Source organism: Puma concolor, chromosome C1, assembly GCF_028749965.1.
Source record: "Puma concolor isolate L17-30 chromosome C1, mPumCon1.1.hap2, whole genome shotgun sequence".
NCBI lineage: Eukaryota > Metazoa > Chordata > Mammalia > Carnivora > Felidae > Puma > Puma concolor.
Window position 1 is genome coordinate 100494872 of NC_141674.1, and position 142427 is coordinate 100637298.

Sequence of the window (142427 nt, forward strand, 5' to 3'; positions counted from 1 at the left end):
CAGAGAGGCTGCTGCCTGATGTAATGACCTGTCCTTCCAGGAAAAGACAATGACAAAGTGCGTCGGGCTGTTTGTTAGGTCATCCCTCAGTACAAACTGATGGCATCAGGACAATCTGGAATTCAGTGAAAGCAACGTCATGGGGGTGCCCATATGAGATAGCTAGGTATGAGCTCACTGACTGTCTGCTTAATTCATAATTCAGGGGTAGACCATAGGGTATCTAGAAGAATATACAGACTACATTTACTTCAGGTAATCTTCCATAAATGTTGTTTCTCTCAGGTGGGCTTTTGAAAATGCTGCGGAGCGGTGAGTTTGCAATCATCATCTGGATGGTGGCCGTTCTGGGTGGCTGGTTAAGCACAGAGGCACTTACCCTGCCCGTCAAGCAGCTGGCATGCTGTCGTGACGATGCAGGGGCGATGCGAGGCCAGCCCACCGAGGCTCAGAAGCGGGGCCTCCTGTGTTTTCATGGGCAAGATGCCCGAGACTCTCCTCAGAAGGTAACTTTGCATTCTTCCTAACTCAGACGCAGATGGATGATCGAGACCCCCACAAGCTTTATGTCACAGAGCATGGATGCAATTTCAGGCCAGAAAAAAAAAAAAAAAGTAACACATTAAAATGGGTGCTACAAACCTGCCTCCGCTACAGGGGACAAAAGTCATTCAGTAAAGTACCACGAAGTGGCTGGCTGGCAAAATGCCACTCCCCATGCACCTTCCAAGGTAGGCAAAATTGCAAAATGTACCCCTCTGCTAAGTGACTTGCTGAGGGGGGTTTATGAGCTACGGAGTGGATAAAAATGGGGAGATGTCCACCCAAACCGACAGGTGGGTTTTAGAAGAACTTAGCTATGGGTCCTCTCCAGTAGAGGGTAGGTAGGTAGGTAGCAGGGGTAGCGATCCCAGCTTTCCACGAGAAAGCTGTGGTTGGTGCATGAATTCACCCTGTTCTCTAAGCTCCAGGGCAGACAGCCAGCCCCGCCCAAAGGGGTGGAAGTTCCAGAAAAGGGAAGAGCAGCATGGACAAAGATTTCCCTTTGGAAGAGGGACTAGACAAGAGAGTTGGCTGGCCTTAGATAAATCACAGGATCTGGAGGTTGGAAAGGATTGCCTCTGAGGTCAGCTTCTCTGTCCCACCCCCACCCCCCCTGCAATAATCCCCCCACAGCCTCCCTTACAGGTAGGCATTTAATGTCTGCCTGAAGGCTTTATAGAGAGAGCAGGATACCGACACATAATGCAGCTCCCCTCATCATTGAGCTCACTCTGGTTGTGACAAACTAGGCCGATTCTGTCTCTTGGCAATTTTTACCCAGTGACTCAACATAACACCCCGAAGCAAGTCTATTCCTCCTTTGAAATGCAAAACTTCAAAATAATCAGAAGATAACTACTGAGAGCTCCCTGTTGTCCTTCTCCAAGTCTTTTGGAAGAACCTACTTCCATATTAGGTAACTCCTCTCTGGACAAGGGTTGCCAGACTCAGCAAATAAAAATACAGGATGCCTAGTTGACTTCAAGTTCTGGATAAACAAGGAATACTTTTCCCGGTATGAGTGTGCTCCATGTGATATTTGGGACATACTTACCCTAAAAAAGTATTCCGTGTTTATCTGGAACTCAGTTTAACTGGGCATCCTGTAGTTGAGGTCGCATCCCTACTCTGAGTGAATTTTAGGTTGCAAATATTTTTACAGTGTCGTGCCGAGAACTGGAGACCATATTCCAGTTGAGCCGTGAAGCAGAGCTCAAGTGGGGTGAGAAAGGCTGGTGGGAGGTAATGGCAAGGGGAAGGAAGGCGGACATTCAATGAGGGGTAGATCTGGTCATCTAAGAACATTTTCTCCACTATCTCCCATTCCATCCTGAGGCCGGAGGTCACAGAGCTCAGCTCTCCGCAGGACCATGCTTAACCCAGTCCAAACAGATGAAGCCCTTACTGTCTTTAAGTTTGTCACTTGGGCATTTCGTAACATCCTCCACAGGCTCACCGGCTTCAAATGACTGTCACTCATCAGGAAACGAAGGCTTCCCCTCCCCACTCTTCCTTTCTAACTTAATTCCATCCTTTAATTTGATGATTAAATCTTACATTTCTTTTTGATTGGTAATCCCCTCCGTACCTTCAATGGGGGGGAAAGACACCTGCAAAGAAAACAAGGACTATGTTAATGAGAATGATTACTGGAATGGAAAGGTTGGACACCTTCCCTTGCCACTCTGCTCAAGTAGGGCCAGGAGCATCTGGAGACTGTGTGTGTGTGTGTGTGTGTGTGTGTGTGTGTGTGTACATGGGCTGGTGCGGATGGCATCACTAACACATCACGTGTGGGTGAATCTTAGAACAATCAGCACATTCATTCACAGGGACCTTTTAATAATTCCATTCTTAACTTTATTTTTAAAAAAAAAATTTTTTTTTCAACGTTTTTATTTATTTTTGGGACAGAGAGAGACAGAGCATGAACGGGGGAGGGGCAGAGAGAGAGGGAGACACAGAATCGGAAACAGGCTCCAGGCTCTGAGCCATCAGCCCAGAGCCTGACGCGGGGCTCGAACTCACGGACCGCGAGATTGTGACCTGGCTGAAGTCGGACGCTTAACCGACTGCGCCACCCAGGCGCCCCTCTTTTTTTTTTTTCTTTTTTTTTTTTTTAAATTTTTTTTTCACCATTCTTAACTTTAAATAATAGGGCGTCTTTCCTGATCTCAGCAGGAAAATCTGTCAGGAGTGAGTGTGAGGACCTTCATGGGGTTTTCAGGGGGACATGCCTGAAGACAGAGAAGCGTAATCAAGAGACAAATCCTGGCTGTCTTGGCCAGAGCCTCTGAGGGTCCTTTGTGATCTGGCAAAGGAAACCCAGGGTAGGACTCACCTCCTTGGGGATTGGGTGTGGGTCAGAGTTGCTGGAGAGTGAGTCTTGCCTTAGGCAAGCCCACAGATGAACCAAACCGAGAACAATTGGTTGGGGCAAAAGCCTTACCTGTATAGGAGGTTACTCACTCTGGCATAAATATCTTTCATAAGCAAAGCATCATTGGATTCCAGAGTCATGAATTAATAAATTGTGCTAGTCTGCTGCAGGTGTTCTGTTTCTTCAGGATTTTATCCTTTGGTAGTCACGGCTATGCAAAGAGCAGTGGTTATGAGCAACTGTCTGGAGTTGAGTTATTAATTTACACCCATTTTCTGCAACAAAACGGCTGACTTGGGCTGACTCTCATGACACAGCTCACTGCCCGCTACCAACAGGCTATCCACTTCCGTCATCATTCTGCCTGCCCTGCCTGGGCAGTCTTATTATTTCCATTTCAACTACTAACCACTGCTATTTCCATGATTGAAAATGCACCATTAATTTAATAACACCTGGGGGTGGAAAGGGGAGGTGAGGGGAGAAGAATCCCTATCATGTTAAATATACAACATCTATTATAAGCACATCCCTACACCTCACAGCTAAAGACCTCCCAATCATTCGAAACTCATCTCACAGACATACTCTCTGATCAGCTTTCTTTGACAACTTTTCCTGGGACCGACCACTCCCTGTGTCACACCTGCACCTCACCTACGCTGTCACACCTTCCAAGTCATGATGAGTGGACACTAAGCACCTCAAGGGCAGGAAATGCCTTGTCCATCTCTGTATTCCCAGGGTCTAGCCCTTTGCCTGGCATCAATTCGCTGTATAAACATTTACTGAAGACCTATCATGTGTCCAGGCTTGTACTTATTTGTTGAACAAAAGAGTTTTTAGCACCGACTCTTTATTACACAAAAATACGAGTAGTATGCATGTTGTACCGTTTTAGTCGGCTCAAGCTGCTATGGCAAATGCCATAGACTAGGTAGCTTAAACAAAAAAAACATTTATTTATCATAGTTCTGGAGGCTTTAAGTCCAAGATCAAGCTGCTAGATGGTTTAGTTCCTGGTGAGGGCCTTCTTCCTGGTTTGCAGACAGATATCATCTTGCTATCTCTTTACATGGTGCAGAGATCTTTTTTTTTTTTTTTTAATTTTTTTTTCAACGTTTTTTATTTATTTTTGGGACAGAGAGAGACAGAGCATGAACGGGGGAGGGGCAGAGAGAGAGGGAGACACAGAATCGGAAACAGGCTCCAGGCTCCGAGCCATCAGCCCAGAGCCCGATGCGGGGCTCGAACTCACGGACCGCGAGATCGTGACCTGGCTGAAGTCGGACGCTTAACCGACTGCGCCACCCAGGCGCCCCGGTGCAGAGATCTTCTTATAAGGGCACTGATTCCATTCATGAGGGCCCCATCCCGTCCTCAGGACCTAATTACCCCCCCAAAAGCCCCACCTCCAAGTACCACTCGGGATTAGGGCTTTAATGCATGAATTTGCCCGGCGGGTGGGGGCGGGGTGTAGGTACAACCATTCAGTCCATAGCACGTGCTCACTTGAATGTGACCAAGTGCCAAGACGTGTGGTCCAGACATTAAGCGCTGTGGTGGGGTTAAGAAAGGAAAAGATCCCAGCTTCTGGGGGGGGCCCAGCCTTCCTCTTCTCTGTGGTTCCAGCATCTCCCAAGGCCTAACATCAGGCTTGCATTTAAGGTGGATTGAATTAAATTCAAAAACTTCCCAGAGAAATTCTAGAGGGTTCCATGGGATGGGAAGTGGAAAGGGATTTCAGGGTGGGTGAACAGGACGAAGAGCACCTCGGTGGCAAAAATGAAATAAAAATGTTTTCTTTATTGTGTTAAACTAGGATTTACCATTTTAACCATGTTTAAGTATACAGTTCGGTGGCATTAAGACATTCATATTGTTGTGCCACCGGGGATGAATTTTTTTTAATGTTTATTTATGTATTTTGAGAGAGAGAGAGCATGCACGCACATGCATGCAGGAGTGGGGGGGGGGGCGTGCAGAAAGAGGGAGGGAGACAGAATCCCAAGCAAGCTCTGTCCGCCCTGTCAACCCCAAAAGGCTGGATCCGAAATCAAGAGTGGGACGCTTAACCCACTAAGCCACCCAGGCGCTCCTTTAAGAGTCCCTTTCGGAAGGGTCCATACCTGGCTAACCACACACCTGTTAATGGAAATGATGCATCAGAGTAAAAACAGGGTTCCCCTCCCCAACCCGGGCAGTTTGTCCATTAACATCTGTGATCTGTTTTGCGTGTATTAATGAAAGGCCTTGGTGTTGGGGGGGCATGGCGCGCCACGATGGTCCCTTATAGGAGCACTCTTGTGAATCACCCTTGTGAAGTTTTAAAGGATGAACACTAACAATTTTTTTTTTTCAATACTGTGCCTTTTGTATTCAAATCGGAAGCTCAGAACCCTATTGTAGGGAAAAAAGAGTATTGTAACCAGTTGTGTCCGCTTAAAGCAACACCCATTTAGTCTTTTTTTATTTATTTATTTTTAAAATTTTTTTTTTCAACGTTTATTTATTTTTGGGACAGAGAGAGACAGCATGAACGGGCGAGGGGCAAAGAGAGAGGGAGACACAGAATCGGAAACAGGCTCCAGGCTCTGAGCCATCAGCCCAGAGCCCGACGCGGGGCTCGAACTCACGGACCGCGAGATCGTGACCTGGCTGAAGTCCGACGCTTAACCGACTGCGCCACCCAGGCGCCCCAACACCCATTTAGTCTTAAGAGTACATTCCATACCAAGAACTGTAGCTATTAATGCATGGATTTTTGGTCTTGTTGTTGTTGTTTTTTTTTTGTCTTTTCCCCATGGGTGTATTTGTGGGAAGTGTTCTAATCAATGCCATAGGCACCCGGGAGAGGGAAGAGGCCCACCCGGCCACAGGGCGGTGAGCAGAGCCTGTGAGATCGAGGCTCTGGTCTTGCCACTTGGCCGTGAGTCCTTGGGCAGGTCACCTGAACACGAGGTCTCCGTACCACGAAGAGGTTGGAATCGGTGACCTTTAAAGTCCTCTCACCTCTGGGGAAGTCCTACCTGAACAATGTTTGGCAAGAGCCCGGCGGCTTGTCGGTGGGGTGCTGGGCTGGAGACGAGCGGTGGTGGGGGTGGGGGTGGGTGGGAGGCAGCTGAGGGAACAGCAGACACGCGTGGATGCGTCCAGAGTGGCGGGACGCGGGCTGTCGGGGAAGAGAGCTGCAGCGATGGAGCTTCCAGCGGAGTCCTTCCAAGGCCAACTTTTAAAGGTCGGAGGAAAGTTGGTCGTGGGGCGGGGGCCCGAGGGGAGAGGGGGGTGGGCTCCGCCGCTTCCTCCCCTTTAAGCGGGTGGCCGGGCGCTGCCTCCGTTACCTGGAGCGGGGAGGGGCTTGGGAAAGTTTGTGTTTGTTGCTGGCAGAGCGCCGGATGGGAGGCGCGGGCGGGCGGGCGCTGCGGCTCTTCCCTTTTGCTTTCGGGAAGCGGTCGGGGCTGCGCGCTCGGCTCGGCGGGGCGGCTCCGGCGCCCGGCTCCCGGTGCCCGGCCGGCGGGAGGCGCGAGGCGGGAGGCGGGCGGGGGCAGGCGGGCGGGCGGCGCGGAGCGAGGGGCTCACGTACGGCCCAGCGCTGGGATTTCTCGGCTCGCGAGGAGAGCGGAGCAGGCGCGCGGCCCGGGCGGGGGAGCGCGGACTCTGGAGCAGCCGGAGCTGGAGGAGGAGGAGGAGGAGAGGCGGCGGGGACGCAGGAGGCGGGGGAGAGCCGCTCCCGCCCGGCGAGCATGGGGCGCCTGGCGCCGAGGCCGCTGCTGCTGGCGCTCCTGGGGCTGGGTGAGTGCACGCGCGGGGCTCGGCGGGGCGCGGGGGGCCCGGGGGAGGCTCGGCGGGGCGCAGCTGCGGCGCGCGGCCTGGGGCGCCGAGGTGCCGGGCGGCTCCCGGGAGAGGCGGCGGGGTACGCGGGCGGCGCGGGCCGGCGGGGAACGGTGCCGAGCCGCCGGGAGCGGGGCGCGAATCCGGCGGGGCGGCCCGGCCAGGCCGCGCGCCTCGCCCCACCTGTGCGGGGAGGGCGGGGGAGTGGCCCGTGGCCGGCTTCCCCCCCGCCGCCCCGCAGCCCTCCCTACCTGTTGGCCGCCGGGAGCCGGCTCACCTTGAACTCCCGGCCTCGGAAGGTGCCCGCGGTCCCCAGCCGCGTCCCCAGGAGGGGGGCGGAAATACGCGCCTTTGATGTGCCCCGCCGTAGCCGAGACGGGCCCAATCGCCCCTGGCACATGCCAGCCCACGCTGAGTTGCCTTTCCAGGGATGGCAGGGAATCCGCCAACTTCCTTCTACGAAGGTCACGGGGTGGCCCAGAGCGCTACAGGAAAAATCGGTGTGCGCGTCCTTCGTCATGTTGGCGGTGGCTCGATATTCTGCCTCAGCCTTTTCCTTCAGCTCTTCTTCAAGCTGCCTAGCTGCACATTTGCACACAAAGACCTGGGAGCCGTGGCTTCTCCAACTTTTCCTACCTGTTACTTTTCTTCCCTTTCCTGTCCCCTGTCTTCCACCCTCCCCAAATCTGGGTGCCTCTGGATAATTTGGCCCAGAGCCTTCCCCCAACCCAAGGAATCTTTGGGGTGTGTGTGTGTGTTTTCTCTCCATTTTCCTTTTACCCCATATACACAGACACCATCTTCGTGTAAATCTACGTGATTATCATAGTAGGGTTATTTAACATAACCGTGCAGTTAGCAACAGTAGAAATGCATATGTTTGTTAAGTGACCACCAAGGTACCTGAGGTTCTGACCCCAGTGCTTTGATGTTCTTTAATATTCTTGGATCCCTTTGGTCTGTGTCAACCAGAACAGAAGGAGGCCTGCGACCTGACCCGGGGTTCCCTTCCAAACCCCGAGAGAAGGCAGATCTGAATCATTTGCAGAATGCATGGTGTATGGTGTTTGTCCCAGCCAGGCCCCAGCTGCACACAGGGCAGATGACTACTCTGCACTTACAGGCAGAGGTCCCAGTGGAAGCCTTCCACAGCCACTCCTTTTTCTGCTGACACCAGGGCCCACACTGTCCCAACCCCCACGACTCCTGCTGCTGGTGGGCCAGCCTTTCTAGCTGCTACTGGGATTTTTTTTCTTCACCTTTGAAGGCTTTTTCTATAATCCACTCCCTAAGAGAGCTCGTCCAGCCATATTGCTTTAGCTGCAACCATGTGCAGAAAGCTTCCAGATCTTTCACTTAGTTTTGTAGCATGCCTTGTACGGTCTCGGATCCTAAGGCTTTCCCCTTCACGCCGGGACCCTTGAAGTTCTCTGCTGTGATAGTCCATTAATGGACTGATGTATCAGGATCAAACCAAGCCATGGCCCATGGTTGGTTGCACAGATTGTGTACTGCACAGCTCTAGGCGTCGTTATTCACATTGTAGCCAATGTGAGTGACTCCCCCTAGAGTTGTGCAGTTTACAACCTGTGCACCAGCTCAGATGGTGGGCTCAGGTGGAAGTTTGAAAAGAGTGCCCTTGGGTGTAACTACATCGAGGGAAAGGCAGAGGGGTAAAAGAGATTGGCAAGAGCAAAAATAGAAACGGGAAAAGCACAGCTTGTAGAAGTCTTGGTTGTATGTGTCCCAGCATATCCTGTGCTGGTTGGGCATTTCGTGTTAACTATACATGAACGTCTATGGTGTCACCAGCTAGTGCCTTTTCCTCTAACGGCTCCTGAGCTTGGTATTCCAGATGATAGCTCTGCCCTACAGCATCGCACTCGCTGTGGCTTCGCTGTGACCTCTGGGAAGCCCTCCGTGCTGTACTGGCTCCGGAAACTTAATATGTTGATGAACAAGCTCATCTTTCCTCTTGTGTTGCATCCTGGTGCGATCTTGCTGTCACTGCTCTTTTTTGACCTCTGTGTTCACACAGTCCCTCGATTTTGTGGCTCTTTTCCCATCGCACAGACTCCAGCTTCTTCCCATTCTTGTTTCTGCAGCTACTATCCTACTAGCCCAGGTTCTGATAGTTCCCCCACAGATAACTTCTGACATCTTCCTGGTTGACCTTTTCCTCCAACCTCCCTTCTTAGTTCATCATTGTCCAGAAGGTTCGTTTTTGGGGGTCCCACCTGTGCTCATTGGTTCTTTATGATTTTTTTCCTCCAAGGCTGCTATGCCCCTTGTGGTCTCTTCTCTCTGATTTTCTCTCTGAATCAAATACTTCGTTCTAGGTAATGTTTGCTGTCCTTTGCATAGAATGTATGTGAACCTTCTGCACTTTCTATTTCCCATGGCCTAGGAATGTTTTTCCTGCTTCTCCCCTCTCGCCTGTGTATTCCCTTTCCCCCTAAAACTCGCTTCCTCCATGAAATTTTCCTACGTCTGCCTCTCCGTGATCACATCAGAATCCACTCAGCTTCGCAGAGAAGGCTTACACTTCTGTTGCCTGCGTCCGACCCGTCTTGTCCATCCACTCAAATACAGCATTTCTCGAATACCCATTAGAGCCCACAGAACGTCCCAGATGGATGCCTCATGGAATGGTCGGTGCGGGTGGATGGACAAATAATGAAACAGCTAACTGTAAGACAGAATGAAATACCTGACAGAGGAACCGTGTGCTGGTAGGAAGCAAGGAAGAGGATGATTAATTTTGACTTGGGGTTGGGGTTGATTTTGCTGAAGAGGTGACATTTGAGCTGAGCCTTGAGGATAATTAGAATTTTGAAAGAAGGGGTGGGAGAGCATTCCAGGAAATGCACACTTGTGGGAAGGCATCAAGTTCAGATGAGTGAGAGTGTGTGGCTGCTTCAGGAAGGGCAGGGAAGCTCCTTGGAGCTGGAGGGAGGAGGAACAGGTGGGAGGGGAAAGGTGGGTGTGGGGTAGGTCCTGAAGGCTTTCTGTGCTGTGCTGAGAAGTCTGGGCTGCGAGGGCTGGGTTTGTTGGCCTCATGGGTGTATTCTCCAGTCGTGTCACTTATTTATCTCACTGTATATAATTGTCTCTTTCTGGGCTAAATCCCCACCCTGATTATAACCCTAGAGCCAGGGACCATGGTCATCTTGTTCACTGTAGTATCCTTACTACTAATAGGGCACCTGGCCCATAGTAGGTATTTGGTAAGTGTTGGCTGACTGAATGAATACACGTATATATCCCTCAATCTGTGGGTAATGGGTAGCCATTAGAAGCTCTCAGGGTAAGGGGCGCCTGGGTGGCTCAGTCGGTTAAGTGCTGACTTCAGCTTAGGTCATGATCTTGTGGTTCGTGAGTTCGAGCCCCGCGTCGGGCTCTGTATTGACAGCTTGGAGCCTGGAGCCTGCTTCGGACTCTGTCTCCCTCTCTCTCTCAAAAATAAAATAAACATTCAAAAAAAAAAAAAAGCTCTCAGGGTGAGAGGAACACAAACATGGGGATGTATTTGAGGAGGTAACACAGCATGGATTAGAGAGTGAAAGGTACAAAGATCTGGGGAGGGATTCAGATATTCTCCATGTGTGTCTTTAAAGAAAGGAATAACTTGCAAATCCATCGAAATCGTTTTTAAATGACAAAAGCATTACATCTCTATTTTAAAATTCAAATAGGATAGAAGAATTTTGTACTAATTAGGCCACACTGCTTTAACAAAGAAAGATTCTCGAAGCATAGTGGTTCAAACGATATCGAAGTGTCTTTCCAAACAGTCCCAAGGGGATATTAAAGGTTGAATAGTATCCCTGCCCCTCGCAGCCGTTCTGGCACCCTGGCTGATGGCAGTCCCCTGCCTTCAGCCCACTTAATGTCAGCTTGGTCGTCACCATCACCGTGCCAGCCCCATATGGAGGAAAGATCATAGAGGAGAACACCTGGGGGTTTCATAGGCCAGGCTTGGAAGGGGCGCTCATCATTTCTGTACACATTCCATTCAAGAGAACTTAGTCTGGTCACCCTAGCTGCAAGGGAAGCTGAGAAAAAGTGGCCTGGCAGCAATGGAGTGCCAGCTGCTGTGGAAGAGAAGAGTGGATCTGGCTTGGGGGGGAGGGAGGGGGATGGGGGGAGGACCAGCAGTCTCTGTCAGTTACAGAGGATGTAAGGTAAAAAGCAAATATGCCCACCCTTGCACCGCCCAGGCTCAGCCACTCGCATGATGTGCGTGTGTCCATATACTGAATGTTTCATTGGTTCTTTTTGTTTCTTTTAAAAAAAATTTTTTTTTTAATGTTTATTTGCTTTTGAGACAGAGAGAGACAGTGTGAGTGAGGGGAGGGGCAGAGAGAGAGGGAGATACGGAATCCGAAGCAGGCTCCAGGCTCTGAGCTGTCATCACAGAGCCTGACGTGGGGCTCAGACCCATCGACTGCGAGGTCATGACCTGAGCCAAGGTCGGACACTCAACCGACCGAGCCACCCAGGTGACCCGGTTCTTTTCGTTTCTGTACAGGGCTCTGCACGTGACAGTAACGATATTTGCTGTTTCTAGAGCGCATATCAAGCATCAGGTTTTATTGTGCATTCTCTTACTGAATCCTCACAATACGTTGAGAAAGGTGCTGTTCTTTTTCCCATGTTGCACACGAGGAAACTGACTTCCCGTGTCCCGAGTCATTTAGCTGTTCCATGGCGGAGCCAGGATTTGATCACTGGAGTCCACTGTGCCTGTTACCACGGAAAAGTTGACCGATGTTCGCCATCACCTTATGCTGTTTGTTGCTTGAGATTAGTTTCGCCAGAAAAGGGCGGCAGCATTTGGACACTCGGAGCGCAAACAGAGGAGGGTCTGGGACAAGTGCAGTCCAAGTGCAATTCCTGAAGGGGCCGTCGCAGGAGCCACCTCCCAAATGTGGCGACTCTGCAACCCTTAGCAGGTCACCAGGGACCCAAGGGCAACTTCCTCCAGAAAGCACGGGAGGAGGGGAAGGCTGGCAGGAGGAACCTAGTGAATGCATCCAGCTTAACGGTCTTTGAAGTGCCGTGGCCTTCAGAGATTCCTTGGCACTCATTTTAGCCTTGTTAACAGAATTCCTGTATCTGCCAAGCTGATTAATGCCTGCCCTGGCTATAATTATTCTTATTAGCCTGCTGAATAGGAAGCCTAGTTGTCAGTGATGGCTCCTTACAAGGCGGTCCGGCCGGTCGGCATTCGTATGACTATTTTGTTTTAGCGGTTTTTTCCCCCCCTGTAGATTGAACATACATTTTCATATCGGCACGGTGTGTGGAAGTCCCAGAAGCTGTGTGCTTGTCCGGCAGTGTGTGTCTGCATCTCACTTTATATCAAATGAAGCTGGGGGGAACCTGTCAGGGCACTTCGTAGCCGGTCAGTTTAATTGCCTTGCTTCCTTAAAGGCAGGGGAGCAAGGCCATATGACTCTCTGCCTTGGGAAAATAACTTGAACTGGCAAAGACGCTTCATAATTTATCTTCTGGAAAAGGCGAAGTGCTGCAGTTGGCACAGTCAGTGGTTTTTAGGTCTTGGAATAATCATCCCCGCCCCCCCCCCCCCCCCCCAACTGTAGAGTCTTTGCAAAGCACCAGAATGAGACCCGGTCGTTAACGCAGTTGCGGACCGGCAATGTGATTTCCCGGAGACTAGAGATAATGGCACCGTGTACACGTTTGTGTTCTTCGAATGCTGATTTCTCCACAATGCTCCCTAAGTGTTTGTGTGAGATTACGGAGTCGCTCAGCAGCATGATTCAAGTTTAAGTATGATGTTTCTGGGACCTTAATTGCATCCTGCTTTGCACCTTTATAAGCAGCTGGAACGTGAGCATTTGCATCATTCGGGATATTTCAGGGGAGTCGAGAAACACTGGCTAGAGTTGCTGTGTCTCAGATGAATTTTTTCTTGGCACTGAAGGACAGGATTATGTTGAAGGGTTCAGGACGCATTTCAGAATGGGTGCTCCCTTTGAATCCTAATGAAATAGAAGCAGTGTGCAGATGGTTGGGTTACTTCTCAGACCTTCAAAGTGACACCAAGGGGCGCCTGGGTGGCTCAGTCGGTTAAGCGTCCGACATCGGCTCAGGTCATGATCTCGCGGTCTGTGGGTTCGAGCCCCGCGTCGGGCTCTGTGCCGACAGCTCAGAGCCTGGAGCCTGCTTCGGATTCTATGTTCCTCTCTCTGCCCCTCCCCCACTCGTGCTCTGTCTCTCTTTGTCTCTCAATAATAAAACATTTTTAAAAAATTTAAAAATAGAAGTGACACCAAGCCAAGAATGTCCTGTAACGATTCTTCTCCGTCCTTATGTAGAGCGGGATTGGGCCAGAACTTCGCAGCCTGTCGGCCATGGTAAGAGGAGCCAGTGTCATGATGCAGATGCTCTCAGCCCCCGGAGCCCACAGGTCAGAGCCGCCTCTAAACCAGACGCCCTGTTTACTGAAGAAGGCCCTGCAGATATTATCACTTCCCGTGTGCGCTCCGGTTTGACCGCGATCGCTAGTTGTCTCTTACCGGTGAACCACAACCCTTTCGCCCCGTTCTGGCCTTGGGGGGAGCTGTTTGAAGGTGGAAATTGAGCAGTCCAGTGACCTGGTGAGAGGTCACTTATCCATTCAGTGACTACTGAGAGCGTGCACACTCCTCGGCCCAGGCATTGTTTTGACTGCCGATTGCACAGTGAACCCAGCTGACTCAGGTCTGCCGTCCCTCGGGTGGGACGGGATGCATGGGTGTGTGGTGGGTGGTGTCCCCACAGGGTGCAGCACCGCCTGGATGATGGAGGTGAGGGTCAAGGTCATGCAGCCGGGGATGGCGGCAGCTAGGGAGCAGGACCAGGAAAGGAGAGTTCTAGAAGGAATAGTCAGGGCTGGAGGAAGATCCAGGAGGGCCCTCTGTCAGAAGCAAGCAGAGAGGGTTTGAGGAGACCCACTATGGGGGTTGGTCAGATGCTGCTGAAAATGCAGGAAGATCAAGGCGAAGAGAAGCCTTGGGTGGCGAGATTGTGATTCTGACCCAACAGTGAAGAATGAGGCGGAATCGCCGACGTCGAGGAGTGAGTGAAGTGGGACCGCCATAGCAGGTGCCACAGCTCACCTTTTCAGGTTGTTGCCTGCTGGGAGGCCAGGCTGAGTGGGGTGGGGGGCTGCTACAGGGTGATTGCTGGGGCTGCACTCCAGGGGCGGGGAGGCAGCAGGGTGGGAGGCTTCCAGAGCACCCTGGCCTTGGAGGTGGGAGTGCCAGGCAGTCTCCCCGAGAGGAGGGAAGGGCGAGGTGGAGGGGGGATGTGCAGGGTGCAATGTGGCATGGGAACCATGGGCTCGGCCACGCTTGCAGCCTTTTTAGCCTGAAGAGTGGTCACAGAGTCCCCAGACATGCCCGATAGAGGTTGTCCATGTGTTCCCTTTCTCTGCACAAACTGAAAGTGTTTCCCGTGTTCCTCTGGACGTCTTCTTCCTTGTTGATGGTGGAATTAGCCTCCTTTCTGATGGCTGCTTTTAGACCTTCAGCTGCTAGGTGGGACTTCCAGCACAGGGACTTTGTGGCCATTTTTATAACCCATCTTTATCTCATGCTCACCGGCTAAGAAGATTTTAGCAGTTTGTATTCCATGTGCTTTTTCTAAACTCTTTCTGCTCTCGGAAATCACTTTCATGGAGGCCAAGTAGGGATCAGGCTTTGGAATGTGCCCTTTAGCAGCCCTCCAACATCGGACGGGTTTCTTCACCTCTCTGACCTCGGCTTCTACATCTGTCAAGTGGGACTAATACCTTGCTTGCAGGTTTGTCACGAAGATAAAAATCTAGAAAAATGCAAACACTACACTTTCTGTGGTCCTTAGAGCTTTGCTACTCAAAGTGGGGCTCGGGGACCGGCTGCGTTGGCGGCATCAGGGAGAATCTCAGGGCCTGCACTCCAGTCTGTGGAGTCAGAGTCTGTGTTTTAACCGGATCCCCAGGGGATTCAAATGCCTGCTAAAGTTTGAGAAGCACTGGCCTGGAAGAGAGCTTGGCATGTATCTGGTGGCCTTGGCTTCCCTTGGTGAGCTCTGTCTGAGGCAAAGGCCGTGGTCAGGGTTAGAGCTAGAAGTGAGCTGGGGTGGGCTCTATGGGAATGTGACAGGCGCTCAGTTGGCCACGAAGGACGCGGTTCACGTAGGTCTGTTGTGGTGGCAATTATATCACGTCCAGGTGTTGTAGGGAAAAGGCAGGATCCTGTGACTAGCAGGAGTTGGGGGCTGGAGAGCAGGTATGCCAGGGAGAAACCAATATGGGGATTATTCCTCCCTAAGAAATTCCTCCCTACCTCTTACATAGCACTTAGTTTGTGCCTGGCACTGCACTTACCGCATATGAAGTCCTTTAGCGAGCTTCAGAACCCATGAGGCAGGTGCTGTTACCACCCCCATTTGAGAGATGATAACACTGAGTCACAGAGACATGGAGCAAACTGCTCCAGGTTACGGGCAGTGGCGGAGCTGCTGGGATTCAAGCCCACACCGCCTGGCTCCAGAGTCTGGGCGTGTTACCACAGTAGGCTGTTCTGCTTCTCTGTGTCAGTACGGATATGCAGAGTCTGACCTGGGTTGGAAAACAGACAGAGGAATTGATACAATTAGCCAAAATGTGATAACATGTGTTTCCTTGTCTTTTAAAACAGCAGGTGCAGATTCTGGCCCTGATCTTCCACTCACTAGTTTTGTGACCTTGGACAAGTTGCTGACTAGCTCTTAGCCTCAGTCCAGTAAGGCCTGGGCTGGCTGATCCCGAAGGCCCCCTTCCATCTCCAGAACTGCTGGAATCCGCGCTGACCCCTGCTGGCGGCCATATGGGCTGCTTGGTCCAGCCCTGGGGTCCCTGGCTCCTGGCCTATCTTCCCCAGCTCTCCTCCTGTCTATAGCCTGCTCCTCTCACCTCTCACCTGCCTGGCACCTTTCCACAGAGGGACGGCTGGGGACCCAGAGGGCTCTGGGAATTGTTTGTTGTTCTGTGTCCGTGTTGGTAACTGCTTCCTCCTTCCAGACCACTTCCCGTGCTGGGAAACAGGGTATCTTTCCCTGTGGTTCTTGAGGTCACGGAGGTATCCCAGCCACCAGGCCAACTGCGCCTTCAGACGGACTTTCTGGGAGAAGTTGCAGAAACAGTAAAACCAATTAGGCATTTCTAGATGGCGGACATTTTCTTATTACTGATTCGGTTGTTTGCAAGTGTTGTTGAGGAAATCAGCCATTAGTGAGTGAGTCGGGGTGGAGATAATCAAGTCTCAGCCCTCAGAAATGGGACTTGTGTTTTCTTCCACATTTAGCCTTCCAATCTAGGAGAGAGCCTGGGAGACAGTTACTTTGCATAGACTCTCTTTTTCCTAACAGTCTCCACCCCACAGTGAGAAGAGACAAAGACATCTTTAAATGTGTCCACATATCGATGCTAGTTTGGATTTTCCACTTGCCTAAAGGACAAGAGAGTCGAAATTCCGACACTTCCAATCAGGAGCCTTAACTGGCTCAGAAATGTGTTTCTTGTGTGTGGGGCCTTTCTTCCTTTTCATTCTGTTAGTCTGAAGGAGGAAGGTAAAAACGACGTTGGATGTGATACCAACGAAAAGGGTGTACCCGGAGGACCTCCGTGTTGTTGCTGTGGCCTTGGTCTTTGCTGCGTCCTGGCTGCCTTGAGATGTAATGTGTGCTGCTGACCTAACAGAGCTCCCTCACTCATCTTGGATGTGGAGATTTTTCCAGGCTTACCAGGAGCCTTCCAGGAGTGAGTTCTTGCATGTGTTTGAAGGTGAAGGGCTGGCTCGTGCGGTATAAATGCACCGTCCCCTAGGATGTTCTAAGAGCGGAGTGCCAGCCGATTTGGTGTCTGTCCAGTGCGCTGCCGCTCTGCTTCTGTTGCGGCGAGGACTTCAGAAAGCAAAGCCAAGCCACTTTGGGCACGGCGATTCATTTTTCCATTTTCCGAAGGCTGGCACATCCAAATGTTTTCTTATTTATTACAGGGCACCGTAGTCCGTCATCTTCGACTGAGGAACCCATACAGTAAGCCTCAAGCTCAGGCCACGGTGCCTAGCCCAGAGCCTGGCATGTGGCGGGCCCCTGGATTGCACAAAGTGGTGGCGGTTGTGGATAAATGATTTGTGCCCAGTTGCTACCCTACTCTGCCGTATGAGACGTTCCTGCTTTTCCTCGGGAGCTTATGTTTTAGTGCTTCAGCAGCACTTAGGGACTATTTACTGTGTTTCTGACACTGGGAAATTACAAAGGAACTAGGAAAGGGGGGGGCCAACGTGGAGACGGAACCCGTTATAACAGTGGATCGCCGGTGCTTTTGAAACGTCGAAGTGGCTGAATCATTAGATAGCTGTGCATATGGGGCTGTCAGGATCCCAGGGACAAAAGCGAGGCCAGGAGCTGTTATTATGGAAAGGGTCCACGGAGCAGGTGGGACTAGAAAGCACTTTGAGCCAGGAGCAGGCAGAGCATTTCAAGTTAGGAGAATGACCCGCACAGGGTCTCGGAGGCGGGAGTAGATCGGTGTCGTGCCGGTTGGCATTCCGTCCGGGAATTAGCTGACTTAAACTGGAACGGTACGAGAGACCTCAGGGGATGTGGATATTAAGCTCTGAGGAGGGAAGGTTGGCGGAGAGGACGAATGTGAGCAAAGTCACCCTGAGAGGTGTTGTCAGTGCCCACATAGCAGCTCAGAGCCCACGTGCATAAGGCTGGTGAGGTCTGCTGGGGCTTACAGGGAGCTCGCCTGCTAAATTCAGGTGGTAAGTCAGGCCCTAATCCTATTCTGGGTTGTTTCCTACAAGGAAAATGGCTCACAAAACAATTACTGATGTTCCCCATAGGTGGTCGATCAGAACATTTCTTCAAAGGACTAACACCTGATAAGAGACACAGATACCTCGTAGAGGAGAGAAGGGGGATTTTAGATGCTTTTCTCTGGAAACCCGGTTTATGCAACCACGTGGTCCGTTCATCAGAGCCTCCACTTTAATAACAATTTATCCCACAAATAAGCGTGCAGTCGAAACACCAGGATGAGTCTCAGCTCAAGGGTTGTACCTCAGGATCCACGAGCCTTACGGGAGTTAACCCCAAGGCCGGGTGTGAGTTTGGTCCTAAGGAAACGGCAGTGCTCACACGAGCTCTGTGTCCCGTCCAGCACGTTCATCGAAGGCATCCGGGCCTCAGAAGAGACAAGTGTGAGAACGGAACCCGTGATGGTTTTCCCCAGTCACCCTCACTCCATGCCCTTAGGAACCGACTCTACAGCCTATGTATGCAGTGCCCCTCTTCTGTTCATATGTCGTCTTGGAATTAATTCCATTTGTTTGAGTCTCTGGGGCTCAGGTCAAGCCTTGCTGCCCTGAGAGAGGATGACACGTTCTGATCCAGGGTGAGGCTGCCTGTAGCACATTCCTTTGTCGTTGGCTCTCGTTGAGCCACGTTCCTTCACAGCACAGCCATCAATTGATGGTCTGTTTATTAGGAGGGGTTTTATCTCACCCCAGCTGGAAGCCCCATGAAAACGGGACGGTGTCCGTTTTTGTTTACCCCGGCGTGTAGGCATGCAAGCCTGCGGACGATTAGATTAGACGTCTGTAGATATCTTGCATATATACGTGTGCAAATAGCCGTGTGTACTGTAGAGGGCACGTACCACACCTCTGTGAGATGCACATGTAAAATCTGTGTTGTGGAACCTTAATCACAGGATTCAGAGGTGGCCTGTGTGTCCTTCTCTCTTTTGCACGCGTGCTTGCGGTCTCTTTTTGTGACTACCACAGTATTTCTGGAGGACTGGCCCGTGACTCCATTTCTAGGACAGAGGGTTGTGGAGTGGGCTAGGAGAAAATGGAGTCCACACATGAAGAAGAAGGGACGGGAAAGCCTCCAGTCTTGCTTGGGAGGTTTTCCTCAGTTCTTTTCCTTGGCAGCTGGTGCGGAGGACCGACCACTCTGGCTATTGTCTTTCCGCCACCTCCACCCCTTCCTCCCTTTGTGGGGTTGACACAACCTCTGCCATCCCCAACTGGCATCTCCTCCCTTCCTGGGCTTCCTCGTGCTCACAGCGTGGAGAAGCAGGCTTCTCTACTCCCAGTGCGAGCCTCAGGGGCCCCGTGGCGGGGTCAGTCCAGACCACAGCCCGCGGGCCTGTCACCCCTGCTCCGGCCAGCAGCCAGCTCTGGCCACGTCTGAGGGAAGGGGCAGTGTGCTGCTGCCTGCGGCCCGTGGCCCGCCCCTCCGTTTGCCTCCTTCGTAACTACTACTTCCTCTCCACCCTGTGCCAGGCGTTACTCTAGAGCTCTGGGCACGTAGGGACGTAGACACAGTCCCTCGACCCCTGTAGCTGCCAGTCTAGATGTGGAGGCGTGACCCACCCACGGGAAGCGAGGTGACGTTGAAGAGGTGTCCGAGATCATTTGAGACGAAAACGTGTGGAGGGAAGGGAGAGAGTATTGGGGGCTGGTTTAGACAGAGGCGCTGTTGCAGGAGAGGTAAGGTGACGGACATAATGCTCCATACCTGTGTGTGTTACTACCTGTGTCTCCTCTGTACCTGTCTGTGCGTTTTTTAGGCTTTGGTGCCGTGTCTGGAACGAGAACCTTTTATAAGGATCCAAAGCACCCAGCTGTGTTGGCTCCTCTAGCCCCACGGCAGAGTGATAATAACCCTGAGGTGTCAAAATGTGGGCTTTGGAATATTGGGATTGCGTCGCCTCCCGAGGTGCCGAGGTCCCCGCCCCGCGGTGTTCTTGACCGATGCTGTGTGTGACAGGTGCCCTAGCCCTGTGCTCTTTGCTTTCTGCGCTGAGCTTAGCAAAGAGCTCTTCTGGAAGTTACTGATCAGGGGTCATTTCTGATATCAGTGAGATGAAGTAACTCCTGTTCACCCCCCTAGACGATGATCCAAAGATCAGTTTGGGTTCTGACATTCCAGTTTACCAAAGCCCACTGAGGTAGAAGTGATCAGTCATTCTGTCACCAGGCACGTTGCTGGGCTGGGAATGTGGCGATGAGGAGGCAACGATCTGCCCCTTCAAGGGGCTCACGGTCCTATGAGGGCAGCACACGAGCTTCCTACGAGCGGTGGCTGAGCCGAGTTGCCCCTCAGAGGCACATTCACAACTCTGGCTGGGGACTGAGGCGGGGGGGAAGGGGGAGGTTGGGGATCAGGAACGGCTTCCGTCAGGTGAACTTCTGTGAGCTTACTGAATCTTGTCGATCATCGGGGTTTTGTCTGACAGAGAAGGGGCGGGGTATTTGTTTCAGGCAGAGGGGAGAGCAAGAGCAGGGAAATTGACCCATTTGTAAGGGCATTTTTGTGGCTAGAGCTGAGGGTTAGAGCCGAGGGCCTCTCCAGAGGGAAAGGGTTGGGACGGGAGAGAAAATCGTAAGATGGGGAAGCGCTTTGAATGCCACCTGGAGGAGTTTAAGTCTGATGTTGTAGGTGAGTGTCTGTTTTGTTTTGTTTTTTCAGGTGCTGTGTTCCCTAGAATGCTTTAAGCCCCTCCTGTCCTTTATTTACTTATATCTTAGGATTCCCATTGTTGAACTCCTCTCCTCCTGGCCTTTCTGCAAAGCTGCCACACTGTTTCCGCCTCCTCAGCTCTGGCACTTGGCTAGGTGTTGGCTCAGTCACCTTACCTGGTGATGTGGTTCAGCACACGGTAGGTGTGTGAAATACCAGACTGATAGAGCTCAAGTCTTCTTAAAGGGCGTGTGAACCCAGAGTCTTCTGTTGAAGACCACCACAGTGTATTGCTTACTGAGCCTCAGTGGGGAAGATGGGCAGGGACGTCCACACCACCCATGGCAACTGGCAGTGTGCCTAGAGGTGTCAAGGGTGGGCTTGAGTGAGGCCTTGCTAGGGAAGAAGGGTGGACGAGGCTAAGAAAGAGCAGAGAAAGGGTACCGGAGACAGTAAAACAGAGAGGACAAAGCTGGCTACGGTAGGAGTAGGGGAGTATTTCACCGACGACTGTCTCAGGTGCCTTCCACGCACAAATGCAAGTTTAAACCCAATGTGAATCCCCCATTCTCTTGAAACTAGAGGCTGAAAGGAGGGCCAGGTGTTCGCCCAGAACTTGGCAGACCACCCTGGCCAGTTCGAACATGGGGAGAATTGAAAATGGCTGAGCAGTGAGGGATGCTGCTCAGTGCTTGGGCCGCTAGCAGCTGTTAATTTTACAGAACGCTCCAAACTAATCCTTCTGGATAGATCTTGCCGCAGCCTTTTCTGTCTCTGGTCCTTGGACAGAGAATTGTTTAAATCATTCTACACGTAGAGAGTTATTTTGGTTACTCATTAGCGCAGATTGCCTCCAAGTGGTCTCTGCGCGTGTCGTTTGGCCACCTAACTTCTCGGAACCTCAGTTTCCTTATTTAATCCTCTCAAGGTTGAGCATTAGATCATGTGAGCAGGCTTTGCAAACTGTAAAGCAGGGCTATAAATGTAAGGTGGTTTCTGTCCATTACTGAGTCTTTGAGGGCAAAGCTGTCTGCTCAATACTTGGCCTACTGTGTCCGTTAGGGTTCCGTCAGGGAAGCAGAGCCACCGCAAATATGGTGGAACAAGGCCGTGTCAGAGGAATTAATCTTTACACAATTATGGGTGGAGCTGAGGAAGTGAAGGCTTGAAAGGGGGAGCCGGAGGAGCCGAGGAAAACCACCGGTCAGGCCTCCTGAAGCACCGGTGGCCAGGTTGGGGCTTACAGAGGACCTGGGAGCCACGCAGAGTGGGACGGTGAAGCGGGGGAGGGGGTGGCAAAGAGTCTGGGAAACGCCTGTTTAGAGCTACCGCCTCTGCCTTTGCAGCCGAGCCTGTGGTGGTCTCGGGGTCACGCTGGTCGCTAGGGATAGTGCTTGGGAAGAAACCTGGAGCAGAAAGAAAAACCGGGACAAAACTAGTGCTCGCGAGTGCCCGCGCATCTGTCTCTCGCCATCTTTAGCCATGGCGACCACCAGAGCCTAATGGCTGCAGCTTCCCTTCCCTCTGCCTTCCAAGTCTCACAGGTGCTTCTGAAAAATTCTGGGTTCCTCTCAACCCGGAGCTGCGCAGGGAGGAGGATGCTGGGAGATGTAGTGCCAGCTTGGCCGAGCTGACACAGTAGAGAAGCCCACGATTTCATAACGTAGAATTAAAGATTTTGCAAGGCTCTGCCCCCACTCCAGGGTCTCTCAGAGGCCCCGGAACTGGAAGCGATGTCATGCTTACAGGATACAGCGTTTTACTAGGAAGAAGTTCAGTCAGTTCGTGATCCAGTCTTTTTTTTTTTTTTTTTAATATGAAATTTATTGTCACACTGGTTTCCATACAACGCCCAGTGCTCATCCCAACAGGGGCCCTCATGAACCAGTCTTTTAAGAAGTGGCTTGCAGTTGCGTTTTTCAGCCGCTGGGGGCCCTGCATCTCTCCTGTTGTCCTCGCCCTCCTGTCCTTCCTGCCGGAGGTAATGGTTATCTCAGCACCAGAAGCTAAGTGAAGGCGGGTTGTTCCTGAAGAGCCTGTCGGTTCCGGTGGAGTCAGTGTTGTTCGTGTCACCGGGTTCTTGTTTGACCCACGGCATATGGATACTAGCTCCGCCTTGCCCTGGATGAAGGCTACCCCATGCCCATGAGCAGGTATGAGCAGCTACAGACCGGAGCCAGATATCACGGAGATAGATGTTAGGTGAGAACAAGGCTTGCATGACTGGACCGCCCTTCCCCGCCCCATCGTCTGTTCGCCACCCTGCCCCTCCCTCATGTTGCGGCAGCCAGCCTGGGCCAGCAAAGACTCAGGGAGGGCCTTCTACGGTAAGCTCAGCCCCTAGGAAAATCCCACTGTGAGATTTAATGGCCATACCTGGACCTTGTTGTCACTCAGAATTCTTCTACCGTTTTTTTTTCTTTAACATTTATTTATTTGTGGGGGAGAGCACAAGCAGGGGAGGGGCAGAGAAGGGACAGAGGATCCGAAGCGGGCTCTGCGCTGACAGGCTGACACTCGCGAGCCCGATGTGGGGCTCGAACTCACAAACTGCAAGATCACACCTGAGCCCAAGTCAGACGCTCAACTGACTGAACCACCCGTGTGCCCCTCTTTTCCCTTTTTGATAGTCCACTCTGATTTTCCTCATGACCACAGCTTCTTCCTTCTTGCCCCTTTTAAGTTCCCTTGTGTCTCTTGAACCTAATCTTCATCCTCACTGTGATCCCTCGATCTTGAATGTTCCTGTTGTCCAGTCCACCAGGCCACGCTCACTGTCCTGGGCTCTACTCCTAGTGTGGCGTGCATTTCAATGGTGGGCTTGTCGATAGCCCATAACCCACTCCCGTAATCCTTTGCCAGTTCTTGCACGTGGTTGAGTTATCCACACCGACCGTTGTCTCTGATCCTGAGCTGTATCATCCTGCTGGGGAGAATCTCGAAACCTGCCCACCTGAGTTTCCCCCAAATCAGGGGGTCATTACTGCATTTCAGCCCTCCCTTGTGTTCATTCTGTAATGGTTTCCTATTACAATCCTTGTTTTTAATGCTTTTATTTAAAATTTTTTAACGTTTATTAATTTTTGAGAGAGAGAGAGAGAGAGAGACAGAACATGAGCAGGGGAGGGGCAGAGAGAGGGAGACACAGAATCCAAAACAGCTCCAGGCTCTGAGCTATCATGACAGAGCCCGATGCGGAGCTCAAACTCACAAACTATGAGTGAGATCATGACCTGAGCTGAAGTCGGATGCTTCACCGACTGAGCCACCCAGGCGCCCCTCTATTATATTCCTTCTAATGGCTTATTCTAAACCTTTTCCATGATCTCTGCTACTTTACTGAGACATTGGAGATGAACTTAATGTTCTCAAGCTTTTGCCTCAAAACTTTTCTATAATTTGGGCATCTGGGTGGCTCAGTTGGTTAAGCATCCAACTTCGGTGAGCTCCGGTCATGATCTCACTGCTTGTGAGTTTGAGCCCCGCGTCAGGCTCTGCTGACAGCTTGGAGCCTGGAGCCTGCTTCAGATTCTGTCTCTATCTCTCTATCCCTCCCCTGTGCGCGCGCTCTCTCTCTCTCTCTCTCAAATATAAAATAAAACAAAAAAAGGGGGGGCTTTAATTTTACCCATCCCTTTCTCCTAAATTCTAACAAAAGTAAGGGCCCTGTCTTTGGCTCCTTTTATCTCTATAATTATGCATACATTCTGTCTCCCTATATGACCCCAGGCAACCTGTGGCTTTAAATATCATCTATGTGCTGGTGACTCTTCAATGAAGCTCTTTGCTTGGGCCTCCCCCCAGCTCCAGATATACACAGTTGACTCTTGGTCAACGTGGGTTTGAACTATATATGCAGATTCACTTACATGTGGACTTTTTACAGTACCATACGATAAATGTATGTTCTTTCTTCTGATTTTCATAATATTTTCCTTTTCTCTAGCTTACTTTATTTTAAGAATATAATATACACTCCGTAGGACATACAAAATGTTGTGTTCATCAAATATGTTACTAGGAAGGCTTTCGGTCAACAACAGTAGGCTATTCGTAGCTAAGCTTTTGGAGAGTCAAAACTTATATGTGTATTTTTGGCTGCCTGGGGGGTTGGCACCCCTAACCCCCATGTGGTTTAAGGATCGACTAACTATGCAAGGTGTATCCTGAGTCTGACCACTCTGAGAATGACTGCCGTTACAGCCTGAGGACAGGTGCCCATCATCTTGTACTTGATCTACTGTACCCTGTCCTCGCTTTCCAGTTGGGTCCACCATAATCCGTCTTTCACACAGCAGCCGGGGGGAGCTTTCTAAAAAGCAGGGTCTGTCTGTCATTCCCTAGCTGATGTGCTTCCCATTCCAACCAGAGTCAAGGCCTCTGCCCCCTCCTTCATTACAGTCCAGTCACACTGACATTTTTTCTGTTCCGTGAACACCCCAAGCTTGCTCTGTCTTGGTGCCTTTATACTAGCTGTTCTCTCTGCCCGGAGCAGTCTTGCCCCAGCGTTCAGCCCCTGCCTCCTCCTCATTCTGGTCTGAACTCAAGGTCAAGGTGATCTTGTGAGAGGATCACCTTTCCTGACCTTGTTGGCAAAAGCAGCCTGCTACCCCTCCCCCGCCCATCCCTGTCACTATCCTATCAGGTTATTTATCAGCACTCTGGGTTTGTTCCTTGCCCCCTTCCTTACTAGAACACCAGCTTCTTATGAGCAGGGACACGGAGCTGCGTGTCCCCAGTGCCTAGAAGGTGCTTGGAGAACCGACTGGTTGACTCTGCAGGATTAACTTCCCACTTGTGCCCTTCGTCTTGCCAGCTTTGGATCTTTTTCATGGTTGTGCCCTCTCTGGATTGCATCCTTGATCGTTCCCTTTCCCCTGGCTCTCTGTCTGGAAATCCCACACCGCATCACTGAGAATGCATTTCCGTGGTTACCAGTGACCAGTAGTTATCAATTCACTAGTCTTTTCTCAGCAGCGCTCTGCCTTGACTTTTCTGCAGGTTTGACATTGCTATTCGTTTTTTGTTTGTTTTTTTCCAAACCGAAACCTATCGCAGGAGTCTGCTCTCGATACTGTGCAGGATGCAGGGTAGGGAGCAGGTCCCGCCTGAGCAGCTTGCAGGCTGCCAGGAGCAAGGAGATGGGTATGTGCATAAGGGAATGGCACGTTACTCTCAGCCTTTTAATCTTGAAAGCCTTGCATCCCACGGCTGCCAGGATAGAAGCCTTTCCTGTTTTTTTCCCTAACTCTGTGTCTGTGATTTTTCGTTTTCTTTGCTTTTGCTAAGTCTTTTTCGGCTGCTTGTGTCGTAAATGCAAGAGATCACGGTGGTTTGTCCCTCCTGCTCTTGTCTGCACTCTGTTTTGTGGTGACCTCAGTGATCCCACGTCTTTACCTTTACACAGATGCCCTCTTCACCCACCTCCCTCCACGCGTGCGACTCCACATTCATTTTGGGCTCAGATACCTTTTGGGGGTTTTCCATCCCCACTGCCTGGCGGACCTTTCAACCTGCCTACATGTCACTGGCTCTTTTTCTCCACTGTTTGCTTAGGCAGCTGTTAGCCCTTCCTTGCTGTCTCTAATGCCACAGGTCTATCAGTTGAGGCTGCTTCTTAGTGTGGCCCTCAGAGCTGCTGCCTTTCCATTGCCTGCATTGCCCTAGTTTTGGTTCTCCTCTGTCCTGCCTGTCCTCGTGCAGAGAGCTCCCGACGGACCTCCCATGTGTCCACTCCTGTCTGCCCTCGGTCACTGCTCCAACCCCCCTGCTCCCCACGGGTCCCTCCCCCCACCCCAGGCTCTTTCCTTATGCTCCTCCCTTCTGCAAAGGGTTTTTTTTTTTTTTTTTTTTTTTTTTGCGAAAAAAAACACTTTGATCCTCAGTGTCCCCAGTCCAGCGCCATTCTCAAAAGGCCTAATTCAACTGTTGACACCCATGAAGCTTTCCACTAAACCCTTTGGGTGGACATGCCCTCACTTTCGAACCCCATGGCACTCGTTAGTACCTCTCTTTGGTTTCTCATATCCTTCCTTATATAACAGTTTTCGTGTGCACCTTATGGCTCTTAACACACTCTAAGTCTCCCAGGAGAAGTTCCAGAGGCTGGTTAGCCCTTCTCTCTCCTGTCGTCTCGCACAGGGGCTTCCTGCTCGGTAGCTGTTTGTCGAGTGAGTAATGCTGTCTTATATTTGTCTAGTGCATCCCGGGGAGGTCTGAGCCGAACCTTTCTTTTTTTCTTTTTTTTTTTTTTAAATGATTATACGACCTGCTCTTGTAGAACCTGATTTGCGTTCAGATGGGATTTTGAAGTACACCATATGTGACTTCATTACACGTTCTCTGCTGGCTCTGACTTGTTTCGTGTGTACATGGCTGCGTTTTTGTCACTTAGGGAGAGCTGCCACCATCTCTTCCTGCCAGACCTCGCAATGGCAGACGTGAAGAGACAAAGGTTTTTCATTTGGTGAGTCCGACACGCCAGGAAAGGCTCTACTAGAGTTTGCAAGTTTGACCTTCTCTGTGTTCATCTCTAGCTCACATGTGGACTGGGGATTCCGTGTGGAAATCCGTACCCCGTGCGCCCCCCCCCCCCCCCGCCCCCGGTCTCTTTTAGGGGCCTTGTAAGGACTCAGAAAAGAGGGATTTAGATGTCCTTTGACAAGGCAGACTGCAATACCATAAGCTCTTTGTTGCAGTATTTCAGCTCTCCCTGTACCAATGGATTCAGTAACTGCCAATATTCATCTTACAAATGGCTCAGGTTGGAAAGTCAGATTATTTGCTTCCGGGCAGCTCAGTGAGATGATAAAGTTTGTGCAATAATGGAAACAATCGCAAAAAAAAAAAAAAAAAAAAAATCCTTTACAGATACACTGTACTCTGTGGGTCTTGATTTAGAATAATGTTGATGATAACCCAAGAAATAAAATCTGCATATTTCCCATGGATATCATGAAGGGGTGGAAGAGGGTAGATAAATACGGTTTAGTCTTCATTAGCTTGTCTCTCTTAATGATTCCTCACGGTTGCCAGTAAGCACTTACTGAAATAAGTGTTGCAGGAATAGCTTACCTTGAAAAACTTGCCTGACTTTTCTTTCCCATCCCCATCTATTCTGCATGCTACAAGAAAGTTGAAGGCCTTTACTAATTTTCTTGAATACTTCAAAGGTAGGGAAATGGTAATCTGGAAGCGATTACCTCTTGCTTCTTAGTTATCCCTACTGCTGAAAAGTCACAGCAGTAGGGATTCCAGAAGTCCCTCCTATATGGGAAGGGATAAAGTTCTTTTCCCTTTTTTGAATATGATTATGTGAGATGTTCAGGTTAGTATCGCTTAAAATAATGAAGGCAACAGGTCAGAGAAGGTTTTGAAGAAACTGGAAATGGTTTATGACAATTCTGTTTCTATCTACATCATACTGAGAACATGTAATATTTCCTCTCTTAGTGACTCGTTGTTACGTTGCTGCCTAGCCGGTCCACATTGCCCTTGGAGAATTTGAAATATTTCATATGGAATTTCGAGCGGTTTCTTCTTCCTACTAGGAGCAAGGACAAAACCAACTGAAGGTGGTGATATCAACAATGCAGTCGAAAGCAAACCATTCCGGCCCATCTTTGGACAGGGCAGCACATAGGCCAGATGAATCTGGGTGGGAGTCCCTCCTTTAATAGCTGTGATGGCCTTCTGCAAGTTGTTTAACTTCTTTGCATCTGTTGTCTCAGCTTCGGTCCTCAGTTTCATCAGTTCTCTGATAGGGGAGGTAGTGTCTACCTTATGGTTCTGTTCTGTGGATTCATTAAGGGAAGTTTTGAATAGCACCCAGCTCGGTGCATGGTATAAGAGACACACAGCCAATTATACCCAACTTATTGTTGGCAGCTATTTGCTGATGAATCAAAGTGAATAGATTACAGAATAAATGAGAAGTGCTTCTATGAAGTTAGCTGAAATGATGGCTTCTTTGATTAATCAGATATTTTTTCATTACTCCCCTCCCTCCATTAGTTTGTTTGTTATTCATTCTGCCATTTTGGTGGTTATTTTAGAGGTTGGAACATACATCGTTGACTTATTAGTGTCTACCGGTGGTCCTTTTGATCACTTCCAGGATCATGCAAGACCTTAGAACATCGAAGCTCCGCCTCGCTTTTGTGCTGTTGATGTCATATATTTTGATTATGCATATATGTTAAATTCTAGAAGACATTACTAATATTGGACTGTATAGTCAGCATCCAGTAGGTTTGCCACAGAGTTATCCTTTCTGTTGCTCTTTATGCCTTCTTACATCCATGATTCCATCTGGGATCATTTTCCTTCCGTTTGAAGAACTCCCTTTAGTGTTTCTTTTGGTATTTCTTTAGTATTTTTTCAATTAATTCTCTTTCGCTTTTTGAGAGTTGGTTGAAGCATATTTATTCTGTCTGCCTTTTAAGGAAATTTTTTTCTGTACACAGTTGTAGGTCGGCAGTTATTCTCTGTCATTACTTTAATTTTATTTTTTATTGTTTTAAATTTACATCCAAACTAGTTAGCATAAAGTGCAACAATGATTTCAGGAGTAGATTCCTTAGTGCCCCTTCCCCATTTAGCCCATCCCGCCTCCCACATCCCCTCCAGCAACCCTCTGTTTATTCTCCATATTTATGAGTCTCTTATGTTTTGTCCCCCTCCCTGTTTTTATATTATTTTTGTTTCCGTTCCCTCATGTTCATCTGTTTTGTCTGTTGAGGTCCTCCTATGAGTGAAGTCATATGATTTTTGTCTTTCTCTGACTGACTGATTTCACTTAGCATAACACCCTCCAGTTCCATCCACATAATTGCAAATGGCAAGATTTCGTTCTTTTTGATTGCCGAGTAATACTCCATTGTGTATATATATATATATATATATATATACCACATCTTCTTAATCCATTCATCCATCGATGGACCTTTGGGCTCTTTCCATACTTTGGCTATTGTTGATAGTGCTGCTATAGACATGGGGGTGCATGTGTCCCTTCGAAACAGCACACCCGTGTCCCGTGGACAAATGCCTAGTAGTGCAATTGCTGGATCGTAGGGTAGTTCTGTTTTTCGGTTTTTGAGGAACCTCCATACTGTTTTCCAGAGTGGCTGCACCGGCTTGCATTCCCAATTCTGTCATTACTTTAAAGATGTCATCCCATTGTCTTACGAGCAGTGTCTGTTAAAAGTCAGCTGTCGGTTGTATTCATGCTCCCTTCTCTGCCTTTAGAGAGTTTTACCACGATGTTCCTAGGTGTGGTTTTCTCTGTATTCCTCCTGCGCAGGATATGTAGCACTTCTTGAATCTGGGACATGATGTCTTCTGTCAATTTAACATCTTGGCCACTATCTCTTCAAAAATTAATTTTGCCTACTTCTACCACATTCTTTCTCCTGTAGGACTCTCTTACACTTGTGTTTAACCTTTTTACTGTTTTTTATGTGTCTTGTACACTATTTTCTGTATTTTTCATCCTTTTTTTTACCCTGGGCTTCAGTTTGGATAACTTATATTGACTTTTTTCCTGTTCCTTCTAGTCTACTATTAATTTTTTTTTCAACGTTTATTTATTTTTGGGACAGAGAGAGACAGAGCATGAACGGGGGAGGGGCAGAGAGAGAGGGAGACACAGAATCGGAAACAGGCTCCAGGCTCTGAGCCATCAGCCCAGAGCCTGACGCGGGGCTTGAACTCACGGACTGCGAGATCGTGACCTGGCTGAAGTCGGACGGTTAACCAACTGCGCCACCCAGGCGCCCCTCTAGTCTACTATTAAACCTGTTTATTGAGCTCTTTTATTTTTTTTACTTTTTTATTTTTATTTTTTTAAACCAGAACATTTATTGTGTGACTAATCATTGAAATCCTTAAGATGAACTAGATGCTGCAACAGCTGCCCTCTTGGGTTTAGGTGTTGTTCCTTCACGGAATCCATGCCTGAATCTGCGGTATACAATTTTTAGGTGCCTCATTCGACCGGTCCCAGTGGTATTTCTTCTTTTAGCCTTGGCACTCCAGTTATACTTTCTCCTCCACTTGGCAGGATAGCCACATTTGCCACAGGTCGACTTCTGAAGGTGGTAGGCCTTTGAACCACAGCGGCAGCACAACGTGTGCGTCTTATTGCGACACTTTCCAAACGATGACGTCCCCTTCGTCATCTTGTTTCCGCAACCGAGACCAAAGAGCTATTGAGCTCTTTTTAAAAAAGTTTTTTAATGTTTATTTTTGAGAGAGAGACAGAGACAGAACGCGAGACGGGGAGGGGCAGAGAGGGAGGGAGACCCAGAATCCGAAGCAGGCTCCAGGCTCTGAGCTATCAGCACAGAGCCCGATGCGGGGCTTGAACCTACAAGCCATGAGATCATGACCTGAGCCAAAGTCAGACACTCAACTGACTGAGCCACCCAGGCACCCCTGTTTATTGAGCTCTTAATTTCAAATATGTGTTTTTTATTTTGTTTTTTAGTTCTAATATTTCAATTTGATTATTTTAATAGATTTCAGTTAAGGGGTCAAATTCTGTTGTCTATCTCTGTAGTAAATTAACCATAGTTATTTTCAAGTCCATGCTGATAACAGCAGTATCTGGATCCCTGTGGATCTATTTCTCTTGTCTGTTTTTCTTTTTTTCTTTTTTTTTTTTCTTCCTCTTTTGTAATTCAGTCATTTGGTCCTATCATCTGGAACGTCAGATAAGTTTCAATTGAATACTGAAAAGCCACAGAGACTCTGCACCTCTGCACGATGTTCTCTTTTTCCTAAGAAGATGTGCTTGTTTTTCTGGCAGTCCAGCAGAATAAGAGCTCACCACGATCCCGTGAGGGACTGCGAGATGTTTTGAGACTGGATCTCAGTGTCGACGACAGCTGATTCTTTGAGCTTTGCTCTCACTCCGAGGGCATGGCCCTTCAGGGCTGTCCCCAAACGCCTGGGGTGTTTACTACAGTCTACCTTCCTTTGTGAACTCAGAATTCCAATTTTCGTCTCCCCAGTACTGTGAGATGGTTGAAAACTTTGCTTAACCTTTTAGCCTCCTACTGTTTACTTTCTTAGCTTCTCAGCCACTTACCCAGCCCTGTCCCCCTGAGTGTAGCTTTCATGTCAGTTCGCCTTGAGGAAAAATCAGTGCAGCAGGTCAGGCTGGCTTCTCTGTTGTTGCCTTTTTCTCTGGGATCCTGACTTCTCCAGCTATGACTTCCTAAAGGGGTTTGAACTTCAGTTGTCGTCTTGGCCCTGTGAGGCACTGGGAAGCGCCTACATCGCTTAAAAATTGGCAAATGTCTTGGGGCGTGTGGGTGGCTCAGTCGGTTAAGCGTCTGACCTCCGCTCAGGTCATGAGCTCATGGTTTGTGAGTTCAAGCCCTGCATCGGGCTCTGTGCTGACAGCTGAGAGCCAGGAGCCTGCTTTGGATTCTGTGTCTCCCTTTCTCTCTGCCCCTACCCCACTCATGCTCTCTCTCTCTCTCTCAAAAATAAACATTTAAAAAAAATTGGCAAATGTCTCAAGAGAAAAAGCAGTAGACATTGTGGGGCCCACCTTGATGTGTTTCTGGGATCTTGGTCCCCTGATCCTTCATACCTTGATTACTGACAATGCATTCAGTTAGCTGTTTCTTGTATTTTAGCCATCTTTTGTAGTTGTTTGCAAGGCTGGAGTTGATCTGATACAAGCTACTCTCCTTCATAGCAGAAAGGGAAAATCTCCCTAAAGAGGAAATCTTAATTATTGGTCTTTAGAAATGTATACCCTACTTCCCTCCCCTCCTTCCAAAAAAGCATTGGAGGCAATTTACAAAGACATCGATGTATACATGCAATAAAAACCTTAAGATGAAGGTAAAAAACAAAAACAAAAACAAAAAAGTACAAGGGCAGTAGGGACATATAGAGATAGAGAAAGGTATGGAGATAGAGAACAGATTATTATTAGAAGTTTAAACTGTGTATGGTTTCCATAGTTGACCATATTTAGTACTGACTTGAAGCTAAGGTACGGACGGACACATGAATTTTGTATATGTTGGGGGAAACAGGAGTTGGAAGTTGGGAGAGAGAAAAGAGAGATGAAGTTAGCAGTAACAATTACATTAGGTATTTTTTCTTTGAGGTTGTTTTGTAGGCTTAGGCAAATTATTTGTTTAAAGTTTATTTATTTTGAGAGAGACAGAGTGCAAGTGGGAGAGAGGCAGAGAGAGAGGGAGAGAAAGAATCCCAACGCAAGGCTTGACCTCATGAAACCACGAGACCTTGACCTGAGCTGAAACCGAGAGTCAGATGCTTAACCGACTGAGTCACCCAGGCGCCCCGCAAAATTTATTTAGAACGGGAGTTAGGAGACAGTAGAAGCTTCTGAGACTTACCTGTAAGGGTTTGGGATGTGGTGCTGGGCCACTTAGTAACTGGGAGTGCTAATGCTTTGGCACAGAAGCTTTCATACCGCTACACAGATGTGAAGTTGCTGTGCCCTTATTTTGTCTTGAATAACAAAGGCACTCGTGGCTGTGCCAACTGGCTTGAACGCAAGGAATGCCTGCGTACTTCGTGTTTTCTGGGGAAAGAATGTACAATGGTCCATCAACAGGTATTTTTTTTCTGGTACTGCATTTTGAGGGAATTTTAACATACGGACGCTTGAGTCACTGAACAACACAGTAGTGTCCTCAATGGTGCTTTTAAGGCTGATGAAGAAACGCTTTTCGTATGAGGGTTTCTTATGCTGAACCCTACAAACAAATGAAAGCACAGGTTAAAATCGTTCCTTTGTAAAGACCTCTTTGTGGAGAGCTAAATTAATACGTTTCAGTTGCCATTAAGTGTCTGGGGCTCTTAATTTGAAATACTGGTAGAATTTGGAAAACCAAAGGAGAAAATTGTTCTTTTTCCGTCAGTTATCAACTGTTACAAGAGGTTTTGACAAAAATTGGCAGTGGGTGGCTCTGCAGACACTCTTTTTGATTTGAAAAGGGCCATATGCTTTAATTTTTACAAACTATATTTAAAAATATTATTAGCTGTTATTTAACAATATTAAAGGAAATCTGTGCTAAATACCAGACTGCTCAGAGCAAGTTGAAATTCTGTTACCAAAATTTAACATCTTGGTTTGTACGGATGAGGGAACATCTCTGTTCTGCATGCAAGATCTGGCTGGGTTTATATCTTTTTAGATTAGAATTTGATCTTTCGAGCATCTGTTCATACCTGCTTTACTTTTCCCAGTGGCACGCTAACGTAGCCAGCACTGAAGGTATTTTTGCAGGTTGAGCTGGAACATGGAGGCAGGAGTGCCCAAGTGATCCCAGGAGAGAGGGGGAAGGCTTCACAGAGGAGGTGCTTCAGGGACAGTGTCTTCCAAGAGGATGAGGAGATTGCTGGGAGGCATTCCAGGTGAAGGAGATACAGAAGCAGGGGCCGTGAGGCCTCAGAAAGCATGGCATTTCCAGGAAATGAAGGGTCCTCTGTTTTGTCGGAGGCTGAACTTTAGAGGGTGGAAAAGTGGCAGGAGACAAAGCCACCCGGAGTGGCCAGCCTGCCGGTGACCTCGTAAGTCTTTTATTCATTCACTCATTAAGCAAATGTTTATTGAACAAACTGCTAGGTACCAGGCCCTGTTCTAGGCTCTGGCATTCAGCAGTGAACAAAGCAGATAACCATCACTGCTCTTGTAGAAACTCACATTCTAGTGGGAAGAGACAGACAATAAATGATAGTAAAAATATACAAATACACATAGAGTCTATTAGCGATGAGTGATAAGAAAATCTGGCAGGAGTAAGAATGGGGGGTGTGGGTGTGTGCACAAGAGGCTGACCCGGGAATAAAGATCTGAATCCGGTGAAGGAGGCTTCAAGGTGGAGTGTGCTCTGAACTCTGGACCCGTGGAAGAGCACGGAGGTTGGAGAAGATCTGGTTTGTTCCAGGAATGTTAGGGGGAAGGCTTGGCTGGCTACCATCCAGGGAGTGCGTGGGAGAGGAGCAGGAGGTTCGAGAAGCAGCGCTGGGTCCTCTGAGGCCTCAGATGCTAGTCTGTGAGGCCTCTGTGGGTTTGGGCTTTGACCTGAGATGGGGAGCCATCGGCAAGTTTGCAGCAGGGTGATGACCTAATCCAGCCTAAGCGTTTAAAATAGTGCCTCAACTGCTGGGTTGGGAGTACAGGGCACGAGTGGAAGCCAGAGGCCAGCTGGGAGGCTCTTGCAATAATTCAGGTGAGAGGGATGGTGGCGTGAACTGGGGGAATCACATGGGGGGGCCGTTGGGAAAGATCGATTGTATCCTGGAGGTGGTAAGGAGCCATCACAGACCTTGACTAGTGAACGGACGCATGATTCGTGGGTTAAAAAGATGATTTGGGCAACCACGTGGGAAACGGATTACAGAGCGGAGACTAGGGGCTGGGTCGGGTGCCAAAGCTCCAATCACTAAGAAGAGGGAGAGAGACCTTATAAGGGATGTAGGCTCCTGCCTGAGGGCGCTGTGGGCAGCTTGCTAACCCTGGTCAAGTTCTTGACCACTGACAGGAATTGACAAGATTTGTACATTAGGGAATTCCTTTGTAAACCTTGCCAAGAAAGCGTGGAAGGTTGTGATGAGGTTAGCTCCTTACCACCGCAGGGCACTGTGGTGAGGGTACACAACTCAGTGACTCCTTACACAGTATGGGTGTGTGTGTGGGGGGGTGGTTATTGCTGTCTCCATTTCACGGATGACGAAACTTGGCCCCAAGGAGGTTAAGCACCGGGCTGCACTGCTTCTTTTTTTTTTTTTTTTTTTTATAATTTATTTATTTTTAAGACAGAGACAGAGCATGAGTGGGGATGGGGCAGAGAGAGAGGAAGACACAGAATCCAAAGCAGGCTCCAGGCTCCGAGCTGTCAGCACAGAGCCCAACGCGGGGCTTGAACTCACGAACTGTGAGATCATGACCTGAGCCAAAGTCGGACTCTCAACCGACTGAGCCACCCAGGCACCCCCGGGCCATGCTGCCTCTTAAGGGTCTCTCCCACAACATTTCCTTCTGAAAGTTCTCTTAGGGATCTTCACAATTGTCTGGTCATCACTAAAAGTAAATATAAAAAAGAGATTGCATATGTCCTTTGTGAACTCTGGTGACGAATGGGTTCAGGGCTGAATGGTCATGTAGGATTCCAAGGCCCTGGGTTGCCAGTGATAGAAATTCGCTGAAGGGATATGAGTGGGGGTGAGTGAAATTGCAAGATACTGAAATGTGCGGGGGAAGAAGTATGTACAAGTGTGTGTGTGTGTGTGTGAGTGGAGTGATTGAGGTGGTGTGGCTGGATCCAGTGGCTCGTGATGCCAGGTGAGGTTCAATTCACCTGTCTGATCCAGGTGTCTGCCTGGCTCTCTTTGCTGTAAATGGCCTCCTCACCTAGCCAGGAGGGCTGTGCGAATATGGCTTCAGAGCAAATCATCTCTTTTTTTTTTTTATTACAAAAAAATTTTTTTTAATGTTTTATTTATTTTTGAGAGAGACAGAGACAGAATGCGAGTGGGTTAGGGGCAGAGAGAGAGGGAGACACAGAATCCGAAGCAGGCTCCAGACTCCAAGCTATCAGCACAGAGCCCAACGCGGGGCTCAAACTCATGAGCTGTGAGATCATGACCTGTGCTGAAGTCGGACGCTCGACCGACTGAGTCACCCAGGCGCCCTTCTCTTTTTTTTTAAACTGAAGTATAATTGACACAAATACACTCGTTTCGTACAGGATAGTGATCCAGTCTTTGTATGTATTGTAGAATTATCACCTCAGTAAGTGTAGTTACCATCTGTCTCCATACAAAGTTAATACACTATTGTTGACTGTGTTCCCCAGGCTGTCCATCATATCCCAGTGACTTATTTCATAACTAGAAGTTTGTACTTCTTCATCCCTTTCACCCATTTCACCTCCCCCACGCCTCCTCTCCTCGGGCGACCACCAGTCTGCTGTCCGTATCTATGAGTTGGACTTTTGTTCGATTGCTTTGTATTTTAGATTCCATGTGTAAGTGAAAGCAAATGTTATTTGTCTTTTTCTGTCTGATTTGTTTCATTTAGCATGGTACCCTCAAGGTTGGATAGATACCCAGAAGTGAAATTGCTGGATCATAGGGTAGTTCAATTTTTAATTTTTTGAGGGACCTCCACACTGTTTTCCTGAGTGGCTGCACCAATTTACATCCCCACCAACAGTGCACAAGGGTTCCCTTTTCTCCACATCCTCGCCAATACTTGTTATTTCTTCTCTTTTTGGTAACAGCTATTCTGACAGGTTTAAGGGGATACCTCGTTGTGATTTTGATTTGTATTTCCATCATTATCAGTGATCTTGACCATCTTTTCATGTGCCTTTTGGCCATCTGTATGTTTTCTTCTTTCTTTAAAAAAAATTGTTTTTTTTACATTTATTTATTTTTGAGAGACAGAGAGAGACAGAGCATAAGTGGGGGAGGGGCAGAGAGAGAAAGAGACACAGAATCCAAAGCAGGCTCCAGGCTCTGAGCTGTCAGCACAGAGCCCAATGCAGGGCTCTAACTCACAAACCATGAGATCATGACCTGAGCCAAAGTTGGACGCTTAACCTACTGAACCACCCAAGCATCCCTCTTCTTTCTTTTTCGGAGAGAGAGTAGAAGCAGGGTCGGGGGTGGGGAGAGGAAGGGCAGAGAGGGAGAAAGAGATTGAGACTCTTAAGCGGCCTCCACACAGCGCAGAGCCTGATGCAGGGCTCAATCTCACGACCCTGGGATCATGTCCTGAGCCAAAATCAAGAGTCAGACACTCAACTGAGCCACCCAGGTGCCCTTGCACTCTATATTTTCTTTAGAAGAAGGTCTGTGCAGATTTTCTACCCATTTTTAAATCAGATTGTTTGGGCTCTTTTGTAATTGAGTAGTATGAGTTCTTTATATGTTTTGAATATTAACTCCCTATTGAATATATGATTTACCAATATCTTCTCCTGTTCAGCATGTTGCCTTTCCATTTTGTCGATGGTTTTCTTTGCTGTACAGAAGCTTTTTAGTTTCATGTAGTCCCATTTGTTTATTTTTGCTTTTGTTACCCTTGCCTTTGAAGTCAGATCCAAAAAAACATCACTAAGACCAACTTCATAGAGCTTAACACCTCTGTTTTCTTCTAGGAACTTTGTAGTTTTATGTCTTACATTCAAGTGTCTTATTCATTTTGAGTTGACTTTTGTATATGGTGTAAGATGGAGGTCCAGTTCCATTCTTTTGCCTGTAGTTGTTCAGTTTTCCCAGCACCATTTTGTATTCTTGCCTTTTTTGTAAATTAATTGACCACATGTGCGTGGGTTTATTGCTGGGCTCTGTTCTCTAGCATTTATCTATGTAGCTGTTTTTATGCCAGTACCATACTGTTTTGATTGCTGTAGTTTTGTAGTATAGGTTGAAATCTGGGAGCATGGTACTTCTGACTTTGTTCTTGCTTTTCAAGATTGCTCTGATGATTTAGGGTCTTTGGGGTCTTTTGCAATTCCATATAAATTTTAGAATTATTTGTTCTAGCATTGTGAAAAGTGCCATTGGAATTTTGATAGGGATTACACTGAATCTGTAGATTGCTTTGAGTTGTATGGAGATTTTAACAATGTTAATTCTTCCAATCCATGAACATGGAGTATCTTCCCATTTATTTGTGTCTTCTTCCATTTCTGACATCAGTGTCTTATAGTTTTCAGTATACAGGTCTTTTGTCTCCTTGGTTTATTCCTAGGTATTGTATTCTTTTTTTTTTAATTTTTTTTTTAATGTTTACCTATTTTTGAGAGAGAGAGAGGCAGAGAGAGGGAGACATAGAATCTGAAGCAGGCTTCAGGCTTTGAGCTGTCAGCACAGAGCCCAACGCGGGGCTCGAACTCTTGAACCTTGAGATCATGACCTGAGCTGAAGTCAGATGCTTAACCGACTGAGCCACCCAGGCGTACCATCTAGGTATCGTATTCTTATTGATGCAATTGTAAATGGGATTGTTTTCTTGATTTCCGTTTCTAATGATTTGTTATTACTGCATAGAAATGCAACAGATTTTTGTATGTTAATTTTGTATTCTGCAGCTGTACTGAATTCATTTTTTCTAACACTTTTTTTTGGTGGAATCTTTAGGGTTTTCTATCTCTAGCATTAGTCATCTGCAGATAGTGAAAGTTTTATCTCTTTTCCAATTTGGTTGCGTTTTATTTTTCTTGCCTAATTATTGTGGCTAGAACCCCCATACTATGTTGAATAAAAGTGGGAAGAGTGGGTATTTGTCTTATTTCTTATCTTTCTTATCTTATCTTATCTTATCATTTGTCTTATTTCTTATTGAACGTGATATTAGCTGTGGTTTGTCATATATGGTTCTTGTTGGGGTATGTTTCTTCAGTACCCACTTTGATGAGAGTTCTTATCGTAAATGGATGTTGAATTTTGCCAAATGCTTTTTATGCATTTATTGAGATGATCATGTGATTTTTATCTTGCATTTTGTTAATGTGGTGTATGACACTGATCAATTCATGGATGTTGAACAAGACTTGCTCCCCTGAAATAAATCTCATTTGTTGGTGGTGATCCCTTTAACGTATTGTTGATGGTATATGACGGTGTGTGTGTGAATGGGTGTGATCCATTTAATGCATTGTTCAATTTTGTTTGCTAATGTTTTATTGAAGATTTTTGCATCTGTGTTCATCAGGCGTATTGGCCTGTAATTTTTTTTTTTTTTTATGGTGGTGCTATGTGGTTTTGGTATCAGAGGAATGTTGGCTTCATAAAATGAATTTGAAAGCATTCCCTCCTCTTCAATGTTTCTTTGAATGTTTGGTAAAATTCGGAGAAACCGTCTGGTACTGGACTTTTATTTGTTGGGAGGTTTTTGATTACTGATTCAGTCTCCTTACTAGTAATCAGTCTTTTCTGATTTTCTATTTCTTCCTGATTCATTCTTGAAGATCAAGTATTTCTAAGAATTTATCCATTTCTTCTAGGTTGTCCAATTTGTTGGCATATACTTATTCACAGTAGTGTCATAATCCTTTGTATTTCTGTGGTATCAGTTGCAACTTCTCTTTTATTTCTGATTTTGTTGATTTTTCCTTTTTTGCCTGGTGAGTCTAGCTAAAGCCTTGTCAATTTTGTTTGTTAAAGAATTTTGTTTATCTTCTCAAGGTTCTTAGCTTCATTGATTTTTTTCCCCTGTTCTCTTTATTTCCTTTTAGTCTTTATTAATTTCCACTCGTGATCTTTATTATTCCTTTCCTTGCACTAACTTTGAGCTTCTTTTGTTCTTCTTTTTCTAGTTCCTTTAGACATAAAGTTAGGTTATTTATTTGATATTTCTCTTGTTTCTAGAGGTAAGCCTGCATTGTTACATATTTCCCTCTCAGGACCACTTTTGCTGCATCCCATAGATTTTGGTATGTTGTCTTTCTGTTCATTTTCCTCTAGGTATTTTTTTAATTTCTGTTTTGATTTCTTTGTTGTCCCAGTTGTTTAATCTCCATGTATTTGTGTTTTTTTTAAGTAAGTTTTCTTCTTGTAGATGATTTCTAGTTTCATACCATTGTGATTGGGAAAGATGCTTGATATCATTTAAGTTTTCTTGAATTTATTGAGACTTGTTTCATGGCCTAACATGTGAGCTGTCTGGAGAATGTTCCATGTGCACTTGAGAAGAATGTATATTTTGCTGCTTTTGAGTGGAATGTTCTGTATATATCTGTTAAGTCCACCTGGTCTGATAATGTGCTGTTCAAAGCTGATATGCTTACTGATTTTCTGTCTAGATGATGTATCTATTGATGTAAGTGGGGTGTTAAAAACCCTCTACTATTATTATATTGCTGTCAACTTCCCTCTTTAGGTCTGTTAATATTTGCTTTAACATTTTACTTTATTTTATTTATTATTTTTTAACGTTTATTTTTGGGAGAGAGAGAGAAACAGAGTGCAAGCAGGGGAGGGGTGAAGAGGGAGGGAGACACAAAATCCCAAGCAGACTCCAGGCTCCGAGCTGTCAGCACAGAGCCCGACACGGGACTTGAACTTAAAAAGCGCGAGATCATGACCTGAGCTGAAGTCAGATGCTTTCCTGACTGAGCAGTGGCCCCTGTTAATATTTGCTTTAAATATTTTGGTGCTTCTATGTTGGGTACATGAGTATATATAAATGTTGTATCTTCTTGCTTGCTTGAACCTTTTATCATTATGTAGTGGTCCTCTTTGTCTTCTATTACAGTTTTTGTTTTAACATCTATTTTGTGTGATAAGAGTATAGCTACACCAACTTTCTTTTCGTTTCTATTTGCATGGAATATCTTTTTCCATCCCTTCATTTTCAGTCGGTGTGTATCCTAAAGTAAGTCTCTTGTAGGCAGTATACAGAAGAGACTTGTTTTTTAAAATGCATTCAGCCCCTCTATGTCTTTTTATTGGCGAATTTAGTTCATTTACATTTAAAATAATTAAAGATAGGTATGTACTTCTTGCTATTTTGTTCACTGTTTTCTGGCTGTTATGTAGTTCCTCTCTGTTCCTTTCTTCTCTTTTTCTCTTCCCTTGTGGTATGATTTCTTTCTTTAGTGTTACATTCGTTTCTCATTTTCTTTTGTGTATTTACTATAAGTTTTTGCTTTGTGGTCACCATTAGGTGCACATAAACTGTCCCATGTACATGACAGTCTATTTGGATTGATAGCAACTTAAATGTGAACACATTCCAAAACTCTGCACTTTTACGCCCTGCCAGCTCACATTTTGTTTTTGATGTCACATTTTACTTTTTTTTTTATTTTATGCATTTCTTAACTAATTATTGCAATTTTAATTTTATTACTTTTGTCTTTCAACTTTTATACTAGCTTTATAAGTGATTAATCCACTACTTTTAATATATACTTACCTTTTCTGATGAGATTTTTTACTTTTGTATGGTTTCTCGTTAATTAGTGACATTTTTTTCAGCTTTAAGAAGTCCCTTTAATATTTCTTGTAAGGCTGGCTTAGTGTGATGAACTCCCTTAGCTTTTGCTTATCTGGGAAACTCTCTCTCCTTCAATTCTGAATGATAACCTTACCAGGTAGAGTATTCTTGGTCAGAAGTTTTTTTCTTTCAGCATTTTGAATATGTCATGCCACCCTCTTCTGTCCTGCAGAATTTCTGCTGAAAAATTGCTAATAACTTTATGAGGTTTCCCTTGTATGTAACAAGTTGGTCTTCTCTTGCTGCTTTAAAGGTTCTCTTTTTTTCTTTGACTTTTGACATTTTAATTATAATGTGTCTTGGTGTGGCTCTCTTTGGGTATATTTTATTTAGAATTCTCTGTGCTTATTGGGCTTGGTTTTCTATTTCTGTCCTCAGGTTAGGGACGTTTTCAGCTATTATTTCTTGAATTAAGTTTTCCACACCTTTCTCTGTCTCTTCTCCTTCTAGGACCCCTATGATGTGAATGTTATTCCATTTAATATTGTCCTACAGATCTCTTAAGTTATCTTCATTTTTTATTTTTTTATCTAAAAAAAAACATTTTATAATGTTTGTTCATTTTTGAGAGAGAGCACAAGCGGGGGAGGGCCAGAGAGATAGAGACATAGAATCCAAAGCAGGCTCCAGCTCTGAGCTTGTCAGTGTCACAGAGCCTCATGTGGGGCTTGAACCCACCAACCGCAAGATCATGCCATGAGCCAGAGTTGGATGCTTAACTGACTGAGCCACCCAGGTACCCCATATCTTCATCTTTTAAAATTCTTTTTTCTTCTTGCTGCTCTGAGTGATTTCCAATGCTTTGTCTTCCAGTTCACTGATCCATTCTTTTGCTTCATCCAGTCTGCTTTGAATTCCTCTACTGTATATTTCAGTTCAGTTATTGTATTCTTCAGCTCTGTAACTTTTGGTTGGTACTTTCCTCTATTTTCTTATCTTTGTTGAAATTCTCACTGGGTTCATGCATTCTTCTCCCAAGTTTGGTGAGCATCTTTATGACCATTACTCTGATTTCTTTATTAGGGAGATTATTTATCTCTATATCATTAAGGTCTTCTTCTGAGGTAGGTGTGTGTGTGTGTGTGTGTGTGTGTTCTCTTGTTTGGAACATATTTGTCTGTCTTACTTTGCTTGACTCTCCGTTAGTTTTTGGATATTAGGTGAAATAGCTACCTCTCAGGCATGAAGGAGTGGCCTTGTGTAGGTAATGATTCTTCTTGTTTGACCTTGCCATAGCTCTTAGTTGTCTCTCAAACCTTTGTGATTGTCTAAGTAGCCTGATTTATTCTTGATATGTCCCTGTTGTTGAGGGTGTGCCAGGATCTGTCACTGCTCCAAGGGGACAAATCTCATTTATCACCTCGTTTCAGGCTGAGTAGAAGCCAGACCCTTAGGCAGCAGTTTTTAAATCATGCAAATATATACAGTCCTGTGGGACTGCACTTGTAAACCCTGCTGGCCTCCAGACCAGGAGATCTGGAGGCGTCCCTTGGGTAACAGTTGCAAAAATTGGGGCCCTGAGAGAGTGTACAATCTTATTGGAAGTTCTCATCAAGCTGTAGTGAGGCCAGTGGGGTGCACAAGGATGGTGTCTCTTTGCTTATGTTCCCTGGGAATGCCTGCACTGCCTCCGGATGTGTTGGAAACCTGAAGGTTATCCTGCAGGCTGAAGCTTCAGGATAAGTAAATAGGCCTTTTTTCACAGGAAGACCATAAGTGTGTTGCCGTCTGCTGTCTGTGCAGTGTCCTGTGGGTGTTGGCTTGCTAAGAATTGTCTTTCTGATTGTCCTAGTCCCCTGGAATTCAGGAACACCAGCCCCCTTGGCCACCAGGGCCAGGCAGATAGGGGGTATCTCCTGTGTGGTTTCTGCATGTCTGCTGGCTTTAGCAGATCAGCTAGAGATTGTAGGGGTGGGGTACCCTGCCAGCTTCAGAAAGGCAGTGGGAAGATGCCCGTGGGCTTCAGCAGTGCAGCAGGAGAGTCCCCTGTCTGCATGCATGCTTTGGCCCGAGTTGAGGGCGGGAGAATGCCATGACCACTGGGGCTTGCCAGCCCTAGCCAGGGTATAGGGGAGCGTCACAACTGCCACCTGCACTCATCAGCTTTGGCAAGGGAGGCAGAGAATGCCGTGATTGTTCCTGCTTGCTTACGCCTGCCAGGGAGCCTGTATTGTTGCAGTCGCCCAAGATCTCCAGCCTCAGCAAGGCGGCAGGACGGTGCCATGAGCACTCACCCCTATGCAGCCCAGTGAGGCCATGGGAGGGTGCTGAGTTGTGCCCAAGCACCCAGTCTACACCAGCAGGGTAGGTAGAGAGCTACAAATGGTCTCTGCCAGTGCCCCCATCTCTGGAGAGAGCGCCAGCTGTCTTTCCAGCAGATGCCCCAGACCAGCAAATGAATCTCCTTCACATACAGTCTGGGTGCTTTTGGAATGGGTGCTTTTTCACTGGATTCTGGGGCAAGTGAGACTGCAGGTAATCCCTTAAATTTTTTTTTTTCAACGTTTATTTATTTTTGGGACAGAGAGAGACAGACCATGAACGGGGGAGGGGCAGAGAGAGAGGGAGACACAGAATCGGAAACAGGCTCCAGGCTCTGAGCCATCAGCCCAGAGCCTGACGCGGTGCTCGAACTCACGGACCGCGAGATTGTGACCTGGCTGAAGTCGGACGCTTAACCGACTGCGCCACCCAGGCGCCCCTTAAAATTTTTTTTAATGTTTGTTTATTTTTGAGAGACAGAGCACGAGCTGGGGTGGGAGTGGGGGGGGGGGTGGGCAGAGAGAAAGGGAGACACAGAATCCGAAGCAGGCTCCAGGCTCTGAGTGTCAGCACAGAGCCCGACGCGGGGCCCGAACCCACAGACCGCAAGATCATGACCTGAGCCGAAGTCTGACGCTTACCTGACTGAGCCACCCAGGCATCCCTAAGCAGGTGATCCCTTTAAAAGAAGAATCTCCATTTCCCATGGCACCGTAGGTTCTTTGGATGTCAGCCCTGTTGGATTCTAAGCCAGATGTTTTGGGGTGCTCGTGTCTCCAACATGGATCCCAAGGGTTGGAGTGTCTGGTGTGGGGCCCTGACCCCTTGCTCCTCCAGGAGAAATGCCCGTCTGGCGAGATGTTCCTGCAGTGGAGGGAGGGGGGGTGGTTGTTTTGGTGCGACAGTGTTCCTATTTCTCCCACCCATCTCAGTGTAGTCCTTTTGTCTTCTGTTGTGGGGACACAGTTCATCTAGTTTTCAGATCTTTTTCAAAGGGAAGTGATCCCTACATAGCTGTAGATTGCATGTGTCCTTGGGAGGAAGTGAGTTCAGGATCTTCCTACACAACCATCTTGGACGCTTTCTTTCTTTCTTTTTTTTTTTTTAATATGAAATTTATTGTCAAATTGGTTTCCATACAACACCCAGTGCTCATCCCAACAGGTGCCCTCCTCAATGCCCATCACCCCCTTTCCCCTCCATCCCACCCCCCCATTGGACTCTTTCTTTTTGAAAATCAGCTCTATAGTACCCTGATTCCAAGGGAACTGAAAGTTTCTGATTGGCTTCCGCAAAAGCGAGCCAGAATGATTCTGATTGACCCGGTTTCCACCAGAGTCAGCCCGATCTGAGGAGCACTTGAGGAATGCTGGGCAGCAGCAAGGCTATATGCTGTGTGTTTGGCAGAAGCAGTAGATGTGAGGTCATGGGCCACATCCTGTAAGCACCGGGTTTTCCTAGGAAGAAAGCAGCAGCATGTTTGAGTGCTGTTCCATAACAATATGGCAGTCCTGTTGTCTGCAGGAAGACACGTGACCCGCAGTTCCGAGTTATTAGCACCAATAACTCTATTTTTAAGGAGAGTGTTTTAGGGTGCGGCATCTTTTCTTTGAACCGGGCAGCAGTCCAGAGCTGCCCCCCGCTAGGCTGACAGACACCCCCCTGCATAGAGCACACACTAACCTTATCACTATTTCTGTTGTAGGGATGCTTCCTTTCACCCCCTTCAAGGAAATGGTAAATGGGTGCAGAAAATAAGAGATGGGCTTTAAAAAGTGTTCAACTTGTTTTTCTTTTTTTTTACCCCAATACAAATTAAGATATATAATTTTCACCATCATCTGCTACACACACACCTTTGTGTACTTAACATTGAATGCAACAGTATTTATTCCGTACTAAATGCAGTGGACTCTAATATTTCCTCTTCTGTTGCGTTGTATTAAGACACGCACACACATGCTGGTCACAACCACTACAAATTCATTTCACAACCACCAAATGGCAACTCAGACTTTGAAAACCATGAAGTGAATCATTGGATAGCAAGCAACAATGGTGTATCTGTCTGCTCGGGCTGCTGTAACAAAGAACCACTACCTGGGGGCTTCAACAGCAGACAGGTGCTCTCTCACAGCTCTGGAGACTAGCAGACCGCATGCCAGCGGGGTCGATTCCTTCGGAGGATGAGGGAGAGTCTTCTTCAGGCCTCCCCGCCCGCTTCCAGTGGTTTGTGGGCAACCTTTGGTGTTCCTTGGCTTGTAAACACCTCACCTCCCATCTCTGCCCTCATTTTCACGTGGTGTCTTCCCTTTATACACGTCTGTGCATAAAGAGAGGCTTCCCTGTCTTTAAGGATACTAGTCATAGGGTTAGGGTCCTGCTCTGTTCTCGTATGACCTCAACCGATGATGTCTAATAACAACTGATAACCTCTGCGGTGACCCCATTCCCAAGTATGGTCACCCGTTGAGATACTGTGGGCTTGGTCTACACCATAGGAGTATTGTTGGGGTGGGGATCGTAATTCAACCCTTAACAAATGATAGAGATACAAAATTGAAAATACGTAACAGAAGTTCCCATTTTATTGAGCTCTTATTACACGGCAGACTCTCAGCCAGGCATTTTCCGTTTCACAAATTCAGTAAATCCTTCTTTCCCCATTTTATAGTTGAGGCAGCAAGAGCTAAGAGAGGTCAGTCTCTTTGGTTTCCTTCAGAGTGTATACTCCTATCAGAGTGTATTTGAGGGCAAATCTGGTGTGGTAGTTGTTCTTACAACTAAACTTTCTAGGGAAATTACTCAATTTTGTATGTGATTTCTGTATAAGACATAACTGATTCCCTTATAAAAATCTAATTTCTTTGTATTGGGCATGAGCTCTTTCCAGCCCTTCTAATCACTTCATACTTGCTTTTTAAAAAAAATTTTTTTCGGGGCGCCTGGGTGGCGCAGTCGGTTAAGCATCCGACTTCAGCCAGGTCACGATCTCGCGGTCCGTGAGTTCGAGCCCCGCGTCGGGCTCTGGGCTGATGGCTCAGAGCCCGGAGCCTGTTTCCAATTCTGTGTCTCCCTCTCTCTGCCCCTCCCCCGTTCATGCTCTGTCTCTCTCTGTCCCAAAAATAAAAAAAAAAAAAAAAAAGTTGAAAAAAAATTTTTTTTTCGTGTTTATTTAGTTTTGAGAGAGAAAGAGTGCAAGCGGGGAAGGGGCAGAGGGAGAGAGACAGAGACAGACAGAATCTGAAGCAGGTTCCAGGCTCCGAGCTGTCCGCACAGAGCCTGATGGTGGGGCTCGAACTCACAAACCATGAGGTCATGACCTGAGCTGAAGTCGGACGCCTAACCCAGCCACCCAGGCGCCCCTCTTGTCTTTCCATTATAATTGTTAGTATAGTGTTGATTTTGCTCAGTTTTTTTTTTTTATTTATATATGAAATTTCAGTTTTTTTTTTTAAACAAGGAGTATTTTTTTTTAATTCTTGTGATTTTTGAGTGATGTTCCTTTTGACCTAGCCATGCCTGACGTTAATACTGAAGAAAGAAAAAGAGTTAATTTTGAGAAATCTCGTGAATGTGCACTCATCCTAGTACAAGGTATATGAATACCCAAACTTAGACCTCCTGGATATCAGAGCCCATGGCTTCCCCTTTGCCTTAGTGCTGTACCAGTTTGCTCATAAAACTGGCACATCAGGCAGGAGCCAGACAAGTTCATTTGGTCCAATTGAATTTATGACCTGGCTGTACACAGGTCATAAATGTACCACAAAATCGCCCTCAAGTTCATGGGAAAGATGACATCTTAAAGGCCACATAGGTGCGGTCCCCCGGGCCCTATCAGAGGCCTGGGAGGTATGTGCTCTCGGGGCAGGGAACACCAGTAAACTCTTGGCTTTGTCCTCTGAACTCGGCAAGCTGCCGCGTTCCTAACAACGCCCAGCAACCAGCCAGACAAGGCGCTGTCTCCCTTTGTGTTTCCCTATCCTCATTCTGAATTTAGATCAGGGTGAAGAGTAGAGAGAAGGAAATGAGCCAGAAAATAGAAAATTAATACTTGGTGGAGTCGTCATATTTTAATATTAATTTATAGGCAATGTCAGATAACCGGAGTTAAATCTTTTTATCAGCAGGCTGCTCTCGGGTTTCGGGATTGGCATCCATCAGTGTAAATCAGGTCTCAGGAGCCCTAGGGAATGGTCTCCAGGGATGAGGGTTGATCCAGGGTGGGCAGAAATGTAAATACTTGATTAGCTGTGTCCTTTTCTTTCGCACCAACCCTAAAATATTTCTGCATCACGCTGAGTGACAATGGTATGTTAAATAGTAACGGGAGGGAAGAAGCCATTCAGGTTTACGGTTAGCCTACTTTTAATACTTGTCTTCTTCCCCGCCAATCCTAGGAAACTGTTGTGTGAGAGGCACACACTTGAGGGTTGTATTCCTGGCTCGGGGTTCTAGGGATGGGCTTAACCTTCTCAGATTGAGGCAGCGCCTCATTTTTCCCAGCTGGCCACATGTCACATTTTTGCCACAAGCCTGTGAGCAGGAACACCCAACGGGGTTTTGACCCATTTATCCTGGGATGACCTTCCACGACTCAACGCCTGCCCGTCCTCTCTTGTCATTGCAGCTCTGTGTCGAGGGCGTGTGGTGAGAGTCCCCTCGGGGAGCCTGGTGCGGGTGGTGGGTACCGAGCTGGTCATCCCCTGCAACGTGAGTGACTATGACGGCCCCAGCGAGCAGAACTTCGACTGGAGCTTCTCGTCTTCGGGCAGCAGCTTCGTGGAGCTGGCCAGCACCTGGGAGGCGGGCTTCCCGGCCCAGCCGTACCGGGAGCGCCTGCAGAGGGGCGAGATCCTGCTGCGGCGGACCGCCAACGATGGCGTGGAGCTCCACATCAAGAATGTCCAGCCCTCGGACCAGGGCCACTACAAGTGTTCCACCCCCAGCACCGACGCCACCGTCCAGGGCAACTATGAGGATATAGTGCAGGTTAAAGGTATAGCCTCTCGGGAGGAGGGGGGGGGGGCATCGCATCAGGGGCCAGACCTTCCCCTGCCACTCGGCTGGGGGTGACTTTGCCAAGAAAGGAGACTCCTCTGGGGCTCTGCTCCCTCCATCCAATGGACAGAAAGAAGCACCTTACCTGCTTAACAGCAGAGGGTAGGCGGGGTCGCCTGGGAGGGTCCTTTCTCTTCGCTGTGATTCTGACCCATCCTTGGCTGGCGTGGTGGCAGGGCCCAGGTCTGGGCCAAGCTGCCTGCACTCGCTCCAATGACTGGCTGGCAGCCATGTGGCCGTGGGCATGCTACATGGCTCCACTTCTCTGTGAAACGGTGCTCCCCTTAAAGGCTCCGAGCACAAGGTGATTAGCAGATTTGCAGTGAGAAGGTGACGGTCATGATAACGTTCACTCTCATGAGACTATCACATACTTCCAAGCTTATGCCCTTCTTCGTGCCCTTCATGATCTCAGTGCCCACTCTAGAATTTGTGTGGGTTCTCTGTAGAGACAGGACGACGTGGTCACTGCTAGCTTCCAACGGACCCCGCTATCTTACTGGCCTCTCTGCGGAGAATCATACCTTATGTACCTGGAATGTTTGGGGTGCGGTTTGGTTTGTTTGCTTGTTTTCTGTTTCCCAAGTCCTATTAGATTTATTTCCACCTTTGATTCTCTGAACCCAATGAAGAAGACCAGGCAGGATATTTGCCTAATTTACACATGAGGAAGTGGAAGAGCATAGGTTAATTACTTGCCTAAAATTCTCTTAGCTAATTAGTAAATAAGCAAGAACAAACTATTTTCATTTGGGGCCAGCAAAATAGAAACATTATTATTTATGCAAATAAATATATGCATTTATTCGTACCCTGCCTTGTTCCAAAAAAGTATTTATTTATGTATTTTTTTAAGTTTGTTTATTTTTGAGAGAGAGAGAGCGAGAGTGCACGAGCAGAGGAGGGGCAGAGAGAGAGGGGCACAGAGGATGCAAAGCCGGCTGACAGCAGGGAGACCGACGAGGGGCTCAAATTGATGAACCGTGAGATCCTGACCTGAGCCCCAGTCGGACGCTGAACTGACTGAGCAACCCAGGCGCCCCGCCATAAAGCATTTATATTAGAGCAGAGACTGTAGGTAACGATTGGGCAAGTAGAAGATGTACACGATGATCTAAAAAAAGGGGGCAGACCCAAGTATCTGTTCCCTCTGTAATCATGTGCAGAACTCTGCCATGTCTCAGCTGCTGTTCCCCCGCCCCCCACCCCATTCAACCATCATGAGGGAATAAAACAGCCACATGCATTATGTAGGTATTGACACATCAAATCTGCCTCTTCCGTCACCTCTTCCTTATTCTAACAGAAAATCCTAAAGATGTTTTTTTAGAAAAAAGTCCCATGAGACATTCTTGATTGCAGTTCAATAATGTGTTGCTTTTAGTCACACACATGCCCTACCTCTATTAGGTCAGATGCACACTTATGTCCCCTGTAATTCTCATGTTGAGGAGTAGGGGGCAGCCGGAGAATTTCCCCTACCCTTTTCCCCCAGTGGTTTCCTGTTTCTTCTCCAGTCTTTGGAAGGAAGAAGCAAGGAGAGGCTTTCCTTGGGTGAGGAAAGGAGATAGATAAACGGTCACAGAAGAGACTGGCTGGCTGCCCAGGTGGCGCCTCCGGTGCCTGCCCGGCACGGTCCAGGGTCTGTGTGGCCCTCGGCTTTGTGGCTGTGTGCTAACAGATAACTGGCCACGGGAACTGAGTCATGTGAACCAGACTCACAGACCGATGTATATACTAGAAGGTCATTCATTGTGCAGTAGAGATGGTCTTTAGGATAGGTCTTTCTAAAGATGTAGTTTTGTCTTAAGGACGCTGAATTCCTTTCTCGGTGTGGAATGTTGAGAAAAACGGAAGAGATCATGAATAGGGGTGTTTGAGGATTCTTTTATCCAGCTTGTAGACCAGCCTGGGAGATTGTCCTTGCCCCCTGGTAGAAGGCCACTTTTCTGGTTACCTCGCTTATCACTTCCCTTCCTAACGTGCACTCACCAACACTTTCTTGATTTCTGGCCCCTTATTCTAGACTCTGTAAAGAGGCAGCCTTTTTCCAAATGGCCCTAATAGAGTAAATAGCTGAGGCTTCAGGTTTCCTTAAAGGGTTCCTATCCTGCAGAAACTTTCTGCTCATCCTAGTTATTCTTAGGCATTTCCTGGGCCTCAGGGCACAGGCAGCTCATGCCATGCTTTTGCCGTCTTCCCATCATGCTGCTTTATCTGCCAGGAGATTCTTCAGGCTCCCTATTGCAGCCCTGTGCCCGAACAGAGGAGCGTTTGACAGTAACAGCTAGTTATCTTCCAGCTTTGCCGAGTGCCAGGCACCTTCCCTTATCATAACTCCTTCAACTCCCTCAACTCCCTGAGATGGGCCCAGTTGTCATCCCTGTTTAGAGATGAGGAAACTGAGGCACAGGGTAGTAACGCAACTTGTTCAAGGGTGGCAGAAACGCATCCCCAGGGCACAACTCCCAAAAGGGAGTGTTTTCCATCCAGCTGAAGGGGGGGGAGGGGGGCGGGGGGGAATGTCTTCTTAGTACCTCTTATTTTTTCTTTTTTCTTTTCTTTTTTTCTTTTCATTTTTTCTTTTTTTTTTTTTTTTTTTTTGGCCTTAAGCACAAATTAAAATGGGGAGTGTTCCCACGTGGGCATTAAACAGGGCAGGGGCGCAGGGCCGCTCCCCCTGGGGCCAGAAAGCCCCAGAAGGGGCTGGTGCCTGCAGGGGCGGGGGGCGCGACGCGACTGACGCCTCTCCTTCCTCCCGCAGTGTTGGCCGACGCCCTGCAGGTGGGTGCCGTTGCGCCGCCCGAGCCGGGCCTGAGCCTGCGCCTGGGCGAGCCGTTCGAGCTGCGCTGCTCGGCCTCCACGGCGTCGCCGCTGCACACGCACCTGGCGCTGCTGTGGGAGCTGCAGCGGGGCACGGCCCGGCGGAGCGTGCTGGCCCTGACCCACGAGGGCCGCTTCCGCCCGGGGCCCGGCTACGAGCAGCGCTACCGCGTGGGAGACGTGCGCCTGGACACCGTGGGCGCCGACGGCTACCGCCTGTCCGTGGCCCGCGCCCTGGCCGCCGACCAGGGCTCCTACAGGTGCGTGGTCAGCGAGTGGATCGGAGAGCAGGGCAGCTGGCAGGAGATTCAGGAGAAAGCCGTGGACGTGGCCACCGTGCTGATCCAGCCGACAGGTGAGCTCCTGGGACTTATCCGGTTGGCACCCTGGCCTGTGTTCTGGCCGGTGCCGGGGAACGAAACAGGCGGGAGGGAGCCCTGTCCTTTGCTGACAGGTCACCTGCGGCCTGGCTTTGAGGGGATGGGGGAGTAGGTGGTGGTGACAGTTGGGGAAAGGCGCATTGGTGTTGTGCCGTGTGCCTGTAGTGTGGCTTTACAGCTGCTTCCCGTCTGGATTCATACTCGGGACACTGCAGGTTGCAGAAGATACTAAGACAGTTTGTTGACTGAAAGCTTAAGTCCCTTTAGTGTCAGAGTGAGGTCCGACCTGGTGTTCCGAGGGGCTTTGGGGCTGAGCTGTCCCCACCCTGCTCCCTTTATTGTGTTTTGGCTTTATCTTGCTCGGGTGTTTCCTGAATTTCTGAATCCTCCATTCTGCACAGCTGGTGGGGATGTGTGTCTGTCTCATGCGCAGACCTCTCGTCTATCTTGGGTCCTCTGGGTCCCCTCAGATGGGCCGTGCCCTGCTAGGTGAGACTTCTCTAGGGCCGGGCCTCTTCTCATTCCATGTATGACACACACCCCAGGAGCAAGCATCTGGCCCTGGGGTCTCCGTGCAAGAAGTTCTGCGTCCTCTCATCTGTGAAGTAGCCTTTGTTTTTTTTAAAAAAAAAAAAAAAAAAAAAAGCCAACCCTTTCCTATTCCTACTGGAGAAGTAAGAAAATACAAGAGACATTTAGGAAAAGCCATGAAAAGACAGGTAAGAGAGAAAAACAAGCTGTTGTTGACTCAGTATCCAACAGGCATTAATGGAGAACCTACCAGGCGGTCAGCCCTGTCTGGGCCCTGGGGTCAGAGGGGTTTGAGGAACGTTTCCAGGCACCGTAGAACCTCCAGCTCTGACAAAGACAGCGTAAAGAGACCATCTCAAGATGCGGTCCTTGCTGTGGATGGATGGCTGTCCTTGGTTTTCTGAGAATCTAACGTTCACATCTGTTGCTGCCGCCCCCTGCTTTGTACGGTGGGAAGACAGACTCATTTCCTCAGTGTAAAGTGTGAATGTGTGGCCACTCTGTAACTCAGACGGGAAGGAAAACAGGAAACCGTGCACACGGGGAGTATTTTTCCTCTGCAGACTGCATGGTCCTGAGCATTTTGCTCTGCATTTATACCACTGCCCAGGAATTGGGTTTGGTAAAAAAGCAGGTTCCTGAGTGAGGTTCCTGAGTGACCGCAGCCATTAGTGAGGTGAGGCGGGAGGTGCTCTTGCCGAGGAAGGATGCTACCCATTGCGGTCAGTCTTGGTTCCACTGGCCGCAGAAATCACTTTCTAAATGGACTCAGGTCACCTTCCTTTGAGGATGTGATCTGCCTGGAATCTGCCCTAAGAAGCTGGGATGTTCAGCTTGTATCAGACAACTGTTCTCACAGGGCAGAGGATTAAGAGTTTCAGCTTTGCAACAAGTTACCTTTTTGTGCAGGAATCTCAACTGTAAAGGTATTTGTTATTTCAAACAAGCCACAGAACCCATAATAGCTAGTATAAGACTTGAAAACTCTGAGCCTGGATGTACTAGCCTCTGACTCTCACCTGAGCCTGGGGTTCGTAACCATTTTGTGCCATGGGCCGCTTTGACGGTCTTTTGACAGTCCACAGATGCTTTCTCAGAATTAACGTGTTTTAACTTCTAAAACGCATATTTGAGGTGACAAAGGAAAACAATTACATTAAAATAGTTATCAAAATATTTTAAGACAAATTTGTTATGTAGTAATATTGTGCTTTATTCATTCATTAAATAATCTGTAGTTGGCAGGCTTAGTAACTGCTGTAGTTTCCAAGTAGCAATGGATGCAAATGATATTTTAAGATACGTGCAACAATTACAACGTCATTTGAAAATATCTGTGGCCTCTTTTTTTTTTTTTTTTTTTTGAGAGCAAGAGAGAGATCACACACGTGCACAAAGGCAAGATTTTTTTTCCCATCCATGTCACAGAGTTTCTAAACTGTCTTCTTGGACTCCAGGTTGAGAGCCACCACACTGGAGTGCTGGCCTTTCTCTTTTGTGAACACCTGCACTCTCGAGAATTACCTTCTTAAATATTCTTATTGCATTGTTATGATAAACAGCCCAAAGCCACTTAAACAGTGGGGCTGTGTAATATGTGTGGCAATACCCGCCTCCCCACCATGTTGGGAGTGGTCTGGTTCGTGCACATCTTGGTGTCTGATTTATGGGTTCAGTTCTGTCCAGCCCGAGAAAGCTTCACCACCACAGGCTTTGTCTGAGGTATCCCCTTGCATTACGAGTCCTTAGAAATGATTCTCCTTTTTCTTTCGCCTGCACTTTCCTGTCTCCCAGCTGTGAACCAGCCCCCCCCCCCCAGTCCAGAACATACGGGAACAATGGTTAGTGATGTGACAAGCTATTTCGCAACTTGCGGAGAGAAAATTACAAAGTGAACTATTCAGTTGAAGAGCCGTTTCTGCCGATATTCCTAAAGCTAAGAATCCGTTTTCTCCATATGTGCAGTCTACAGCTGTGTATTTACCCCTACTTCCCTCACGTGTCTCTCTCCTGAGCCTCCTTCTGCCTCCAGCCACACAGAGGGACGCTAGCAGCATTCCAGGGTCTCTGACCACAGGCATCATATGTGGGGCTGTTCACCACAGCACAGACTCAGAGCAGAAGTTTCCATACTGACTCCTCTCAAAAGATGCCCTCAAATTACTTTTGGCCCCTTTCAAGAGGTGAAGGAGGAGGCACAATTTGGAGGGTGAAAAATTCGACTTATCAGTTCTCTTTTATAATATACCCACTTCATTTTCCATCTTCGTCAAGGTGGGTCTTGAATGTGGCCTGAAATGGTTGTCGGAAATGTTGTCAGGCTCTGGAAATACTCCTGTGAAAACCATCTACTCCAGAGGGCCTGGGCTTTGGGGTTGGGCCATTTCTGAACTAGGCACCAGCCTTTGTTACTGAGCTTACTCAGGATAGCTGACGCTGAGCCAGTCTTGCTGGAAGACCAGGACTGCGCCTGCACTTGAACCCCCTGGGAGGCGTTAGCTATTTCTCATTTAAGCAGTTGTTCCCAGAGCATTACCACGAATTGAATGTTTTTCTACTCTGATTACAGATGTTCAACTTCTTTAAAAAAAAAAAACAACAAACAACGCTCGAATAAAGTAAAACGTTTCCATGTAAAAAGCTTTGACAGGGGAATGCTGAAACCAGATCTGTCTAGAGACTGTGACACCAAATACTTCAATGCTTCATCTAAATATAGTCTACTTTTAATCATCCACACTCATGTGAGAAGGCAGTGGTGTGGAGAGTTCAAAAGTCATGGCGTTTTGCAAAGTTTCAGAATATATGCTTTATGTTTGACTTTAAGGTGGGCGTGTCTAACGGAATATGTGATGCTCTAAGTACATTGCATTTTGAAGACTTGACTCATAAGGCATATTGTCTGGTTTCACTTTCCTGGTCCTTCTGTTTAGGATTTGCTCCTGTTGTGCCCAGAAGATGTTTCCACCCTTACCTCCTGCCCGCCAGCCTCCAACCCCAAGGCCCTACTCCCAAACTAGTTACGTCAGCCAGTCAGAACTGAGCTGTCTGTAGAAGCACCCAAGTTTTATCACGCACATGGTGAAACTATAATTGTAGTTTTGCGATGTTCCGACTTCTTTTCAAACGGTCGCCTGTGTGACCTTGGGCAACTTACTTAACTTCTCTGTGCTTCGGTTTCCTTGTCAGTAAAAGGGAGACAATGCTAGTACTTACCTCCTAGGGTTGTTTTGAAGGTTAATATTTACAAGGCACTCAGAACAGTGCCTGGCACATAGTAAGTGTATTAGTGTTTGCTGCTGTTAGTATTTTCATGGAATGAAAAGAAACGAGTTATAGTTCCTTAATTTATTCAGTAAATATTTCTCACACACTTACAATTGCACAGAGCCTTCTGACTTTAATGCCATAAATAAGAAGATAAAAGGAGAGGAGGATCTAGGAGCACATGGGTGGCTCAGCCGGTTGAGCGTCCGACTTCGGCTCCGGTCATGATCTCGTGGTTTGTGAGTTCGGGCCACACATCGGACTCTGTGCCACCAGCCAGAGTCTGGCTGGGATCCTCTCTTCCCCGCCTCTCTCTGCCCTTACCTGTCTTGCACATGCACTCTGGGTCTCAAAATAAACATTAAAAAAATAATAATAATAAAAATAAATAAATAAATAAATAAATAAAGAGGATCTAAAGCAGGGAGGGGCAAACATAACCCTGTTTATCTAGATGGTTTTTGTTTGTTTTTTTTTTTTTTCATTTTCAAGTTCTGCGAGTGGCTGTGGCCAGGAATGTGTCTGTGGCTGAAGGAAAGGGGTTGGACCTGACCTGCAACATCACAACCGACCGAGCAGACGACGTCCGACCCGAGGTGACATGGTACTTCAGCAGGACGCCTGATGGCGCTTGGCCTGGCGCCCCCGTGCTGGCACGGCTGGACCGGGATTCCCTGGTGCACAGCTCTCCTCACGTGGCCCTGAGTCACGTGGATGCACGCTCCTACCATTTACTGGTTCGAGACGTTAGCAAGGAAAACTCCGGCTACTATTTCTGCCACGTGGCGCTCTGGGCACCCGGACACAACAGGAGCTGGCACAAGGTGGCAGAGGCCAGGTCTGCCCCAGCCAGTGTGGATGTGACCTGGCTAGGTGAGTGCCTGGTGGGGGGGGGGGGGGACGGGGTGGCTCTTAGCCTTGCTGGCTCCCTCCCTTCCCTGGGATATCTGGATGAGTTAGAGCACTGTGCCTTTTGCGTGATCTTGGCGTTCTTTACATCGGGACCAGCATACTTTAGCCTGGCTAGATCCCAAGGTGGGGGGAAGGAGGGGCAAAGCAGGCTGAAATAGAATCTGGCAGGCAAGGGCAATGTTTGGATAATGTGGCCTCGGTTGTCTCAATACCCTCATTTGAGAGGATATAGTTTCCTTTTGTCGTCAAGATTTGCAGGGTCGGCCCCTCCGAAGGGCTCTTTGAAATGGATCTTTGTTGGAGCGAGAGCACTGCCATTCTCCCTTTCCTTTTCCTATACTCTGAGGTGCTCACTGGCAGGAGCTGGTGCCTTCCTAAAGCCCAGAGCAGAAAGAGAATTCCTTCAGTTAATGGAATGCATTTTTTTTTTTTTTTTTTTTTTTTTTGCTGAATGCCCTGGAATCCCCAAATGATTTTATTTGCAGCTGCCAGTTCAGTGCAGGGGCCTCCCTGCTCCCCAGGCTCTTCTGGTGGGCCCTCTCACTGGCTGCCAGTCCCCGCTGGAGGAGCAGGGCAGTTCTCACCTGTTGACCACCTTGACCCTCACTTTATAACAACTCTGCACGTATGTGAAATTGTCGTGTCCTCATCTTTTTTTGCCATTCTCATCTCCCCCGGCCCTTGTTTTCCTACACGCTTGCCCCCACCCAGGGCTGACTTTCCTCATTTTTGTTCCTCTCTTATAATTAATTACAGAGAAGCTTAAGCAGGATCGGGGACGAGCGGAGATCGGGGTGCACCATTACACAGGTGGGGACGGGCCCACTTGTCAGACTCTTCTGTTTTGAGCTTGATCTCTCCGCCATCCCATGGCTGTTCTGAGCCCTGATGCAGGCATTGGGCTCTGCTGTGATTGTTAGTAGGTAAACCAGATCTGTAAAGGCCAGGAAATCATTTCCTCCATTGTCTGATGCTAAGTACCCTCCCACCATGACCCCCATCCCACACTTAGCTCTTCCTCGTCTCAGTGTCACAAGTCTCCCGGGTCAGTGGCACGTTCACTGTCTGTTTCTTCCTAATTTATTGGCAGAGAGGGGGAGCCGGCAAGTGGGGAACAGAGGGGGCAGGGAGGGGACGAGGAATAAGAGTGTGAGCAGAAGGTATGGCCGATTCAGAGCGAGACCAGGCAGGGTGTTAATCATCCCTGGTAGCAAAGTGATTCTTTGATATCCACACAGTAAAAGGAGCAGGGTTTATCTGGCGAGCTTTTATTCCTGCCGTCTGAGCCCTGTGCGAGAGTCTCACTATGAAGTACTGAACTGGAACAATGTTGGCCCAGCTAGAACTCTCCTTAGCAACCTTCAAAATAAAACAGATGTTGTCAGCACCGAAAGAAGATTTTTCATCTCTGGAGCTGAATTTGTCTCCCGGCTCTGATCCTTGGTGCATTGTATGGTGCGTCAAATCCCAGCGCTGACTCCTGGTCCCCCCTCCAACTTAGAATCACGGCTCTGGTGGGGTTTTTTTTTTCTTTCTTTTTTTTTTAGAAAGCGCCGCCTGCAATCCAGTGTGAGGGCCTCTCTGAAGTGCTGGTGCACTGATCCCGGCGTCGCCTGGGGGAGATGCAGGGACTGTCAGAAAGCAGGAGGGTTGCTCCGGGAGGGAATGGGCTCTTTTAACTGGAAAGGATTTGTTGGTGGCCGTGTCCTCCAGAGAGTGAGAAGAAATAGAGAGACTAAATGGTGGGAAAAGGCTCCATTATGGTCCCAAGGATCCAGCCGTTTGTTTGCCCACAGAGTGCCGGCACCACTGTCAGGAAAGTCATCAGCATGCTTTACCCTGACCGATGGAAGGTTCGCAGAACGCCCACACCTTGTGCGGCGCTCTGCACTTGGTGGGCACTCGGGCAACATTGGCCGAATGGATAGATAAACATGGAGACTATTAAAGCATGTGCATAGGAAAACAAGAATTGCAAGGAAAGCAATCATGTTCAGCTTCCAGAATGCACAGAGATATGTGCAGAAGGGTAACTTTCTGGGGGTGTAAGTGGTAGAAACCCCGCCTGTGTTCTTTTTCTTCCTCTTAAACCTCCTCCTTCCCCGTGCCTGTGACTCACTCCATTACAGCTGCCGGGACACTTATCAGGGGTGAGTCGGGCACGAGTACAGCAGCAGACCTTTCTCCAGGACCTCCCCTTTGGACTCTGCCCAGAGACGGATGGGCCTGGCCTGACACTCTATGATTATCTCTAGATACACGATGTGTATGTGCGTGCGTGTGGACACCTTACCGCATGCACCTTGGGGGCTGTTGGAGGTGACTGAGAGGTGTCCAAGAAAAATAGGAAGACAGGCGACGTGCCAAGGACTCTGTTTATGTAGGTCATTTTACATTATGTGACTATGGAATGTTGTCACAAAACTGCATCTTGCGAAAAGTTGCTTCCCTAGGCAGGTGTTACACAGAACTTTCCGTTTTGCTACTTGACACGTTAAAAATAATAATTACCGTTTATCAAAACACTTACTGTACACCGGGCACTGAGCTAAGGGCTTTACGTGCATTAAATATTTGATCCCCACGATAACCTCATGAGTGAGGTACTGCCCTATTCCCATCTGAAAACCACTGATTTTTATTTTGGTTATGATTTTGAGGGTTAGGATTTAGGGAAGGACTCTCCAGCCTTCATTTCTTTAAAAAAAAAAAAAAATATTTTTTTAACATTTATTCACTTTTGAGAGACAGAGACAGAGCTCACGTGAGCGGGGGAGGGGCAGAGAGAGGAAGACACAGAATCCGAAGCAGGCTCCAGGCTCCGAGCCGTCAGCACAGAGCCCGACACGGGGCTCGAACTCACGAACCGCGAGATCATGACCTGAGCTGAAGTCGGATGCTCAACCGACTGAGTCACCCAGGCGCCCTGGGACCCCATTTCTTATTTTATTCTTTTTTTTTTTTTTTCAACGTTTATTTATTTATTTTATTTATTTTTTTTGGGGGGGACCGAAAGAGACAGAGCATGAACGGGGGAGGGGCAGAGAGAGAGGGAGACACAGAATCGGAAACAGGCTCCAGGCTCTGAGCCATCAGCCCAGAGCCTGACGCGGGGCTCGAACTCACGGACTGCGAGATCATGACCTGGCTGAAGTCGGACGCTTAACCGACTGTGCCACCCAGGCGCCCCTGGGACCCCATTTCTTAATGAGAGAGGAGCAAGGTCATATTCCAAAAGGGCATGTAGGCTTGGAAACATAACTGCAGACATGTGTGGAAAATAGAATCTACCAAATGGTGAGTGCTTGTTTCTTTTATTTCAAAAGAAACGTTTAGAATGGCTTATAGAGAATTATGTCGCAGAGTCAAGTCTGTTCCAAGTATTGTCATCTTTTTTTTTTTTAATGTTTATTTTTGAGAGAGAAAGAGTGTGAGCAAGGGAGAGGCAGAGAGAGAGGGAGATACAAAATCCGAAGCAGGCTCCAGGCTCCAAGCTATCAGGACAGAGCCTGACCTGGGGTTCGAACTCACGAGCCACGAGATCACGACCTGAGCCAAAGTCAGACGCCTGACTGGCTGAGCCACCCGGGCTCCCCCAAGTATTATTATCTTATGTAGAAACATTCTGGGCTCTTGGAATCCGCTTTACCCCTGAAACTGTAAAGCATAAAGTTTTAAAAGCTGGGCCGTTCTTGTCCTGATGGCTTGGGGTTAGTGCACTGAGCAGAGGAGGGAGTCGAAGCTGATTGGGGTCTTCTCATCTCGTACGTACAGAGATGCATGGGTCTGGTGAGTCCAAGAGCACTTGAAGCAGCCGGGAGGGCTGTGATGGTTTTGTAGAGGGTAAGAAAAAGCCTCTTTTACTTAGGATTTGTGTCCTACTTTTGAAGGAGAGAAAAAAGATTTAAGTTGGCTTGCAAAATGAAGCCCGATTTAAAGCAGGAGATATAAAAATAAAACCAAGATCAAAAGGGGTGAGAAACAAATCAAAGAATAGATATCGCAAGGTGGTTGGGATCCATTAGTTAGCTCCACTTGAGTGCTGAATTTGCTTCTGAAGTTTTGAAGAGTTGGGGCAAGAAGAAATGTGATTGTACAGTTCACCTCTGATGAAGGAAAACAGAGAGAGCCAAACTTTCTGTTGGCACTGAATTTATCATGTGCTTTTTTTTATGGAAGGGCATCGGAGAACATAATGGACAGTGCTTTCAACTGTTCCTTTATGAAAGGCTCTGAGTGATTGTTTAAATGGATGTTTCTCATATCCACTCTATAAAAGCTGAGGGCGTAAATCTTAAGTGTGTGAAGGAGTTTCTGTAAGAAGCTGTTACTATGGAGGACAAACGTTGCTTTGTGTTGACCCAATTTGGTATATGGCTAAAACGAGAGGCTCTGGAGGAAGGGTTGGTTGATCTACACAGCAGGCCACCTCTCTCTGCAGTCAGATGCCTGAAATGAGTCTTTGGCACGAGTTGGATCCTAATCAGTTTATGGTTGAGCTGTCTGCCCAAAGTACCAGACCTCTGCGGTGTTAATTGGTGGGCGTTCCGTGGGTTTCGGCTACAAGAACAGGAGGAGGCAGAGCTGAGCCAGGCTTTTCAGTCCCAAGAACCTGATTTGCATTCTTCCCCACCAGAGGACTGTCCCCTCTTCCAGCCATGTGCCAGCGAGGAAGGTAATTATTTTCCTTTAAAGGGAGCTGCTAATCTGCTAAGTACTTGGTAGAGACTTCAGAGTTCTGGGCCGTCCACGGGAGATAAGATTCAGATCTGCAGAACTTATGGGCGACTGTTATCAGCTCTCTGTCCGGGGTTATCTCTGGAGGCAGAGTAGCATGTGGGCCGGTGCTGGAGAGCGGGGATGTGCTCCACCGCTCTCTAGGCATGTTATCTTGGGTGCGTTGCTAAGGTTGTGAGGCTTCGGTTTTCTAGGTTTCCGTGGAACGCTGCCTATGAAGTGCTTTTAGCACAGTGACCGGCGCTCAAGTCCTCTCTACATCCTCTTGGCGGCAATAACGAGGATTTATTGGAAGGGAGGGTCAATATATAACGTACTCTTCCGCACCAAGTCCTTAACCAAGTAAGACGTGGGAGTGTGTCTCAGGGCATGGAGGGACTAAGGATGTGGGTCCCGGAGTCAGCTGCTCCCGAGGAGAGGGGGTCGAGCTGACCACGCCCAGCCCCTTTCCTGCCCCTGCTCCCCCCAAACCCGGCAGTTCACTCTTCCTTCTCTGGGATCGGTGAGGAGGATGAAGCGAGAGAGGAAACTGCGTGAGGTCGTCCAAACGTTGCCACTTTCTTCTATGAAGTGGCTGACGCTGAAAACAACCTCCCAATCATGGTCCTGTAAGGTGGGGTAGGGGGTCTCCCCCAAACAACGAGTTTTTATAGACTGTTTAAACCTCAGAGAATACGCAGTAATTGTTACGCAGATGGCGAGAGCAGCCACTCTGACAGTTCGCTGCCCCCGTAGTACCTGCCCAGTGCGAGGAAACAGAACTGGCATCGGCAGACACGGGGGCACGCCCTCTCCCGTTCCCTCTAACTCGTGCGTGCAGCCTGCCCATCTGATTAGCTCTCCCAAGTTAACAAGGCTGCAGAGCGGGTATTAGAGCTGGGCCCTGTCGCACACAGTTTGGGATTAGTGCCTCGGCTGTGATTACCACTCTCGTCTTCTGGGATGTTGGTGGGTTTTGAGAAAGTGTTCACAACCGGGTATGTAAGGAGGCTGTGCACTTCGGTCCTGGTGGGGGAGCCAGGCCAGGATCCTGCTCACATGCGCGGTGCAAGACCTGAGGCTTCCAACTTCACACCTCTGGGCTCTGGGTTTTGTTTTGCTTTTTTTTTTTTTTTTTTTTTTTTCTATTTAGGAAACGTACATGGAAATAGTACCTATATTCAAAGGTTGTTAAGATTAAGCAAGAATGCGAGGAAATGTATATGGCACGGTGTGTGGTGTATGGAAAGTCCTCAATAAATGCCGGCCGCTATGATGCCTTGTGCTTATGTATGTGTGTAATTCCTGTTCGAGGAAAGGAGGCAATCTGTGTGAAAACGCCCAGTGCAGGCCCTACACACAGTAGGCACAAATTACCTGCTTTAACAAATGAGCCAAGGCTTGTGACAGCTTCTCGTTGTGTTTGAAAGTTGTAACAAGGGAGTTCAATGACATATATTGAAAAAAACAAGTCTTTCTTTGGGCAGGGGGTGGGGAGTCTATTAGAGACTGTAGCTTTGGTGGGGGGGGTGGGGGTGTGTATATGAGCAGAGAGCCTCGTGGAGCCAGATTAGGGAGCAGACCCTTGTTTCTAAGAATAGTAGTGATGATGTCATGCTTAGTCTGGTCTCTGTACTCTGTGAAAGGGCTTACAGTGTGGGTGAGTTGTTTGTTAATTTTTTAAAACTTTTTGGAATATAAATGTAAAAAAAAACTCACGCAGAAGCAGAAAGAGCCATCAGCTTCAGTAATTGCCAGTAGTTTGCTAATTGTATTTTGTCTCTCTTCCCTCCCGCAGACAGACAGACACACACACTTTTTCTGGTAGAATTTAAAGCATATCCCAGACATCATGTCATTTTGCCATTAAGTACTTTTGTGTGCATCCTTAACTGATAAGCAGGTTTTTAAACATAACCACCATTGCATTCTTAGCTGATTTCTTGATGAGATCAAGCAGGATAAATCAGTAGTGAAATGCTTATGCCACAAACAAGCATTTTTATGCAAAATATTAAATTTATTCCAATTCGGCAAACGGTTTAATATCATTTACGTACAAGGCACTACATGCCTGGCACAGAAGGAGGAATTAGGTAGCTGGTCTCTGGCCCTGGGAAGCGACGTACAGAGGTCCATAAGACATACCTATAATAATAATCAAAGTTCAAGGCAGTGTTCAGATAAAAGGCTTGGAGAGCAGGGAGGCTGGTGGGTGTTGGGTCTCTGTGAAGGTTTGTTGAACAAGAAGCAGAGATATGACAGGTGAATTCCAAGTAGGCGTTCTCTGGTCAGTAGAGAAGGCTATACAGAAGACGAATGTGCATGATGGAGTTCGAGGAACGGGCACAGTTCTCCACAAACAAGGTTTAAAATCGCAAAACAACAAAAAGGGAAAATTTCTACCCGTGTGCCAAAACAAAACTGAAAGAAGAACCCACCTGTACTCCCGCTGTTCTGACATAGAGGGGCCGTGTATGCCTCCTCCAGGAGTCCAAGTCCAAAGTCGGCCTGAAAGGCTGGTGGGTAGTTCACATGGCCTTTGAACATCCTTTAAATCACTGGAACCTGTGCCTTGTAAGTTCACAAGCCGAGCACCCACTTGTTTTTGTTCGTCTTTGCAGTAGGGGGGCCTAAGATTTAGTCTTAACAGAGAAGGAGACCAGCCAGTCAACGGGAATCTCCTGTCCTGCTGAACTAGACGTGCACATGCTGCAGCCCCGCTGTGCTCTGCCTTCTCTGTGTTTGGATTCATCGGGTTTAAACTGACTCACTTGGGGGTGGGGTGTGGAGTGGAACGGGGGAGTCTGTTCAGTCATCTCTTCAACAGCCACCGGGCAGGTGTCGCAGGTGCCGAGGTAGAGGGAGCGGCAGGAAGGGAGGTAGAAAGCCTGGAAGCGTGGGAGGAGGTCAGGGAATGAGGAGAGGTGTCACCCCAGGGGAATGTAGAATAGATATAAGAAGGCAGCAGGCGGTGAGGCCAGATAAATGGGGTAGACTCACACTCACGAGAGCCTCGTGTGCCAGGCTGGGGAGTGTGCCCATCACCCTGGAGGTGAGAAGGAAAGCCATGGGAAGTTTACGGTACAGATGACCTGATACCTGTGTCCGCCTGGAGGCGGGTTGATTACTTATAATAGTCTCGGCCAGAGGCAGAGAGGGCCGGGATGAGGGCGGTGTTCATGAGGCTCCCACTTTTGTTCACAGATACTTACAGAGCACCTACTGTGTGCAGGTCCTGGAATGGGAGCAGTGTGAGGCTTAGGGCCCCTCGGAGTGGAGAGTCGGACACGGCACACGCCTTGAGCAGAGGTGACCTGGAGAGTGAATGGTGGGTGTGGCAGCAGGAACAGTAATTGGGAAGTTAGGAGGAGGAGCTGGCCGAGTCTGGAACGGGAGTCAGCTGTGTGTGCACGCGCGTGTATGTGCGAGTGTGTATGAGTGTGTGCTTACGTATGGGTGTGCATGCGTTTGTGAACGTGTGCTTGCGTATGTGTGTGCGTGCGTGTGTGTATGAGTGTGCATGTGTATGAACGTGTGCTTATGTATGTGTGTGCATGCGTGTATGTACGAGTGTGTGTATGAATGTGTGCTTATGTGTGTGTATGCATGCGTGTGTGTACAAGTGTGTATGTGTATGAACGTGTGCTTATGTATGTGTGTGCGTGTGTGTGTGTAGGAGTGTGCGTGTGTATGAATGTGTGCTTACGTATGTGTGCATGTGTGTGTACGAGTATGTGTATGAATGTGTGCTTACATACGTGTGCATGCGTGTGTACAAGTGTGTGTGAATGTGTGCTTATGTACGTGTGCATGTGTGTGTACGAGTGTGTATGTGTATGAATGCGTGTTTGCGTGTGTCCGTGCATGTATGAGTGTGTGTACGTATGCGTATGAATGTGTATGTGTGTGTGTAATGTATGAATGTGTGCTTTGTGTGAGCATATGAATGTGCTTGTATATGTGAGCATGTGTGCATATATGAATGTGCGTATGTGTGTGCGTGCATGTATGAATGTGCTTGTGCATGTGTGTGCCTGCATGCATGTGTGTATTATATATTTGCATGCGTGTTTGTGCGCGTGTACATTGGCAGAGGCAGGTGGGGAGCGAGGTGATGGTACAAATGTGGTACGCTGGCCATGGCACGGACACACCCACCTGAGATGCCTAGAAGCCAGCTCTGTGCTGGTGTTCGGGTCTGAGCCTAAGGAGGAACCCAGAGGAGCAGCTGGGTTCCAGTATCCAGGGAATGAGCTGTTGGGGGGGGCCTCGTGGTCTGACCACAGATGTCACTGCTTCTCTACCATCCGTCTTTCATGGTAATTCTAATAGCTTTATTTTCAGCATGCCTCTGGAGGAATATGCTCAGGGGAAGAAAGTAAACCAGCAAGGACTGAAGGGCTTATTTAAAAAAATATTTGTGGGGGGGGTGCCTGGGTGCTCAGTCAGTTAGGCGTCCGACTTCAACTCAGGTCATGATCTCACGGTTCGTGGGTTCAAACCCCTGCATCAGGCTCTGTGCTGACAGCTCGGAGCCTGGAGCCTGCTTTGGATTCTGCGTCTGCCTTTCTCTCTGCTTCTCCCCCACTCATGCTCTGTCTCTCTCTCAAAAATAAACAAACATTAAAAACATTAATTTGAAAAAATTAAAAAAAAATTTTTTTTAAGTTTGTTTATTTTTGAGAGAAAGAGACAGAGCGTGAATGGGAAGGGCAGAGAGAAAGAGGGAGACACAGAATCCGAAGCAGGCTCCAGGCTCCGAGCTGTCAGCACAGAGCCCGACGCGGGGCTCGAACCCACGAACCGTGAGATCATGACCTGAGCCGAAGTCGGACGCTTAACCGACTGAGCCCCCCAGGTGCCCCCTGAAGGGCTTATTTTTAAGAGCTGGTGACTGCTAAGGAAACAGAAGAAAAATCCGACAGCTTGCTTCTCGGCCATTTGGATGGTGCTGGTCATCTAGGCTTAGGTGACGGCACGTGGAGGGGAGCTGCCTCTGTGGGTGAGATTCCTGGTGATGGTGCCATACCAGTGTCGTTGCCAGGCACGACATCCCGTGATGCTACAGGTCATTGTGCCAGTCAGTGGGAGTGAGAAAATAGTTTCGAAGACGGAACGTGGTTCATCCGGGAAGCGAGGCTGTCCTTGAAAGGCGTTAGAAAGGATATGGCCCTGGGTTCAGATCCCACTTTGGAGCTGTATGGGCACGTGACTGACATCTTTAAAGCTCTGCTTCCTCAGATATGAGCTGGGAATGGTGAATGGTAGTTTGCCAATATGCACGTGTGTCCGTATATATACGTATATGTGTGTGTGCATAGGCACACACACACGTACCAGGCACCAGTGTAAAGCACTTTTATGTATATTTTAACTCCTTTTTTAAAAAACATTTTACTTTTAAGTGATCTCTATACCCAACGTGGGGCTCGAACTTACAACCCTGAGATCAAGAGTCACACAGTCTACCGACAGAGCCAGCCGCATGCACCCTGTGTAGTTTAACTCTTAGTCCTCACAAGCAGCATTGCGAGCCAGTAACTGCTACTATCTCTATTTTTATAGGTGAGGCACCAGAGAGGTTAAGTAGTCTGCCCAAGTGCACAGCAAGTAGATGGCCAAGCCAGGATTCGAACGGTCTGCCTCTGGGTCCCTGGCTCTTCACCACTGCCCTTTACTGCCTCAGTTTGTTGTTCTGGTTAACATGGAACTACTTGAAGGGTGTTCGTGTTCTGCTCGTAATGGGGGTGGGATCCGTGCATGGCAGTGGCTTCTCCTGCCGTGTCACGAGCACTCTTGGTGTGTCTCTCCAGGTCAGTCCTGACAGAGCAGTGCAATCTTGCCATGCGCCCGGCCAGTCCACTGCTGTCCTTCCCGCGCGAGAGGAACCTGGTTGTCCTGTCTGCGCTCAGGTAGCTCTGGCAAAGTCTGCCAGGAGGAAAGGGTCTGAAGCCTGGGATGTAGGGTAATCTGGGAAGGTCTTAGGCACGGGACAGTGTAAAGGCATTTGGGTGGTATTTATTCCACAGGCGGTGTCGTTGCCGAGGCAGCGTGGGGTGCCGGTCCTGTGCCCAGGAGGCAGGACACCCCCCATCTGTGCGACTCTAGCACATTCACCTGTCCGATGAGGAGGCAGCGTGGCGTGCTGGCAGCCCATGCTGTTTCCGTAACCTCCACCCCGCGGCACGGCGTGCTCCCGTTGGTGGGCCAGGTCCCCTCGGTTTAACTATATATGCCACAGGGCCTACCCTCACTTGCAATGAAATGCTTGTGAAGATGCCATTTGAAGGCGTTAGGATTTTGCGTTCTTTCCATTTCCTGGCCACTGAATCATTCTTGGAGAAGTCATGATGTTACACATTTTATTAGAGGTGTAAATCACAGAACAGTTCCTTGACCTCAGCAGTTTATAATCTGAATGAGTCATCAATAAAAGCAACGTTAAATAAAACTAAACTGTTTGGGGCGATGGGAATAAAGATCGCCGTAGCAGATGGAAAGTTCCCTTTAGGGAGAATTAGTTTTCTCCTGGCAGACCATATGCCACAAGAGAAGAATGTGACTTTCTGTAAAAGCCAGGCAGCACACATTGATTGAGTGCCCGCTGCATACAAGGCTGTGTATCTGGCACTCGGGGAGGAGATCTTCAACGGTAATAACAGGGACGCTGCTGTACGAGCGTACCTCCACGGCTTATGGGAGCAGGGAGAAAGCGCGCCACACTCTGGGGACCCCAAAGGCGGACACAGAGGAGGGTACAGTAAAGGTACAGTGAAGGATGAGTGGAAGTTTGCAGGGCGGTCAGGAGGAGACGGCCACTGCCAGCAGGTGACCACAGTGGTGTGACACGGTGTGGGGGCTGGAGAACCTCAGATCGTTGAGAATGACCCGAGGAGGGGGTGGAAGGCCACAGAGAGGTTCTAATGCCAGTTCCTTGGCAAGTGTGGAGGAAGGCCTTGGGGACAGCAGAGACAGAAACGTGGAATGGTAAAAATGGATGAGATGGGTGCAGCGAACCTCCGAGGAAGGAGGGTTTTCACACGAGGGAAGAATAAAAGTGAGACGGCTGTGACGGCAGTCAGGGGACGCCAGGAGGGCGCTGGCTTCCCTCCCACCCCCGGCAGAACGTGCACCTGGCAGGGAAGTGGCGTGGTCCCAAGAGAGCCCGCTCTGCTCTCCCGTGTGCGGGAACTATGTGGGAGAGTCACGTGGGGCAGCGAAGACAGTGTCGTGTGGGGAGGCTGTACTGACTACTGAACACACTGAGCGGAAAAAAGTCAGAGGACCAGGAAAGTGAGGATGAGAATCTGCAGGACGAATGGTGACCTGAGGGCCTTGCCTTTGGAGCCTGGCTAAGGGTGGCAGGAACCAGGCCAGGGTGGGGATCGGCCTCGAGTACTGGAATGCACTCTGGGATGGGGTTTTCCCATGCTGCTCCAGCGGGGGCTTTGGAGCTCTGTCGGCACAGCCTGGCAGGCTGGCTTTACCAGGCAAAACCTCGGTAGAGCATGAGCACTGAGCCTCTCGGCTCCCTCGCGGAAGACCGACCTGCTGGCGTAACTGACACAGCCCCCGAGCCTATGGAAAGGTCAGGACTCTGATTACAGGCATTTATTTGGCTTCTGGCCTTGGGAGGTTTCCCAGGTGGCAGCGTTGTGCAAGTTTTGCAGGAACTGACTCTAGATCCTTCCTCTCCAGCGCAAAGACTTTGATTCCCTTCACTGTGGTCAGTAGGATGGGCATTTGACGGTCAGGACGGGAGTAGCGCTTGTCTCATTCTTTTTGCTAATTCTTAGTATGTTGTTGTCTGGTTTTATTTATCCTGCCCCTTCCCCCTACCTCTCTCCCTCTCGTTCAGAACCAGACTATCAGGTGTACCTGAATGCTTCTAAGGTCCCCGAGTTTTCAGACGACCTCACGGAGCTGGAGTGCCGCATAGTGGACATGAAGAGCTTGCAGGCCAGCGTCCGTTTCACGGTGTCCTGGTACTACAGGGTGAACCGGCGCAGCGATGACCTGGTGGCCAGCGAGCTGCTTGCAGTCATGAACGGGGACTGGACGCTGAAGTACGGAGACCGGAGCAAGCAGCGGGCCCAGGACGGAGACTTTATTTTTTCTAAGGAGCGTACGGACACGTTCAGTTTCCGAATCCAAAGGACCACAGAGGAAGACCGAGGCAGTTATTACTGTGCTGTGTCCGCATGGACCAAACAGCGTAACGACAGCTGGGTCAAGAGCAAGGACGTCTTCTCCAAACCCGTCAACATATTTTGGGCATCGGAAGGTAGGCGCGTTGGTCTTGTTCAGGGACGGTCCGTTTTCTCGTTTGGGCCCGGGTCATCCCACTGCGCGTTTTTACGTGCCCGGCCCACCTGCAGGCTCCCTTGCCGCCAGGAAGCCCAGAGAATGCAAACTCGAGCGACTACTGCATTTATCAACAGCGTGAACCCCTTCAAGAGGCTGATGCTCGAGGAGGCTCAGTCCCGGGGAGAGAGCTGGGGCTGGGTGGGTGGTAGACGCTCATCTTGTAGGTGCCCACAGTGTGGAGGGGCTCCGCCCTTGACACTTGCTCTGCTGGGTGGTCTGGGGTGTTTGCGGTGGGTTTGTGTCTGCGAGTTCCTGCTGGATGCAGGCACGTTTGCGGTGCCACAGATGAAAGGGCAGCCACAGGCCACTGCACCTGCCCCTGAGGCGTCAGTCATCCATTCAGAGAGATTGTTTCTGGGGAGAGGTGACAAGAACTTGGGGGAAGCAATTTTGTCTGCCTTGGGACGCCCGACTCATCAAGTCCTTCACTGCAGGGAGCCCAGGCTTCCTAGGTCCCCCTCGCGCCTGAGGTGTTACGTACCACATGCCCTTTGACACACCTCAATTGACTGGTTGCCACCCCCTCCGTACTACACGCCCCCCCGCAAACCCAAACAGGGCCCTCTCAGACTCCGTGGGATCTCCTGTTGCCTGAAGCTCAGCTTGGAACATTCCTTTCTCTTCCCCACCTGAAACATGACCAGCCTCGCTCTGTCCCCTGAGGCCGCTGTTTCCCCTGGGGTCTCCTGAGTAGAGGGGTTTCCTCCCCACACTCCTTCTACAGCAGGGCCTGTTCATCAGCTCATGCCACCCCTCACTGGACTCCTGGTCCTCATTCCTTCTGGGAAGGGAGGCACTTTTGTTTCACGGCCACACGCTCCAGTCCTCTTACTGACTTGCTAGCTTCTCTCTGCGTACAGAGCTGGCCCACACTTCAGATGCACATTGCAAACACCCACGGAGCTTCCAAAAAACCCTGATGCCTGGGACGCCTGGGTGGCTCAATCGGTGAAGCGTCCGACTTCGGCTCAGGTCATGATCTCGCGGTCCGTGAGTTCGAACCCCGCTGTCTGTGCTGACAGCTCGGAACCTGGAACCTGCTTCGAATTCTGTCTCCCTCTCTCTGCCCCTCCCCCACTCATGCTCTGTCTCTGTCTCTTTCTCTCTCTTTGTCAAAAATAAATAAACATTAAAAAAAAAACACCCTGATACTTAAGTCCCCCAAGGGGTACTGTCATAATTGGCCTGAGGGTATATGCAGTCTGGGCTTTGGAATTTGTAAATGCTGCCAAGCCACTTCTCCTATGTGGCCAGGGTGGAAAAGCCTGGTGAAGATAAACCTTTCCGTCTCAGTCCCCTGCCCTCCTCCCGAGTCATCGTGTCCTCTTTGTGGCTTGGTCATTTCCTCCCACGTTCACACCCTACACTAGACCGTCTGAGTTGTGATCACCAAAAACCTTCCGCGCCCTCCATTCCAGGCATTCTGTTCAATAAACACACCTTCCGTTTCTTCCCACCACCCCCTCCAGTACTCCCGCATCAGCCCTTTAATCCTACCGGACCGGCAGTCCATGACCTTGTATGTACTGGCCTTCGTTTCTCTCTCCTGTCATAGCACCACTTGTCAAGGGCAGTCCAGTCTACACCTGTTGCCCTGTGTCATTTTTTTTTTTTTTAATTTTTGAGACAGAGAGAGAGCATAAGCAGGGGAGGGGCAGAGAGAGAGGGAGACACAGAATCCGAAGCAGGCTCCAGGCTCTGAGCTGTCAGCACAGAGCCTGACGCGGGGCTCGAACTCACGGACTGTGAGATCATGACCTGAGCTGAGGTCGGACACTTCACTGACTGAGCCACCCAGGTGCCCCTGCCCATTTTTTAATAGCCCCTGCTTTCATTCTGAGGTATGTCCGGGGGTGGAAGAGAGAGGGTAGATGTGCAGTCACCTCGCTTAGATTCCCAGCCAGCCGTCACCGCCCCCTTGCACGCTGAGCTCCCTTTTGCCCTGCTCTGGTTTTGCATGGTGCTCTGACCTAACCACGGGCCAGTTCAAAGCCGCCTGCTCTCCCCCCCTACCTGCATTTGTCATTGGACAGAAACATTTAAACGTGTGGGCTGGCTTCTCTTTAAATCTCGGATCCTTTATGGCAACGGAGCTCTCAACGCTGCCTGGCAATCATTCTGCATTTCCCTAATCTGTTCACTTCCCTCCTCTCCACAGTGATTATTGCATACCACCTTCTCTGAAATCCTCCTCTCCCAGCCTCACCCTCAGCTGTTTGCCCTGCTTTCTCTTTCCCTAAAGAAGCAGAAACCATCAGAGGAGAATTTCCCCACGCTCGCCCCCAGCCCAGGTCCTAGCAAAGGGCAGCTTCTCCTACCGGTCAGACATGTGGCTCCCCCCTCTTCTGTTGTCAACATTACTACAATTTCCAGACCTTTCCTGTTGACCTATAAACGTACTGTTAGACCTCTTGTCTTTTACTTTTGTATTTTATGAGGTAACTTTTTTAATATTTATTTTTGAGAGTGGCAGTGGGGGGGGAGGGGGAGGAGAAGAGAGAGAAGGAGACAAGTTCTGAAGCAGGCTCCACGCTGTCAGCACAAAGCTCCACATGGGGCTTGAACTCACGAACCATGAGATCGTGACCTGAGCTGAAGTGGGATGCTCAACCAACTGAGCCACCCAGAGGTCCCTTTAAAGGAATTTTTTTTAAGTTTATTTATTTATTTTGAGAGATAGAGAGCATGCATGCATGTGCATGTGCAGGGGAGGGGCAGAGAGAGAGAGAGAGAGAGAGAGAGAGAGAGAGAGAGAGAGAGAATCCCAAGCAGGCTCCATGCTTAGTGTGGAGCCTGACTCTGGGGCTTGAACCCACGAACTGTGAGATCATGACCTGAGCCGAAATCAAGAGTTAAATGCTTAACTGTGTCACCCAGGTGCCCCTATAGAGTAATTTTGATCTCACTTCACCCTCCATCTTTCCATTCCCCAAGCCCCTTGGCCCCCACTCACTGCTCTTTCTTTTGTTTTATAGCCAAAGCATTTGATTTGTCTGTACTGGGTGTCTCCAGTTCCTTTTTTCCTGTTCCTTCTGGCACCTGCCCTGATCAGGCTTTTGTCCCCGGTCCTCATGTTAAGATCGCTAGTGATTGACATACTGCACAATCCAGTTGTTGGCTGTCCTACTTGACTTAGGATTTAGTGCCGGTGATCATTCCCTCCTCCCAGAAGTACTTTGGTTTTTCCTTGGCCGTGGTACGCCGTCCTCTCTGGTCTTCCCTTGGCTTTGGGACAGTGTCCTCCCTAGGCTTCCCTCCTACCTCACAGCTCTTCCTTCTCCGCCTCCTTTGCTGGCTCGTCTTCATTTTCTCACACATGATCCCCCGCTAACCATACTGTATATTTTATTTATTTATTTTGTTCCTCTTCCTCTGCTAGCATATAAGGCATTCTTTGTTTATCGCCAGTACCTGGAATATGGGAGGCTCTAAGTACTTGGGTAATTAATCAGTGGATTACCAAACTCATGGGAGAACCAAGAAAGAATGTGGGTGGCTCCGTGGGACCTCAGGAACCAGTGACACTGGACAGACACTATATAACACACGTGTTCTGCCTAATAGGTTTGGTGCAAAAACCCAATATAAAAATTTCAGTTTCTAGCTAGGCAGATTATAGAATTAATAATCTTATTAAAGGATAAAAAGAGTATGTTTAATTCATTTATTCATCCATTCAACCAATACTGAAGTACCTTCCGCGTGCCTGACATTGAGCTGTCATAATATAGATGATTCCTAATGTGTATATGCTTAGGGATTTCTGTTTCCACAGAGAAGCAGGGAGTAACGTGCTTAAACGTAAAGTTAGTGTAGCCATGGACACTCGCCCAAAATGTTAAAACAGTGTCTCTGTGGGAAGGACTAGAGCTACAGGTGCGTGTTCCAGTCACTTGAGTAATAACCCCATTCTGACCGAGAGCATCATATGATGAAACAGAAAGAACCCATTTCTCCCTTGCTCTGCTCCTCCCAGCGGACTCTCCCTCACCCAGCAGAACCTCAGGGGAGGGCAGGCAACTGGCATGGCCTAGAGTCCCCCTTGGGTGATGGGTTCAACCACGTCTCCTCCCGTCCTCTAAGCGTCAGCTCTGCCTCCTGTCCTTGAGGGCACCGCAAGTCTCCCAGATTCCCTCACGCCCACCAAATCGTTCCAGTCTCTTCTGCTTCATCTAGCATGGTGGCCTGTAGCCTGCTTCCAGATCCGTGTGGTTTTCCTTCCGGGTTTCCGGATTTTCTTAAGTGCTGTCGTGCGGCAGTTTGCGCCTAAATTCCAATTCCCCCGTCATTGTGCTCTCAGATGTACGTCCATTTTAACCAGGCCTGTTGGAAATCACCTCTTTCTGGTGCTTCGTTCCAGATTCCGTGCTTGTGGTGAAGGCAAGGCAGCCAAAGCCTTTCTTTGCTGCAGGAAATACATTTGAGATGACGTGCAAAGTGTCTTCCAAGAATATTAAGTCGCCGCGCTACTCTGTTCTCATCACCGCTGAGAAGCCTGTTGGGGACCTCTCCAGCCCCAATGAAACCAAGTACATCATCTCCCTGGACCAGGATTCCGTGGTGAAGCTGGAGAACTGGACAGACGCATCGCGGGTGGATGGCGTTGTGCTCGAGAAGGTGCAGGAAGATGAGTTTCGTTATCGAATGTACCAGACTCAGGTGTCGGATGCGGGGCTGTACCGCTGCGTGGTGACAGCCTGGTCTCCTGTCCGGGGCAGCCTGTGGCGAGAAGCAGCAACCAGTCTGTCCAACCCTATTGAGATCGACTTCCAGACTGCTGGTGAGTAGGGAGCCCTGTTGAACCTCACACTGAACTAGAGAGACCCTAGGATCTTGATCCAGTGGCTTACTTTTTTTTTTAAATGGCTTTCTTTATTGAGGTGTGATTCACGTGCCATACAGTTTACCCATTCAGAGGGCATAATTCAGTGGCTTTGAGGACAGTCACAGCTGTGAAGCCATCACCACAGTCGATTGGAGAACATTTTCCTCATACGCCTGCAGAAATCCTGTACCCCTCCACCAACACCCTTCAATCCCTAGCCTCCCAGCAAGCACTCCCCTTCTTTCTGTCTCTATACACATACCCGTTCTGGACACTTTACGTTAATGGAATATAATATATGGTCTTCATGTCTTTTTTTTTTTTTCCACCTTAACATAGGGTTTTCTGTTTTTTGTTTGCCTGTATTCTTAATTGTTAAACAGTGTCCTCAGGGATATCCATGTTGTAGCATGTATCAGTAATTCATCCATTTTTATGGCTGAATAATACTCCATGTGCAGAGACACGACGTTTTCTTTGTCTGTTTATCAGCTTGTGGCCATTCGGGTGTTTTCTAGTTCCTGGACCATTGCGAATAATCCTTGTGAACATTCGTGTATCAGTTTTTGTGTGTAAAAACTACCTTTTTTTTTTTTTTAAATAGATGAACCCAAACTCAGCTATTTTAGAACCTTTAGAGAACATGGTGGAGTACAAATAGAAGAGGGAGCCGAACCCCCAGAGGCGTTGTAAATGGCTTGCCAGAAGTGCAAGGTTCAGAGCCAAGACCCCCGTGGCATCCAGCCCCATAGCTTTCACTCTTTAGTGGGTCTTTAGGGGTCCCCAGGACTGAAGGTGATGGGCACTAGTTTTGGTCCAACTTACAGAGCAGTATTTCCCCGCAGGGGGTGAGCTTCTGACCTTATGCCTCCCCTTGCTTTGGGACTGGAGAAAGATTTCCCGTCAGTTAATTGAGTTACCGGAGCTGTGGTGGTATGGATGAATGAATGTACCTGTCCCCAGTTCGTTAGGAATAGTTATTGGTGGTGTTCATGTATGGGAAGATCAGTTAAAACAAGGGCATTTTTGTGTCTATTTCCGACTTGATTTTATCTTTGGTTAAGTAGAATGTTTTTATGCTGTAAGGCGGAAAGGCCCACTTTTTTTTTTTTTTTTTAATGGCATGGATACATAGAGAAATGTTTCTTTTTCATCTGTGTAATTCATGAAGCTTTTCTGAAATCTCTGCCTATGTGTGTGCATTTTGGTAGGTAGGTCAGTTAAAAGTTTTTGATCCCCAGTTTTGTTTAGGATATCAAGGTGAAACGATCATCATTTGTGAGTTTAATGTTGAATGTTTTCAGTCAATCTCCCATGAATCCCAGGGAGAAATTTCTGAACGTGTACATTTATACTCACCTGTAAAAATTCAAGTGTTAATTGAATCAGCATAGTGAATACGAGATATTTGTTGAATTAAATGATTACCTTTTATATTAAAAGTAAACTAGACCTTAAAGTTTATTTTTTTCTGTTAAAGTTTTTTTTTTTAGTATTATTTTGTATTAACATTAAACTTTAATACTATAATGAAGTTATCTTGGGGCACCTGGGTGGCTCAGTTGGTTAAGCATCCGACTCTTGATTTTGGCTCAGGTCATGATCTCATGGTTCCTGAGTTTGAGCCCTGTGTTGACATCAGACGCTGTGTTGATAGCTGACAGTATGGAGCCTACTTGGGATTCATTCTCTCTCTCTGTCACTCTCTCAAAATAAATTTTAAAAAAACTTAAAAAAATTGTCTTCTGGCATCTTCTAATCCGTTAACCTTTAGGTTACTGAAGAGGAAATATTGATTTAAACCCTGAGATTTGGAAAGAGCAGAGAAAGCGCAAGTTTCTTTTGTTGTGTATTTGCTTGTTTGTTTTTTTAATAATAGCTTTATTGAATTACAGTTAACACATTGGAAAAGTCACCCATGTGAACTGTACAATTGAGTAATTTTTAGTATATTCACAGAGTTGTGCAACCGTCCACAATCTCTTCCGGAATTTTTCATCGCTCCAGAAAGAAACTCAACTCATTAGTACTCCCCGCCCCCACCCCCAGCCCCCCGCAGCCACTAATCTTTCTGTCTCTGTAGAGTTGCCTCCTCTGGACATTTCACATAAATTGAATCACATATGTGGACATTTGTGCCTGGCTTCTTTCATTTTACATTATGTTTTCAAGCGTCCATGTTAGGGCGTGTGCCATTGCTTCATTCCTTTTCGTGGCTGAATAGTATTCCATTGTGTGGCCGTCCCACATTTCGTTTATCCATTCGTCTGTTGATGGACATTAAGTTGTTTCCACTCTTTGGCTACTGTGAATCATGCTGGCATAAACTTTAGCGTACAAGATTTTGGATGGACACGAGGGTTCATTTCTCACCGAGGAGTGATGCTGGGTCATATGGTAGCTCTCTTTAACTCTGAGGAACTGCCATGTTTGTTTTCCAAAGCAGCCGCTCAGTTTTATATTCCCACCGGCAACGTGTGATGGTTCTAAGTGTTCCGCATCCTCACCAACCCTGGTATTCTCCATCTTTTCTAGAAGAGCCAACCTGGTGGGTGTGTGAAGTAGTATTTTATTGTGGCTTTAATTTGCATTTCCCCAATGACTGTTGATGTTAGGCATCCTTTCGTGTACTTATTGGTCATATGTGTATCTTCTCTGGAGAAATGTCTGTTCAGATTGTTTACTCATTTTTAAATTGAGTTATTTATCTTTTTATCATTGGTTAGTTGAGTTTTTCATACGGTCTGGATACAAGCCCCTTCACAGATACATTGTTTAAAAATACCTTCTCCCCGTCTGGGTAGTCTTTTCATTTTGTTGATGGTATCCCTTGAAGCATGCAACCTTTTAATTTTGATGAAGTCCAATTTAGTTTTTTCTTTTTTTGTTTATGTTTTTGGTGTCTTGTCCAAGTAACGATTTCCTGATCCAAGGTTGTGAAGATTTATGGTTCTGTTTTCTTCTAACAGTTTTACATTTCAACTCTTAACATTTAGGGCTATGATCCATTTTAGTTAATTTTTGTGTATGGCAGGGGAAGGGATTCAGTTTTGCCTTGTTACATGTGAAGAACCAGCTTTTCTTGCACCATCTGTTGAATAGCCTCTTCTTTCCCCCTTGACTTGTCTTGGCACACTTGTCAAGAATCATTTACCCATAAGTGTAAGGGTTTTTTAGACTCTCAGTTCTATAACATTGCTTTGTATGTCTGTTCCTATACCAGTACCACATTGTTTGATTACTGAGCTGTGAGGTAAGTTTTGAAATCAAGAAATATGAGCCTTCCCAACTTTGTTCTTTTTCAAGATTGTTTTGGCTTTTCTAGGTCCCTTGCATATCTGTATGAATTTTAGGATCACCCATTAATGTCTGCAAAAATGACAGCTGGGACTTTCATAGGACTTCTGTTGAATCTGTAGATCAGTTTGGAGAGTATTGCCATATAACAGTACTGCCTTCCAATCCATGAACATGGTACATGTTTTTATTTATTTGGGCCTTCTTTAATTTCTGTCAGTGATGTTTTATAGTTGTCAGCATACAAATCTTGAACTTCTTTCATTAAATTTATCCTAAGTATTTTATTTTTTGATGCTATTGTAAATGGAATTGCTATTTATTTATTTATTTATTTATTTATTTATTTAGAGGGAGGGAGGGAAGGAGAGAGGGAGAGAGGGAGAGAGGGAGAAAGGGAGAAAGAGAATCCCAAGCAGGTTCCATGCTGTCAGCACAGAGTCCGACATGGAGCAGGAGCCCACGAACCAGCAGATCATGACCTGAGCCAAAATCAAGAGTTGGACGCTCTACTGACTGAGCCACCCAGGCACCCCTGGGATGGCTCTCTTAATTTCCTTTTCTGTTTATTCGTTGCAAGTGTATAGAAAGAAACACAACTGATTTTTGTATATCGATGTCAGGTTCTGCAACCTTTTATATTGATGTCAGACTCTGTAACCTTGTTGGACTTATTATTAGTTTTAATTGGTTTTTTTTTTTTTTTTTTTTTTTTGGTTGATTCCTTGGACTGTTTTCAATACAATGAAATGGCATCTGTGAATAAAGACAATTTTAATTTTTCCTTTCCAAACTGAATGCCTTCTAATTCTTCTTCTTGCCTAATTGCCCTGGCTAGCATCTCTAGTACAATGTTGAATGGTAGTGGCACGAGAGGATATCCTTGTGTGGTTCCTGATCTTACGGGGAAAGGTTGCAGTTTTTTACCATTAAGAATCATTGTAACTGTGGGTTTTTCATAGATGCCCTTTATTGAGTTGGGGAAGTTTCCCTTCATTACTGGTTTGGTGAGTGGTTTTTTTTGTTTGTTTTTATTTGTTTGTTTTTACCATGAGAGATGGTGAATGTTGTCAAATACTTATTCTGTATCTATTGATATTCAGAGGATTATGTGGTCTTTGTCTTTCATTCATGTATCTGTTTTACTCTCTATAGGAGTTTATTCCATCTTGTTTTACATTTGTTATTTGCTGTTTCTCTCGAATTGTTATGGGAAAGAAGGGAGACATAAGATCTTTTTATTCCTGGGTGAGGAATGGGTATTGAATCTATTTCTCAATTCTTTAAATCTCTGCACAACAGATAAAATGATAAAAGGTTGAAGACTGGCTTCGGTCTTAGACTGGCTAAGATTTTTATTGTATTTAATCCATGCAGTTGTCATGGCCAGTTCACAGTTGAGTTAGGAGAAGTTGCCATCAGATCCTTCCAGCACAGTGCCCTCACCCCGATTGACTCCCAGCAAGCACTGACTTGATATTGAAGAGTGTTTGCTTCCTAAAAATCAGCAGCATGCCATAAGAGCCATATGACAAAGAGGTCCTTCCTGGTGTCCACCTTTCTATCCTCTGGTTTGGGGGTACTTGCATCTTGGTACGAGGACAGTGTTTCCCAAGGGGCCCTGCTGAGTCATGAATTTCACTGACCCAAAGTGTCAGGGGGAAATATGGATTAAATGTTATGGTGTTCAAGGTTTTGGCCTTTCAAAAAGGATAATACGAAAGCTCTTCTCCTTAAAAGAGAAAAAATTTTAAATATGATACAGTAGAGAAGGAAAAGAATTACCCATAACCTACCAGACCTTGTTAATTGGTGTTGTCTGTCTTCCTAGAAATCTTCTCTTACGTGTTTTCTTCATGACTGTGACTTCAGGCCATATATACATTTTCATGATCTGCTTTCCCACCTTAACCTTATAAGATACGTATTTTTCATGTTAAAACGAATTCTAGGTAAATAACAACTTTAATGACTACACCTCCTAGAAAATTTGGTTAACCATTACCCTATTGATGGACACGCGGGTGGCCTACAGTTTGGGCTTTCACAAAAACACTGCTGTTTATAACCTTTTTTTAGGGGCTGGAGTTGGAACATGGTCCCGTCGGTGTTTGTATTTAAAAACTAAGTGGTCCGTGTGCTTACTCTCTGCAGACTAGGAATCGGGGGACATCTAGTGACTCTGATTGTTCACTTACATTCTCTGTGCCGACGTCTGTCATCTGTGAAGTTAACCAAATTCCCTCGCAAAAACAGCATTACCACAGAAATTGACCATAATAAAAATATTTCCAAGGCTGGCATAAAGACCCATATTAACAGCAAGTTGTTGATTTCATTAGAAGGAAGTGCACCGCCGTTTATATATCACAATGAAGGCCTTTTCCCAGACCCTTGTCTGCATCGTGAGCCGTAGCACAAGTGCTCCGTTGTTCCCACAGCCGTAGCCGCTAGGGGAAATGACAACCATAACTTGTGACCTACAAGGCATTTTGGGTTTTCTTTGGACATACAAAGAAACGAAAGTGAAATTTGTCCAAATTGGTAAGTCTTCCTTTGCGGGTTCAAATTTAGAAACCCAAATCCATGATGAGGATCTTCCTGCTTTATTATCATTTTGTGGTGTGTCAGAAGGGGGCTGGACACTTCCAGAAAGCCCCTTGGTGGAGCTCTGTTTCTAGTCAGAGAAAACGTGTGGTCCTCACGGGTCACCTTGGCTGCTACTAACGTGCACTCCCAGGGAGCCATCCAGGTAGATCAAATCCAGGCTGGTCAGGACCTGTGGGAACCGTGGCTGGGAGGGCAGTTAATTGAAGGGCAGGCCATCCACACGTAGGTCAGGCTTCCCTCTTCTCTCTGCTTTCATCCCTTTCCCCATGCCCGGGACCGCCGTTCCGTCATGATCCCCCTGCCCTGCCCCCAGAGTTGATGCCCTCCTGCTGCCCGTGGTTCATCTGAACTCTCCCCACAACCTGCTCAGGGCTGCCCCACCACCCTGGGCTGCCGTCTCCTCCGCCCACCCTTTGCCTTTCTCCCAGCAGAACAGACCACTCTGGTCCTTGGTGTGAGGAAAGCAATCCGAGCAGTTCATCTTCCCGCTCACGATGAAGTGAAAATATAGCCTTTTCGACTCTGCCTCGTTGGTTCGCATGACCTTCACACTCTTTCTCGGTCATTTCTTGTAGGTGTTAAAAAAAAAAAAAGTACTTCCTCCTCTTTGATGATCTGATTTAAAAGATAGTAATCACAATATGTTTAGCTTTGAATGAGTTTCAGAATCTGTGTCCAGGGCCATCTCTTTTTGCTTCCCAGGAAACCCAAGAGAAGTCCCATAGGTATTCTGGAACCTTCGTCAGGTTTGCCTGTTCTGAGATTTTAGAAATTAGAATAAGGTAAATACTGAGGTCTTCGGATCAGGTTGGCTGAAAGCTACGTAATGCTGCCACATAAAACCGAGGAGTGAAAGGAGTGAAGACGATAGGAGCCAGATTGCGGCCGTGCAAAGGGATACTTTTTTTTTTGAAGTTTTTTTTATTTTTTTAATTTTTATTTTGAGAGAGAGAGAGACAGAGAGAGACAAAGAGAATGAGAATGAGCAAGGGAGGGGCAGAGAGAGAGAGGGGAACAGAGGATCTGAAGCCGGCCCTGTACTGACAGCAGTGAGCCCAATGTGAGGCTCGAACTCACAAACCGTGAGACCATGACCCGAGCCAAAGTCAGAAGCTCAACCCACTGAGCTACCCAGGTGCCCCATATTTTATTCTTAGGGAGAGGGGGAGGGAGGGAATCCCAAGCAGGCTCCGCACTATCAGTGCAGAGTCCGACGTGGGGTTCGATCTCACAAACCGTGCGATCATGACCCGAGCCGAAACCAAGAGTCAGCCGCCCAACCAAATGAGCCACTCAGGCGCCCTGGGATACTTTTTTTTTTTTTTTTAATTTAATAAGTCACTTACTTATGTCTAGTAATCAAATAGCATAATAGCAATGATATCTACGGTCAGATGCATCTAACTGACTCTGTGGCAAATATTATGAAATTCTAGCACTAAATTCTCTTTCTGTGTTCACTCTTTATACTTCCAATTTTGTTGCTCATTTTTGTGCTCACAACTCGAAAGCTTGGAGTACCTGTGCCCTATACAGTTAGCACACTTTGAGTAGCACCATCTTCTGGCCTCTGGAAGAAGGAGAAAGTTCTTTTTTTTTTTTTTTTTTTTTTTAAATTTTTTTTTTTTAAACGTTTATTTATTTTTGGGACAGAGAGAGACAGAGCATGAACGGGGGAGGGGCAGAGAGAGAGGGAGACACAGAATCGGAAACAGGCTCCAGGCTCCGAGCCATCAGCCCAGAGCCTGACGCGGGGCTCGAACTCACGGAGTGCGAGATCGTGACCTGGCTGAAGTCGGACGCTTAACCGACTGCGCCACCCAGGCGCCCCGAAAGTTCTTTTTTTAAAGCAAACTGAAAGTCAAGGAGAGGTGTTCTCAGGAAGGTGTGCAAGACCGATCCTGTGTGGGTAGTGTTTTGAAGCAATACCCATGCTGCCTCGATTTCCCCTGACAGATTGGAGCCTGTGGTGCCCGCCAGTGCCCCCTACAGTGTCGTCATTGTTGGCAAGTTGGTCTGCTCACTGGATCTCAGCCTCCTAACGGCAGAGCCCCTGTCCCCAGCACAGCGAGGCCGCTCTCCCCGTCGGGGGCCAGAAGTGTCCCCAGTCCAGTCCTGTTCCCTCTGCTCTCCTGCCACCTTGGCCTGGAGGTGACCCGCACAGAAGCAGAAGCAACCCAGGCTGTATCAGGCTGGCAGGTGGGGGTGGCCTTCGAATGGGACCACGGTTGTCATCAGAGAAGAGGTACGGGAAAAGCCAGAAGCAAAAGTAATTCTGTAGGAAGAGTTCTGTGGTGGCTGTAATGAAGAGGATGCTCATTTGACTGTGCGTGATGCACGTGTCTCTCTGAAGAGAAGCAAAGCCACCTTAGACCGCCACCTAGCCCAGGTCCAAGGAAGGCGGGCCACATTTAGATGGCCATTAGAGTGCCAGGAATGGAATTTAAACACGAGTGTGAACGGGAATAATGAGGTGCCATCACTGTTTTCCAGGTCCTATATTTAATGCCTCTGTGCATTCAGACACACCGTCGGTTATCCGGGGAGATCTGATCAAGCTGTTTTGTATCATCGCTGTTGAAGGAGGAGCGCTGGATCCAGGTATTTCTCTCTGTCTTGCCTCCTGCTCCATGTTGCTTTCCCTGAATGTGTCTCATGTCTTCCCACTGTGTTGCATAGACCTGGAGGCCAGGGATTAGACTCTCTGCTGATCCCAAATTGCCTAGCTCAGGACTTGGTACTCAGTAGGTGTTTAATAAGTACTTGTCGATGGAGGCATCTGTGTGTTAGAGGATTCCAGACACTGGAACATGAGCTCTCAAGGCAATCAGTGGGCCACTTGCGGGGCCGATTCAAGCTGCTTTGAAACCTACCAGCAGAGTCCAGCCCCTTTCCCTGGTCTTTCATTCATTTATTCATTCAGAGATGCATTGAGCATCTTCTGTCAACAGGTGCTGGGAATAGAGGAGGCACTAGAACACTCCACGGCTCTTCTCACGGAGCTTGCCACCTGATTAAGGAGACAGAAATCACCATATAACGTAATATCAGGTGGTGTTAAGTCTGTGATGAAATACAGAGCAGAGTAAATGGGGCGAGCGACCAGGCGCTGCTATTGTTTAAATTCTTGGGAAACCTTTGTAAACCTTTTCTTTGCAAAAAATATTAGCACTGCCAACAGGACGCCTGGGAGCCGTGGGCCATCAGTCTTACACCTGTTCTGCCTGGCCCCCTTCAGCGACCAGTCGGTGTCTTCGCCTGACACTTAGACCCGCAGGGTTTGAAAGGAATCGAGCTCTGCGCAGAGACCACTGGATGCGTGGCCCTGGGGTGGGCACGGGAAGCAGGTTTTCATTCTGTATTCAGGGCAGGTTGTAAGCAACGCGAGGACGGCCTGCAGGGAAACCAGAGTGAACGGCATGATCCTCTGGCATCGAGCAGCGGAGGCCTGGGTGGCCGCAGGCCCTCCGGCCCACGGTTCAGGTAGCCACTACTGCAGGGTCAGCAGTTATGTTCTATAAAGGGTTCCGGTGAGAGGTATTTTTGGCCTCGTGGGAGGCCTGCAGCAGTCACCTCTGCAGCAGTCACCTCCGCAGCGAGAGCAGCCACGGACATTATGTAAGCAAATGTGCTTGGCTGTGTTCCACCGAAGCTTTATTGACAAAAATAGGTGGTGGGCTGGGTCTGGCCCGCGGGCTGCAGGTTACGGACCCCGGGACTAGCTGGTTGATACCGAATTGGTTCTTGCAGGGAGCCTCAACATGGTTGAGGTTTAGAGGTGGGAGAAAGAAGAATTGGTGAAAAAGAAAAGAAGTCCCTCCGAGCCACCAGTTGGTTAGCTCTGTTCTCAAGGTGCGGGGTAGGGTGCCTCGGTCTCGAATAAGCTGAGATGTGGACTGGGGGGGAGGGGGGGACAGAGTGGGATTCAGAAGTAGAAACGGAAGTGAAAGTAATAGAGGCTGGCAGGAGGGGGGGAGGTACACCCTTTTCAGCGGTTGGTACCATGTTTACCCTTGAAGCTCGTTTGTGACACGTGCAAAAATAAATCATGTAAATGTTCATTCTCAGCAAATTGATGGGTCCCCATATATTAATCATGCCCTTAATATAAGAGTCTTTGCCCCCAGGGTAATTACCGAAGCTATAGGTGGCTGTTATCATGCAGATCACAGTTTTCCAGAACTTTGCACCCGTGGACGGTGTGGGTGGAAGATTCTGAATAATTAAGCACACGCTATAATTCAGTTTTTCCTCACGCATCCGATGGGCCGTGAAGGAATTCTCTTTTGGAAAGGACATATCACATACGTGGGCCAAGCGCCAAGACGCTCTTGTGCCCAGAAGGGGAGGGACGGGGCAGGTCGTGTGGCCCTTTAGAGGCAGTGTCTTAGGTCACGCCCTCTAGAAGCAAAGCCCCGAGACAGGTGTGCAAGTGATTAATTGAAGTTGTGCGCCCAGGGAGTGAGGGAGTCCAGCCGGGCAAGGGAAGGAAGCCAGGCAAAGACGTGACTTCAGAACGAGTCTTAACTCCCCACGGCGAGTTCTGGCGCGTGGGTTGTACCACAGAGTATGGCCTCCTTGAGGTGAGGGACTGGGCTTTTAGATGCCCGCCGTCAGTCAGCCACTGTTCACGGGCTGAGCGGTTGGGGAGCAAGGGTGTTTCCTAACCTCCAGGAGGTGGCTTCCGTCAGCTGAGGCTGACCCTCGGCAAGAGGGCACGGGTGTGAGAGTGTTAGCAGTCAGCACCGTCAGCAGCTGGTCGGGGCGGGCACCGCGAGCCTCTGCTACAGGCGCTAACGCCCTCCCTGTTAGCACCTGTTTGTGGACCGTGTGTGTCGTACTGTGGAGGTAGGGCTAGTGAGCGCTTCCTGCGTGCCAGGTGCTGTTCTAAGCGTCTTGCAGAGATAGCTAACTTAACCACGGTGAAGCCGTTAATACTCATTTGATAGCCGAGGAAACTGAGCCGCGGGGAATTAAGTCACTCCTCCAGGCCACGTGGCTCGCCAGTACTGGCCCAGCCCGGGAGCCTGGCCCTCCAGGCCAGCCTCAGCTCTGTGAGGCGCGGCGGGACTGGGGCACGAATCGGAGCCCACATAACGGGGACAGCAGTTGTGACTTTGCCTTCAGTAACCGCCCCGCGTCCGCAGGCGACAGCTGCACTGAGCACGTGACCATGATCCCGGGGGGCCCCCTCTGCCCTGGCACCGTGAGGGCGTGAGGATGTTGACAGCACTTCCTCTGCCCCCCCTTCCCCCGGGGAGTTGGTCTTCTTGGCAAGAGATGACCCACACACTGAGAACAATCCAATTTTCTGCTCAAGTGCCACAGCGGACGAGGGGGAGGGAAAGCAGGTATTTTGAGCGTTGGTGTGGAGAGCTGTCATCCTGTGGGTAGGGAGCTGAGGTTTGCTCTGGCGCTTAGCATTTTCAGAGCAAGTTGGAAAGGACTTAACCATGTGGATAATTTTGTACAAAGTCTTGCTTTTGTTTTTTGTTTTTTGTTTTTATTTTTTTTTAATTTTTTTTTTCAACGTTTATTTATTTTTGGGACAGAGAGAGACAGAGCATGAACGGGGGAGGGGCAGAGAGAGAGGGAGACACAGAATCGGAAACAGGCTCCAGGCTCTGAGCCATCAGCCCAGAGCCCGACGCGGGGCTCGAACTCACGGACCGCGAGATCGTGACCTGGCTGAAGTCGGACGCTTAACCGACTGCGCCACCCAGGTGCCCCTGTTTTTTTTCTTTTAATACGTAAGCACCTGAATACCGTTTGCCTTGACGTAGCGCTATTGGAGGTCACCAGTGTATTTTCGCTCGTGAATAAACGTTACTTTTTGTTTAACAGACGTGGGGTAATTTCACATGTATGCAGAAAGCCTTGTCAAGTGAATTTGAGAGAAAACGGTGTTGGGGGCGCCCGGGTGGCTCAGTCGGTTGAGGGTCTGGCTTCGGCTCAGGTCGTGATCTCACGGTTTGTGGGTTCGAGCCCCGCGTCGGGCTCTGTGCTGACAGCTCAGAGCCTGGAGCCTGCTTCAGATTCTGTGTCTCCCTCTCTCTCTGCCCCTCCCCTGCTCACGCTCTGTCTCTCTCTCTCACTGGCTCTGAGAGGTGAATAAACATTTAAACACAGAGAGAGAAAACTGTGTTTGTGGCCTCGTGGTCCTTTCTTGCCTGCTGGATGTGTCCCAGTTCTGACACTGCTGCTCCACTGGGAACGGCCAGAGGAAGAGGTCAGGGGCTCATGGCATGTGCTCTGACTTCACACCCTGTGAGCATTGCCTCTTGTACCAGTCTTCTTTGTCAGATGCCCATCTTCATTTATTTGACGCTGTTAGAGCCCTCGTTTTGCAGGGTACTTTAAGGTTCAGTAGTATTCCTCTCTGGGACTGTTAAGTTGTGTTCAATTTTCTCAGTTTGACGTTTTTTTTTCCTCTTGTCTGGAACTTGAGTGCTTCGGCCGGGGAAGAAAAGGACTGAGAACAATAAAATCTAAACTGTTGACACTGAATTGTGTACAGGTCACTTTACGTACCTTTTGTCCTTGACCGCGGTTAGCGGCCTCTGGGTCTGGGCTCTTCTGCCTGAAATGTCAAGGAACACTGCCGTGGGAGACAGTTTGGGGTGCCCGTTAGACTGGGCGGTGGCAGCAGGGTAGAGAGGGCAGATTCCGGGGGCGTCTGGGTGGCTCAGTTGGTCAAGCCTCTGACTCCTGCTCTCGGATCGTGGGTTCTCGCACCGCATTGGGCTCTGCGCTGACAGCAGCCTGCTTGGATTCTCTCTTCCCCCTCTCTGTCTGCCCCTCCCTTGCTCACTCTCCCTTTGCCTTTCTCTCTCAAAATAAATGAATTAAAAAAAAAAGAGGGCGGAGTCGGGGCACCTGGGTGGCTCAGCCAGTTAAGTGTCTGAGTTTGGCTCAGGTCACGATCTCACGATTTGTGAGTTCGAGCCCCGCGTCAGGCTCTGTGCTGACAGCTCGAAGCCTGGAGCCTGCTTTGGATTCTGTCTCCCTCTCTTTCTGACCCTCCCCCGCTGGTGCTGTCTCTCTCAAAACTACATAAATGTAAAAAAAAAAAAAAAAAAAAAAAAAAAAAGCAGAGTCCGCAGCTACGCTCCCTGTGTGAAGTCACACGTTCCCCCGCCCCTGGCTCTGTGACCTCGAATAAAGTATTTGGTCCCGCCGTTGAGCGGGCAGTGTGACAGGGCCGTCATCGCGGGGTCGCAAGGATCCAGTGAGACCCAAGGCATACAGGCCAGCGCTGGCTCCTGGTGAGGTTGCGCGCGTGTTAGCCTCGTGTGGCGTTTCTGCCTGTTGCGCTGACCCGGGGTTTTGGCGTGGTCTGTAATCCACAGACGACATGGCCTTTGACGTGTCCTGGTTCGCGGTGCACTCCTTCGGTCTGGACAAGGCTCCGGTCCTCCTGTCTTCTCTGGATCGGAAGGGGATTGTGACCACGGCCGAGAGAGACCGGAAGAGTGAGCTCAGCCTGGAGCGTGTCGGCGTGCTGGAATTCTTGCTGCGAGTCCATGGCTCCGAGGACCAGGACTTTGGCAACTACTACTGCTCCGTGACCCCGTGGGTGAGGTCCCCAACAGGCTCCTGGCAGAAGGAGGCAGAGATCTACTCCAAGCCCATCTTTGTGACTGTGAAGATGGATGGTAAGGAGGACGTCCGGTTACGTCTCTGGGCTGTGCGGCGGCCGACAGGGTCAGGTGGCCGCCCTTTGAGGAATGTGCCACCCAGCACCCAGCCCTCTCTCTCTCTGTAGACCTGCCCTGGGCCGGCACGCAGAAGGAGGCCTTGCTGCTACCCCCGGTGCGGCATCGTGTGCCCGAGCCGCCACCGGGAGGTGGTGGTTAGGACTTACCGGAGAGACGTTTGATGGTTTCTCCGAATTCTGTGCAGACCTCTTTCCCTGTCACGGGGCTGGCATGGATTCTGCCAGGCAGAGCCAGAGAATGGCATCGAGGGAGCGGGTTCAGGGCCCCGGGAGAGGTGGTGAGTGGGTTCCTGCCCCTCCTGCCCTCTTGGTTTTGCTTCTTGGAAAAGGGAGGATCCAACTGGTGTCATTAGCATGCAGGGGGTTCTCTCCGGAACCCTGGGATGAGAAGAGGGCTCCCTGCCTTGTTGGCCAACACCGGCCTCCAGAGTCATTCTAACTAGGTGGTCGGAGGGCCCCCTTCCCACCCCTCTGTTCCCCGAGCATCCCAGAGCGGGGGCAGCTGTTCCTGGGCTAATGAGAAACCTGTCTTCTCTGCAAAAACTTCAGAGTACACGTTAATGGAGAAATTCCCCGGAGAGAATTAAAGTCCTGGCGCCTCCGAGGGTTAGGGGAGAGCTTTGAGTGGGTGTCCCTGAGGAGATGTCAGTGTGGGGGAGACTGGAACTGGAGCCCCAGCTTGTCCACGGATGCCTTAGCCTCTGTGGCTCTCTGTCTCCTCTGCCGTACAATGGGCTCTTCCGAAAGGTGAGCGACATTAAATGCCAGCTGCCGGCAGGCGTGCTAGCACCCGCGCAAAGAGTGCTGCTGCTTCTGGGAGAAGGGACTCGGGATTTGGGGGTGTGCGGTCCGTACCGTGTCTGTGCATTCCTGAAACTTCGTCATTTATCCCATTTGCATCGCAGAAATTCCTTGCTTCAAGTAGCTCCATATGAAAAGCCAGATTTCCTGAACAAGGGAGGGAATTATTCACTTTCCTGGATAATCGACTCTAGTGTTACTTAAAATAGCCCTGCTAGTACACTTCAGTTATTCGATGCACAGAATTGATGTATGAACAGTGTTGTGTGTTATTTTTTTTTTTTAAGGACGCATCTGCTGCTGACTGTGCGGTGCCCTTATACTGACTTTTAAAAATCAGTCTCCTGCCAAAACCCTAAAAAGCAAGCTGATATTCAGAGACATCAAACGAACGAAATCTTTCTCCCGGTTTTTTGTCTCTCCCCCACAGAACCGGGCGGGGTGTCATGTGCTCACTTTGTGGGCAGATAAGAGGGCTCCTGCCCGGAGCGCTGCGCTAGGTGCTGGGGACAGCTTGAGTGCCAGCTGGGCCCCGCGGGGACACCCGCTTGGGTGGGGAGGGGAGGGGAAGGGAGGGGGCAGGCTTCCCGAGGCCACCTCCTTGCACCACTGACCGGCATCCCCCTGTTCCTTCCCTCCAGTGCTGAACGCCTTCAAGTACCCGCTGCTGATCGGCGTGGGCCTGTCCACCGTCATCGGGCTCCTGTCCTGCCTCATCGGGTACTGTAGCTCCCACTGGTGCTGTAAGAAGGAGGTCCAGGAGACAAGGCGTGAGCGCCGCCGCCTCATGTCCATGGAAATGGACTAGGCCACGCCGGGGGAGCCGCGACAGGGGCGGTCTAGGAGCGACGGGGCGGGAGGAGGACCGCGATCTTTTTCACACGCAGTGTGTGACACTAGAAACCAGTCCTCTCCAATCTCAGGTGGGACCGGGCGCTCTCTCCCCCCCGCATGTCAAGTTCTGAGCGCGGACACGTTTACCAGCCCACGACTCTTCTTCCCACGGCACTTTCTGGTAGAACAATCGCGTGTGTGTGTTCCCGGCTGCGGCTTTTTAATGGTTACCCTTTGTCTAATTTTTTTCTCCTACCGGTTTATAGATCTCTGACCTGTGTGTGTTCGTATGTTTGGTTTCGAGGGGTCGCGGTGAGGAAGGACGGTGGCTCTCAGAGTTCTTTGTCTTAGGTGAGGACAGAGCTGCCCGCCGGGAGCCAGCTTCCGTGTCGGGCCCGTGTTAGGAGGGCCGCTAGACGAAGCCGTCCGCCCCGGCCCAGCGACAACACAGACCTGTGCCGCAGGCTCATTCGTGGCTTTGACCACCCTACCCACCCCGTATTTTCAGGGGTTTAGACATTTGAAATCTAAACTTGCAGTATGTAACTTCTTACTGAGCCCAAATGCTTTTTTTTTTCTTTTCCTTTTCCTTTTTTTTTTTTTTTTTGCTGCTCTGCCCCCTTTCCATTTCTTTCGTATTTGCTTTATGTGAGTGTGCTGAAATGGCCCTGGAATCTAGAATTTGGCTCCCCACCAAGCACCTTATCTTGCCACCTTAGCCTTAAGAATGAATATGAAGAAAAATACACAGCCACCTCTGTCCGGGGCAGTAAGAAGGTCCTCAAGGAAGACGAGGTTGGGGACAAGGGAAGGAGCAGGCCCTCCGATGGTTCTGAGGGCGCCGTGCCTCAGGGGGCCCCAGGGAGCGCAGAAGAGGGTCCTGGGGGGTCAGCTGTCCTCGGCTCGGGCCAGGAGTGTCGGGGTGCCGGGGCTGTGTCTGGAGGAGGACGCCACCTCCGTCCCCCTCTCCTGCCCTTCGTGGGAGGCGAAGGCCTCGGCCACCGAGGGACACCCACACGTGTACCCCATGTCCTTCGTGGCTGCTTGGGCTCCTTAATGTGAAGGTGTATTGCTGCTTGCAAGACTGACCGACTTCACAGAATCAGAAATTGCCTGGAAGAACCGTGCATTTTCCATGACCTTTTCAGCCCTTCAAGTCGTCGTAAGACCCCCCGCCGGGGGTCAGCGAGCAAGGGTACGCTTTGTGGTATGTTTGCTTTCCTGTTAGGAACACGAAGGAAACCAGCAATTTACTGCCGTGTGAACAGCCTACAAAGTAGATCTGAGAGCAATCCGTTTTGCCCGACTGCTCGTACCCGGAGTAGGACGCGGACCAAAAGAGCTCCTCTGCTCCCTGAGGCATCTGCCCCTGCATAGCACTGGCCTTTCGGAAGCATCCCAGTGGGCTTTCTGAGGCTCACTGGTGAGTCATGCCCCGCATTGCAATCCTCTGCTCTTTCATCCTGGCTCTGACGGATCTCACGCTGCTCTGTCTTCCGAAGGGAAAAAAGATTCGTTTGTTTTGAGCAATAAAGTCCTACAAAATGATGGCCATTCATGTGCGGCTCTTTGTCACAAGGGGCCAGACGAGCCACACTCCCCCGCCCACCGGCTCACCATCGTCCCCGCTGCTTCCCTCCCTGCGCTGCCCACACACAGCCCACTCTGCCCTTGTCACTGAGTCACCCCCAGGAGGCAGATTGCCACCCCGCTTCCCTTTTTGTCCTGCCCACCTAGGGGACCACTCACGGTAGACGCCGTGTTAACGGTAGTGGCACAAGTGAGTTCCAAGCCCAGCACCTGCCCCACCCGAGCACGGGTGACCAGGGGAACAGGAGGAGGCCTTGATGGCACTAGCTTCGGGTCTTTTCTCCCAGTTGTTTCTTAACTATGCCATCTCAGAGGAGGTGGGTCCCAGGTGATTGTATATACGGGAACGGAAGAGGGAACACACATTCACAGGTGCTACGTTAGGGACACCAGTGCCCTTTGAGTCCACACAGTTAATCACCATTAAAAGAAGGTTCAGGATTGTCGTAGTGCAGGCCCTTCTTGGTAGAGCAAAGGGTACCTTGCTGTGAGTGTGGCCAGGTGGCCCCAGGTATGCGTTAAAACCATGGATGGGTCACGCCAGACACACGGCAAGTGACAGGTGTTCACATGCTGTACCTTCTGCTCTCAAACCGCCACTGCCGGGGGTATCGCTCCGTGGCAGAGCATTTGACTGCAAACTGCCACTGCAGCTCGAGGCTGCGGTTGCTAAGGCATTGACGCCAACCCCACCCTGTGATCGTGGGGCTGGCCACACTGCCAGTCGCCTAGGGGCTGGTACAGAGGAGGAAGAAATCCCAGGGTGTTGTACCAGGGACCTCACTCCATCCAGGGCCAGAAACTGGCCTGGAATGTGTGTCCTTTTAAATATGTGAGATACACTCTCTTGCTGTACCAAATACGGCTTCCCCCCCCCCCCAAAGTGCTCTTCTGGAAGGGGGTTCCTGCCAGAGGCACTGGTGTGAACAGAAGAAGAACCTAGCCACAATTCACACAGATGAAATTGCACTTCTCAACAAAAAGAAACTTTATAAACAGTTTGGGTTTGTTTGTTTTTTTTTCCTAATCATAAAAACAGCCCCCAGGAAGAGCCTAAGCTATGTTCAGATAGAAGCCTCAAAATTACTTTCAATTGTTTACTTTATGATGTTTACATACCACTTTTCACTTTTTAAAAAAGAAAAAAGAAAAAAAAATGCAAACTCTGACTTTTTAACAACGCTTCGGATTTTTCATGGGACGATGGAACTCTGACTCACCAACTGGATTTAAATGTTAATTTAGAAATGTATTTATTTGTGTGTTTCCCTCCCCCTCCCCCCCCCCCCCCACGTGGCTTTTCCTTAAGATCCTGGCAAAGGACATCCCTCCTGCCCAGACCCTTGTCTGTTTCCCCCGGTGGCTCTTGCTTCTTGCTTTACAGACTGCCTGCAGCCATGATTTTGTCACTGACATCCGTGAGCCAAAGACTGAGCCTTTTGGGCAGGAATAATAAGCAATACTACACAACTTGCTACTTTCAGAAAACTTGTGTTTTTTTTTAGCGTCACCGATGGCAGCAGAGGAAGAAGGGATCTGGGATTTCGGTAAGTCCTCCTCTGCTGTTTGACCAAATTCTCCGTGATAAATATTGCGCGCAGATCGCTAGGAGGAGAAAAAAAAAAAGTTGACTCTCTGTCTTTCTTAGCGTCGCACAGAAGGATCTGCCAGATTTTACGTAGACAAAGAAAGGGTCTCGTGTATTTTTGTCCATACCCGATGTTACATGAACTAATTGTATTGTTTTATACTGTGACCACAGATATTATGCAATGCACCGTTTGTTTTTTATTTCATTAAAGGAAGTTTAATTTAAATTGAAGTCGTGTGAGGAACTTGGTCTCGTTACCTTTTGGTCCCCTCTGCGTGAGGCATCACGGCCGAATGGCAGTGGCAGCTTTAACACCTTCCGATCTCTCTGACTCGTGGCGATAACGTTGTAGGTTTTCACTAAAGATAGAAGTGGATTTAACAGGATCAGTACTGACAGCCCCACCACACGGAAAGCTGGGGGCCAGGATCCTGTTGCCGAGGAAGGTCTCCTGGTTCTTTGGTAAGTTCTCATGACCTTATGGGTCTCTCGTCATTAGAGGGGGAAGTTGGACGTTGTTCCTTTCTGCGGATGAGGAAACAAACGCAAGGTTCTGTGACCTTATCGTGACTGGAACACAACGGCTTTTCTGACTCATGACCCAGTCTGGAGCCAAACTGGTCCAGAAGGTGCCGGTCCCTGTGATAGAAAAACAGTGCTCCTTCCCAGGCCACCGGCTTCTGGAGCCCCAACTCTCTGCTGGTCTCTGCCCCCCACCCCACACTCCCCTGTGGGTCCCCTAGTGTCCTGGGTAGGGAGCTTCTCTGTGAGGTCTTCAGGGGCCGGGTCTGCGTCCCAGTTACTGACCTTGCCTAAGGATGTAGAAGGTACATGCAGTGTATAAATGCACAATTAATGCCTACTGTGCGGGATGGCCCGTCGCTCATGCTTCTCGGTGAACCGGGAGGGTTCTGCTCACATCAGAATGTGACATAGTCACAGCTGGGTTTTAGCAGCCCCCTACCGATGACCGAACCTGTTCCTACCTCAGTTTAAATCAAAGACAATACGACAGGGCGCCTAGGTGGCTCAGTCGGTTAAGCGTCCGACTTCGGGTCATGATCTCACAGTTCGTGGGTTCGAGCCCCGCTTCGGGCTCTGTGCTGACAGCTCAGAGTCTGGAGCCTGCTTGAGATTCGGTGTCTCCCTCTCTCTCTGTCCCTTCCTGCTTGCATTCTGTCTCTCTCAAAAGTAAATAAACATTTAAAAAAATTTAAATTAAAAACAAAACAAACATTTGCTTGCCCACATACCATTTGCTTGCCTGGCTAACTTGTACTTGGGTCCCAGGGAGCCTTTTCTGCTCCTCCCGGCTAGCTGAGGGCCCCCTGACAAATGCTGTGGAAGCCTGAAAGTGGTGTGAGGGCAGGGCCCATTCGCTGCTGTGGCCCCAGGGGCCTCATCATGGCAACAGCAAACACGGGGGTTATTGTAATATGCCGTGCACCAGGTTAAGTACCTCCAGTCTTCCCACGGTGGCTTCAGCAGACGCTGTCTTAACTGCTCTCCGTGTAACTGGATCTTCCCGATAAAAGCCACTCATTAACTCTGACCCACAGACCACTGTACGTCGCACCCTGTTTTTTTTTTTTTAACTTACGGGTTTTGTTATTATTAGGTGTTACAGGGCCAGCAGAACAAGAGATGACCGGCGCTGAAAAGCTAGTTTGTTTTATACTCACCGATCCCAAGAGGAGGGGGCGCACCGTGCCACACGCTGGGAGGCCACACGGCCGAGACCAGGGTCCATCAGGAGGCGGAGGGCGGGGAGAAGCACAGGCAGCAGCCTTTATCGTGGTTTTCACGGGGAAGAACGGGCAAGGCAGGGTCCACAGTTTGGTTAATTTCATTGGGCTCTGGGGTGCAGAAAACCTAGTTTTCTGGTACCTGGCCCTGGGGTGAGGAGGGCAGGAGACAGTGGTCCTGAGTGTGGGTGCCGCTGGAGAAGGTGGCGGGGGCGTGGGCTCTGGGTCCGCGGCTTTGTGCGTGCAAGGCATGCTCACAGTGAATCAGTTCCTCTCTCTAGGAACTGGCCGGCTCTGGGAGCAGCGGTCTCCAGGGTCAACGAGGCCCTAGATATCAGAGTCTCAGAAAACAACATAGAAGGACATGATTAATACGTTCGCCACTTGAGGCTCGCCGGCTGCACGGGCACACCTGAGTTCCACCTGCAGCGGCGACGTTCACCTCAGCCCTCGCCGTCCTGATTATCCTCCAACCTGTTTGTGCCACCAGTGTGGCTCCTGTGATTACGTAAGTCCATTGCACGGCCACCAGTTGAGATGTGAGTGCCAGAGAAAGAGGTGCGGTGACAAGACGCCTAGACATTTACAGGTGACGACCCTACTCCCACCCAGAATTTGGACACTTAGGGAAGGACTTGAGTTTAGGAATCCTGCCATCAGTCCCCGCTTTGTGTTTCTCTGGACACCTTTTGAAATAGCCACTTGGAGGGGCTCTTTGGGAACAAGACCCTGTAATACACGTGTTTGTAATTTCAGAAGCTCACATAGTTATTTATTGAACAACTTAAAATATTTTGTCACAGGGGTACCTGGGTGGCTCAGTCGGTTAAGCGTCCGACTTCTTCAGCTCAGGTCACGATCTTGCAGTGTGTGGGTTTGAGCCCCGCGTCGGACTCTCTGCTATCAGCACAGAGCCTGCTTCCCACCCTCTCCCTCTGCCCCTCCCCAGCTCCTGCTGTCTCTCTCTCTCTCTGTCTCCCAAAAATAAATAAAAATTTAAAATAACCATTTAGAGTGAAGCCCTGGAAAAGTTGGAGTGAGACCCTCCACCCCAAGCTCCTTAAAGTTAATAGGGGTTTGCTCCCCTGCTCTCTATCTCGTGCTCACCCGTGACCTTGGCACGGAGGCCACCCTAACCCCAGCTTGGTGCCCCCACCCCCATTGGCTGGGATGTGTAAGTAATAAATCTTGTGACTTTACGTCCTTTGTGTGAGTGTCTGGAAACTACACCTTCCATCAAAGCGGCCCTGGGGGGCTTGGATGCTGAGGAAGCTACCTGCTGACCCCACGTGTGTGGCTCGTGCCCCCTCATTCAGCAGGTCATAATCTGCATATTTTTCACTGCATGCAGCAGCTCCAGCTTGCCAACCAAGTGTGGATAAAAGTAAGATGAATTCTGGAAAGGCTCAACCGAGACAAATTGCTTTAAAAAAAAAAAAAATGCTATCAGTAGGTCCAGGCAAAACTGTTACAGACTGATGGCGGACAAATCACGAAAATGTGGAAAAGATTCTGTACTTTGTTGGCTTCGCAAATGTTTCTTAAATTCTTCATTTGAAAGAAATCGTAAGGTCTTACTTCATTTGAAAGAACTCAAACTTTAAAGTTTTAGACTAGACATGATAGGTTTGGTCTCTGCAGGAAAGGGTTAGAAGCCTCCGGAAAACAGACCCATGCTCCAAGGAAAGACCTGGGCTTATGTCGAGAGATTGGTGAATGAATATGTTGGTTGAGGTGAAGATAACATGTAAGATACACAGGAATCTTTTTCCAATTGAAAATAACATGCATAACGTACATAGGAATCTTCTTCCAATTGAAAATAACATGCGTAAGGTACATAGGAATCTTTTTCCAATTCTCAACTTTACCTGACATTTTCTGTTCATTGACCAACAGCTCTAATCATTTCAGATGATAGAGTTCCTGCTGTTAATATTCCCGTTCTTAGAAATAAGGAAATTACGACACATTAATTTGCTCAAATGAACTAAGAATTGAATTGAGACCTTTCTGACTCCAAAGTCTATACATTCATGCCCCCCACTCCTTATCTGCAGAGGATACATTCCAGGACCCCCAGAGGACGCCTGAAACCACAGATAGTACCAAACTGTATACTTAATGTTTTTTTCCTATGTGTACATATATACAGTTTAACTTACAAATTAGGCATAATAAGAGGTTAACAACAATAAATACTAATAAGATGGGACAATGATAACAATATACGATAACAAAAGGTGAATGTAGTCTCTCTTGTTCCCAAAATATCTTGTTGTCCGGTAACTCTCCTTCCTGTGATGAAGTGAGGTGAATGACGGATGTCAGCATTGTGATGTAGCGTTAGGCTACTACTGACCTTGTGGCGGTGTGACAGAAGGAGGATCACCTGCTTCCAAAAGGCTGCAGGTGCCTGCAGAAAGTAAAGCCGTGGGTAAGGGAGAAATTCCTGCGCATGTTGTAAATCAGTACACCAGCCACAGAGCCTGAATATTTTAAGCATTGAGTATTTGTTGACTAGATAGATGAGTCAGCACTGGATCCTATCACTACGAAATTTCATAGGTCTTGTAGGAGAGGGTGGCACATAAATAATTCATTTTATTACCATATAAAAATGACAGAATCTACAAGCCTAGATTTTAAATTGTTTTGAATGAACAGGTATTTCCCAGGTAGGGAGGGGGCAGGGTTCCAAGGAGAGGAGTTAGTATCTGCACAGTTAAAGAGGGAAACAATGGTAAGACCCAGCAGAAAGACACCGTTCTGTGTCTGAAGGGCAGAGAGTTGACAAGGGCTGGCTCATAAAGGTCAAGTCAAGGAGTTTGGACTTGATCTTCTAGAAATATTTGAGGAGCCGCCGAAACACTTTGATCAGGAGAATGCCTGGCTAGGTTTCTATGTTACATTAACCGGTTAGCGGGGAGGGTGGTGTGCAGGGAAGGCTGGGAGATGAATTGAACTGTGTTAGTCCAGCAGCAAAATCGAGGCCCCCGGTTGTGACAGCAGCAGGTAGGATGGACTCCTCAAAGATTTGAGGAAGAGCCGATAGGACTTTATAACCGGATGTGGAGTGTGGAGGCCAGAGCGTGGGTCTGGGTGGATACAGGCGCATGCAACCACGTCGGACACTCAAAGTGTGAACAAGAAAACAAGGATTTCAGCTTCAGACTCCAGTCTGAGTTTCCTGGAGGACCTTCAAATGGACATGTTCTCCACCAGCAAGGTGGTTGGGCTGGCACTTAAGGGACAAGGTGGGGTTGGAAGTGTATGTGATGGTCCGCATACAAATGGGGGATGAGACACAGCTGTCAGTTACTCCCTGGTAGGAAATTTAAGGACTAGCCCTTAGCAAGGGAGTATCTGGAGACGGCAGATGGCCTAGGAATCCCTTCTGCTGCTCTTTCTCTTCTGCTACCGTCCCCAACTCCCCATCTTCTACGCCCAAGCCGCATCCCCACCCAACGCCCTGGCTCTTGCCCCTGCCCACAGAAGTCCAGTTCAGCCTTTGCCCCACAGACAGGAGTCTCCATGCCCCATGAAAAGCTCTTCGGCCTTGGTTAACTAATTGTCAGCTCCTGGTGGAGCCAGGCAAGTGGGAAGAGACCTGGGTATCATTCTCCATCGTGGGGCCAGGTCACAGCTGGGCCCTCTCAAAGCCTGTTTCTTCCTCTGCCTCACAAGGGTGTTGACTGAGGTCAGTATGGTCCCTTCCTGTGGGGTCACTGCTGGGTGCTCCACGAATGTAGGCTCGGTCCGCAGGCTTCCTCTGCCTTGGCAAATTCAACACCTGTGGGATGGCCCTCAATCTGACCTAAGTTGCAAGAGCTCAAACAAGTAAAATCATGACGAGCTTCCTACTGACCCCTTGGGGTTTTTCTTTTCCATCTCCCCCCACACTCTGCCTTCTGGAATCACGAACGGCAAGCCAGAAAGGTATACTAGCAAGAGCACTCTCACCACACACCTGTCAGGATGGCTAAAATCAAAAACACAAGAAATAAATGTTGGCAAGGGTGTAGAGAAAGAGGAACCCTCGTGCATTTTGGTGGGAATGCAAACTGGTGCGGCCAGTGTGGAAGACAGTATGGAGGTGCCTCAGAAAGTTAAAAATAGAACTACCCTACAATCCAGCAATTCCACTACTGGACATTTACCTAAAGAATATCAAGACGCCAATTCAAAAAGATACATGCACCCCTGTTTATTGCAGCATTATTTATAATAGCCAAATTATGGAGGCCGCCCAAGGGTCCAGTAATAGATGGCTGGATAAAGATATGGTGTATGTATACACACACACACACACACACACCACATACACAATGGAATCTCATAAGAAAGAAACCTTGCCATTTGCAACAGCATGGATGGATCTAGAGGGTATTATGCTAAGCAAAATAAGTCAGAGACAAATACCATATGATTTCACGCATGTGGAATTCAAGAAACAACGAAAAGCAAAAAAGAGACAAACGAAAAAACAGACTCTTAACTATAGAGAACAAACTGATGGTTACCAGAGGGGAAGGGGGTCGGGGGAATGGGTAAAATAGGTGATGGGGATTAAAGAGTGCACTTATTGTGATAAGCACTGGGTGATCTATGGAATTGGTGAATGACTATATTGTACGTCTGAGAATAATATAACACTTGAATGTTAACTGTACTGGAGGTAAAATTAAAAAAAATAAAAACCACTCAGCCAAGAGCAAATAGGCGTCCATTTCCTAGCCATACAATCTTGGCTAGGTCAGTTGATTCCTCTGAACCTCCGTTTCCTCATCTGTAAGATGGGATTAGTCATACCTGTCACATGGTGATGTGAGCTATTCTATAAAATCGTGTATATGAAAATATCTTGCACAAAGCCTACATGTAAAAGGTCCCTGTTGAAATATGTTGGGGCCTGAATGCTTCAGAGAGGAGGCCACATATCTAGCTGCTGTGATTTTGTGGGCTACGTGTGCATTTCAAGTCTCAAAAAACCCCCACACATTTCTTCTTATTAATCTTCCAGGAACTGGAACAAAATTGTTTCTTTTGTACATTCCTGTGTTGCTTTGTCCATTACTGGCTCTCTCCCTCCATCTGATTCAGGAAGTACATTTTTACATTCTTTTCAGCTGATACAATTACAATGCAGTGATTCCCCAGGTAATGGAATAACACTCTCTCTGGCTCTCTTTCTTCTTGTTTTTTCCCCCTGTGGACAACGGAAAGCTTCTTTTTCTTTTCTTTTTTCCTCTCCAGAAAAGAAGCGACATCACTCAGTCAGTGTTAATTCTGGCAGAAATGGAGCCACCAAAATGAAAAGGGGAAAAAAACCATTCTTTCTGGCAATGGCTAGAAATGAGAAGTCGCATCGTATTTATTTGGTTGAATGTATTTCAGGAATACCGATACCGTGTATTATTGGCAACGATCGTCTCTGTGGTCAATGCCCATTTCTAAACTAATTCTTTTTTCAGGGCATGTGGCAGATTGATTACATCAGTGCCTCCAGTTCTTTACCTGTCCTCCAGCCCTGTCACTTTGCAGTTCTCCTCACTAGAAAGATGATGGAGGCTGTTAACCTATCTCTTGCATTTGGACTTGGCCACGTGACTTGCTTTGATCTATGGGATGTTAGCAGCCATGATGAAAGTAGAAGCTTTAAAAAGCGCTGTTGTGTTTCCATGAGTTATTTGGCCCCCTGACATCACCATAAAAACCTGCTTGGGCTAGCCTACTAGAGCGAGTGCGAGGGATGCAAGCCAAGGCTGTTCTAGACCGTCCGGCTCTGGACAGGTGACCCACAGGCTTGTGAACAAAAAGAAATGTTTACTGTTGTAAGCCACCAAAGTTTTGTGGTTTGTTCCACAGCAATAACTAACTCATAGTGTGTTTGCCTAAAATTTTGGTGCCTGGGGATGACCCATGACTTCTCCAACTGAAATGATGAACAAATTACTGTACTTCAAGCCCCATTGATGTTACAGTTAACAGCCTGGAGAGTAGTTTGAAATCCCCATTCAAGGTAAACTATCCTTTAACTGCTCCCTAAATATAACCTGCACATCCCTGCCTCTGTATCTTTGTACATTTCATTTCTCCCTACTGGAATTTCCTTCCCTCCCTCCTCTGCCTGTTTGAATCATACAGATCCCCAAGGACCTACTTAAAACCAGCCTTTTCAGAATGACCTATGGCTGTTCCCTGCCTACAGTGGCCTCTCCAGCCTATTAACTCTTAGGATATTTCTCGTTTGAGCCATAAAGTGGATACTCAACACACGCTGCCTTATTTGGTTACCCTCCCTCTCCCTCCCTCCTTCCTTCCCATTCCTTCCCTCCTTCCTTCCTTCCTTTTTTTTCTTTCTTTCAAACAAATACATACATATTCATGCACATATATAAAGCACATATGGAAAAAGTGTTAAAAATTGTTTGAATATAGGTGTAGGTTTGTGGTGATTTTAAAATAATGTCCATGAATTCTTGACACTCCTCCTTTCAAAACGCACAGCCTAATTTCCCTCCCCTTGAGTGTGGGCTGGACTTAATGATTCCCTTTTAACAAGTAAAATAGGGTGGAAATGGTAGTGTGTAACTTTGAAACTAGGCCATAAAAGGCACTACATCTTCCTCCTTGGCCTCAGTCTGGGGGGAGCCAGCCACCATGTTGTGAGGACACTCAAGCGTTGCTGTGGAGAGGCCCACGTGATTAGGAGCTCATGCCAACTGTCTACTGCTTCTTGTCTATGGTTGTTTATTAAACTAGATTTCAAGTTCCTGGAGGGAAGGGCTCGTCTTCCACTTGTTTTATCTCCAACCCTTGCATCATAGTACCTTGAAAAGGGAAGTATGGAGCTTTTCACTAAACACATTAATATTTATAGGTTGACTAACATTGGAGAGCTAATTGTTAGGTATCATCACCAATAAATAACACCAGAGGGAGAGAAAGTGGAAACTAAAAAAGGGTAGAAGCGGGGCGCCTGGGTGGCGCAGTCGGTTAAGCGTCCGACTTCAGCCAGGTCACGATCTCGCGGTCCGTGAGTTCGAGCCCCGCATCGGGCTCTGAGCTGATGGCTCGGAGCCTGGAGCCTGTTTCGGATTCTGTGTCTCCCTCTCTCTCTGCCCCTCCCCCGTTCATGCTCTGTCTCTCTCTGTCCCAAAAATAAATAAAAACGTTGAAAAAAAAAAAAAAAAAAAAAAAAAAAAGGGTAGAAGCTAGAGGCTTCCAGACCCGAGTTTGTTGAATGTTACCCTATCGTACTATAATTGCCACTGGGAAAGTAAGTCCTATCTTAAATGCTGCTTTTACCCTAAAGATTGGCCTCATTTCCCATTATCCTCAAATCAGCTATGCCTTCTCCCTCCTTCAAATGTCCATCTCTTTATTTGTATTTCTCCCAGGTGACCTCACCTAACTTACCTTGTGTGATAGCCAATCGTGTTCCTGTTCACCTCCACCCAGCTCCAGCATCCCTCAGAAGATACTCAGATCAGAGGCTACCTTCTAATTTCAAATGCATCTCTAGCTATTTGTCCTCAATATATATATATATATTTTTTTTTTACAGAGTTGATCAAGGTTTATTCATTTATTATTTTTCCCCTGATATTTAAATCAGCTTTACTAAGGTAAAATTTTTAAAAATACAAAATGCATACACTTTATGGATACAGTATAAGGAATATTTTAAGTACTTTATTTTCTAGACTAATTTTAGGCTTATAGAAAAAAAATTACAAAAAGTACAGTGAGTTCCCATAGGATTTCTCTGACCCCTGAAAACATTTCTCTGTCAGCAAAGTAGCAGGGTACAAAATCAATGTACAGAAATCGGTTGCATTTTTATACACCAATAATGAAGCAACAGAAAGAGAAATAAAGAAACTGACCCCATTTACAAGTGCACCAAGAACCATAAAATACCTGGGAATAAACCTAACCAAAGATGTAAAAGACCTGTACGCTGAAAACTATAGAAAGCTTATGAAGGAAATTGAGGAAGACATAAATAAATGGAAAAACATTCCATGCTTACGGATCGGAAGAATAAATATTGTTAAAATGTCAATACGACCCAAAGCAATCTACACATTCGATGCAATCCCAGTCAAAACTGCACCGGCATTCTTCTCAGAGCTAGAACAAGTAATCCTAGAATTTGTATGGAACCACAAAAGACCCCAAATAGGCAAAGTAATATTGAAGAAGAAAACCAAAGCAGGAGGCATCACAATCCCAGACTTTAGCCTGTACTACAAAGCTGTAATCATCAAGACAGTATGGTATTGGCACAAAAACAGACCCATAGACCAATGAAATAGAATAGAGAACCCAGAGTTGGACCCACAAATGTATGGCCACCTAATCTTCGATAAAGCAGGAAAGTATCCAATGGAAAAAAGTCTCTTTAGCAAATGGTGCTGGGAGAACTGGACAGCGAGCGACATGCAGAAGAATGAAACTAGACCACTGTCTTACCAGTAACATCTGCCCCAGCCTACCTCTGTGGACCCTTCTTCCTCCATACCAGCCTCAAACTTTACCCCAACAGGGGAACGTGACTGGTGCATTAGTATCCACACTAGACTGCTTCTCCCCCAGCTGTACCTGCCCCTCTTCATTCCTAATTGTCTCATTTGGCCCAGCCCAGCCCCGCCCAGCCTGACCTTGCCTCCTGCCCACTGACTTTTCCTACCCCTTTCAGCAGCTGCATTGACTGTTGTGCTCGAAAACATTGCATTGTGATTATCTGAGTAGGTGGAAGTTTCCCGAGAACAAAGGCTGGGTTGTTAACATCTTCGTTTGTGCAGAACTTAGCAAAGCACCCAGAACACAGAAGTACTAAACAAGTTGGATGGATGGATGGATGGATGCATGGATGGGTGGATGGATGGAACGAGCAGAAATCTGCCTGATACTGTGGCCTGAAGTAGACAAGTTCATTACTGACATATCTAGATGTAGCCTTGACCTAGGGAATGAATGTCTTCAATGAGCCTATCCTTGGATGATCTTGTCTTCTAGGGTGAGTTGGCCTGGGTTCAGTGCCAACTGTCATATTTAGGCATTCATTGACCATCCTTGGTGCCAGGCCCATATTGGGCAGATGAAGATTCACTTACATGTCACATGATGGTAGATGATTTTACTGAGCATTTACTAAGTACCAGATACTGTTCTAGGTGCTTTAAGTGAATTAGTTCATTCAATTCACACAGCAGTCTGATGGGGTACATACTATTAGTATCTCCATTTTGTAGATGAGTTAGAAAAGTTAACGAGCACATAGAGCTATTAAAAATAGAATCTGCATGCAAACCCAGGCAGCCTGGTTCCAGAGACTGACATTACCAGCACCTCATGTCTCCCCAGGTTCATGTTTTCAGGGGGTCCTTGCATTTCTCGGTCCCTTCCTCTCCCAAGTTGGAAAGACAGGTAAGGGCTAAGAAGAGAAAATTTCAGCTTGTTTTTTTTTTTTTTTATTTAGTCAGTTATATTCCCTCGTGATTACTTAAGGATACGCAGTTAGCCAGGATGGGGTCTGTATTTTCTTCTTTCTATCTGTATACATTTACTTACCCAGTGTAACTTTTCTCACCCAGATTTGAGTGATTAGCAAAAAAGTTCATGATGCAAATGGTTTTGCTCTGTGCAAACCATCTGTCTTTCTCAGTGGGCTGGAAACCACACTACTGCTTCCTCTTTACCTTTGTAGTTAGAGCACAGCCTTTGTCACTGGGTGTCTGAACAACTTCAGTGACACCGCCAGGAGAGGTCTGTACTGGTCCAAATGGCACACATCCTATACGTGGCATCTCTCTTTCTCCTTCTGAGTAAGTGTCATAATTGTGCATGTCTCTGTTGTCACCGGAGCTAGTCAACAGGAGGCTGGTGGGTGGTGAAACAGGACAACTTGGTACTTAACGGGAAAAACCGTGCCACACATCTCTGGCACAGGCAGTAATTTTTGACTTACTGATAATGGTTTCATGGTTTGCCTCAGCATCCTCGAGTTCCAGGGAGGCGCAGTGCTTGGTTGAGTCCCACAGACCTGGTCCCACTGTTTTTTTTTTTTTTTGGTTTTTGGTTTTTTTTGGTTTTTTTTTTACATTTGTCTGTGGGGCCAGTTCTGCCAGTTTTGCTGGTCCTGCCTTTACCTTTTCTTCCTGGGCTAACCCATCCCTGGAGAGAGTGAGGGCCCAGCTCCCCAGACTGACAGGTGGCCTGAAGGTTTCTCTGATGTGTGAGCCTTGGGGATGTGGCTGGATGGAAGGAAAAGGTATTAGGGTACTTAGTAGTTTTAGGTTAAGCTAAAAGAAGGTTCTGGACATCACCCACGAACTGAAGCGGGGGAATTGACCTGAGGGACTGAGAAGGGGCCAAGAAGATTCACTGGGCTCCGCTAAAGGGCATATGGAGGGGCCTTAGCTATGGCCCAGGAGCATCTAAACATATTAGAACAGGGTGGAGGAAAGGGACATTTGGGGGTAGACTGAAAAGCTGATGGCCTGGGTTGGGAATGAAATCTTTCCAGAGCAAGTAGCAGGTACTGGTTTTGTGCTATGGGTTCCTTTAGCATCTGGTGAAGCCTAGAGAACCCACCTTAGCATAATTTTTTAAATGCCTAAAATGAAATGCATAGGATTATAGGGGAAGTCAGTCATGCTGAAATGCAATCATCAAAATATTTTTAAAGAGTGACGTAGTGATGTGTCTGCTTCTCTGCGGATTCCATAAGGAGATCTAGAGGTGGTCTGTCAACCACCAAACTTCAAAGCAGGAATGAGTATGAATCATATTTCAAGATATTTTCAACAACTGTAATATGATATGGAAATATCTATGGTTTGCTGTCTACATTCATGACCAAAGGAAATGCTGAGTTCTCGTTAAGACTTGTGAAGATAAAGATGTAGGTTTTTGTTTTTCACTGGAGTGTATGGGCCCTGTGATCCTGTGTGTGGACCCAGGCTGGGAACTCCTGCTGTAGAGACTAGATTGTGTTAGTGCGGGGACTCAAGTGACGGTAGGGGAACTGAGTGCTGTGACTAAAGCATGGAGAGGCTACAGCATTCAGCACATTGGGGTGCTTCATGAACACTGGCTTGAACTGAACTGGGTTCAGTGGATGTTGGATTGTGTGAGGCAAGGCTCAGATCTGGGGCCTGATGGGTAAGAGGTGGTCTGCAGGATTCATTACAAGGGCCAGTTAGTTGCTGGGCGATGGGCACCCACCAGACTGGCTTGGCAAGCTTTGATGGCTGGGTAGTTGGATGGGGACCTTCCTACGTGCCCTGGTCACTTGTTGAGTATGAATCTTGGTGTTTTTTTTTTTTTTCCTGAGTATGATTCTTAAGTGTATGTGCTTTGTGTATTTGGACTGTGTGTTTGGCCTGTGTGTTGGGGAAAACGGAGTGTACATTGTGCAACAAGTCGGACGTTGCAAACTCTCTCACACGCTTTCTTTTTTTTTTTTTTTTTTTTCTGGTGAGCAGGCTGGGTGAAGCCCTGGGTGAAGGCAGGTTGTAGGCAGGTTCAAAAAAGAGAAGCTGGAAGCTTTTCCTTAACTCATGTAAACAATTATAAATATATATGAGGTGTATATTTACTACTTTTATTTTAATATTTAGTATTTTTCTTATAAAAATTTTCTAATGTTTGTTTATTCTAGAGACAGAGAGACAGAGCACAAGTGGAGGAGGGGCAGAGAGAGCCAGAGACAGAATCTGAAGCAGGCTGTAGGCCCTGAGCTGTCAGCACAGAGCCCGACGCGGGGCTCGAACTCATGAGCCGCGAGATCATGACCTGAGCCGAAGTCGAACACTTAACCGACTGAGCCACCCAGGCGCCCCAATATTTATTGTTTTTGAGAGAGAGAGTGGGGAAGAGGCAGAGAGAGAGTGAGAGGACTCAAAGTGGGCTCCGTGCTGACAGCACAGAGCCCGATGCGGGGCTCAAACTCCCTGTGAGATCATGACCTTTAACCAACAGAGCCACCCAGGCGCCCCTGTATTTATTTCTTCTGAATTCTGACCCACTATCCAGCACTCATTTTGTGTAGAGCCACAGTTTTTATGTGAGAACACATAAATCAGGAAGTAACTTGAAAGAACTTTGGAAGCCCACTCTTTGTCCTTCCTTATACATATGGAGAGAAAATTATAAATCATGAAGGAAATTCAACCCTGATCAATTGACCAGTTGTGTTGTTTGGCAAATGTATACTTTGTCCAAATTATTTTTTTTAAATAGGCGTAAAGACCGATCGGTTCTGTTAGAACGTGGTGCTAGACAAGGTGAATGTCATGGGTAGATGAGCTCTTGGACTTAGCTTTGCCTGCCTGATCCATCACCCCTCACGCTGACTGCCCTACATATAAAAACCACTAAGGTGGGAGGGAGGGTGCTGGGGAGGGGCCGGTTTTTTTTTTTTTAATCGTACTGAGACTTTATGCATAGAAAAAAAATGTTTTTGGTTGGAAGTTCTCTCAGCCTCCAAGTGTATAGGGTTTTTATACGTGTAAGGAAAGAGATGCTGCTTTCCTTGACGTTCTCCAGGTAGGTTTTGTGTAAAGTGGGATCATTTGGAGTTGCTGTTTTTGTGTGTCAAAAATGGTCAATTATGGGCCATTTTATATGATTCAGCCTAACAGCTTCCATGTAAGTAATATTGTAGTCGTAAATTTGGCAGTCCCGGGGATATTTCTGAACAAAGCCAGTACCCGAGAATTCTCTGTGTTTCAAAAGTGTGACCCCAGTGGAGTATGTCGGCGCCCAGATGTGTGCCCGTTAGGCAATGGGAATTTGAGCTGCCATGCAAAGATTTCTAACCCTCTGATTGGAAGAGAAAGCAACAGAAGAGCCCTCGGAAGTAGTTTGCCCCTGAGGAGGAGGAGAGATGTGTACAATATATCCCACAGAGAATGTCCTTACAGAAGATGCTTCAGCGCATGGTCCCAATGCATAGCCATTTGAGTTGACCTCTGCCAGCCATTCCTTTCGCATTAAAAATACCTATGAAACTTCCACACGGTTGCTCCACTTCTCTGAGAAAGCAGTCCCTTCCCACTCATGTTCTTGACCTCACGCCTCTACGAGGACCTTCCTCCATTCATCATCCTCTCTGGCGTCATCCATCTTTACCCCTCTGCACCTTCTCTGTCCTTAAACATGTCCTTCCAGCCCTCCCTGCTCCTCCCCTCTCAGCTACTCTTTCCGCTGCCACCCTGTTCTGCTTCCTGTCTCCACAAGACGTCTTGGGTAGTTTACACCCTTTCTTACCCTTGAAGTCCTCTGTTTCTGCTCTATTGAAATCTCTTTTTACAAAGATTTCCACTGATATCTTCCTCATCAAATTAAAAAGACTGTGCCCTGCCTTTAGGGTCCTTGCCCTCCCAGCAGCGCTCAACAACCAGACAAGCTCTTTTGTGTCAAGTTTTTCCTCCTTTGGTTTCCGAGCTGCTGTGTCCTGGCTGCTCTCCTATCTCCCTCACTCTTCCTTCTATAGGTCTGTTCCTCATCCTGTCCCTGAACTAGAGAGACCCTCTAGTTACCTCTCTTCAGCCTTCCTCCTTGTATTCCCTATCATTGCCCAGCCCTGTCAGCGACCGAATCTGCACCTCTGGCCCAGAACCCTCGGTGGTTACAAGCAGACATTCACAAGAAGCAGTGAGAGGCAATGGAGACAGCCAGGGATTTGACATTTGCAAAGCTGGGTTGGAGTCTGGTTCAACTATTTGCAAGTCTCACATTGCTAAATATGGGGATATCACAGAGTTCTTAAAAGGATTAGATTACAAATATTTTCCAAGTTGAGTAGACTTGAGTTGAGTAAGTACCAATATATAGGGGTTCCTGGGTGGCTTGGTCAGTTGAACCTCTGACCCTTTTTTTTTTTTAAGTTTATTTATTTATTTTGGGGGGGGGGCAGGGTAAGAGAGAGAGGGAAAGAGAAATCCCAAGCAGGCTCTGCACTGTCAGCGCGGAGCCCCGATGAGGGCTCAATCCTAAGACCGTGAGATCATGACCTAAGCCTAAATCAAGAGCCGATGCTTAACCAAGGCACCCTGAGCCTCCGACTCTTGTTTTCTGTTCAGGTCATGATCCCAGGGTCGTGGGATCAAGCCCTGAATCAGGCTCTGTGCTGAGCATAGAACCTGCTTAGTATTCTCTCTCTCTCTCTCTCTCTCTCTCTCTCTCTCCCTCTCTCTCTCTCTCTCTCTCTCTCTCCCTCTGCCCCTCTTCCCTACTTGCATGCTCTCTCTCTCTCTCTAAAGTTAAAAAAGACAATAATAATTTTAAAAGTACAAATATATATATATATATATATATATATATATATATATTTAAATATTATTTCCAAATGCTTGCTGGATATCCTTCCTGTTTACTTAATGGTGTTCCGAATTTCGTATTTTCAAAAATCAAACACATTATCTTCTCCCTCACCCTTGAACACGCAACAGTTTCTTCCTGATACCCTTATTTCTATTAACAGTACTATTTCACTCTCGGTCAGCCTCACAAAACCTGCCATCATTTTTTATTTCTTCCTGCCTTTCATCTCCATCCACCCCTTCTACCTCCAAGAATCCAAGGCACTGAAAAACTCTCTAGATTTTATCTCCACAGTGGCTTCGAAATGACAGTCCCTTTCTTTCCATTCCTATTGCTGTCATTACTTCTTTCCCAGGCTACCAGAATTCCCTAATGTTTATTTCTAACTTCCATCATCCTACACAGCTGTCAGACTAATTTTCCTAAGAACTTTCCAACACTTCCAGTGGATTCTCCAGCACCTAATCAGTCAAGTTCAAACTTTCAGACATGATAGTTAAGTCCTTCATGCTTTGGGCCCCAAATTCCTATCAACCTTGTCTCCTTCTATTAATCTTGATGTAACCCTTCCCCTGATCCAGTTTATCGCTCCTTAATTCCTAAACAAGTCTTCCAATTCCTACTCATACAATTTTCTCATGAAGTCTCCCCACTTAAATTATCCTAATCTTTTTGATTCTCCAAATTCCACTTCTCATACCATCTTTCTCCCATAAACCTTCCCTGTTTCCCCCCTTCCTTCAAATTCCTCAGAACAGTGTTATCATCTCCCTATCTCAGAGAGATGACCTCCACCCTCCTTGACTTATACAGTCACAAAGTTAAAGACCATCCCCATCCCATCTTCGTTTCTTAGATCCTTGAAGTATCAGGAATACTATAAGTTGTTGAATAAATATTTATTGGATTGGCAAATAAAGCACTAGAAAATGGAGTGCTGATTTTTGCAAGAAAATATTTCAGATGTGGTATCCATCTCTGAAAAGTCATGGAAAATGTTGAAAAAGTGTTGCCTAGCCACCAAAATAATATTGTGGTAACATGCCGTGTTAGAAACAGGTTAGTGGTAACTTAGAAACCATACTTCTAAAAGCAGTCTTTTTTGAGAGAGAGAATGAAAAGGGGAGGGGCAGAGGGCAGGGGAGAAAGAGAGAGATAGAGAGAGAGAGAGAGAGAGAGAGAGAGAGAGAATCCCAAGCAGGCTCCACACTCTGCCCAGAGCCCGATGCGGAGCTCAATCCCACAATACCTACATCATGACCTGAGCCAAAATCAAGAGTCAGATGCTCAACCGACTGAGCCACCCAGGTACCCCAGAAACCATCCTTCTAAAAACATTTTTATTGTGGAACTATAACACATAAGGAAAGTTAACAAAACATAAACATGCAGTGTAATAAATAAGTAAAAAGTAAAAACCATGTCATCACTATCCAGGTCGTGAGCTAGAATATTGCTAGAAGCACCCATCCCCCCTGCCACATGCCCCATCCAGATCATAACCCTCTCTGCACACACCATCACTGTCCTGCCTTCCGTGATAACCACTTCCCAGCTTTTCTTCCTTTTTAAGTGGCTTTATCCGTTATTTTTCCATTTATTGAACACTCTAGTGTGGTTTCACCTGTTTTTAAATTTTTATAAAGACTGAAATCACTCTGTATATAGTCAAAAAGATTCTCAAGTATTCTGCATCATTCATTAAACACAGTCATCCACAGTACAACCAGTCACAATCCATCCACTTTCACTTCTGTGTAATATTCCATTTTATGGACATACCACAGTCATGTCATTCAGCTGTTGATGGACATATGGGTGCTGTCCAGACTGGGGCCACAACGAACAGTGCTGCTGTGGATGTCCTTACACAGGTAGCCTGATGCACGGGCACACATTTCTTTAAGATATGTGCCAAAGTCTGGCTGGCGTTGCCAAAAATGCCTCAAATGGTCTCTGTTGAGTAATGTTTTGGTAAGTAATAAGTTATGTTTTTCCTATATTTATGTTCTAACTTCCGTTCGAACATCATATAAATACATGACATCAACCAGGATTTATGAATAAATTGGCGTATTTTCATTACTACGGGAAATGTGTGTGGTGGATTGGAGGTTTGCTTGTTTCCCAGTTTTGCATTAAGCATTCAGTCTGTGATTTGTAGTGGACTACATCAGATAACCACTTGCCGTTTCTCCCCGTTTTTTGTAGGGCCCCTTCTATCAGAATTGTCTCCGTTCCAGAATTCCTATCCTCAGCCTTCTCATGGTCTCTGTAAGGCCATTTTTCCTTTCTCTCACTTTCTTCCACTCTAGTCTCCTTGACTTGCTGCTGTTCTTGTGGATTTGCAAAATTCAGCGGGTACTCTGCTGCTGCCCTACCTTCTTACGAACTCTATTCTGTTCCTTCCACAATCCCAGCAATTGCTCCCCATCGGACTCTTCTGACGTCTTTCCATCCTCTCTGTCTTCAGCCCCCAGGCCCCCAGTGAAAGATCCAGCTCACCCTTTGGCACCTGTCATTAGCTCTTTGTTCTTTGTGTAACACAAACTAACCTTTAGTATTAACATGCTCCATAAACACAGACATTTTAATTTCTGCCAAATGCCAGAGTTTGAAAACGTGCAAAGAAAATGCTGCTATTTGAGGCGCCTGGGTGGCTCAGTCGGTTAAGCGTCCGACTTCGACTCAGGTCACGATCTCACGGTCTGTGAGTTTGAGCCCCGCGTCGGGCTCTGTGCTGACAGCTCGGAGCCTGGAGCCTGCTTCAGATTCTGTGTCTCCCCGTCTCTCAGCCCCTCCCCTGCTCATGCTCTGTCTCTCTGTCTCTTAATAATAAATAAATGTTAAAAAAATTTTTTAAAAAAGAAAGAAAATGCCGCCATTTGATCATATTCTGTCCTTTGACCCTAATGCTTGAGATGTGTGTCTCAACAGGCAGCATTCCTGAGTAGTCCCAACTGAAAACTTCTGGTAAGAGAACTGAAGTGAATTTGATCCCAGATCCTGGTGGACTTGATGGGCCATCTTTTAGGAAGCTTTTCAGTAAGGCTGCAGTGGCTCTTTAAAAAATTACAAAAAAAAAAAAAAAAAAAAAAAACCCAAACCCTCCCCAGTATAGAAAGGAAATGCCTCGCTCTTCAGATGCTAATTTTAGCTAGTCCTGCATCAGACCTGGCCACGGGCTACAAATAGTTCTAACCAAGTAGCGAGACAAAGAAAGCTGGGCACCATGGACAGCGTGGGCGGTGCCCTAGACTTTGTCTCTCCAGCAATGTCTGTGAGGACAGCCTGACAGGCACCCGGGAGTTGGAGTCTGGAGGAAGTACTTGCTGAATCTTCCCGTAAGATAATGTAAAAGGCGAATTATCATGCATTGTATTTACTTTCAAATAAGTGCCCTCAGATAACACTGCGCACTAAGCATTACCAGTCATAACACGGGTGAAGCTGACTTTTTTTTTTTTTTAAGAGCCTAGGAATTACTGTGGAAGTTAAAGTTGTAAAAAACCCAATGAACTCATGAAGGCATTCCACTGCTCCTCAGCCTGGAGGAGGTGTTGAACATTTGAGTTGATTATAGCTAATAACCTGTGATCTCATTTACTAGAACTATAATACAGGGAGCTGTATAAGGTGGCACACGGGGGACCGGAGCACTAATCTATTTTTATTCCCCTTTCTTCCTCCTCCTTGCAAGCTAAGCTCAGCATTGGCCAGAGAAAAGTAACGGTCCAGAAAGGACCGCTGTTTAGGGCTGAAGGCTACCCTGTCAGCATTGTCTGCAATGTAACTGGCTACGAGGGACCTTCTGAGCAGCACTTCCAGTGGTCTGTTTACCTGCCGACAGCCCCGACTCGAGAAATCCAGATCATAAGCACCGCGGATGCCACCTTCACTTACGCGGTGTACGCGCAGCGAGTACGAAGCAGGGGGATCTACGTGGAGAGGGTCCGGGGCAACTCAGTCTTGTTGCACATCTCAAAGGTCCAGCTGAAGGATTCTGGAGAGTATGAATGTTACACACCGAACACGGATAAAAAATACTACGGCAATTACAGTGCGAAGACTAGACTCATTGGTAAGCTGTTTGGCTTCCTGCGCCTGCCGGTCCCCCGACAAGCCAGACCCCCACCATCACGATGCCTTGCAACGTGACGTGCCTTCACGCTGTGTCAAGCCCTTTGGCAAGAGAGCCCTCGCGGCCCCCTGGATGTGTTGCAGATTGGTCACAGATCGGTATCCCACATTCTCTAAAACTCTCAATTCATCTCTCTAGTCAACCTTGCCATGAAGATATAGATAGTGTGTAAGTCTCCGAAGGCCTTGTCCATAGCTGGCTGCACGTTGATCAGACAGAACTGTGAGGGTTCTCCCCAGGCCATGTCTCTTCTTGGAGGGAGAACATTAACTTGGTAAAAGAGCTTGTATTAGCACGATCAGTGATAAGGCATCAACTTGGAAATTATGATTCCCCAATTACTCTCCTCTAGCATATTTACGTAGAGAGAGAGGTTCAGAGTCCTTGCAATGACCACGTTGCCCCTTTGCCTAGAATATCTTAGCGCCCGTCTTTCAGTCTAGCCAACTCCTACATATGCTTGTGGACCCATCTTAGGTATTCCCTCTTCTGTGAAATCTGTCCTGTCTCAGGCAGTGCTCCCATATCTTTGTTTCCTCCTGATGCTCTATTCACATCACTATTGTTAGCACTCACCCAGGTTATGTGATATTTGGCTCCTTACATGACCCCTACCTCACCCAGAGCTCCATGAGCACAGCTACCTCGGCCCCCAGCACAGTGACTGGCACTGAGTAGTTGCTCAAGCAGTATTTGTTGATTGAATCTAAGTGTTGCTTTCACATAAGCATAGGCTGTGTGATTTCCCTTGAGGAAGAACGCGATGATAGGTGAGTAGGGTGATTATCAAAATTGTGGTAAGGGTTGCATTTTGGCTCTGGGTGATAGATTATAAGAGATTATTTCAGAACTTTACAAAGAAGCAGGTTAAGTAAGGTGTAAGGAAGTGAAGCGACTTGCTCCAGTTCCTGTCGTCAAATAGGGACAGACTCAGGATGAGAATGTAGGTCTCCTAGCTCCCAGTGCTTTTCCGTCTTAAATACTCCGTGTCTAAGTAGCTAAATTGGTCACAGCCTACGCTAAAAATGTAAAGTCAGGGTCAATACATCACCGAGGCATTAGTTTTGCCAAGTTCCATAGGCTATCTGTACAGATGCCAATGTTCCCCTTGGCAATAGGGAAGGCATATGGCTGGTGGAAAACAACTCAAAGTGTGTGCTTTACAGATGGTGGGTCAGGGCACCATCTTTGTCTAAGGAGGCTTGTCTGATGGGTTCCTGGGCCAGTCAGTTGTCATCTTTCCTTTGCTTTCAGTTATTCCAGATACCCTCTCTGCCACTATGAGTTCCCAGACTCTCAGTAAGAAGGAAGGCGAATCATTAGAACTTACGTGCGAAGCATCCAAAGCGACAACTCAGCATACCCACCTGTCTGTCACCTGGCACCTGATCCAGGATGGAGAAAGAAGCCAAGCTACCGAGATTATTTCCCTCTCCAAGGATTTCATGTTGATCCCTGGGCCCTCATTTACCGAGAGGTTTGCCGCTGGTGATGTGCATCTCAACAAGCTTGGGGTCACTACCTTCAGGCTGGCCGTAGGGAGGCTCCAGCCCTCCGATCAAGGCCAGCTGTTCTGTGAGGCAACCGAATGGATTCAAGATCCAGATGAAACCTGGACTTTAATCACGAAAAAGCAGACGGATCAAACAACTCTGAGGATCCAACCGACAGGTAATGATCTTCTCAAGAAATTCATTACTATGTTGGTAGTGGGTATTTATGGGCCATCTTTTTTTTCTTTTTTCTAATCTTCGGTTGAATCTAAAAAAAAACACATTTAGAAAGTTTGAATAAAATTTGTTTTGGGCATCTAGGAAGCATCAATAAGAAGAAAGACATTTGGTTTGGGGGGGGGGTCTGCCCACAGCAGGGTTTCTGTGGGATAAGGTCTGTTGAATGGTTAGATAGATTCCACAAATCATGCATGGAAACGGTGTTATTCTTGCCAAGCTCTGTGTGAGCACTTTATCTGCACTTTATCTAATGTAGTCCTTACCCTATGGGGCAGCTAGTCATCTCCCCATTTTTAAAACAAGGAACCTGGGCCTCAAACAGGCTAAATACTGGTAAGAAGTTGAGCTGGTGTGTTTCTCCAGTGATCCTGCACCACAGATACCCGGGCCCCAGAGTAGCCCGCTTCCAGGGTGGAGGCTTATCTTCGTCACGGCCAGGCTTTCCTCCCACCTGACACCATTTCCTACTTGGGATGGTGTCCCTCTTCATGATCCACTGGCGTTTTCATCAAAGCAAGCAGGAAGCCTCAGCTGTGATTCCTGGTTTCTCTACACAGGCTATGGTCCAATAGGAAGAGGTTGTGAAAACTATATATATCCATGCTAAAAGCAGTGATCCAACGGTGGATCAATGGAAGTTCCTTCTTTTTTTTTTTTTCTTTCTTTTTTTTTTTTTAGGAAAAGTGTTATTCTGTTTCATTAAAAAAATGGTCTTTGGCCTTGAGTGTCCAAGTTATACTCAGTGAGTTCTGTGGGGGCACATCATGGGTGCTTTTTCTCTCCGAGAACTTTTTATATAAAACAGTCTTTATTTATGTTGACAAAAATTGTATATATTTAAGGTGTGCATGATGTTTTTTTTAGTTGAAATTTATTGTCAAATTGGTTTCCATACAACATCCAGTGCTCATCCCAACAGGTGCCCTCCTCAATACCCATCACCCACCCTCCCCTCCCTCCCACCCCCCATCAAGGTGTACATGATGTTTTGATAGACATGCATTTTGAAACCATTACCACAGTCAGGCTAATTAACATATCCATTATCTCACATAGTTACTTTCTGTGTGTAGTGTGTGTGGGGGTGGGGGGTGGGGGTGGGGGGGTGTGTGCATGGGTGTATGGTGCAAACCCTTAAGATCTCTGTTCTCAGCAGATTTCAAGTATGCAACACGGTGTTATTAACTGTAGTCACTTGCTATACATTAGATCTATAAAACTTATCTCACATAATGGAAACTTTGTCCCCTTTGATCACAATCTCCCTCTTCCATCCCCTCCCCCAGATCCTGGCAACTACCATTCTATTCTCTGCTTTTATGAGTTCGGCAGTTTTAGATGGCACATACAAGCGAGTTCCTGCAGTCTTTGTCCTTCTGTGTCTGGCTTATTTCACTTAGCCTAATATCCTCCAGGTTGATCCGTGGTGTTGAAAATGACAGGATTTCCTTTTCTCTCAGGGCTGCATAATATTTCAGTGTGTATATATACCACATTTTCTTCATTCATCCCTCCATCAATGGGTACTTAGGTTGACTCCGTTATCTTTGTTACCATGCATAATAAACATGGGAATGCAGATCTCTCTTTGAGATACTGACTTCATTTCCTTTGGATACTACACCCAGAAGTGGGATCACTGGGATTATATGATAGGTCTGTTTTTAATTTTTGAGGCACTTCCACACTGTTTCTATAATGTTATATTCCCACCAATATTACATTCCCTTGCCTCCACATCCTTTTTTTTTATGAAATTTATTGTCAAATTGGTTTCCATACAACACCCAGTGCTCATCCCAACAAGTGCCCTTCTCAATGCCCATCACCCACTTTCCCCTCTCCCCCATCCCCCCCCCATCCACCCTTAGTTTGTTCTCTGTATTTAATAGTCTCTTGTGGTTTGTCTCCCTCCCTCTCTGTTTGTAGCTATTCTTTCTCCTTCCCTTCCCCCATGGTCTTCTGTTCAGTTTCTCAGAATCCACATATGAGTGAAAACATATGGTATCTGTCTTTCTCTGCCTGACTTATTTCACTTAGCATAACACTCTCCAGTCCCATCCACGTTGCTGCAAATGGCAGAATTTCATTCTTTCTCATTGCCAAGTAGTATTCCATTGTATATATAAATCACATCTTCTTTATCCATTCATCAGTTGATCTCCACATCCTCACCAATACTCGTTTTTACTTTTCCAACCCATGAAACACAGAATATCTTTCCATTTATTTGCATCTTCTTTACTTTCTTTAATCCATATTTTGTAGTTTTCAGTGCAAATGTCTTTCGCCTCCTTGGTTAAATTTATTCCTGAGTATTTTCTTCTTTTCGACACTATTGTAAATGAGCTTTTTTTTAATTGAGATAAAATTAGTATATGACATTAAGTTGCAGGTGTGCAACATTAGAATTCGATGTTTGTATAGGCTACAAGGGATCACCACCATAAGTCTAGTTACAGTCCATCAGCATACAATTGAACCCCTTCACCCATTTTGCCCACTCTCCAACCCCCTTCCCCTCTGGCAACCACAAATCTGTTCTCTGTATCTGTGAGCTCATTTTTATTTTGTTTGTTCATTTGTTTTGGTTTTTAGAGTCCACATATAAGTGAAATCATATGGTATTTGTCTTTCTCTGCCTGATTTATTTCACTTCGAATAATACCCTCAGGGTCCATCCATGTTGTTGGAAATGGCAAGATTTCTTTCTTTTTTATGGCTAAGTAGTATTCTTCTGTGTGTGTGTGTGTGTGTGTGTGTGTGTGTGTGTGTGCGCCACATTTTCTTTATCCATTCATCCATTGATGGACATTTAGGTTGTTTCTGTATCTTAACTATTATAAATAATGCTGCAATGAACATAAGGGTACATATATCTTCTTGGTATTTTTGTATTCTTTGAATAAATACCCAGAAGAGGAATAGCTGCATCATAAGGTAATTCTATTTTTAATTTTTTGAGAAATCTCTATACTGTTTTCAATATTGGTGGCACCGATAGTGTAAAAGCGTTGCTTTGTCACTGCATCTTCTCCAGCACATGTTATTACCTGTCCTTTTGATAATAGCCATTCTAACAGGGATGAACTAATATCTCATTGTGGTTTTGATTTGCACTTGCCTGATGATGAGTGATGCTGAACATCTTTTCACGTGCCTGTTGTCCATCTGTAGCAATTGTTTTCTTAATGTCTTTTTCCAGTACAGTAAAACCTTGGTTTGAGAGCATAAATCGTTCCAGAAACATGCTGGTAATCCAAAGCACTTATATATCAAAGTGGATTTCCTCATAAGAAATAATGGAAACTCAGATGATTTGTTCCACAACCCAAAAATGTTCACATAAAAATGATTACAATACTGTAATATAATATAAAATAATAAAGAAAATACAAAAATATAAAGAAAAATAAATAAGTTAACCTGTACTTACCTTTGAAAATCTTCATGGCTGGTGTGAGGGAAACAAGAGAGAAGAGGGTTATTGTGAAGGGTGACTTTCACTATCACTAACAGATGTTGATTACAGTATAGTATCAATAAACTCTTGCCATATACTGTATTTCATGTAATTGGCAATAAGGCAGCAGAGGAAAGGGTCTATATGTGCAGACAGCCTGACATATAGAATTCATAGAATGAGCAAAGCATTTCTAAGCTCACTCTTGTCTGGAAATCAAAGGACTATCCATAGGCACTTTGAAGTGACAAAAATACACCGGTGCCAGTTGTGGGCACCTTCCAACGTTCTGAAAAATCACTGACTTCTGCCGAACACCACGGTGTGAGACTGAGCATCTGAGCATGGGAGACGATCACCCACAATCCCACAGCAAAAGAGAGAGAAAGAGAAGAACCATTGGCTCAGTTGTGATCATGTGACGTTTGATGTCACGTACTACTCATATTGCAAGACATCGCTCGTTTATCAAGTTAAAATTTATTAGAAATGTTTGCTCGTCATGCGGAACACTCACAGAACAAGTTACTCGCGATCCGTACTTTGTCGTTTCGCCGTACTTTGTTGTTAGTGTATAGAAATGCAACTGATTTTTTTTCGTATGTTCATTTTGTATCCTGCAACTTTACTGAAACTATTCATTTTAATAGTTTTTTGGTGGAGTCTTTCGGGGTTTCTATATATAAGACCACGTCATCTGCAAATGGATGATTTTACTTCATTTTTACTTTATTTTTTTTTACCCTAATTTCTCTGGGTAAGGCTTCCAGTACTATGTGGGATAGAAGTGGTGAGAGTGGGCATCTTTGCCTTTTCCCAGTCTTAGGAAAAACTTTCAGTTTTTCATGGTTAGGGATTATGTTAACTGCAGACTAGTCATACATCACATGTGCTTTAACTTAAGAAAATTCCACTGGATATTCTCAGCCAAAAAAAAAAATCCCAATTTATAGCAATTCAACATACCATAAGATGTTATATATTTTTTATTAAAAAGAGATACATTACTGTATACTTTATATTTCTATGCATACGTTTTGCTTAATAGGATTGCATTCAGAAAGCTATGTATGCTGTTCTTGCTGAATGATTTAAGGAATAGTCAAGGGCATCTTTGCTTCTAGGCATTTCTTTGGCTGACCTGCTCTTTGGAGCTAAACTCCCACATGAAATTCAATCCTTGTGGATCCTTACAGGAGGTATTATCTCCCTGCGGTACTGAAAGGACAGATGCTGTGACTTCTCTAAATATCTGCTTTGCTTTTGTTTCCTAGTGAGAGATTTTCAAGTCAACATTACCACCCAGAGCACGTTTACAGCAGGGAAACCCTTAGAACTGGTTTGCCTGGTAGTAGGCAGTGGCCAGGACCCACAGCTTCAGGGCATCTGGCTCTTCAATGGTAACGAGGTGGCCCGCATCAATGCTAGTGGTGTTCTGGACCTCAAGAGAGACTACAGAGAGAGAGCAAGTCAAGGACAGCTCCAGGTTTCAAAGTTAAACCCCAAGGTTTTCTCTCTCAAGATCTTTTCTATGGGCCCCGAGGATGAAGGGGCCTACACATGTGCCGTGGAAGAGGTGGTAAGAAATCAGATGGACTCCTGGGATGTGCTTCAGAGAAAGCAGTCACCGGACAGCCGTGTGCATCTGAGGATGCCGGCAGGTATGTGAAGTCAGGGCCACACATGACTGGGCTGTTCTCAGCTTCCCTCCTTTGTGAGTACAGTATGACTTCATGGACACAGCGGACTTCTCCTGCAGAGGCAGGTGTCAGTTGGATCACTTTGAGGTGGCGTGAAAGACACACAATTAGATTGTCCTGAAGTCTCTTCTTGCTGTCTTAGGTCTTAGATTCTTTGATTCTGTCTGCTGTTAGTCCTAATTTTTGCACCTTGGGTTTTTCTTCAAGCAGGGAACACCTGTATCAATGAAACCCTCTGTCTTCTATCGTTGTCTGTGTGATGTGAGTGTGTGAAGAGGGAAAAATGACACTTGGCCTCCTTCCTGGGGAATGCACACCTACATTATGCTCCCCCCCCCCCAACACCTTTCAGGTACCTTTGGTCAATCCTCTGTTATCTTAACCTGATACACAGGATGATAGTGCATCTTAATGCTATATCAAAGCATGACACAGACTAAGAAATGAAGAGGTAAATGATAGCAGGCAGATGTTGTCCCCTGCATTTTGCCGTAATGTGACGTGCCTGTCCAAACCACTTTGAGTATCTGTATGCATGAAAGTGGAAGGCCACTTAGGCCTTGTTTAGTTCATGAAGGTTGGGTGACCCGAACCATGGTTGAGCAGTCAGTGCTTTTTGTGTGAAGAGAAAACAGACAAATCTACAACGAACATTAGGATGCTCCGGGCTGGGTATTATATTCTAAGTCTAGAAAGACTAATTGCCCAAGGGCACAAAACACAACCCACCAAAAAATAAAGATACCCTTGTCTCACTGGTTCCTTGGAGGCATCTCCAAAGATGGACAAATTTCCCTTTCATGCTTTTCTCCGTCACCCCATTTGCTAGCAATGAAGATCACAATCTCCGGCCTAGAGTGGCAAGCCAGGAAGCGTGTTGGTGTTAGTTTTCACGCTAAACATTTGGTCGAACTTTCTAGGATTCAGGAAAAACTAGGTGGGCGGGCTTACATACTTACACAGGTCTAGGTCTCTGTTTCATGCATCTCAGTCTCTGCTGAAACATGTCGGTAAAGCTTTCTTAAATTCCACATGTGGGAATCTGTGCCAAAGGGTGCCCAGATCCTAAGCCCATCGGTAGGGTGGTCTTCCAAAGCAAAAAATAGTTCTTTGTACAGGCTGGAATCCAAACTGGGCCCAATGTGCAGAGACAGAAAAAAATTGTTAGCAAATTTATTAAGGATCCTGTTGAGCATTCACAGTTTTGAAAATCAAACCAAAGTATGAGCAGAGTCTTATCATTCTATGAATATTTTAAACAGAAGGGGGTACTCGCTACCACTGTGAATCTGTAACTTACACACACTTGATAAGTTTATTACTTCTTACCAAGAGGCAGTAATGACTGTAATGAGTTAAGGACACCTCATCTTTTCTTAAAAAAATTGATGTTAGTTGAAACTAATCATAATGGTTATATTAGAGTAGTGAGATTATGAGTAATAATTTCCTCTTTACGTTCTAAGCTTCAGTTATGAGTCTATTTTTAACTTGAAAATGACTCTAAGTATAATCCTGCCTCTAACACCCAAAATTTGGAAGCAGGCTTGCATACATGTGATATAATATATAATATATATAAAATATTATTGAAATAAGAATCAATAGTATTATTAATTATATTAAAATATCAAATACATATATTAAATTTATTTGTGGTTATCAACCTTCATTCTGCCTTTGTAACATACATATACATACATATACACATACATACATATACATACATATATACATACATATATGTACATATACATATATGTCTATATATATAAAGCAGGAGAAGACCAAACTCCTTCCTCAGCAGGGAAGAACAATTTGCAAATTCACTTAGATCCTATTTAAATTTCTCATCCCAAGTCTATTTTGTTCTTTTCTCTTTTGCCTTTGAACCACCCCACTTTCACTAAGCACCTATTATTACAGCCAAAGCTATTAGCTTCCCCTTGCCCGGCAGGCTAAGCCCTTAAGCATGTACCACTTTTAGTCCTCCCAACAATGCCATAAGGTGGGTGCGATTATTACCTTTGTATTTGCAGGAAAGAAAATGGAGGCTCAGGGAGGACAGTGTGTTGCCCAGGGTAACTCTGACTCCCAGGGCTTCGGCCTTAAGCCTGGGATGCATGAGCTACTGAGATGTCTTTGCCTTGCCCACACAGCACCCAGGACAAAACCTTGCCCAGGACGCGTCCGAATGTTTGCATTTCCACGTGTCTTGAATTTCTGGGAGCCAGACGTATATTTGCAGTTTAACATTGTAGTTCAGCTGTAAGAAGGCTCTTCCCTCAACCAAACCATTAATATATCTCTAGCTATGTGAATATGTGATTTGAAAAAGAGAAATCTATATATGTGTATTTTCTCCCAAGTAATTGCTTTTAATGGTAGTATTCTGTTTATTCTGTTGTTCTTGTTTTTTTTTTTTTTTTTCAATAAACTCTGCAACCAGTGTGGGGCTTGAACTCATGACCCGGAGATCAAGAGTCACATGCTCCATGGACCGAGCGAGCCAGGCACCCCTAATAGCAGTAATTTCAACAGAAATCTAATTACCAACACTCGTTCCCTGTTCAAAACACATACTAATTAGGGAAAGATAAGTAGGGAGAGGAATGTCATTTTGAACTGTGAAACACAAAATTTCAAAAAACTAGAAATTTAAATAAACACAGCTTTGTTACTTTCAGGCTCATATACCCACCCTAATTAATCTAAGAAAATATTACCAGATGTTTTCCCAACTAGATGTTCTTAATGAAGGGCTGATTTAACAAATCACTAAAAACGAGGGCAAATTATAAATTGTTTAAGTGTAAATAAGTTCTCCTGATATTCTTTCTATTGTCTTGTGCCCACTATTTAAGTGTTTAGCCAATCTCTTTTCTGAGGGTGGTCCAGGACTACACGGCCTGATCTGATTGGTCACAAAACGAGTCAAATCCTAATTAAAGAGCTGTCACTCTTTAATGTGTTTAATGTGTTTTCGAAACGTTTTCATTTAGGGGCGCCTGGGTGGCGCAGTCGGTTAAGCGTCCAACTTCAGCCAGGTCACGATCTCGCAGTCTGTGAGTTCGAGCCCCACGTCGGGCTCTGGGCTGATGGCTCAGAGCCTGGAGCCTGTTTCCGATTCTGTGTCTCCCTCTCTCTCTGCCCCTCGCCCGTTCATGCTCTGTCTCTCTCTGTCCCAAAAATAAATAAACGTTGGAAAAAAAAAATTAAAAAAAAAAAGAAACGTTTTCATTTACTTGAAACCCTTTTTTTCCTTTCAAATCTGTAATCCACAGCAAGAAATGTGGCCTTATCTACCAAGAGCAAGCAGCAAGCAGTGTGGGAAGGAGAGGTATTAACCCTTCTCTGCAAGGCAGATGGAACCGAGAGTCCCCTGTCTGTGGAATGGTGGCGCCTCCCACAGGGCCAGACGCAGCCAGAGTTCATGGCTGGAATGGGGCAGGATGGCACGGTGCAGCTAGGCGCCCCCTACAAGGAACTCAATAACCATGGCAACACAAGGCTGGAGAAAACAGACTGGGCCACTTTCCAGCTGGAGATCACCTCCACCACCATTACGGACGGTGGTATATACGAGTGCCGAGTGTCTGAGAGTGCCCAGAACCAGGCCGGAGGTCAGAGCTGGACTCAGAAGTTGTCGGTCACCATCAGATCTCTGGGTAAGTGTCCAAGAAATCCTTTTCTGAACTTGCGGGTCGTCGGTACCTTCCTCTGCAGTGCGACGCAGTAGAGTCTGATTGTGTGTCACCCTGAACCCCCCAGTTAGGGCACGTACACCCCAGGACACGGAGCATCGTTTCTGGCTGCCATGTCCATCAACTACTCTCTAAAGTTTACTCATCTTTATGAAGATCATCTGTAGGGTGCCCCTTACAGGCTGTTATTCACAGCTAAAAACAAAAGCCTATGACCTGGAGTAGACTTACAGAGGACACATGGCCAGTGGAGCTGAGCCTCATACATTCGGGCTTTTGACAGCTGTGGCCCTGTGTTGCAGAGTCTTCTAGCATGTTCCAAACAGTGACACTGAGCCTGTGAGTGGAAATAAGGGAAGGAGGCCAGCCACTGGGCTGGGGAGTGCTCCACCCACTCCGTAGCAGCTGTCTAAGCAGCAGGCTGGAGAGACACTGCCTGTTTGTTGTCACTACTGAGAACACTCTTAGAAGAGGGTCAGCTTTGGAAATCTGAGGACAGATTTCAGGACAGGCTGTACTGTGAGTCAACTTTTACCTCCAAATATTTGATTCTCCCGATGTACAAATGCATGGCTCTGTGTGAATAGGTGAATAGGAAGGCTTTGATTTGATAAGCATATTAGAAATCCTGTTTCCCATCTATTTCTGCCCACAGAGTCGAGTTTACAGGTTAAGCTGATGAGCCGTCAACCCCAAGTGACATTAACCAACACCTTTGGCCTGTCCTGCATAGTGGAGGCTGACTTCTCCCACCTCAGGGTGCCACTCACTGTGACGTGGCAGTTCCAGCCAGCAAGATCTCGGGTCTTTCATCTGCTTGTTCGAATCGCCTGGAACGGCACTATTGAGTGGGGGGATTTCCTATCTCAGTTCCAAAAGAAGACAAAGCTTTTGCAGTCCTCATTTTACTCTCAACTCCTAATCCACGATGCCACGGAGGAAGAAGCAGGAGTTTATCGGTGTCAAGTAGAAGTTTACGCCAGAAATTCCCCAGACACGAGCGGCCCCCCGAGGGCTTCCGCCGTCTCTCACTCGCTGATGATAGCCATCACTTTGCCAGGTAAACACCACCTGAAATTAATCCATGCTTGAAAAACAAACCAACACATTTCTCCCATGGTGGGTAAGTTTGTAGAATTAAAACATAAAATACCTTCTCCCCATGTTCTTACTGTATAAGTTAGCACCACAGAAAACCAATATCCAGGCTGACATTGAGTTAACGTGCATGGGATGGCCATACTGATTGTTAAAACATTGACAGACTTCCACACTGACTAATAATAACTGTGGCTCCATGCCCCTTCCCCCCTTCCCATAAGTTCCCAGCACCTGCAAGGTACCATGTGGCACAACAGGGGGCCTCTAGGACCAGCTCCTAGAGCTGGGGGAGGCATTCTTTTGGATTGGTCACTGCCCATGCCTCATGAGTCATTAAATGTTTGGAATGTCTCCATTAGTGGTATGGATAACGTAAATTCCATTAGAATACATTTATCCTCTTGTTGTACCATGTGAATGTATAAGAGAGAGGATATGATTATAGTCAAATATAATTTACCTTGTCAGCTGGTAAAAGAACAGAGAGGTAAAAAGTATGACACAACCTGGGCAAAGTTCTGCTGGGTCATGCATCTTCTTTTATGGCTTGCATTCTTTTAAGGCAGAGCGTTCAAGAGCCTTTGAAGTCATTTCAATCTGACAGGCACCAGACAGCAGCATAGCTGTGGACAAGTCACACAATCCGTCCAAGTCTAGGTACTTCATCCATAAGTTGCTCTTTAAAGATGCGCACGTTGAAGGTGGTGACACATAGATAATGTGCCTAGTACAGTGCCGATGCGTGGAGTGGATGTTCAGACATGGTAGTGGTCATTCTCTCTGCTGCTGAGTGACATCTTTTGTACTAGTAATGATCTCCTTGTTGATTGACTCATCTCCTACTTTCCATCTTGAATTTGAGCTCCAGCCACACTGAGCTAGTTGCAGGCCCTCAAATACTCTATGTTCTCTCCCTCTTTCAGTCTTTGTTCAAGTCATGTGTTTTGTGTGGAACGCTTTAGCCTCTTCTCCATCAGACTAATTCCTATTAACCCTTAAGACTTAGGTTAGAGGTCTCTTCTCCAGAAAGCCTCCCCACACTCCCATATTTGAGTTAGGTAGTCGTGCCCTGTGCTCTGACTTCTGCATACCTCTGTCACTCTTGGGTGACACAGTCTTGTAATCCTAAGCCTCTGTGACTGTACTAGTGTCTCCCTCTAGACTGTGAACCCACGGAAGGAAGGTAGCCACAGAGTGGGGAATAGTCTGACAGAGAACACAGTGTGTGCTTAATAAATGTTTGTTGAAGGAAGAATAAAGGGATCTACTGGCAACTTCAAGAAGCAGTTACAAAAGCAGAATCAGTGATGTCAGCAAGAGGTTAGAATAAGGTTTGGAAGGCAGGTGTTAGCATTCATCTTCCCGACGGAGCAGAAAAGCTGCTGGAATAAAAGGGTAGTTGACTATGTATCTGTATGAGATTCTTACAGTTGACTGGCTGCAAAGAAACATATAATGTTAATAGCCCACGTACAACTTGCTTTTGTTTACCTGAGTTCAAGGGCAGATACCAACAAGGGCGTTTGGCAAACTGTGAATCTGGGGGTACTCTGGAGAGTGAGCACACAGACAAAGCATTAATAGGGGCACTTTCTCCCACTTTGATTTATGAAATGCTGCAGAAGAGAAGATGTCTAAGCTTCAATAATGAGGCATTATCATGTGGAAGAGATTAGTTTCCTGTATGACACTTCCTCCCACCCCATGTTCCCATCCCACTCATCCAGGTAAGGGTAGAACCAGGACCAGTGGCTGGAAGGTATGGAGTGGTAAGATTCAACTTGATATCAGAAAGAATTCTCTAGTGGCAGAGATGTCCAAAGATGGAATGGACTGGTTTGTCAGTTGGGGAGCTGTTCAGAGGCTCGATGGGCAGTGAGTGGGGCTTCTGGGGAGGAAATTCCCCCATCCAGTGGATGGAGGAGACAGTGTCCCAGTTGGCCTCTGCCTTAAAATTCTGTTTTCTAGCAAAGTAACAAACAAAACAAAGTAACAAACAAAACAAAGTAACTGTCACCATTCTTTTCATTTAGAGAGCAAGCTAAGAGTGAACTCAACCAGTCAAGTCCAAGAGATCTTCATCAACTCCAACACCAACATAGAATGTAGCATCTTGTCCCAGTCCACTGGAGACCTCCAGTTAGCCGTTATTTGGTACTTCTCTCCCATTTCCATGAATGCAACCTGGCTGAAGATCCTGGAAATGGACCAAACCAATGTTGTAAAATATGGGGATGAATTTCACTCCCTACTGAGACAACAAAAATTCCACCCCAAGAAAGTTTCCCAGGACTTGTTTCAGCTACAGATTCTGAATGTGGAAGACAGCGATCAGGGCAGATACCACTGTGCTGTGGAAGAATGGTTCTTGTCCAGAAACGGCACTTGGCACAAGCTTGGAGAAAAGAAGTCAGGTCTGACAGAATTGAAACTCAGGCCCACAGGTAAACCTCATGAGTGTATTCTCACAACGGCTTTCTATAGGATGGCCTTCTTCTCTTGGGCAGCTCTTCAATGGAGTGATTATGTTGAAGGTAGAAATGTGACCCAGGGCCATAGGGATAGTGGCCACCTACACAATGAATGCAGGACCTGGTGGCCCAGTAGAGGACGTGGGAGTCACGTAAGGTGAGTCAATCTGAGGTTTTGAGGAGTCTGGATGGGAACAAGATCCCTTTGATTGGTTTGCCTGTCAGCCTGGCAGCCTGCTCTATGCAGCTACCCAGGGTATCGTATCTCTAGATCTCTGTAATAACAAGCTGTGTCATTCCAGTGGGGCTCTACTGTAATTTGGCAAAGAGAGAGTAATACGAAGCATATTTCTCCCACTGTGAACAGAAACTGTACAACTCTATAGGGATGTGTGGAGAAATTGCTTTTCAACATTTGGCTGCCTAAACATACGGCAAATAAGAGTAGTTAACTGTCGGAATGCTTACTGAGGGAGTCTCCTCTTCCTCAGGAGAGCTTTAAAACTGTAATAGAAGTTCCATCCACGTGCGCTGGTCTAAGAGCGCTGCGGTTGAAGTGTGGGCAGGGTTGGTTAGATCTCTTGGTATCCGTTTGGTCACCTCCAGGGTTGATTAAAATGAGACAGATGTCACGGCTAGGGTTCGGGAACTGGCTGAGATCCAACAGCACAATGCAAAGAAGTTAGTCTGGTTTGGTGCTTAAAACTGCATTTGCAACGGAACACCCACAAATAAGATTATAATAAACGTTACTGTGTATTAGACAGTTAGAGATACAAAGAGAAATAAGGCACAGCTCTTGCCTTAAGGAGCTTACGGTCTGTAGGGGGGGCAGTGGAGCCAAACAGTAGTGGAGCATAAGGCTCTCTTTTCTTGCTGCTCTGGTTCCCCTTCTCTGTGTTCTTCAGGCCCTTCTTCTCCCTGGTAAATGTGGGTGCTCCTCAGGGACAGATCCTGGGCCCCTTTGTCTCATTATTCTCTGCTCTCTCCAGAACTTCTCAAATACTGTGTTGGTTTCAACTACCACCTTCGATGAAATAGCGCAAAGTCTTTACACTTCGCTCCGATCTCCTGAGCTCCGGCTCTTTCTTCCCAACCGCCTGTTGTACATTTCTGCTCGGATGCCCCCGAGACCCTCACGCGCAGCACGTCCCAAACCTCATTATCATTCTTGCCATCCCACAAGACCCGTGCAAACTTCTGCATTCTCCATCTGTGTGGCTGGCAGCCCTTTCTCCCGGTTGCCTAAGCCAAATCTTGACAGTGTTCGCACACCCTTTAAGGAGGCAGCCGCTCCTTGGCTCAAGCTAGCAAACCCTTCCCATCCGGAAATGTGGGCTCAGTGTTGCCCAATCTTTTAGTACATCAAGAAACGCCTAACATCTTTTTTGGTGATATCGCTTGGTGGAGACTATACACAGCTAATCCAAATTTTTAAAAAAGACTGTGGGAGTCAAACAAAACATATCTGTGGGTTAGGTGTGGCTGGCTGGGGGTGGCCAGCTGTGTACCCCGGGGCAGGGAGTGAGTTAAGAGGCCCCAGGGAGAGATACTGAGAAGGAGTGGTCAGAACTGCAGGAGAGACACGTTCTCTGAAATCAAAAGGAGAGAATTTCAAGAAGAAAATGGACTTCGGTGATAAAACCCACAGAGCGGGCAACAAAACCAGAGTGTCTTGAGCTGGGAAATCAGGCCCATACTAATGATCTTGGCCAGAGCATGGGATAGAATTAGAAGGTGTTTGCATTAAAGTAGGGAGGAATTTGAGATGAGGAAGCAGAGACAGAATCATATAAACTAATATTTCACATACTTTGCCATGAATGGAGGGAGAGAGTAAATATGGCAACAACAACAAAAATCCAGATATGGGACGCCTGGGTGACTCAGTTGGTTGAGTTTCCAACCTTGTTTTAGGTCATGATCTCATGGTCCATGAGTTGGAGCCCCGAGTCGGGCTCTGTGCTGACAGCTCGGAGCCTGGAGCCTGCTTCAGATTCTGTGTCTCCCTCTCTCTCCGCCCCACTCATGCTCTGTCCCTCTGTGTCTCTCAAAAATAAATAAACATTCAAAAAAAACTTTTTTAAGATTGATCAATAAATGTGTTTGTAGTAGAGTTGAAAATTTAGCGTATACTATAGTTTATTTTGTTAGTAACTGCTCTGGTCTTCATTTGAAGTTCTCACGAGCAGGTTAGGAGGGGAAAATTTTTCTTAAGTTTATTTATTTTGTGAGGCAGGGGAGGGGCAGAGAGAGAGAGACAGAGGGAGAGAGAAAGAATCCCAAGCAGGCTCCATGAGCACAGAGACTGACATGGGGCTCGAACTCACAAACCATGAGATATGACCTGAACCAAAATTAAGAGCCAGATGCTTAACCAACTGAGTCACCCAGGCACCCCAGGAGAAAATTTTTAAGAAGTAAATGTCAAAATCTGTTTAAGACTTAGTCTAATCCAGTAATTTAAATCATCTTTCCTTGAGTGGTATTCTAATACTTGTATAAAAATGTTCAGTCTCTCAGATAGCCTCCTCTTTCCCTGCATCTTGGACTGAGATGATATCTGGGTATATGGGAGGAAGGTAATTTGCCAAGAATGAGGGGCAGTGGTGCAGTAATGACTTGAGGGAAGAGCCAGAAGTTTTGGATGGTCCATCTGGGCAGAAGGAGAAAGAGTTGGCCAGGGAGAGGCAAAACAGCAGGGCAGAGCACCCACTGAAGCTGGGTGGCTTCAGAGGCAGGCCTTCAGCAGACAAGAGGTAGGGCTGAAGGGAAACGGCTGGTTTGCTTCATCGCACAGAATGTTCTAGCAAATGTTGAAGAAGGACAGGGGTCAAGGGAAAACGTTAAAGATGAGAGACCTGGTTATCTAAAGAGTTTAAGATGGCATCTCCTCAGTGAGAACTAGATCTTTCAGAGGGGGTACCCAATCTAAAAATCTGGATTCTTCTCTAAATTATTGCCATTTTATTTCCTAGGAAGCAAGGTACGTGTCTCCAAAGTGTACTGGACAGAAAATGCTACCGAGCACACGGAGGTGGCCATCCACTGCAGCCTGGAGAGTTCTGGCAGCTCGGCTTCTCTGTACTCTGTGATGTGGTTGCGCAACGGGGAGCATTCAGGAAGGAAAATGCTGGTACACCTTCGGCATGATGGCTTGCTGGAGTATGGTGACGAGGGGCTCGGGGGGCATCTGTACTGTTACCGCTCATCCCCTACAGACTTTGTCCTGAAGCTTCATCGGGTCAGAATGGAGGATGCTGGTTTGTACTGGTGCAAGGTGACAGAGTGGGAGCCGCATGGTAACCCTGGCACGTGGGTCAACCGAGCATCAGATGAGTCCCAGCATGTGGTGCTCACGGTGCTGCCTTCAGGTAACTAGGGGTTAATCTGCCCCGGCCCCTGGTCGGGAGAGTCTTTGTCCCCCGCCCTGTCTTGTGTTTCCCTCCCAGTTACGTTTTGCTGAAAGCAGTTTACAGATTCCCTAAAGAAAGTGACTTTGCAGTTTCTGTCAATAGTGATTGCTAGTTCTCATTTGGACAGATGAGGTCTATGCAAGGTTTCGGGCACAGACACGGAAATGTCAGGGGCATCTGACCTGCTTCCCCCGCCCCTTCTCCTCCCGAACCAAAAAAGCCATCCACATCGTATCCCTTTCAATAACAAAATTACGTTCGAAGCGGACATCTTTACCCCTTGGCTGGTTCTCCAGTCTCAGAATGCTCGGATCTGCAGAGGGAGTTGGAATGAGGGATAGGGGCCTGGTGACGGGATGTTTCATTTGGTCTCACTGCAGTCAACTGCCTCTACATGCTCCCCACCTCCAAACCAAAGCGAAACTTTTCTTTTTTTTTTTTTAATTTTTTTTTTCCAACATTTATTTATTTTTGGGACAGAGAGAGACAGAGCATGAATGGGGGAGGGGCAGAGAGAGAGGGAGACACAGAATCGGAAACAGGCTCCAGGCTCTGAGCCATCAGCCCAGAGCCTGACGCGGGGCTCGAACTCACGGACCGCGAGATCGTGACCTGGCTGAAGTCGGACGCTTAACCGACTGCGCCACCCAGGCTCCCCAAAGCGAAACTTTTCTTAATGAGTAAGTCCCATGTTCTTCTCTCTCGATAGGTCAACAAATCAGCAGGGCTTTGAGAACGATAGTCATGTGGTGGGTGGGCCTCACCTGACTGCAGTTTGAAAGGCATCAGAGAAGGAAGTATGCCCTGTGGAGCTTGCTTATGGGGTCCAATGAGGAAGGCAGCTACTTAAAGACCTTGGCCCAAGAGTGACCATTGCCCACGTGGGAAGGCCAACCTACTCGGCTAGTGCACAGCTTGAGGAGGGGTGTGGAGCAAGAGGCTGTGAAGGAGAAGAGGGCAACCTTCCAGCCAGTACAGTGCCAAGCATGCAGTAGGCATTCATTAAGCATTTGTTAATGAAAGCAAAAATTTCTCCAGCCAGACCAGTAAATCTTCCCTGGTGATCAGTGTGCTGGCTAATATGGCCAGCTCATCTCTGAGCTGCTTCTTTCTTTCTTTCTTTCTTTCTTTCTTTCTTTCTTTCTTTCCCTTTTTATGTAAATTGTTTTAATGTTTATTTATTTTTGAGAGAGAGAGAGAGAGAGGGAGGGACAGGGAGAGAGTGGGAGAGGGGCAGAGAGAGAGGGAGACACAGAATCTGACACAGGCTCCAGGCTCTGAGCTGTCAGCACAGAGCTGGATGAGAGGCTTGAACTCACAAACCCACGTGATCATGACCTGAGCCAAAGTTGGATGCTTAACCGACTGAGCCACCCAGATGCCCCTGAGCGGCTCCTTCCTGGTGGGGTTTAGGGAAAAGGCGAGAGGTGCGCTGAACTTAATAGTGGGAAGGGGACACTGGAGATGCATAGCTGTGACCTTGGTGCCCCACACCAGCAAGAGTAAAAAGGATCAATTCTAGGTAACATTCCTGAAACACCAGCTAGCTTTGGTGACACTCTCTGGGGGGAAAAAGCGGTGCTGGGAATAGGTGGCAACTTCTCCAAAATAGGGACAGTTGTGTCCCCGCCCCAGCCAGGCTTCTAGAGCAGAAGTCAGAGTTCTCTGACTTGCTCCCTAGGGCTCCAGCATCCTCCTCCCCCAAGTGTTCTTCAGCAGAAGTTTTCTCCTCAGTGTCCAGAAGATATTTTTCTTCTATTCCAACAATTACGGGAAGTCCCACAACCTGAGCACATTCCATACATGTTTTCTCCCTGGAATCCCTAGGCTCTGTAGAATCAGCACTTTTTGTAGCAGAATAAATAGATAATAACTGTAATAAATATATATTCTGTGATGAAAAAGCACATCTCCTCTGAGAGACATGGGATCCTACACAGCAATATATATATATATATATATATATATATATATATATATATATATATAGTTAATCTTTGTAGAATCCTTACAAGTCAGGTGTAAGGTTTTTAGAAGATAAACTCTGGAAAGAAAACATTAAAAGTTGGGAGGTCTTTGTATTCTTTACAGTTGAAGAAGCTTGACAACCTGTGCCATGATAAGCTGAGGGTTTTTGTTATAGACACAGTGGGGGTTCCCAAGTAAATCCTTGCTTACAGCATTTTGCTTCCTCTACCTGGCTGTTCTTTCCTGGTAGTTGGGGAGGCAGTGGGGGGGGGGGTGGGATGCGAAATCCCAGGGTTTGGAATCAGACAAGCCTAGGCTTGGATCACAGCCCCCTGCCACCTATGAGCTGTGAAATCATTCCTTAACCACTGTGAGCCTCAGCTTACTCATAAAATGAGGATCGTAATACAGATGTGTGTAAAGTAGCTAGCATAGTCCATGGATATTGTAAGTGCTCAAGAAATGTTAACTCTCTTTCCTCTTATGCCTCCAAACATGCTATACACACACACAGACAACACACACACACATACACACACACGTATATACTATATCTATATACATCTATATCTATCTATATCTATATATATGACAAAATATTTTTTAATATATACCTCTTACTCCTTTTATTATTTTTAATGTTTATTTGTTTTTGAGAGAAAGGGAGAGAGAGAGACAGTGGGAGAGGGACAGACAGAGAAGGGGACACAGAATCCAAAGCAGGCTCCAGGCTGTCAGCATAGAGGCCAACAAGGGGCTTGAACCCACGAACTGCGAGATCATGACCAGAGCTGAAGTCTGATGCTTAACTACTGAGACACCCAGGCACCCCATGACAAAATATTTTAAGTTGTTCAATAAATAACCATGTGAGCTTCTGAGATCACAAAAGCATGTATTACAGAGTCTGTTCCCAAAGAGCTCAGATTCTTTTTCCTTTTTTTTTATGTTTATTTTTTGAGAGAGAGCGGGGGGGGGGGGGAAGGAGGCAGAGAAGGAGGAGACAGAGAATCCCAAGCAGGCTCCGTGCTGTCAGCACAGACCCTGATGTGGGGCTCAGACTCCCGAACCGTGAGATCATGATGTGAGCTGAAACCAGGAGTCGGATGCTTAACCAACTGAGCCACCCAGGCATCCCTCAAAGAGCTCAGATTCTGTTGGGGAAGTAAAGTCCAAAATGGTAGGTGTCATCAAAGAAATAGTTTTAGGGTGCTGCACAAGGAGCAGAGGCAGGGCTGGGGTGAAGGGCTGGGTGGGGAGGAGATCTGGGAAACTCCCCAGAGTATGGGGCCTATGAAAAGGAAGAGGACATATTTTAGGGAAAGGAAAGGCTAGGCAAGATGATCATAAAAACTGTGGTGCAAGGGCAGGGGCACCTGGGCAGCTCAGTTAGTTTAAGTGTCCGACTTTGGCTCGGGTCGTGATCTCCTGGTTCATGGGCTCGAGCCTTGCATCGGGCTCTGTGCTGACAGCTCAGAGCCTGGAGCCTGTTTCAGATGCTGTGTCTCCTTCTCTCTCTGCCCCTCCCCAACTCATGCTCTGACACTCTCTCCACTCATCTCTCAAAAGTAAATAAACATTAAAAAATTATTGGGGCGCCTGGGTGGCGCAGTCGGTTAAGCGTCCGACTTCAGCCAGGTCACGATCTCGCGGTCCGTGAGTTCGAGCCCCGCGTCGGGCTCTGGGCTGATGGCTCAGAGCTTGGAGCCTGTTTCCGATTCTGTGTCTCCCTCTCTCTGACCCTCCCCCATTCATGCTCTGTCTCCCTCTGTCTCAAAAATAAATAAAGGTTAAAAAAAAAAATTATTAAAAAATAAACTGTGGCGCAAGGGTAAGAGAGGCAGCTAGTGAGATGGGAGGGTATGGATCTCAAACTCACCCCACGTATGTAGCTAAGGAAGGTGAACTGAGTCATGAACCTTATGGAGTGTCAGCGAAGTTCAATCAGGGGAGTGACATCATGAGATTTGCATTTTAGGAAGCTCCCACTGGGAGCCCTGTTAAAGATGAGTTGGAAGGGAGGCAGACACAGAGCAGAGAGCACTATTTGAAATTGATAGTAGGAACCCAGGTGAGACAAGATGAAGGTCCAAATTAAGGCAGTGCTTTAATGAGGGATGAGAGAAAAGCAGGCAGTCAGTGTTAGGCAGCATCATCTTCAGGATTTAGAGACTGATTAGGTGCATGTGGAGGGTGAATGGGCAGAAGGGGAGAATCAAGGATGAATAAGAAGTTTCTAGCATGGGTGGTTAGTGGGGACATTCACTAAATGAGGTAATATAAGGTCTGATGTAGAAATTAGTTCAATTTTGAATAAGTTGAGCTGGAATTGATGTGTGGAGTATGTATGAGTTATCCAGAGAGTTCTACCCAATAGACATGGGGATTTCCAAGAGAGATCTTTGCCAGAGCTGTAGATTAGTAGGCATCAACTCATAGCCAATAATGGTGTCCAACGACGCATCCCTGAGATACTATTGATCAGGGAAGTACAGAAGAGGAGACTGAAGGGGAATGAAAGGAGTAGCCAAGAGGTAGGAGGAGAACCAGGGTTTGGTGGTATCCTAGAAACCAAAAGCAGAGAGCACAGCAAAAGGGAAGGGAAAGCCAACAAACTCAACTATTGTAAAGAGGTCAATTAAGATAAGAACGGGCAAGTGTCCATGGGATTTCACACTGCAGGGCAATTGCAGAGAAGTAATGAGAAAAGGCAGACCACAGTGAAAGAGTGGACACATCAAATATAGATTACACTTTCAAGAGCTTTGATGTAAAGGTAAGAGAGAAGATAAGTGGCAAGAGGTGTCAGTGAAGTTTTACTTTGTTCTGTTTTGGTTTGGAGCTGGTAGGGACTTGAGCACTTTAAAAAATTCTAGAGGGGAAAGAGGCCGCAGAGAGGAAGATGATGAAGCTATACCACCTGCTGACTGCAGTGCCCCTCCATGCCACCTTTGGTCAACACCTACTAATCCTTCACCTCCCAACTTATCTGCTACCTTCTCAGGGACTAACATGCTACCAACTCTCCACTTCTCAGATGGTTTTCTGCCACCTCCCTGTGGCAATTTCAGGGTGGGTTAGTTTAGGACTACCTAATAAATCTGTGGAGCGCTGTGGCTCAAGTGGAGACAGAAAAGTTAAGACGCATCTCCCTGGGGGAATGGAATGGACCTGGCATTTGCTTCTCCATCTGACTTCCTTACCTATGACTAAGCCAAGGCAGGGGCTAGAGATACCTTAGTCTTCCTACCTCACCCTCAGACCCCAGACATAAATGTCTTATTCTAGAGAATTCTGTGTAATTAAATAATAGGCAAGATTATAAGGCTTTCTGGGGACTGGATTACTTGTCATCGTATGTATTTGTTACTCTTCCCCAGCTTCTAGGTGGGTAAGGATATAGTTAGAAAGTGACCCTTCAAAGGAAGGTCAACTTCAGGTCAAACTGAAGTTTCTGGAGAGACCATACATTTTTCTATGCTACCCCGGTGCCTCCCACAAAGTCTGGCACGTAGTACTCAATAAATGCTTCATGAAAGAATGAGCAAGCGAGTCTTCAGTTGGGATGAAACAGGATACTGTCAGGCACCATTCATTCTGGGATGCGCTTGTATTGGGTTCCCGAACCCTACTTTCATTTCTTGGCGGGAGCCAACTCTCTCCCGTGGCCACACTTGGCATGGTCCGTTGCTGAATTTGGGTTGGGGTGGGGGCAGAATTGGTAGCCCCCTCGCTCTCCGGTATCTGTCCTCTGCTGAAGTCAGTACTTCTGAGGTAATATGGAAAAGGAATGCTCCTCGTGGTGTATTTGGCTGTGCGTGGGAGCAAGTTATCAACCAAGCCTCGTGATGAAGTGTTCTCATTACACTTTTGGCTCTGTCTCGCAGACCTTGTACTTCAAGCATCGGGCACTTACTCGGATTGATTCAAAATGCCAAACCTTAATGGTTTGGGATGTCACTAATTCTAATCCAGATATGGGTGAGAGGCAGATGGTGGGGACTGGTGATTGTGGGATCTAGAGCAAACCCTGCCCTCCCAGGAGAGGTAATTTAGAAGCACTGGAGCTGACAGTTGCTAGCTGTTGGCCAACTCGGCACTGTGACGAGCGCCTGTGCTATCCTTTGGTGGCAGATTGCTCCACACAGAGCAGTCTCCTCCCCATTAAGATGCCCAAGCCCTCTGGCAGTCCCTTCACACTGAAGGTTAGAGTCTCAGGGGAAAAAGAAAAAAAGCCAAGTACCAGATTTCTTCTCACCTTCTGCGTGCTGGTGCAAATCTCTTCAGTATCGCACCACCGTCCTAGCAACGGTGACACAGAGGTGGACTCTCACTTCCCAATTCTCTGCCTCCCATGATAGGGAAGGGAAGTCAGAGTCTCCTATGTAATCATTCGACTCTCACTGGAACGTCACCCAGCCATGGAGACGGAGGGACCAGAGACTTGAGGGAGAGACTGGGCCTGCGGAAGAACGTGGCCAAGCTTGTGGTGCCTGTGTGGGGAACCAGCTGGTCAAGCCCCGTTTTCTACCCAGTCTCTTGGGAGAGCATTGCCTGTGATTTGCCTACCAGCGTACTGATAGTTATTCCTTGCTGACTCAACAGATGTGCTGAGCGCTCTGTTAAATACTTCATTATCTTATCACGACTCTAGAAATTATTATCCCCACTTGATCGATGAGGAAACTAAGCGTTATTGAGGGCAAGTAACTGGTCCAATGTCAATAACAGTATGTGGAAGAGCCAGAATGTGAACCCGGCTCCCTTCGAGATGGAAGAGGTACTCAGTTGCTACTGTGCGTACGAGTAGCGTGAAGTGTCAAGGCCAGTGCTCTTCTCCGCTGTTTTCTACAGCTCCGGTCTCTTTCAGCACTGCCATTTCTACCTCCTTCCTACCCACATGCCTTCAGATATATTAAGATAAGACCTGGGGAGATTTATTGTAGTCAAGCAGGGCCTTGGAGAGAGGGGTCAGATAGGATATAGAGAGAGAGGGTGATATGAATTAAAAGTCTAGCTTTATCATTGCCCACCGTTTCAAAAACCAAAACCAACTTGAGGACGAAGAATGTACATGAGACCAGAGAAAATCCAGCTGCAAACTCCTTCAGCTCGTCAAGTCCTGTTCAGAGCTAGCCTCATGTTCAGTGATGGTCTTTACTCTGTGTAACAGGACGACAGCCACCCCTGGGTTCCTGTGTGTGCAATGCACTCACGCAATTGATTCATCCATCGGTTTCCATTGATGACCTATGGACGAAGTGCTGTACAAGATAAAAAGACACATAAGACATGGGCTCTGTCCTTCAGGAGTTCACAAGGCAGGAGCCGGACAAATGTTTGAGGCTCTTTCTTGACTTCCAACAAAGAGACGTTCTTCAAGGTGCAAATGCATCAACAATGCCAAAAATGGAATTCTTGCGGTAGAGGTTGGTGGAAATGACCTCCAAAGCCGTTTACATCTCTAAGAGTCTATAACCCCATGAATCCTATAACTTAACCTCTGAAGAAGAACTTGCTTATATCATTACAATTTTCCAATAAAAGCACAGCTACTATCAGCATCAGAGTTTTCCAAAAAGCCCCAAGTTCAAATATCCTGTCATAAACAAATGTCATCGGAAGACTACATTTAGTAGGTGTCTCTCTAAGCATGTGCCTTTGTGCATGGAGGCTGTTAGGCACTGCTTCCTGGAACCTGTGGTGTTTGCAGCCCTGTCCCCTTGCCTCTCTGGCCGTGTGGCCAGGAGCCACTTTGGGACTGCTTGTGCATGCCTGGCGTGTCTGTGCGCTGACAGTGCCCCCCTCCTGCCCCCGCCACGGACTGCAGTTGCTGGAAGATCGTGTGCTTTAGCTTGCCTTTGTATAGTAGCCTTTGCCCAGGTGGTTGCAGTCAGTCCGGTTCGATTCAGATCAGCCAACGTTGTCAGGCAAGTGCCGGGCATAGCAGGGGACACAGAAACCAATGACGCTATCAGTGGCTACCAGTCGTACTCAACTGTGGTGGAATGAAGGAGATGGATAAGGAGGAACAAAAGTGGTCTACACCAGGGGGTATGTGAGAGGAGCATTGGAAAGGACTGTGCCTGAGGCAGGTAGAGGACCCAGGAGAGGAAGTGTTGTCTGAGCTGGGTCAGGAGGACCCAGAGGATTAGGATGCAGAGAGCATGCGTGATGGAGGCAACAGTAAGGGCAACACAGGAAGGAAGCCAAACGGAGGGTGCCTGGGTGGGGGGATCCCAACAGGAGAGTCCGGACCGAGCTTCTCACTGTAGTTGTGTAAAAACAGCGCACTGTGTGAGTGTGCACACGTGCATGTGTGTGTGCCGCGTGCGTGTCCATGTGAGTACGCACACTTAAGCAGCAGCAGTGGGAATAACTCAGTTAAAAATTCAGGACCAGCAACAGAGCTGAGAACGAGGGTTGAATTATAGATATCTTTTCTGAGGATAGAAGATTAAAGGAGAGGTTTTCTTTTTTTGTTTTATTTTTCTTCGCGGCTGTTGGTTTTAAGTAGGTCATTGGAACCCCCTGCCCAGTGGTTGGGACATGCTGGGTGAGGGCAGCTAGGCTGGAAGAGCCCTATTCTGGACTCCTCTGCCCACATACGATTTAAAGGGCCCACCACTACTTGGCCCCACTATTTTTACATATATTTCCCTGTAACAATAAATCCCCCAAGTGTTTATCATTGATTAGCGCAGGTAAGCTGGAGACTAATTATCTTCTTTATTGTTCTTTTCATTGCAGAGCCCACATTTCCCTCCAGGATCTGCTCATCAACACCTTTACTCTATTTCCTATTCACCTGCCCCTGCATTCTGTTTGTCCTTCTGCTCATTTCCCTCGTCTGCTTGTACCACAAAGCCAGGAGGTTGTCGGCGCTGAAGCTAAACACGCTGAAAGAAAAGACTCTCTGGGTGGATTTGAAACGGGCTGGAGACTGGGTAACCACCTGGAGGGAAGACGAAGACCATTGAATCCCGAGAGCCCTCTGCAGCCCTATGGAAAGTGTGGGCTCTGGAATTGGACTGAGTATTGGTGTGAATGAATCCTGATTGTGTCCTTCTTGGTGTGTGTGGCCTTGGGCAAGTTACCTAGGAATCAGAGGGAATGTGTATGTGGTTTCTTTGTGTGTTAAGTCATCTACCCCTTGCCTTCTCCCAGGAGCTAGAAGATTTACCCTGTGTTTCATTTGCCGCACCTCACAGAGGTTCAGGGTCCCCTTCTGTAAGGAGAGAACTTCCCTCACACAGCCTCTTGGGTATTAGTTGCGATCCTATGGCGAAGCCCGGGGTGAGGCTGCCCTCTGCTTTCTCCTCCCTTATGTCACTGATTCCCAGGAAGGCATTCCGAGTGGTCCAGTCACACTGGCTCTAGGTAATCTTTTGCCCCCAAATAAGAGGTGTGGGAAGGGGCCTGAGGTCAGCAAGGCAAAAAGGAATTGGGAATATGCCCTTCATTCACATCAGATCTACTTCCCAATGTGGATGTGACTTCCTTCAATGCAGAAATCCTGTCTTGCCCCCATCCCATCTATAAATGCTACTCAAGGACAATCTCTGTGTAGACGGTACCTAATTAATATTGATGGGTTCTTTGAAGAAATTATAAAGCATTTTGTAGTCTGAGTTTCTGCTTCCTCTTTCTTCCTCCCTCCTTCCCTTCCTCGCTTTCTCTGTTTTCTTTCTTTCCTTCTTTCTGTCTTTCTTTCTTTCTTTCTCCTCACCTCACCTCTCATCTCCTTTTCTTCTTTTCTCTATAAGACTATTAGGTCATTAGGTCATTAGGAAAAACTTTTTTTTTTTTTTTTTTTTTTTTTTAACGACAGTCAACCCCAAGGCCTCATATCTCCCCTTCCTCCCCACACCAAAAGATCCATCTGGGTCCTGGCTTTTAGCCGATGCCTTATTTTCTTTGACCTGACAGCACTGGGTAGTAGCACAGAGTGTCGTGGTAGTTCTTTGGGGGAGGAGGAGTAACAGGGCCCCTGTCCCCTCCTCCTCCAGCAGGGGCTGGGAGCCCAGGGGGATCACTGGGTCAAGTCTGGCTCCTCAGAGTCCCCAGTTCTCAGCCAGGAAAGGTCAGGAGGGCTGGGGTTGGGGAGTGGCATGGCTTAGGGCTTTTAACAACTGGCCCCCAGGATATGACAACTGTTCCCACTGGGCCTGAGGTCTCCTCATCTTTGTTTCAAAAGCTGCTCAGGCCCTATCGTAGCCAGAATTGGAAATCAATCAGTGCCACCTAACAGACTTGAGAAAACGCATCTATTTATTATCTATGTGACCAATGGGGTTGCTTTAACACTTGGCGATTTGCATGTCCAAGGAGAGCAATTTATTTTTAATTATTTTATCAAGCACACACGTCTTCTGCAAACATAATTAGTTCCCTTGCCAGGGGATTACTGGGGCTCTGAGAACTCCCACTGTAGCCTATGGGTTCCTTACGTTTCTCTCCCTTTATCGGCTCATTTGAAATACTACGAGTGTTTCCTTAAATGTGTCAACACATTTGTCTCTTGTCTCTCAGGTAGGGTGGCATATTTTTCAGAAAACAAAGCTAAAGTTATGACTCCTTAGAAAGTGTGATGCCCCCTGCCCACCCCCCGCCCCCGGCAGAAACCTGGAGTTTAACTGGTATTTTGAAGAGAAAGAACAGAATTGAGCCCCGTCAGATAATCCCAGCAGACTCTAGTACTGTCCCCTGCCTGGGCTACTCTTTCCCCTTATCTCTCTTCCTCTGTCCTCAGCTGGGCCCCGCCTTTCAGAAGCTTGGAGCTCAAACAGCACTTTTTCACGTTTGAATCCGGCTCAGACATTGCACAGAGCAGACACTCAAATGTCCAACCGCACCACCCAGCGCAGAACACGGGAACGATTATTTCGCAGTGAGCACCTCCTAGTGTCTGGCAGAGATGGGGGTGAGGGATCTAGTGGTGAACCGACCAACATGGTGCCCCATCCCCTGGGGTCGTCACCCTACATCTTCTGGATGCTCTGCTTTCATACAGCACGTTAGATGTTCAGAGAAGCCACACGGCTCCATTTGGCCCATGGGGAATTTTCAGGCAACCAAGCCCCAAAGTCATCTTTTCTCTTTTCTTGAACTGAATAAAATTTTTCACCTAACTCAGGAGACATTTTACATGAAACCTCTTCTTTTTCCAAGTATGTACTTGTTCCATTTTCCTGTCTAAAACTTAGTACAAAATTGTACTTTTGTTCATTGATTTCAACTTTTCCGTTCTATGTCAGCACCTGGTTTTCCCGTCAGCATCTTGTGTTTCAAAACCTCTTTGGTAACAGAACAACCCTCTGTCTCAGGAGTTGGCCACCTATGGCCCACAGGCCGAATGCTGCCCACCACCTGTTTTTTAAAATATGATTTGTGCGAATACAGCCACTCCCATTTGCCTACATATTATCTCCGGCCGCTGTCACAATAAAACAGCAGTGGTGAGTCACTGCCAGGGGGGCTATATGACCCGCAACGCCTAGAATATTTACTATCTGACGCTTTACAAGAAAAGTTTTCCAACCCTGCTCTTTTTCAGTGGCTAGTGTTCTGTCTCCGCCATGCCCTGTGCTCCTGGGAAATTTTATTTGACCTGTTGTATCTGTATCTGTAATATACCTGATTAACTGAAGAATAATCCTAAGCCCTCTGGATCAGTGTCCAGTCCAAACAGTTGTGAAGTTCGAATCCTCTGCCATACTCCTACTGGAGATGGAAAATGCATCACTCTGGAGGTATTCCTACTCTGTGTGGGGTGAGACGACAAG

At 47.3% G+C, this 142427-nt stretch overlaps 3 protein-coding genes and 1 long non-coding RNA gene across 4 annotated transcripts in view; 2 read left to right on the forward strand and 2 right to left on the reverse strand.

The window, feature by feature from the left end:
• Window positions 1–6466: 6466 nt before the first annotated feature.
• On the forward strand, window positions 6467–91227 carry PTGFRN (prostaglandin F2 receptor inhibitor). Its single transcript, XM_086717929.1, has 9 exons — window positions 6467–6715; window positions 48166–48534; window positions 51361–51774; window positions 56090–56470; window positions 69087–69512; window positions 73956–74375; window positions 82821–82928; window positions 87677–87982; window positions 89487–91227. Exons 1-9 carry the CDS (start codon window positions 6667–6669, stop codon window positions 89651–89653), a joined length of 2640 nt encoding a protein of 879 aa, XP_086574055.1. The 5' UTR covers window positions 6467–6666; the 3' UTR covers window positions 89654–91227.
• Window positions 30114–30466, reverse strand: LOC112872082 (large ribosomal subunit protein eL37). The gene has a single exon (XM_086717928.1). The coding sequence runs from the start codon at window positions 30442–30444 to the stop codon at window positions 30151–30153; it is 294 nt and encodes a 97-aa protein (XP_086574054.1). The 5' UTR covers window positions 30445–30466; the 3' UTR covers window positions 30114–30150.
• A 1807-nt stretch (window positions 91228–93034) lies between the features above and the next one.
• On the reverse strand, window positions 93035–95036 carry LOC147578283 (uncharacterized). The gene is made up of 2 exons (XR_015255032.1): window positions 94543–95036; window positions 93035–93219 (listed from the first exon to the last, which is right to left on the reverse strand). It is a non-coding gene; the product is annotated as an uncharacterized LOC147578283 (long non-coding RNA).
• Window positions 95037–102255: 7219 nt separating this feature from the next.
• CD101 (CD101 molecule) overlaps window positions 102256–142427 on the forward strand; it is a 40626-nt gene continuing 454 nt past the window's right edge. The window contains exons 1-9 of the mRNA XM_025928100.2: window positions 102256–104441; window positions 112646–113026; window positions 114341–114757; window positions 119557–119943; window positions 123267–123650; window positions 124342–124746; window positions 126821–127231; window positions 130237–130632; window positions 139393–142427. The exon at window positions 139393–142427 is cut by the window's right edge and continues 454 nt beyond it. Coding sequence (XP_025783885.1) covers window positions 104399–104441; window positions 112646–113026; window positions 114341–114757; window positions 119557–119943; window positions 123267–123650; window positions 124342–124746; window positions 126821–127231; window positions 130237–130632; window positions 139393–139622 — 3054 coding nt within the window. The 5' untranslated portion in view covers window positions 102256–104398 and the 3' untranslated portion in view covers window positions 139623–142427. The remainder of the gene's footprint in view (window positions 104442–112645; window positions 113027–114340; window positions 114758–119556; window positions 119944–123266; window positions 123651–124341; window positions 124747–126820; window positions 127232–130236; window positions 130633–139392) is intronic.

Coding starts and splice junctions, on each gene's coding strand:
- PTGFRN (XM_086717929.1), top strand. CDS start 6,667: ATGGGGCGCCTGGCGCCGAGGCCGCTGCTGCTGGCGCTCCTGGGGCTG. Junction 51,775..56,089: donor CGTGCTGATCCAGCCGACAG/GTGAGCTCCTGG, acceptor TTCATTTTCAAG/TTCTGCGAGTGGCTGTGGCC. Junction 82,929..87,676: donor AGGAGGAGCGCTGGATCCAG/GTATTTCTCTCT, acceptor TGTAATCCACAG/ACGACATGGCCTTTGACGTG.
- LOC112872082 (XM_086717928.1), bottom strand. CDS start 30,444: ATGACGAAGGGGACGTCATCGTTTGGAAAGTGTCGCAATAAGACGCAC.